The sequence below is a fragment of the Neltuma alba genome, unplaced genomic scaffold, assembly GCF_004799145.2.
Source record: "Neltuma alba isolate B1F8T4 unplaced genomic scaffold, ASM479914v2 tig00010816_pilon, whole genome shotgun sequence".
Taxonomy (NCBI): domain Eukaryota; kingdom Viridiplantae; phylum Streptophyta; class Magnoliopsida; order Fabales; family Fabaceae; genus Neltuma; species Neltuma alba.
In genome coordinates, this window is record NW_021635624.1 from 161193 (window position 1) to 305371 (window position 144179).

Consider the following 144179-nt stretch of genomic DNA (forward strand, 5'->3'; position numbering starts at 1 on the left):
ATCAAGCACAAGCTGTTGATGGCCCAAAGTCGACAGAAGAGTTATACAGATCATCATAAGAGACCTTTAGAATTTGAAGTGGGTAATCACGTATTTCTGAAGGTTTCAACTGTCACAGGTGTGGCCAGATCCATTAAAGCCAGGAAGCTTACACCCCGATTCATGGGCCCTTATGAGGTTTTGGAGTAGATTGGACCTATTGCATATCGAATTGCGCTACCTCCATATCTTTGCAGTTTACACGACGTGTTCCACGTGTCGCAGTTGAAGAAGTATCATCCCGATCCATCTCATGTTATTGAGCCTAAAGAGGGAGTTGCGAGATAATCTGACCTATCCAGCAGAACCAGAGCAGATTTTAGACGTTAAGGATAAACAATTGAGGAATAAGACTATCCGTCTTGTTAAGGTATTTTGGAAGGGCATAAGTCCTGGTTATGCCACTTGGGAAACTGAGGAGCGGATGTGTTGTGAATACCCTTACTTGTTTTCTTAGTAAGCATATTGAATTGCTTCTATTTTTTTGTGTATGTGGTTGTGTGAATTTGAGGACAAAATTCTAATTAGGTGGGGAGAATTGTAATATCCTAAATTTTATTTTAGGATTTAGTAAAAAAAATTAATAATAAAGTAATAATATTTTATTATAATAATAAAATAATAATATTTTAATATTTTTATTTAAAAAAAAGAAAGAAAGAGAAAGCAGCTTTCCACCGAAAGCTGAGACATTGACTATGAGGAAGAAATTTGGGGAGAAGGAATTAATGAACAAAGACTTTTGGGGAGGGGGATTTATTAGAAGAAGAAAAAACAGGAGAGAGTGGTTAGAAAAATAAAGAATAAAAGAGAGAGGGGACGCAGAAAATAAGACGTATACTGGGAGAAAAAGAGAGAATGAGGAAGAGAGAAATAGTGCGTGAGAGAGAGAGAGGAGCAGACTAATGAAGAAGAGAGCAAGCTTTAAAGATAATTTAGTTACACAGATAAAATTCTTTTTATCAAACTTTCTTCATGAATATGTTTTATATATTTTATGCTTCCTAATAGTAATATTACTATAGTGATTAGAGAAAATTTTGAGACTTGTATATGATATAAATATGAAATTTTGATAAAAAATGACCATAAAAGTTTAGAGGTAAATAAGTTGTTAATTTTAATCGGTTTAGATTTATCCATTTATTAGTTTTTAGTACTTAAATTAATTTTTCTAGTTGAAAAATTTGTTATATATGATTTATGTTATATTTTTACCGATTAAATTTAAATTAAATAATTTATATGGGTTGTTTGACATATTATTGATATTTTATTTGGTTTATTTTTATTTATCGGGTGACTGAAAGTTTTAAAATAATTATTTTATCTAAAAAATTTATTATATATGTGATAGTTATACCATTAAAGTTTTGATTAGATGATTAATTTATAAATATTTGAGGTACTATTAAATTTTTTATGGTTTGGTTTTGAGGTTTAAATTTCAAATGAGATTATTAGAATTTGGGAAAATTAATATGGCAGTCCTTATAGTTTCATTAGATTTTTAATTAGGTCCTTATAGTTTTTTTCTTTTTTATTAAATCCTTATCGTTTGCTCTGTTAATAATGTAAGTCCTTCTGTTAATTCAGCTGTTAATTTAAGCTAACATCGTCTTCTTCTCTCTCCATCGCATTGTCTCCGCACTCAGTTCTCTTTCTCCCCTCTGCCCATTCATATGCCGTCCCTCTCATCTTTGTCTATTCTTTCAGTTTCTCTCTCTCCTCTCCAAATCTCTCTCTCCACCATCATCTTCTTTATCTCTTCTTACAAAAGCTTTACTCTTAAATTGCAAATATTTCCTTCTCACAGCTGTAATAGTACCCTCTGCCTTCTTCATTCTAGCTATGCATATGGTGAACAGAATTTTCATGGAAAAGGGAAAAAAAACAGAGCACTACAGAGTAACAGAGTATGTTGTAGCTGGCCTATATATTTTGTTGACATCGACAAATTAATTCCCAGATGCGCTGTGGATCACTGATGGTCATCCAAAATATCCATATATAATATATTTGACCAAGAATTTCTATACGAAAAGTGCTATTTGATTTCCATTCAAACTTACTCAACTCGGCTCCAATTTCATTCTATAAACTCAACAATATTGTACAAGACATTATACTTTAGTTTTCACTTTTATTCCATCTCTGATCGAAAATGTGGTAGAAAAATAGGGTCTTTAAGAATTCACTTAAAAGTATGTGTATATTACTACAAGAGGAGATAAAGAAGAAGATGAGAAACAATATGAAGTACTGGTGAGAGAAGAGACAAAGAAACTGAGAGAGGAGATAAAGAAGATGATGGTGGGGAGAGGGGACAGGAAGGGGGAGAGTGGAGAGAGAAGCTAGACAGTGCGACCGAGAGAGAGATAAAGAGAAAACGGTGTTAATTCAAATTAACGGCTGAATTAACAGAAGGGCTTACAGTATTAACAGAGCAAACAATAAGGATTTAATAAAAAAGAAAAAACCATAAGGACCTGATTCAAAATCTGATGAAACTATAAGGACTATCATATTAATTTTCCCTTAAAATTTAGAACATAATAATTTCATATTTGGAAATTTTGAAAAATCCTTTTTATTAAAGTAAATAATTTGGAGGTTGTAAATAAATAATTTGGCTTGTTAGAAAATTATAATTCAGTTATAAAATACTTAATTTTGGGTTATAAGAGTTGCGAGAATTTAATTATTGGTTGAGCAAAAGATTGATCTTGTGGTAATCCTTTTTATTGCTCTGGTGAGAGGTAACTACTTTTTACTTGTTATATTTGCTAATATGTTGTTTGTGAGTATTTTGTTATTTTAGAATAATGATATGTTATTTGGAACTCAAGTAGATATGTTATACCTTTTAAGCTATGAAAATTGTCTTGTGAGATTTTTGGAATTGTGATTGAGACATTTGGAAAAATATATGATCTACATCTTATGGATATATGTTGAGAAAAGATTGAGATATTTCTTATTATATTGTGAATGATTGGTTGTGATTTGAATTTTGAGTTGAGTCTTGTTCTACCACGTGATAAGGCTGCCATTGGTATACATTGGTTGGCTTCCTTCGTCCCTCATAGTGAGGGATAGGCCTTTATGGCTTCTTATTCATTCCCCATAGTAAGGGATAGGTCTATATGTCTGATTGATCACTCATAGTGAGGAATAGACTTATGTGGCTTGTATGTTAGCCCCATAGTAAGGGTTTGGATTATTGAAATTATATTTCTATGGATATATCTATATTTCTCGAGAACTAATAACTGTCCCACTTGACATCTCACAAGCACGTGTTAGTATGTATGATGAGTTGAAAAATTGGTTACTAGGGCATTTGTTTCACCCCGTCGTTTCTACTGTCTTCAGGTGATAGTTCAGTTGGTGGCCTATCAGGGAAGGCTCCAGAGGCACAGTATGCTGTTATAGCTTGTATAGCCTCCTGACTTTTATTTTATGTGTTGATTTGTTATATATTACTACATAGGGCTCATCTACTCTAATGTTATAAACTAATATTTTTAATTACTACTATATGATATAAGAGGGCTGTTAGAAGGCCACAAACCTCTAAGACTCTGCATATGGCACTCTTTAAAGATGTGAACTTTTAACTAATGAACTCCATAACTTATATTAAAATGATTTATCAATTAGTATGTTTGAAAGTATGAGTTTGATTTGGACTAATGGTTGAATGATATTTCTGTACTTTGAAAGTCTAAGGCTCAAGTTAATGGTTGATGTTGCTCATGATATAAGTTTATTTTTTTTTAGCCATGACAGTGATTTTAAAATTTTAAAGTTTCTTTTTTTTCTATCATGGTTAATCTTTCGAATAAATTGTTTGATTTAATCTAAATTGGTTTTAAAAGAACGGTCATCACATGATGTGACAACCAAGCCAAGCAAACCATTTAATCATGTGATGCAAATAAATATATATATATATATATATATATATAACAAAACAAATGCAAGTGTCCAAGTGTAAATAAACAAATGAAATTCGACAATAATTTGCAAATAAAATTTAGCAATTTACAACAAAAATTTAGCAATTTATAAATAACATAATGGAATTTACAACTTCAAATACAAGTGTTTAAGTGTAAATGAGCAAGTGAAATTTGAAGATTTATAACAAAATTTTATGGATTTACAACCGAAATCTGGCTATTCACAAGAAACACAAGAAAATACACAACCCAAAATATAAGTGTTTGAGTGTAAATGAACAAGTCAAATTTAGCAATTTACAACAACAATTAAGATATTTACAACCCGAATTTAACGGTTCATAAGAAACATGAATACTTATATTTGAAGTTGTGAATTCTCTTATTAGTTTTGTAATGTTTATGTTTCTAATGAATTACTGAATTTTGGTTGTAAATAGCTGAATTTCATTTGTTCATTTATACTCAAACACTTATATTTTAGATTGTGAATTCTCTTGTGTTTCTTGTGAATAGCCAAATTTGGGTTGTAACTTGTAAATCTATAAACTTTTGTTATAAATCTTTCACTAGCTCATTTACACATAAACACTTACATTGGAGGTTGTGAATTTCATTGTGTTATTTGTGAAATGCCAAATTTTTATTGTGAGTTGCCAAATTTCATTTGTAAATTGTCGAATTTCACTTGTTTACTTATATTTGGACACTTGTGTTTGGTTCGTTATATATATTTTTATTTGCATTATATGATTAAATTGTTTTCTTGGTTTGGTGGTCACATTACTTTTAGTGTGCCAAGGGGTCATGGGTTCAAACTTCCCTTGGCCACCTTATTTTTAAAAAAAATCTTTCGGCCACCAGAGCTCCAACCTCCGGCGGCGGCCACTTGAGCGTCGGTGGTCGGACCTCCAACCTCCAGTGGCCGAAACTCCGGCGACCTTTAATATTTATTTTTTTAAAAAAATAAAAATAAGGAGTATTATGGTAATCTTACTCTTAATTTTACTTTTAGTTTGGTCATTTGGTCCTACAGTGACATTTCAAAATGTTTTGGAAGCCGTTTGAAATAAATTCTCAACTGCGGTTCTTAATCGAACATTTCCCTTTATTATTAGCATCTTTTTACTTTTGCTTTTACGGTCATCAATTGCTTTAGCTTTTATTATTGCTTTTGTTGTCCTCTACCACTAAGCTTTACCTCAATTATATAGACGAAAACTCCCTATAAAAAGAGCATGAGCTTCCTCGAAAACTCACAAGCAAATTCACAACTAGAATTGCAAGCGATAACATTGGAAGCATAAGAGCATTTCAGCGACATCTCAGGTATTTTTCTGCCTTTGTATGTCCAAATCTCTACAAGTTTCAGGAATATCAACACCAACGTGTGCAGAAAACTTCGATTCTCGAAGACTAGCATACCTTGATATTGTTATACCTAGGAATCCGAAAACGTATTTTCAACGGTTACACTGTCAGTTGTAATTTTGACAGAAAGGGGTGTAAACATCTTTCCATTCAGAAGGAAAGCCAAAAACTTCGACAAGAGATAGACATCTTCCCAAAGATCTATCTTGGTACGATACAGCCGAGGAGGTAGCAGAGTTCAACAAGTTATGAACGAAAATCCTCAAGCTGCGATGTTACAAGCATTCGAAAACACTGAAGTCTTGTCGGAGCCAAAGTATCCTGATCTCCTGCCTTCCGTCATTCCTAATCTTGAAATTCAGAAAAAATCGACAGTAATTCCGCCACGGTGCAACTTTTTTGAATATATCACAGCTGAGAACAACGATAAACTGAAGCAAATCACAGAATTGATTAAGCCAGTTTTGGCCGAAATCAACACGATAAATAAAAGGCTCGACGACCTTGGCAGAATTCGTGAGCAACTAGCCCGACTATCAGCCGACGTCGATAGTCTTAAGCAACAACATCCGCAACAACAGGAGATTGATCTGTCAGGAATCGCGTGGAAACTTGGGGCATGTTTGTTTTTGTTTTTGTTCTTTATTTTTTGTTCTCAGTATAATTTTATAAATTGATTCTCAGAATAAGTTTTGAAAATAAAAAATAAAAAAATTTGTTCGGATAATAATTCTAAAAAATCATATTTGACCAAAAAAACAAAAAATACACTAAGTAGGTGATAGATATCACTAGCAATAATAGGTGGTGAATAGTAACTGAGAAGGGAAGAAAATTGGGAAAAAGACAAAAAAATGACACATAAACTTCATAATGCCAAAAAAGTCAGCTGAATTTAAGAAATCCGAATTTAGTCTCAAGAGACTAATTTGTCATTTATAAGTTTACTGAAATGACCGTAATACCCTTTGTTTTATTTATTGTTTTTAAAATATCAAAACCCTCATTGGCCGGTTGGTCACCAGAGCTCCAGCGACGGTAGTCACCAGAGCTTAGGTAACCGGCTAACAATTGGTCACCGGAGCTCCAGTAGTCAGAAACAATTTTTTTGAAAATTTTTACAACTTCGGTATAACAGTTAACAACTTTTATAACGTGATTAACAACTTTAGTATAACAATTAACAGCAGGTTTTCTGAGAAATTCAACAAGCTCTGGTGTTCGGAAATGATTTTTTTGAAAATTTTTACAATTTCAGTATAATTGTTAACAGCTTTTGTAACACTATTAACAACTTCAGTATAACGGTTAACAACAGGTTTTTCAGAAAATTCAACAATTGGTCGCCGAAGCTCCGGCAACCAGAAACAATTGTTTTGAAAATTTTTACAATTTCAGTATAACGATTAACAACTTTTGTAACACTATTAACAACAGGTTTTTCTAGAAATTCAAAGAGTAGCATTTTTACAACTTCAATAATGCCGTTAACAAGTTCCATAACTCTATTAACAACTTAGGTATCGTATTTAACAACATGTTTTCTTAAAAATTCAAAAAAATTGCATTTTTACAACTATAGCAACTACTTTTCTTTAAAAAAATTTTTACAATTTCAGTATAACGGTTAACAATTTTTATACTATTATTAACAACTTTAATATAGCAGTTAATAACAAGTTTTCCGAAAAATTCAAGTAGCATTTTTACAACTTCAATAATGTCGTTAACAAGTTCTATAACTCTATTAACAACTTTGATAAAGCATTTAACAACAGGTTTTCTTAAAAAAAAATCAAAAAATGGCATTTTTATACCTTTAACAACTACTTTTTTTAAAAAAATTTTTTACAACTTCAATATAACGGTTAACAACTTTTATAATGCTATTAACAACTTCAATATAGCAGTTAACAACAGGTTTTTTGATTTTTTAGTTTTTAAGAACATATTACTGTTTTTTTGTTTTTTAAAACAATCAATAAAAAACAAATTACTAAACAAATTTTTTTCATTTTTTATTTTTAAAAACAAAAAATTATTTTCAAAACAAAAAATACGAAACAAGTCCTTGATAATCTATCAATCGGAGAAAGACTTGCACCAAACTATTCGCACAAGTTTGAAAAATCATCTCCAGTATAAATGGAAGCTTCATCCAGCAAGCAGGTTAATTCGAAAAAATCCAGAACTAATCTGGCTCACAGATGGTTATACTCGATTCTCAACAGACAAGAGAACAAGCGAAAACTGGTGGAAACATTTCAACTACCGGAAGAGTCTTATGACTTCGAAAAAATTAAACAGTTGAAAGGAGAAGTTCTTTATCAACAAGGGAGATGGGAAAGAAAACAAGCCCTTTTCCAGAGCTTCAAGGAAGAAGTAATGAAGAACAACGAACTTTCACTCATTCCTCAAGAAGCGCATCAACGACTCCTTACGAGACACGAAAACTTAATCCATATTGGTTTAATTATACTTGGGTTCAAATCATTGGCCCAAGCCAATATTGGAGTTAAACTCTGTGCAGCTGTTCTTGATCATTCATGGGGAACAATCTGACACGAGCCCTACAAGCATCAATGGAGCTCGATCTCTCTTCAGGAAGCTGCTTAGCATACTGCCCTATTGGTCTGACGGTTCCAGTACCAACACCAATCAACAAAATAACAGTAGGAATCCAGTCCAAGGGCTTCGAAAACATTGACCGACCGAATTTGGCGATCTCAATAGCAGTATTGGGCAAACTAAGCGATATGACGACTATTAAGCCAAATCTCAGCCTCAAGTGCCTGATTCAATCCCTCGAACCCAAAGGAGTTAAATTTCATCAGTCACTTCGAATCGGGGTGGAGGCATATGAAGGAGAAACCTAGCACATTGGAAAAAATCTCGAAAAAAGAAAGCAGCGATCAATTCCACAGAAACCATTTGCCTATTCACTGGACCTGGAAATCTATCAGTAAAATTTTGAAATTATAAAACGGCAGATGCAGAAGATGGTGCTGAAGATTATGAAACAGATCTCATGGAACGAGATCTAGGAATCAATAGCCAACCTCATGGTTGCTGGGCACAAAATTAAACTTCGAAAAATATATGCAAGAATTCAGAGAAGGCATCGACTCAGATGAAGGATATAAATTTTGTTCTATTTGAAGACATATAAAATGAAGCGAAAATTAGTTCTCTCTCCTCTGATTATGTGAAGCTGACTAGGAAGCATTTTTGTTACTCATAATTGCTACATAGGATAACTCAGGCTGAGCTGTAGATAGATTAAGTAAGGACGAAAATATATTTTTTCCTAAAATGAATAAGTAAGAGGGTACAGCTTTCATTCATTTTCTAAATTTAAAATTTTTAACATATAATATATAAAAATATATCATATGACAAGTTGAAATAATAATTAAAGATTATTTTTATTTTAGATTTTATACTTTTTAGAATAAAAATTTATTAAAATTACAAAATAAAATGACATTAAATTTTGACCCTTTAATTTTAAGTTATGAAAATAATTATATTAAATGATTAAAATTTAAATATATTTTAGTTACGAAATTACTATTTAAATTCATTGAATCCATATTTTTTGGTTAAATGAAATTAATCATGTCAAGACGAAAAGACAAAATATATTTTATAAATTTAAAAAATTAAATTAAAACTTGATATAAAATTAAAGAATAAAACATATACGTTAACATTATACTCCTCCGATTGTAAATATAACACCTATTTTTTTTAATGTAAATTACACTTTAAAATGAGTTTTATATTTATAATTGAAAGAGTAATTTTTAACATTTTTTTTAAAGAATATACTATTCCTCGTGCTAATTATAAGATCTCGTTTATAATTTGTAAACCAGATCTTATGATTAGGAAGTGAGATAGTACTATGGTTATTTAACTACACTGCTTCTCCTGGGATTTAATTTAGCCTATCGTTGGCCAAAAACAAAATCAACAATTAGCCAATCACAAGTAGAAGGTAATGCCCGTGCACGCGCATAGGGAATGGTAGTGGTCTACAATTGGGTCCTTAATTTTGACTTAAGGATAAAATGATGTTTGTACTTTGTTTTAAGCTCAAAATACTACCTCAGATCCTGGACATTATCTCGTCTTATTATATTCCTTGCCAACGGAATTAGAGCTAGTAAAATAGAATAGTCTATCACAGTATGATAAACTAATATTTAAATTTTTATTGAGAGAAGTGTTCATATTTAGTATCTAACAATATCTCGAATAAGAAGATACTTATGCATATCAAAAGAAATATAAGAGCTAGTTAAAGATTGGATTTAATTCCAAATATAGGATCTCAATTCACTTTATCTCTCAAATTTATAATGTTTTCTATAAAATATTCCTATTGATTGTAAGAAATTGCCACTGAAGGATAACTCCAATGCACATGATTAAATATAATAGTTTACAAAAATTAACACACATTTATTACAATTAGCCACCTTAACTAATTTTCTGAATTTCTTCAAATTAGCTATTTAACTCTTAATATCAGAGGTAGTATAAGATTTAGTTTGAAGTTCAATTTAAATTACAAAATACATCTCATATTTAGAATAAGAAGTAGCACATGAGTATTAATAAAATGTTTTTTCCGGCTAGTGGAAAGCACAATAACACATCATATACGTGTGTATATAATGTAACGACTCACATATATAGTTGCATAAATATTCACACCTTAAGGATAAAATTGAATCCTATATGTCATGTTTATAATGTAATGTCTGAGATTTAGGTGTTTAGATGGAAACCAAAACATGATTTCAAAAGTGTTTTTATGATTTACGAAGTAAATATGTAGAAAAGTTTGTCTTGTTTTATGAAAAAATACTTCTAAAAAACACTTTTAAAGGTTGTCAAACACTTCATAAACAAGAGCGCGGCCAAAGAATTAACTTAGTCATGATAAATAATGCAAAAATAACTATCATTGCCATTAATGGGCCTTCTATAAAGTAAAAATATATTTTTGATTCAATTATTGCATAATATATATAGTATCTTTAAAGAATAATAAACCTTTTATAAGTAAACAGAATTTTTTTTTTGGCTAAGAATATTATGATTGATTTCTTCTTTCTTGTGTTTTGACTCAGCACAAAAGTAATGTAATGCACTTCTTTTTTTTTTTTTTTTACCTGGGAGTAGTTATACAATTGGAACCTTAACTTTGATCCAAGTGTGAACTATTTCGGACTTATAAATATATGTGAAGAAGAATTAATTTGTGACTTGTAGAATAACATACGGATGCCTTCTATATTTTTATAATCTCACATGCAAATTTTTACTCTTTAAAGATAAAAGTAAATGGTACTTATGTCATGCATGTGGCATAATATTCGATTGAGAAATTGGAGGTAATGTTGAAAAATATTTTTCTGGTTCTATTTATAAGTCACTTTCAATATGTTTCATACAGATCAAGAAAAATCTTAAGTTTTATCAAATCTCATTTAAAATTGAACAACTTTTCAATTTTATTTCTATTTAATATACATTATACTTTATATAAATAAAGTCAACACAATAATAAATAAAGGATAAAATTGTACATGGATATAAAAATTTTTCTTAATGCCTTATAAATGGAAATTAAAAAATATCTTCTCTCTCTGCCACATAAATAATACTAGAAGAGTAGTTGATACTTGATACTTCTCCTTTTTTTTTTTTTTACAGTTTTAATGTTTTATATTGAGGATGGGGGGAGTACATTATTGCCTTAATTTCTTATGTCTTAAATGCTCGAATATCATAAATATATTTCTTCAAAGTCCTCCAATGTTGAAATATTGTAAAATCATTATTAAAAGAAAGGCTAAAGGATACTTTTGGTCCTTTAAGTTTACATGATGTTTCATTTTAGTCCTTTAAGTTTAGAAAGTGTATTTTTGATCCTTTAATTTTAACACCGTTAATGTTGCTAACAGAAAATGCCAACTCAGCAAATTTAAATGCTGACTCGTCAATTAAATAATGACATGCTAATCTTTAATTTAAAAGATATGTAAATTGAAAAATAATTAAAAACCTAAAGAAAGCGTCATCAACATCAAATCTTTCATTCATCTAAATTTGCAATATCGAAAACCCTACCATCTACTCTATATCTCTCTGCAGATATTTTTTACGAAATCAACAGCTTTCCTCGTTTGCAAACATAAACCTGGTGAGTATATTCCCTTTTTTTTTTTCAATATGTTACAATACAAATGAATTTTTTGACCTCGTAGTGGTCCTCTTTTCTTCTACCCATGCGACATAGTGCAGTTCACATTCATCCTTGATACAATACGGTTTGCTACCATCCTTGCATAGTGAGTCCCTTTTTGTTTCCTTCTTCGCTCTTTTTGTTTTATCTTTTCTCCTGAATTCTTATACTAATTACCAAGCAAGTACAAAAATCACACAGAAAGCTATATATATTTTTTGACTGAATACACAGAAAGCTATATTAATACATACCTTACTGCATAGTCATGGATAGCCTAGAATATGAATGTCCTTTGCCAAAGAAAAGATTTGTTTGGCATATGCAAATTCCCCATCTGATACACTAGTAGTGCCTATAAATTGGGTTGGATAAATGTTTGACATTTATAATAAAATGAAAAATAGCATTGCATAATTTGACAGGACCTTAAAAGAATGGTTCAATTGCATTAGATCTGTAGCTTCAATTGCACATTGAAAGAATGACAAAATACATGCATTATGCTTCAAATATACCTATGATCAAAATTCTTTTTCATTGTTCTGAATTCTTACTCTATTATGCGATTTGAACTTTTATGTACAGATTCATAAGTTTGAGTCAAAGATGGGAAACAATTCTGATGAAGATAGTGCTTTGAATATTGACTTTAGTGATAGTGAAGAAGAAGTGGATGAAGATGACATTGAGGAGTTCATTCTACAATGTAGAGAAAATTCAAATGAAGAGCATGTGAGTGAAGACTTAGAAAGTCTTGATGACAAGGAAGAAGCTAGAGATGAAAATGAAAGAGGAGATGGATACATTAAGAATAGGTTTCCAATGCATAAATTGCTAAAAAATATGAGTGAATACAAATGGGAGGCAGGAACCCTTTACAACACCAGAGAGGATTTTAAACAAGCCATAGTCTCATATGCTGTGCACGCTGGAAAAGGGCTTAAGTTTATTAAAAATGATAAGGAAAGGATTAGAGTAAGGTGCAAGCCGGACTGTGAATGGAAGGCATATTGTGCAAAGCTAAAGGGAGAAGAGACATGGCAATTAAGGATGATCAATGACAAGCATACATGCAACAGGGAGGTGAATAATAAATTGCTAAAATCTAAATGGCTTAGTAGGAGTATTGAGAAAACTGTGAAAGAAAATCCCAAGTATAAATTGAAAGATATTATTGAAAGATCTAAGAGAAAGTGGAATGTAAAAGTTTCAAAGACGGTGGCTTCTAGAGCAAAGAAAGAAGCATTAAACCACCTTCACGGGTCTTTTCAGGAACAATTTCAAAGGTTGTATGATTATTGTCATGAGCTAAAAAGGTCCAATCCTCACTCCACGGTGTTGTTAAAAGTAGATAGGCCACCTGACTATGATGCAGAGCTTGATGCTCTAATGCCATCTAGAAACATGCTCCCCAGATTTGGAAGGCTATATATATGCTTTGAGGCTTGCAAGAAGAGCTTTTTTACTTGTAGACCAATTATTGGATTGGATGGATGCTTTCTTAAGGGACCATATAAATGCCAATTATTGGCTGCAATTGGGAGAGATCCTAATGAGCAAATGCTTCCTATTGCTATTGCTGTTGTAGAGGCAGAGACCAAAGATTCCTGGACATGGTTTCTATCTAATCTAATTGAAGACCTCGGTGGGACAAATAAGTGTAAATCCTATACCTTTATTACAGACCAACAAAAGGTAAGTTTTATTTTTTATCTACTTTTTTAACTTTGTTAATTAAACATATATCATATAAAATTAATATTGTAATTGTTTATAGGGTCTTTTACCTACATTTGATGAGCTCCTACCTGGGGTGGATCATCGATTTTGCGTTCGGCACCTATATAACAACTTTAGAAAGCGATTCCCAGGAACAAATTTGAAAGAAAAGATGTGGAAAGCAGCAAAAGCTACCTATCCACAAGCATGGGAACGAGCAATGAAGGATATTCAAAAAATTAATGAAGATGCATATAAGTACCTCATCAAAATTCCTCCCAGATTCTGGAGTAAGTCTCGATTTTCCTTTGAACCAAAGTGCGATGTATTGGTAAATAATATGAGTGAAGCTTTTAATTATGTCATTATTGATGCAAGAGAAAAACCAATTTTGTCAATGTTGGAGGATATCAGGACTTATTTCATGAATAGGTGGGCTGCTAATAGAATTAAGATGAATAGCTTTCAAGGTTCTATTCTTCCAAATATTAAAAAGAGATTAGAAAGGGAGGCTAATGATAGTGGCAGATGGTTACCTACTTGGGCTGAGATGAAAAGTTTGAGGTTTATGATGGACATGAGAGATTTGCAATTGATCTAAAAGTTAAAGAATGTGATTGTAGAAAATGGTCATTAACTGGCATCCCTTGTGCTCACAGCATAAGTTGCATTTATTGGTGGTCAAGGAAACCAGAAGATTATGTACCCATTTATTATCGGAAAGAGGCTTATCAAGCATGTTATGAGCCTATCATTTTTCCTACAAATGGCACCAACTTATGGACAACAACGGAATATCCAAATATACTTCCACCTCTATATAGAAGACCTATTGGCAGGCCACCAAAAGCAAGAAAAAAGGATCCAAATGAAGAAAAGAAAGGAAAATCTAAGATGACTAGAACTGGTTCTACAGCAAAATGTTCAATTTGTGGTACTGTGGGCCATAACAAAAGAAGTTGCAAGGATTCAAGAAACATTAAAAGCCATGACATTCAAACCAATGCAAACATCACTCAACCTAGTATATTGAGTGCTTCGATTAACGCACAAACAAGTATGTAGTCAAGTGAGGTAAAATTGATCAAGTCAATTTTATAAACTTTGATATATCTATGATCATTATTTTAGTAGTAACTTAAACTTTGATGTAGGGAGCACCATGTGAATCATCAACTCATGAATCAGTGACTTGGATGAATATATAGATGGGACAGGTACAATTTTTGTCAATTGATTTACAAACTTTAATAGTATATAAACATAATGTGATTTGACCAAATGTTTTAATGTAGGAGACCCTAAGTCATCATTCTACACAAATATCTTGGCAAAATGTGCCATCATGGTGTAGTCCCAGTTCCCATCTCATACAAAAGCCAAAGAACAAAAGCAAAATGACAATGGCAAGCAAAAGCCAGGCAACAACACAAGCCAATCAATTGATGCAGCATCAATTCAACCAAATGCTATGACCTAAAGCATTTGTTCTTTTTACTTTTATCTCTAAAGAAGATCATGTTTTTATTAATTTGGATTTATTTTACATCTACACTTTAGTTAATTTCTTATTCAAAGTGAATTTAAAATTTATCGTTTTCTTGCATCATGCAATTGACATGAAGTATTTTTAAAATGTATAAGGCCAACAATTTAAATTTATTCAAGGGGCCAACAATTTCGTTGTGTACTGTCATTTCATTTCAAGTTCTTGTATGTTTTAAAACATTGTGTTAGAATAACTAAAGGAAATTGTGGCTGTTGCTTCATATAAGAGTCTAAGACAGTTTCAAACTTTTTTATAACATGACTTAGTACATCATAATACGAAGATCTTATCTCTAGATCACACAAATAATAAACAATATAATGCCGCCCTTCATGATCATCCATTATTCACAATTTGAATCATTAATAATTAATTCTCAAATATATATATTCAGATCATTCACACATCAAAGAACAATACGCTTCAATTATAGTAATCCATCAGGGGGGAAAACACAATAGATGGGACCTAATAACTTGATGATTCTTGTGCCTTAAAGAACAGCAGTAAAAGCAAAAAGGGGTTGCCATTGCAACCGAGACAATACATGTTACACTTGCTCTTGGCAGCAGTAAAAACAAATTTCAGAGAGACGAAGATCTGTGAGAAAAGAGTATATTATACTAGTTTAAGAAGTAATATGTGCGCCCACCGACGAGGTTATGGAAGGAGTAATGGCAGAAAAAGACAGTGGGAATTAAGTTGAATACAAATATGTGAAAAAGGCAAGTAACAATAACAACATACGGATATGTGAAAAAGGCAAGAAACAAGCAAGCTTTTTTTGGGGGGGGGGGAGACAAAACAGAGAGCAAGCTTTTTTAGTGAATCAGATAATAACTATGATGATTATCAGAAATGGAAGCAGAAAATGGGTTCTACTTATGGTTTTAGCAAATTCCACAAAGCAATGCTTCTACCATAGTTATATCTTAAATACTACACTTCTATTTTGTTCATTGTGATGATATGACGAGTTTCACCCCCTCACTTTTACTGAAACCCAGTGATTACTTACATCGCTGAAGTTGTTGGGGTCGCTGCCTCCTTGTCGATTAACTATGTCAGCAACTAATCTTGTGTCTCCATTTAGCTATCAGAGTGCCCCAAAAAATCTTCCAGCTTCGGTTCCCCATCATTCTGGTTTTAGGGGCTCGCTATCTCTTCACTTGGGTTTTGTCGGTGGTTCATCGTTCTGCTTGCTACTTCAGATTTGCCCAGTCGATGAAAAAACCAAACCAAATCCTCAACAATTTTCTCTGGTGAGCTTTAGGTGAAGGAAATATTGAAGAATGGGGTAAGTACCTTTAGTTGTAGCGGTGGCAGATGTGGGTTGGAGAGGTAGAGAGGCCATGGTTGAAAGAGAAGAAGAGGGAGCATTTCAATACGCAGGTTTATTTTCATTTTTTAATGTAAAATATTAAAATAAAAAAATTGAATTTTTTTGCCAGAAATAATTTAAAATTTTATATATGCTTTGTCAACAATACACAGTCAGCAATTAAATTTGATTACTCAGCATTTTCTGTTAGCTACATTAATGGTATTAAAGTTAAAGGACTAAAAATACACTTTTTAAACTTAAGGGACCAAAATGAAACCTTATGTAAACTTAAAGGACTAAAAGTATCCTTTAGCCTAAAAGAAATTATTGTACACGGACCTAATACTACCTAAATTTAAATTAATTAATATACTATGGTTATTTCACTTCACTACTTCTACTGGGATTTAATTTAGCCCATCTTTGGCCGAAAACAAAATCAACAATTAGCCAATCACAAGTGGAAGTTAATGCGCCCGCGCGCGCGCGTAGGGAAGGGTACTGATCTGCAATTGGGTCCTTAATTTTGACTTGAGCATAAAATGATATTTGTACTCTGTTTTGGGCTCAAAATACTACCTCAGATCCTAGACATTTATCTCGCCTTGTTAACGTAAGAGTTCCTTGCCAACAAGATTGGGCTTAGTAAAATAGGATAGTTTTTCATAACATGATAAACCAATATTTGATTTTTGTTAAGAGAAATGTTCATATTTAGTATCTGATAGTGTCTCGAATAGGAAGATACCTATGCATATCAAAAGAAATACAAGAGCTAGTTAGAGATTAGATTTGATTCCAAATATAATATATCTCAACTAGTTATCTAACCTTTCAAATTTATAATGTTTTCTATAAAATATCCCTATCGATTGTAAGGAATTGCCACAGAGGGATAATTCTAATACACATGATTAAATATAATAGTTTAGAAAAATTAACACGTATTTATTACAATTAGCCACCAAAACTAATTTTCTGAATTTTCTCAAATTAGATATCTAATCTTTATTATCAGAGGTAGTATAAAATTTAGTTTGAAGTTCAATTTAAATTACACAATACATCTTATATTTAGAATAAGAGGTAGTATATGAGTATTAATAAAATGTTTTTCTAGCTAGTGGAAAGCACAATAACACATTTATATACGTGTGTATATAATGTAACGACTCACATATATAGTTGCATAAATATTCACACCTTAAGGATAAAATTGAATCCTTTGCGCCATGTTTATAATGTAATGTCTGAGATTAAACAAAAGAGCGGCTAAAGAATTAAATTAGTTATGATAAATAATGCAAAAATAATTATCATTGCCATTAATGGGCCTTCTATAAAGTAAAATATATTTTTGATCTAATTATTGCATAATATACTACTTTGGTCTTATTTATAGAACAGAGAGAGAATGTTTTTTTTGTCTTATTTATAAGTTACTTCATTAAATTTTTACCATGAATGTACTATATTGTCCTTCATTTATTATAGTGTAGATAGTTATTTTTTTTGAAAGGTGTATATATTAAATAGAGATAAAGTTGAAAAGTTGCTATATTTTAATGAAGAGTTAATACAATTTAAGGTTTTTCTCGAGCTATGTAAAACATATTGGAAGTATTTTATAAATAGGACCAAAGGAGTATATAGTATCTTTAAAGAATATTAAACCTTTTATAAGTAAACAGATTTTTTTTCTAAGAATATTATGATTGATTTTCTTCTTTCTTGTGTTTTGACCCAGGACAAAAGTAATGTAATGCACTTTTTTTTTAATCTGGGAGTAGTTATACAATCGGAACATTAACTTTGATCCAAGTGTGAACTATTTTGGACTTATAAATATATGTGAAGAAGAATTAATTTGTGGCTTGTAGAATAACATACGGATGCCTTATATATTTTTATAAGCTCCCATACAAATTTTAACTCTTTAAAGATAAAACTAAATGGGACATGTGTCATGCATGTGGCATAATATTCGATTGAGAAAAAACGAAATAATATGAAAAATTAATTGGGGGTAATGCTGAAAAATATTTCTCTGGTTCTTATAAATGGGAATAAAAAAATCTTCTCTTTCTACCCTATAAATAAAACCAGAGGAGTGGTTAATACTTTATTTTTTTTTTAACAGTTTTAACGATACAAACTACTTTTAAATACATTTCTTAAACCTTATGAAATATTTAAGAGTGTTTTATATTGAGGATAAGAGGGAGTACATTATTGCCTTAATTTCTTGCGTCTTATCATAAATATATTTCTTCAAAGTCCTCCAATGTTGAACTATTGTAAAATCATTATTAGAAGAAATTATTGTACACGGACCTAATACTACTTAAATTTAAATTAATTAATATAGAGGGAACAGGAAGCTGTGCGTGTCAATGGAGTGAGGGAATTTTATGTAAGAACATTATACTGTTAGTGAGTAAGGAATGTGTTAATGACTAGAAAAGTGGAACCTCAGCAAAGCGAAGGCGGTGGTGATGAAGTGATGAGTCGGTTGTGACAACCGGCAATGGGGCTGTTGTAGATGCAGTTATTAGGTCTCCGGTAGGAGGATGGTTTAATGATGAATCTGAAAGTGAAAAAACCACAAAAATTTGAGCTTTCATGTTCTTTGCCGGCAATGTGATTATGGGTATTGATCCCAACCCGGTAGCCCTCCTAGGTGGTAGATTAGTCATAGCTTCCATGACCACACCACTATATATTTCCAAAGCTTTTTCAGCCAGAGTTCAAGGGCCCTTGCTAGTCTCAAAGTTTTCTCATTTCTAGAGCCTAATTTCTGCCCTATGTAATAAACAGGGGCTTTGTTTAATGTAAGATCCATGACTACATGTAGTATTGTTCTTGTTATTCTACAACCACAAAATTTGTGTATAAACTCTTATTTTTCCCTTATGTTTTGGTATTATTTCATGCACCTAAAATATGAAGGTGGACACTAGTGATAGCCGGATTTTTGTAATGACTTTTGATATTAAATCTAATCACAACTAGATAATCTTATTATACCAAGATTCCTCCACGGATGAGTGATGGATCTGGACATATTATTTGGAAGCATTTTGAAACTTATGGGAGGGCTTCTTTTTTTTTGGGAAAAAATATAAGAGACAACTAGGATTAAAATTAAATCAGGTGTTTTTTTTTTTTAATTGGTCAGAGTTGATATGAGGTGACACTCAAGAAGAATGTAAGAATTTCTCATAACCCTGGCTACCTTGAAGTGAATTCCGACTATTTCATCAACCACCACTTGCTTAATTTTTCTTGCACAACTACTTCTGATCTTACTCTCTCTATTATCATCATCCTAGAATATAAAATATATAGTTATTTATAATTTATAGGTTAGAAATAATACAAAAAATTACATTATGTAATAAGTAATTTTTATGGATAATTATATGATTATTCCTCACATGACACAAATTTTCTCTGCAGTTTTTTTTTGGTTGCCGTTATTTATGTTTATATTCTTTAACTTCTTTTTAAACTAACTTTTTTCTTTAATATAATTTATTTTGTCTTTTGTTCATAAAAGATAATTATATAATTCTCCGATTGAATCGTATAATATACTGTTATTACATATTAATGCTAACCTACATGATTATTTTTTTAAATTTTTCAGTAAAAATAATATTTTTAAGTGAGAAGATTAATAATGGATATATTAAAATTACACTTACAGTTGACCAGGCTCAAGATGCTCGGATTTGGGTCCTCTTTCTTGTTTTCTCCTCGGAATCCCTTTTTCACTTCAGATAAAAAAAAAGTGAATGGCTCGGATATAATATCTTATAAAATATTATTATAATATAATTTAAATGTAAAGAAATAAATTTAAACTAGTACTTCCGATCTGAATTATAAAACCTTGTTTGCATAATTAGGACCGGAAGTAGTATTAAAATTTAATCTATGCATATTTATACCTGTAACACAAACAAGGTTTAATTTATAAAATATGGCAATAATAATTTTATAAAATATTGCATTTGAACCATTCATTATTTCGATCTAATAGTGAAGAAGGGATTATGAGAAAAAGAGGAGAAAGAGGCTTATGAAAGGATCCACCTCCCCCAAAATACTGACTATCTTTCTTGGGCAATGGTTAATGCATAATCATATAAATTTGCAGGATAAAATTATTTCACATACTTACCTTATAAAGTGCAAAATCGGATGAAATAAGTTAATGACAGCTGGCTTATCATACTATTTGGAAGGTCTATACAACCAGTTACTTTTTTTTTTTGTGTATTTCCCATCCTTAATTGGTGACTTGTTGATCGTTGTGACAGAGCATCTGCGTAAATGTGATATATTTCACAATAAATAAAGATGTTGAGGATAAAGTTATACATATAAACCTTCTAGCAAGAGGAAATCAAATTAAATTTCATAATAAATCTAACACATTCAACATGACCTATAATTATGAAAGAAGCAGCAAGATAATCTTCAAATCAAGCTGAACCAACACTATTTTTTCAGAATGGACTTATCTAATTGTTTGCAGAGAGAATTGCTACGAAACTCTAAATAAAGAATATACTTACTAAAATATTTTAATGATAACAAAGCAACTTATAATGATAAGTTCTACAATAATATATGACAACTGCTCACTTCATTATAATTTTTTGTTGTATCATCTAGAGTCGGAAAAAAAACCAAGCCCGTTTAGGCTTGAAAAATGTAAGACTGGGCTAGAAAATTTTTTTTCAAATAGGAAATAGGCTTAAAGGGACAGGCCCTGCAAGGCTGAGGGTCGGCCCGTTTAAGCCTTTTTATAATTTTTTTTTATTTTTTAAAATTTTTTATGTAATTCTAATATTATTATTTTTATATTGTTAATAATATTTCGAATATTAGTTATTATTATCATTTTGAAATTAAATTTCATATAACAGTTTGATTTATTTGGTTTTAGACAATAATTTGTCTAATTAAATTTTAAAAAATGGGTTAATTTGGGCTTTAATAATGATTTGATTTATATTATATGTATTGATATTTTTAAACTATATATATTTGATAAAAGAGTATTTTTATACTCAAATAACTTGTGATGTGATTCTATCATTTGAATTAAAAATTTTTGAATTTCAACAACAATGCTTTTCAAACTAAAATAAAATAGTAGCTAAACTACAAAATTTAAAAGTGAAATTTCTATAAAGAAGAAAAACTTGATATTTTTACTACGAAAAAGAGCAATTAATTATAGTGATGATGAAATTTCAAAAAATTAATAATAGTGTTTGCCTATTGCACATTTGCACTATTAATAAAACTTTTGGATGTTGTTATCTTATTGATTGATGTTTTAGATATTCTTAGATGTTAATGGATATTTAGATATGATGATATTTTGTATTTGTGACTTAATTTTGTTTATATTTATATCTTTTATTAATAATTTTATTGGTTTTTTTTATTTTTTATAAAAAAATTAGAAATATAAAAAATCATATTTTTTTCTTAAACGGGCCGAAAATCCCTAGACCGATCCTGAGCCTATCAGCTTAAAGACAGGGCTTAACAAATTAGGGTATTTTAAAAATTTCGACTTTGGAGGGCCGGCCCTATATTCCCATTTGCTATCATCCTCATGAACCAGACAAAATTAAATGTGAATAAATTATAAATTTTTTAATAAAATTATAACATGAAAAAAAAACTCGTCTTTATAATTTTTTTGGGGAAAGACTATAAATGTGCATAAAACATAATTTGGAATCATGGATTGAATTATTTTAAAATATAATATGACTAGTTCAACCGATTGGCTCGTTAGCTTTAACTAGTTCCAGGTCGTTTAGACTTGTTAAAATAGACTAAATTATGTTTTTGGTGAAGGATGCGTGTGTTCAAATTGAATATGAATGAAGCAAGAGAAGTCTTGCTCTTGTGTTAAATATGGACTATTGGTTTTTTATGCAATTTTTTAATAATAATAACAACTATTTGAAGCTTTGTTTTTTTTTTCCAACAGAAGGTTTTTTTAATCAATAAGAAAAAAACTAAATGAAAAAGAAAGAAGAAAATTGAATGAGAGAGACAGGGAGTTGGTAGATGGAATCCTTAGAAAATTGAATGAGGGAGACGGAGTTGAAGTAGATGATGAAATTCTTAATTCTTACAATGGGATGCAGCACTTGATACCCAAAAAAACATTTTACAAAAAAAAGTTAATACTATTTTTAAGAATATTATTAATAATTTAAAAAATTTGATAATATTATTGATCATACAAATAATTAAGGTTTCTAATATTTTACGTGACTCTTATTTCCATTGCTCATTTCTTCATCGTGGAATTAAAAGTACGTTTTGTAGTACAAGCGTACTTAATTAACGTTAAACTTACACAGGAAATGCCGAGAGCAATGGGATGGTTCGAAAAAATAATATTCGTTAATGTGCAAATTTCTCCTTAAAGTTTTAACTGAAAACGTTGAGCACTTAAAAAAAAAGTTTTAATTCAAATTTTTTGGAAGTTAAATTATAGTAATTTTGCTTTTACAGTTAAAAAAACTAACATTGACAATTAAAATAGTAACATTGACTATTAAATATAAATATTTTTAACTATAACGGGTAAAAATGCTATGATTTTAAATTTTCATGACAATTTTCATAAGGATAAAATAGAATCCTATGCATCAAATTTATAATGTAATGTCTGAGACTAAACAGAAGAGGGGTAAAGAATTAAATTATGACAAATGATGCGAAAATAACTATCATTGCCATTAATGGGCCTTCTATAAAGTAAAAAAACTGTTTTTTTATTTAAGGATTTTTTTATTTCCAGCAAAAAAAAAATTTTATAAGTAAACAGATTTTTTTTATGCTAAGAATATTATGATTAATTATCTCCTTTCTCGTGTTTTGACTCAGCACAAAAGTAATGTAATGTAATGCACATTTTTTTCACATGATATACACGCCTTAGAGTAGTTATACAATTGGAACCTTAATTTTGATCCAAGTGTGAACTATTTTGGACTTATAAATATATGTGAAGAAGAATCAATTTGTGGCTTGTAGAATAACATAAAGATGCCTTATATATTTTTATAAGCTCATATACAAATTTTTACTCTTTGAAGATAAAACAAAATGGTATTTATGTCATGTATATGACACAAAATTCAATTGAGAACAAATGAAAGAATATGAAAAATTAGATTAATACCAACAATAGGAAAATGATTCACATTGGGAGCATATTTTTGTCTTGACAGGGTCATGGTTAGTGCACAGTCAAGTAGATTTAGAGTATGAAAATGATTCAATTAAAACCAGTAATTTAAATGAACAAATAATTCAATTGAATATTGTTTCATGTTTTTCATATCACTTTATATGTTTGTTTTTAAAATCATTGTTGTTTATTGTTCCAATGTTTTAGTTAATAATTTTCAAATGTGGTCTCATTCAACTAGTTGCAACCATATATCATCCACTTTTTAAGTAAGTCATTTTTGTCAGAAAAAAATTAATGATTTTTATAATTCATATACCAAAAAGATTAAAAACCAGGAGAACAATTACCATTATAATTACATAGTTAAAAACTAATCTTTTTTTTTGTAGAGGCAGTCATTGAGTCTTCCGCAGGAGGATGGTTTAATGATCATTTTGGAAGTGAAAAAAAAAAAACACAAAGATATGAGCTTTCATGTTCTGTGCTGCCACTGTGATTATGGGTATTGATCCCAATGCAGTAGCCCTCCTCGCTGGTAGATTTGTCATTGCTTCCATGACTACACCATTATATATTTCTAAAGCTTTTTCAGTTAAAGTTAAAGGAGCCCTTGCTAGTCTCAAAGTTTTCTCATCTCTAGAACCTAATATCTGCCCTGTGTAATAAAACTAGGGCTTTGCTCCTGTAAGATCTATGACTACATAGAGTATTGTTCTTATTATTCTACAATTGTGTATAAACCCTTCTTTTTTTTTTAATGTTTTGGTATAATTTCAAGCACCTAAAATATGGAGATGAATACTAGTGGTAGCAGTATCTTCATAATGACTTTTGATATTAAATCTAAAAGGCTAATGATTCAAATGCCTTGTATTACCAGAAACTCTTGATTATAGTGAATGATGATGTGGTATATTTGTTTAAGAGATTCTTATTCATCAGATAAAAGTATACGTATATGTATTATATTTCTTACTTTTATTAGACTTGTATTTATCTAAAGCCTTAGCTTTATTCTCATGATTATAATTATCTTAATTTGATATCAATTGGCTTAATATGTTAGAAAGCATGATAATAAAGTAGCAATTTTATATAGCTCCAATTTGTTGAGAAGAAATAGGACCCTATAATTGAGATTCATATTCCTAATGCATAAGATACGAGAATTTACTTTTTTTTTTTAAATTTTGTATTCATATTTTACATTTTATTAATTTAATGTTTAAATTTTTATTCTTATATATTTGTAATATTCAATTTTATATATGTTAATATATTATAATTTTATGTTATTAAATGAGTTTATTTTTTTCCTTAAAATCTTAAAAAATAAATTGCACTTGGAGACCCCATTCCTTTTTGAAAAAAAGTACGCTCTTTACCCATTTTTCTTTTTTGCCCAATCTCTTCTCTTATTTTTTGGGGGGTGAATTATAATTAAATACCCCATCAATCAAAATCATTTATTTTATTCAATAGAAAATATTTTATAGAAAGATATCTTTTTATCCCTATAATTAGATTTTGGGAAAAAATATGAAAAATAAATTGAACATCTTTTATTTTGTATAATTAATTTCTCCTGGCAATCTCCTCGTAATTTCTTTAGTTCATAATGAACATAATTTTTTTTATTTATATGGGTAAAAATATAATAATGAAAATGACATATTGATTAAGAAATTCAAAAGAGTTGGAAGTGTTAGATTTAACTAACACTAAACATTTGTTTAAATCTTGACTTAAGTTAAGAGGTTGTGAATTTGACCATTCAAGGGTGTGTGAATTTCTCCCATTGAGTTAAAGCTGAAAGGCTAAAGAAGAACTATATTGTGATTTATTATCCTAATTGATGGTTAAAAGTAATATTACAATGCCTAAGTTTCTCCCATCGGGTAAAAGATGAAAATATAAGTCTCAAGAAGAGTTATATCATGGTTTATTATACCTATTGATGATTGAGAATAATATTACAATGCGTGAGTTTTTACCATTAGGTGAAAGATGAAAATACAAAACTGTAAAAGAGTTGTGTCATCTCCATTGATAAGCAGAAGTTTGTCAATGTTCGAGAACAATATTACAATGAATATAAAGTTCTTATGTACATTATTTGACATGACCAGTTAGATCATTCTGGATCATAATGATACAAAATATTATGAAAAATGTGCATTAAAATTTATATGCTACTTGTTCTCAAAAGAATTAAAAAAGAGAAAAAATCACTAGCTGTGCTTGAAATCAAATCCGTACATATATATAATGAATCACATTTATATATGGGCCCATTAAGATACCATGTGGACCAAATCAATACATTATAAAACAAAAATACATCTATAAAATGGTCACATGGGTGATTATGATCAACTTGTAATATGAAGTTTCCAAATATGTTCAAATAATTATATTGGGTGTATAAGTGCATAAGTCCTAGATCATGCAACCAATATGATTCTCGTTGAAGTAGCTAGTGATTGTTCTTCAACTCATTAATGATTATACGATTAGCAAAAGCCTCCATAAGTAGCTAAATCAAAACTTATAAAAACAAAATTCCTGTTTTAATGTTGGGATGATTGATTTTATATATTTTTGTATATAAATGCACTAAGCCAACAATGCATTGTGAATTCTCCTATTATAATAGACTTTTTGTCAGGAGCCAAACATTTTTTATCTTAGAACGTGCGATATTTATTATCCTACCACAATAATACACATAGATGGATATTAAAAGTAAGTTGGGATGAATATTGAATAAAAACATCCTTATTCTTTTTTGTCTCTAAATAAAATAAAATAATGTTTCTAAAGAAAACTTACAGATTTAAGAGGCTTACATTGCATATTCCCAACATGAGGGGGAGAAAATGCATAGCTAGAAAAGAGAATACACATAATCTATTTTCACTATCAAATGTAGATCCTCAAATACAGTAGTATGAACTAGAAGTTCATGAAGTATTGCATTCATAAAATATTGCTAATATTTGCCAGATGCAGTTACTGACCTAAATCAGAATTCTTAATTATCATATTCCAATTAAAAGTGCTCATACTTTGTATAAGACATGATAAAAGTATGAGAGAATGATAGGTTTCAAAAGAAAAGTAAAAAAAAGCAGATGATCAAGATGATCATACTAAGGAGGCATGAATTGCAAAAGAGGTTGAGATATAACTATTTGAACCTTGAAGAAGTTTAAATATTTAAAAGCAATAAAGAGATCTCGATATGTTATGTAATAAAAGAACAGGGGACCAATAAAGAACAAAAATTGCCAACAATAATTTTATTGATAATATCACGTGATTAAATGAGGATCTTATATATAAATTTGTCATGAGATACCGATAGAAAGATAGTTGGCCAACAAAAAAAAACGTTACATTATAATAGAGGATTTGTGTATCTTTGACCTTATAATAGAGTATTTGTGTATCTTTGACCTAAACACTTGAAGTGTAATGTTAGTATTATATAAATGGGCGTTTGTACAAGAAAAAAGAAATATAATATTGTGATGTATTAAAATTGTTATGTATCTCATCAATTTGACAGTTTGATAATATATGAAAATATTTCATATACGTCTGAAAAATACAGTGACTCACTATATAGTGAAATTTTATATGAATCTCAGAATGATTCAAATTCTTGTGTGAGCTCAAAATAATCTAACATAGGGATAGATATGGATCACAATATATGAAAGTTTCTAAAGGATTCAAGTTTCCAGAAGCATACAATTATGTTTATAATAATATTACTCAATTAAGTTAAATAAGTCCTTATATAGAGGCATATGTAGTATAACCGATTTAGTAAATATCGGTTAAAGTAATGATATAAAATATTCCAAATTACCCATACATCAAAAGATCTGGAAATGGACTTGTTCTCATTGCTATTTATGTTGATCATATAAACAGTATCAAAACTTATGAAAATTTTATCAAAGCAGTGAATTGTTTAAATAAATAATTTGAAATGAAAGCTTTAGGAAGAATAAATGTGGATAAGTTACATCTATTATGGGTTCGTTTGGATCAGCGATTGAAAAAGTAGCTTATGAAAAAGTGAAGTTGGTAAAAGTTAAATTGGATAAGCTGAATTATGTTTGTATTGGAGTTCAGAAAAGCTAGTTTGTAAAAGTGAGATTGGTAAAAGCTTGTTTGGATTATAGTTAAGTAAAAGTAAGTTTGGTTGTAAAATGACCAAAATTGGTATGAATTTTAATAAATAATGGAACATGATAAAAAAATGATTTCACATAATACAATGAAATTAAAATAATTTATTATGAAGAAGTCAATTTTAATGAGTGAATTAAATTTTAAAATTTTAGAGAAATCATAAAAAATATTTTAAATATAAAATGAAACATGATAAAAAAAGGTGTCAGAGCTTGAATGTTTCTTTATATAGTTATGAATGACGATTATTGCACAAACCATGTATATCATATACACTTGTGTTTGGAAGTCGTAACTATGTCTATTTCGTAAGATTTAAAATGAACAATAATGAAGTGATAATTAATTTAATTAATTTTTTTAAATATTCACAAATTAGTTATTTAGCTTTTATATTAATAATTAGTGTATATATATTATACTAATACGAAAATTTTGATTCTTATATTTTGTACTAGAAAGAATATAAGTCTAAGTTTAAATATAATATAGTACAATATGATTTAATTTAATTAATTTTTTTAAATATTCACAAATTAGTTATTTAGCTCTTATATTAATAATTAGTGTATATATATTATACTAATACGAAAATTTTGATTCTTATATTTTGTACTAGAAAGAATATAAGTCTAAGTTTGAATATAATATAGTACAATATGATTTAAGATAAATTCTTTAAAGGCATGGGCTCCAACGTTTTTTTTTCCCGATCTTCTCTCTCCACTTTTCCAAAAGTCATAAGCTTCAAATTTTTACTTATGGCTTATGATGGCTTTTCATCCGAAAGCTGAATTGTTCCAACCCCATCACAAACACACTAATTTTCATTCCACTTGCACAACCGTACGTTTTGGCTCAATAAACTACTTTTCTTCTATTGAAACGCTAAAACAAACATGCCCTAGTGAGCTTGTTTGGAAGAGCTTATACAAGACCGCACTTCGGAGGCCAAAAATGGGGCCAAACACGCTATTCGCCTGGGACTAGGAAATGTAGCTTTTTCAAGTGACAATCGGGCTTAGAATAGTTGGAAATTGCCAGAATAATAGTTTTTTCTCACTTCTCCCATTATTCTCCCGTTATTTAATAAAATCCATACCTATTTTCATAATTTTACAACCTAAACTTACTTTTATTTAATCATAATCTAAATAACTTTTTACCCAATCTAACTTTTGTAAATCAAGTTTTATAAAATCCAATCCAAATACATTTCATATTACCCAATTTAATTCTTACCCAATCTTATTTTTTTAAAAATCAGATTACAAATAAGTTATTTTTTTTACGCTTAGTCCAAACAGACTATTAGAATTATCGATTGAATTGTTTCAAAATATAATATGGCTAGTTCAGCCAATTGGCCCATCAGCTTTAACTAGTTCCGGGTCGTTCAGACTCGTTGAAACAGACTTAAATTACCTTTTTTTTGCTGAAAAAAAAGGGAAGGATGCGTGTGTTTGAAAGAAACTTATAAATCAAATTGAATATGAATGAAGCAAGAGAAGTCTTGGTCGAGTTAAATATGGAATATTGGCTTTTTATGCAATTTTTTAATAACAACAACAACAACAACTATTTGAAGTCTTGTTTTTATTTTATTTTTTGCAACAGAAGGTTTGTTTTTGTCAAAAAGAAAAAAATAGAAAAAAAAAAGAAAATTGAATGAGGGAGACGGAGTTAAAGTAGATGATGAAATTCTTAATTCTTATAATGGGATGCAGTACTTGATACCCAAAAAACAAATTTTACAAAAAAAAATTTAATAATATTTTTAAGAGTCTGACATTGATTTTTTAAATATTATTAATTAAGTTTTAAAAACTTGATAATATTATTGATCATACAAAAATTGATCATCCAAATAATTAAGGTCTCTAATATTTTACGCGACTCTTATTTCCATTTTTCATTTCTTTATCGTGGACTTAAAAGCACGTTTTGTAGTACGAGCGTACTTAACGTTAAACTTACACAGGAAACGCCAAGAGCAATGGGGTAGTCCGAATTGGCCCACAAAAAGGTGTAGTCCGAAAAAATAATATTGGTTAAGGTATAAATTTCTCCTTAAAGTTTTGACTCAGAAATTTTTTAAAAGTTTAAATCATAGCAATATTGTTTTTTTATGTTGAATGATTAAAATAGTGATATTAATTATTAAATATTTTTAATAATAAAGGGCAAAAATGTTACGATTTTAAATTTTTCATGACAAATTTGTATCTCTAAAAACATCCGAGTGCCTAATATTTATAAGTAAAAACTTTTAATGCAAAATTGTACCTTGGGCTATTCAAATTCAACCAATGTCAATGTTTTCATTGTAAAGTTTATATATAGTAGGCTAAATTATATAAACTTCCTCTACCTGATAAATAATCTCCATAACTTTTGAAATTCTACAATAAACTTTCCTAAGCTTTCAAATTTACACACATAACTCTTATACTATTAATTTTTTTTAATTATTTAACTGTAAATAGACTTAAATTTAAAAAATCATTTGCATATAAATTAAGTTTTTTTTTTGGTAAGATGCATATAAATTAAGTTTTGAATGCTTATATGCATACAAAAATAAATTTTAAACGTTATAAAATTGATAATTTAAGGTTATCAATTAAAAAAGTTATTTCCTATGGATCTAAATTTGAAAAAATTGCATGTAGTTTAACTTTAAAATGTATAATACTACCTTCTGTCTTAATTATAAAACCTTACTTGTACTATAAGCGAACTCTTATAATTAGGACAGGAGGTAGTATTAAAAACAATAGTTAAAGTGCAAGGTTGATCTGAAAGTTTTGATTCATGAGGAACGTTGCTTCATAAGTTGTTTTGGGTTTAAAGCTACCATAAAAGTGTTAAAATGAAATTATAGTGTCTTGTTTAATTAAAATTATTAATGGTCAACATTAAGTTTTTAAAAGTCAGCATAAGTTTTTTAATGGAGTGGGACAACATTGTTTCGTTTTGAATTTTTTGAAGTAACATTAAACCAAAAAAAAAACCTTCACGGACAACTTTACTTCTAAATAAAAATTTTGGGGATAAATTTGTACCGTAACCTTAAGGACAATACTCACATCAAGCTCCTAATGTCCACTATGTTAAGTTATCAAATCATATATCATCATATATCATATTAAAACTCCTTCAATTCCTTTTATAAGACATGTTTAATTATTTTATACATATTAATTAAAATTAATTAATATTAACATTAACATAAAATTTATAATACCTTTGGTCCTAATTATAAGACATCGTTTGTAATTTACAAACAATGTCTTATAATTAAGACATGAGTTAGTATCATTTTAAAATAGTTGGGGATAATGTCATAAAAAAGTTAAAAATTGTAATATTTTAATTCAAGCACCTAAGAATTCAAATCCTAAAAGAGGAATGGTGCTTGATTTGGTATTTTATAAATGTAGTCAAATGACTAAAATGTTCTCATCGTAGATTTTAAAAAAAAAAGCCATTGAATTTGTCATTGTCAGTACAGTTCTTGTTATTAGTTATTTAACACTTGTTATTATCAGTTCACAACTTATTAATAAATAACTTGTTATTATTAGTGTATTTTTTGTTTAACATTTGTTATTGTCAGCTCACAACTTGTTAATGAACTTTTTGATATAATAATATTTTTGTTATTTAACTATATTTATAAAATATCTAATCAGGCATTACTTTTAATAATTATAAGAGCCTGAATTAAAATATTGTAATTTTCAACTTCCTTCTATTTTTATTTTTATGTTATTTTCCCAACCAATTGGAGGAGGATATCTGTGCATGTATCATTTGATTGATGTCCGGAGCTCAACTAAAAACTATTATTTTTATTAATAATGCTCAGTCAAATTGCGAGAGCACCTTGCGGCTTGTACTACAAAGCTACAGAGCTGGCGTACTGCTAGTACTAACTCACTCCGTTTTGCAATATTTGTCTTTTTAATTTTTTTAGCATTTAACTTCAATTTTTTTAGTTTCAAAAAATGAATACTTCAAAAATAGGTACTGAAAAAAATTTAAAAATAAATATTAAAAGTTCAAAATTAAAACACTAAAAGAAATTTAAATAAAAAATTGTTCTGAGAGCATTATTGTCAATTTATAAGAAAAAAATAATTCTAATAATAGATTTTAGCATTCATTTCTTTGGAGTTTTGTAAAAACTTGTGGTCCTCATAATAATGTCGACATGGTGTTGTGAAATGTCATGTTCCAGCGCTTACTAACTCGCCCAGTTTCACAACCCCAGAGAGTCAAAGGCTTTGTTTGTAAGGCACTTTGATCATAAGCCAAAGAAAAGAAGCCAAAAGCTGAACCAGAAATGGATTCTTCTTCTACTGAAGCAGCTAAAGTCCCTCTCAAGTTTGAGCTTAAGCCTCCTCCATACCCACTGGTGAGCTCTAAAATATCTCCACTAGCTATTATTCTTTCAATTTTCAATCCGAAGGACTTTGGGTTTAGTTGCTTTGTCTGGTCCTGGTGGCTTTGTTTGAGTTCTTAGAGTCTGTGTTATATATTCTGTTTCGTTTTCATTTTGTGTAGGGTGGTCTTGTTGGTTTGTTTATACTGGTTTTTGTATTTTTGTTTCATTCTAATGATATTATCCTTTCTGTCAAAGAGTAATTAACTGTTAAGAGGTCTCACAGAAGAAGTTGGAGAAATGGAAAGAAAGGTTGTAAAGGAATTTGAGAGAGTATCCTGCGTATATTACTACATCTCAAATAGCTATTCTTTGTCTCTTTTATGTATTAGTCTCTTAAGGCCTATTTGGATTAACTGTAAGAGACTTAGATAAATTTGTGAGGAGAATTTTGTCTTGTAAAACAAAAATGTTTTTGTTTTAAAGCTGATCCAAAAGCTTCCAAGTGAAAGTAGTGCTGCTGCCTACTCTGTTGCACTTAATTCCATAAAGATCTATGGCTAAACAGATTTATGAACAGTACTTAATAGAATTTCGTATGAGTTACACATGGATATATTGATATGTTGATGATTTATGGAGGATTTACTTTGATATATTTGATGTTAATTAATGAAAACCATCAGAATGCTTTGGAGCCGGTGATGAGTGAGAGGACTCTAGAGTTTCACTGGGGGAAGCACCACAGGGCATATGTAGATAACTTAAATAAGCAAATATCAGGCACTGATCTTGAAGGCAAGTCTCTGGAGGACGTCATAGTTGTTTCATACAATGAGGGAGACACTCTTCCAACTTTCAACAATGCCGCACAGGTATAACATATCATTATGTCTAAATACTCAATAAAGCTATTGAGACTTTTTAGTTAATGATATATCCAGAGATCTGGTTGCCAGTAGAGTACAGTGGCACTGTAAAATTTATATAACAGATCTTACTTAGTGGGATAGGACTTGTTTTGTGTGTGTTTGCTCATATTGGAAGCCTGCAAGTTTCGTGTACAGCAAGTAATGCAGATTTGAGTCTTTCTGGTAGGTGTGGAACCATGACTTCTTCTGGGAGTGCATGAAACCAGGTGGTGGTGGGATCCCATCTGGGGATCTTTACCATATGATTGACAGAGATTTTGGTTCCTTCCAAAACTTTGCTGAGCAGTTTAAGAAAGCTGCTGCAACACAATTTGGTTCTGGCTGGGCTTGGCTGATCTGTGAGTTTTCCTGCATCTATCTTGTTCATTCATGTCTAGTTCTACTTCTAAAATCTAGCTAATATATGAAGCACTTGTGTTGCTAATTGCGTTTTGTATCAGATGAGAACGAGAAATTGAAAATTGCTCAGAGTCCCAATGCTGTGAACCCCCTTGTTTGGGGCTCTGTTGTAAGTAATCATATTGACTAATTAAAATAATTATGTATATTCTCAATGTCATCAGAAGCAGTCAGCATTTTATTACTAATGAGATCTTTTTATTATTGTCTTGCAGCCACTCCTTACCATTGATGTTTGGGAGGTATATATTCCACATCTTTACTTTCTTTTTAAAATAAAACAGCATTTTACCCTCAAAGTCCAAAATGATCATAAAATTTGCTGACTTTGGTGTGGTTTTTTTCATTTCTGCACAGCATGCCTACTATCTGGACTATCAGGTCAGACATTATGCTCATGCCACTGTCTCTCTACAATTTTGTTGAACATATATATAAGAATATATATATATATATAACTTTATCCATGGCTGTTTTGTGTTGACAGAACCGGCGACCGGATTATATATCGGTGTTCATGGATCAGCTGGTTTCATGGGAAGCTGTCAGCTGCAAGCTTGAAAAAGCCAAGACAAGCAATGCTGAGAAGTGAGAAAGATGTAACAACTGTGAGCAATAAATTGTAATCTGTAATACTTATGTTGTGATGGAGGTCAAATCTTGGAGCTGCCGACATTTCTCCGACCACCGGAGCTGATAGCCTTAACGCTTTCGCGTGCTTGAGTTTGTGCTTCATGTGTGCTTTAATCAAACTGTTTGTCTTGTGCCATACTTGGAATCCTTTTGATTGCTCCTTGTGTAACAATACTATCTCATGAGAATGAACTTATTAGTGATAACGCACAAGAGCTTAGAGCACTATCTTTAAATTAGAAGGTTAACTACTGATAGTTTAGAGTTATAAGTGAATTAAACCATGACCTTTTATTTATAGAAGAGTTTTCATGTCACTAGGTTATAAAGCCGTGACCTTTCATTCATAGAAAGGCTTTATGTAACAATACTATCTCATTAGAATAAACTCATTAGTGATGACATACAAAAGCCTAGAGTAGTATCTTTTTGAGTTATAAGTGTAAGTATTGACTGTTTAAAGTTATAAGTAGAATCAAACTCGTGACTTTTTATTCGTAGAAGAGCTTTCATGCTATTAAGTTATAAAACCATGGTCAGCCTTAAATATAGTTTCATCTCAATAAGCCTGAAGGCCTGAAACTTAATATGTCTAAAGTTTCAATTGTAAGAAGCTTTTGAAATTTGAACTAGAATGCCCTTGCTTCTTCTCTATAACTACCTCCTTCAAACTTCTCTCCATGACATTGTTCCACAAGTATAAAGCTCTAAGGGTCTAACTATCTAGGAACAATTTTAATTTAAACGGTGCATATTTTTTCAAATAAATATTATTGACTTAAACTGTTATTTTTAAAGAAACTTATATTTATTATTTCAAAATTATATTAGCATTAATTCCTTTAGGTATTTTAGATCTTATTTTACATATTTATTGTTATTGTAATGACGTGAATTAGCAAGGCTATCCCAAACCATTTTAGGATTTGAATCTAATCTTTTTTAAAGTTTTGGATTTGATGATTAATGATTTTCATCTCTCCCAATAAATCATTGTATTTCCTAAAATTGAAAATTATATTTTCTTTCTCGTGAGAATAAGGCTACTACCTATCAATGACTGGACATCTTAGTAGCAACTAGTAATACCATCTGTTATATTTGGATGAAGTTTTAAATTTAAATCGACACTGACATGTTTATAAACCTGCATACATTTAAATCGCACTTTCTCTGTTCTTTATTATAAGAGACGAATAACCGAATTACATTGATAAAAAAAACAGTTAAAATTAGTTAAGAACAATCAATGTGTAAAAAGTATAATTTTTTTTCCAAAAAAGCCCTCATTAATAAGGAGAGAGAGCATGAAAGAGAACAATGGTAAATTATTCAAAGAAAGAGAAGTGGGAAGGAGAGAGAGTATGAGTAGGAGATAATAAATATGGATAAAATAGGAAATCAACACAAAAAAATAGAGACAACTTTTAAGTGTCTCTTATATATAGAAATATACCATAAGCATCAAACGTCTCTTATAATAAGAAACAGAGGCAGTATTAAATACAAAAGAAAACTGCTACCCCTTAATCCAGAGAGTGTTGGTGCATAGTATCCTATTATTGTACTAATGACTAAAAACTTTTTTTTTTTTTGACCAGATACTAATGACTAAAAACTAAACTTTAGAATGATTACTTTTGACAATTTTATTATTACTTTGGCCAAGGAAGCATTGATATTTTGGGGGACTCTCAAGTGCATCGTCCACATATCTTTAGTTACACAGTGCATGGATCGGAGTAGCCCCACTCATGGAATCTGGTCGCGTGGTGGCCACGGGCAATTCCACAAGCCTTATCTCTCCTTACCACTACGATCTTTTTTTTTTTTTTTTTTAACACGATTTAGCTTGTTGCCCTTTTTCTCCCAACCATAATTAATTTTATCCTTAAAATTGACGTTTGCGTTCTGGTGCCAAAGCTGACGTCCGCTTTAGTACACGTGTACTTCATTGGAGAACCTAAAAAGCATGTAAAATGACATATGCGAATTTTTTAAATTTTACCTATAGTCACAGCTCGTTTTCAGGTCTCCAATGTATTGAAGTTTGCTGAGGGTTAAATTTAATTATGAATATAAAATTTTAATCTATTTTTTAATTATTATATTTATTATTTTTTAAACTAATTAACCTAATTGATGTATAGGAATATTTTAAAGAAATAATAATACAACGTTATTATTTTTAGATTTTAGTTTCTCAAGTTTTAAATAATATATTTTTGTGTTTTGTATTTTTTTATTTAAAATATTGGTTTCCATAATTTAATAAAAATTTAAATCATTTTAACCAAACCAAAACCTATTACATTTATTATCATCAATTAATTAATTTAATTTTTTTAATTTATCTAAATCAATTAAAGCGCCATCATCCTGGGGTGAAAACTTCTCTAACCGAAGGAGGTGGGTTTCATGGGAACGAAGACGCAGAAATATGTGACGAATAGAAAGGATAACTGTGTCTTCTAATGAAAAATGACTTGAAATGACCTTTTGGCCCTTCGTAGGTATTTTAAAAATTAAAATTCAACGGTTATTGTTATTTCTTTTTTTTAATATGGATTCAATGGCTGGGTCCTTGAATGTCATTTACCCATCTCTGGAACCCTCCTTTGACGCTTTGTGAGTGAGGCACTTGTCTCAAGAGCAAGGTCAGGAGTCAGGACAGTCACAGCAAGCATAAATAAAGCAGAGCCGAAATCTGAAGCAGTCTGTAATTTCGAGCCACCCGTTCAATCCCTTCTCTGTCTCCCAAATGGAGCTTCTGGCAACTTCTGCGACAGCTTCTTCGCTCCAATGCGCCTTTCTTCCTCGCAAAGGTTTTGATATCTCTATTTGTTCTTCCTGCGTCTCTGTCTCTAATCTTTCTTTGTTATTGATTCTGGTTTTTTGGTTGATCAGGGTTTTTCGGAACTCCGGTATCTGCTGGCACAGAGGTTTGCTTTCGATTATCTTGTTCTAAGCGTGTTTCTACTTGTACTACTTTATTTGAATCACGTGGTCATTGAGAGTGTGAATTTTCAAACTGTTGTTGTTCCATGTGAGAAACTGCTTAATTCTTGTGGAAGAGACATGAGAACTCACAATATGATGCGGAATAAAGCTAATACTAATTTGATTCATAACCTTGTTGGCTTAACTCATCTAATCTAATACTTTATGCAAGAGATTTTGTGGTTAGCAAGTGAGTAGCCCTGAAACCTGAGGTGAATAGACGCTCATAGCTCAAGCATCTGTTACCAATATTTTTGGAATATTACTAAACTCCATCACTAACTGATCAGGTTAAATTAGTTTATAATTATGTTAAATTAGTGTGTAGGTTGAGTTGTTTGTAACTTCTTTCGTCTTATTTGGTCATTCATTGGTCAATGATCGGTCAACTAGAATATTACTTGAGGATTTAATAAATATGAAAAAAAAAAATATAAGTATTATAATTTTTTTAGATGGATTGCCAGATTATTACGGCTCTGAATAAACTAAAGCTTCTACTCGGCTAGAATCTTACAGGAAGCTGCTGCGACAATTTTCCAATTATTAGCTATGTACACAATTTTGTATTAGCCATTTAAGAGAGTCTTTTGGTCCATTGTAGAGAAGGTGCATAAGGAAAGTAGGATCTCTTAAAATCGCTGCAAAGTTTGATCTGAAGCCTCCTCCGTATCCAATGGTAAGCTTTGGATGTTGCACTTGCACCTGTCAGTATCAACTGTCGATTTTACTTGCTTAACTTTCATCTGAATTTATGATTTTGGTTCCTTAATTAATTTTGCTAAAGGTAAAGACTTAGACTTGCTTTTGGTCAGAACTGTTTTCACTTCAAAATTTACGTAGCATTCTTTTTAGGAGGGAACTCATCTCTTCTTTAGCAATTAAAACCGCTGAAATTGTTGTTAAATATTTATTATTCATAACACAATCCAAAAGGGAAGTTAGTTATACAAAAATAAAAAATCGTAGTTAATGTCTTTAGCATTGGGTTCTCATTGTTAATGCTCATAATAGTTACATTAGTGATAGAAATGAACTGTAAAGAACGGATTAAAACTAGGAATATTTATGAAAAGAAAGGATAGAAATGACTCTGAAAGAAGAGATCGGTGAGACTACTTGCATAAATAGCCAGTGTGCCTTTTCTTTTTTTGTATTTGTCTCTTGTTTCTCTGTGAAAGCAATTCTGCTGTACTGATTGATTTCTGCTGTATATCTATTTTAATTCCTTAAAGATCTATTTCACTATAGCTAATTGAATTTGGGTTCACATATAATTTCTGGAACATTTGTTTTGGTGGTTTGATATTCAACCTATATCATATCCTAATGAAACCTTCAGAATGCTTTGGAGCCGGTTATGAGTGAGAAGACATTTGAGTTTCACTGGGGAAGCACCATAGAGCATATGTAGATAACTTAAACAAGCAAATAGCAGGAACTGAACTAGAAGGGAAGTCACTGGAAGACGTTGTAGTTCTTTCATACAATAAGGGTGATCCTCTTCCATCTTTCAACAATGCAGCACAGGTATGTTTATTTTCAACCTACAAATCTAAATTTTTTAAAGTTGTTATGTAATCCAAATTTACTTTATGCAGGTCTGGAACCATGACTTCTTCTGGGAGTCTATGAAACCAGGTGGTGGGGGGCCCCCATCTGGGGAGCTTCTACAACTAATTGAAAGAGATTTTGGTTCGTTTGAAAAGTTCTCTGATGAGTTTAAGACTGCTGCCGCAACACAATTTGGTTCTGGTTGGGCTTGGCTTATATGTGAGTGTTGACTAAACCATCTCATCTCCTATTTTCTTGGTTCATTCTCAGTTTTACTTGCTAAATCTCACCTATCAAGTACTTTTAAATTTCTTATGTTCCTCTAAATTCTCATGTATCAGTCAAGGACAACAAGCTAGCGATAGTCAAGACTCCCAATGCTGTGAACCCCCTGGTCATGGATGGTTATGTAAGTAATGATGATTAATTATAATACTTGTTTATATTTTCATGTCATGTTAGGATAGTTTAGAAGCACTTTGGATGATATCTGCGTTATATGACTAATGAGATCTCTCACTGTTGTGTTGCAGCCGCTCCTTACCATTGATGTTTGGGAGGTATTTCTCAACTTCACTTTCTTTATAATTTAAATGGCATTTCACCCTTCAAACTAAAACTTAATTAAAAATGTTTTCACAGTAATGAATTTTAGAAAGCAGCTAAAAAAAGAAACCTCATATTTTGACTGAAATGGAAAGGCTTATATCTGAGTGAAAATTGACATTAAACCGCAAGGAGCTATTTGGTTTTCACAATAATGTCCACCTTTCCAGTTCACTCAACGAACTTGCTAATTTTCCCTTTTTCTTTTACGAAAAGTTAACTCACTTTTAACATTTTTCATTTCTGTCTGAAATTCAAAAGCGTTTTATTACATGTTGAACTGCGTGTGGTGAGTTTGTTATACTTTAGTTTAGAGGGGGGTAAAATGTATTTTTCCGTACATAGCAAAGGAAAGACTGGTGTAATCTTTATAATTCATTATTTTACAATTGCTGACTTTGCGATGTTTTTCCATCTTTGTGCAGCATGCTTACTATCTAGACTTTCAGGTTAGTCACATAAGACATTTTCGTTGTTGCTGCTTTCTCTTTTGTTTTGTGCAACAGTTAACTATATCCATGACTGTTTTGGATTGTCAGAACCGGCGGCCAGATTATATTTCTGTGTTCATGGAAAAGCTCGTGTCATGGGATGCAGTCAGTGCAAGGCTTGAACAAGCGAAGGCTCTGGTGTAGACACAAAAACCAAGGAAGCTGAGAGCGAAATAATAGAGGAGGAAGAGACATTGACATCCTGGAAGCTATGGAGGAGATTTATCCTCAATAGGGGTACTGGAGAGGTCAGATAATGGTGCAGCGAAATTTTTCCTCAGTGAGGGAGTATGCTTTTGTGTTTGAATCCGTGCTCTGTATACACTTTTTAATAAACCTCTATCTCATGGATATCTTGAGAACCTATTAGTGGAAGTCGCAATGTCAATTAATAAATTTCTCTAAACTTTCACAGCTCTCGCACTTGCAACTTCATAAACATGCCACTGTTCTTCACCAGTTACATGTGTTTCTCTCGGGAATACTAGCTTGAATTGAGGACTATTCTAAGAATTGGACCGATCTGATTCAATTGATAACTAGTGAATTAGTTTCTATTGAAACCTTCGTAGAATTATACACTCAACGGTTCCTAGCAAAACCATTACTTGGCGGTTTTTTATTATAACCGTCAACTATTTCTCTCAAATACTTGACAATTTTTCAATATAACCGTCATTATGTTTTAAAACCCCTTATTTTTGTTCATTTTGCTCGATCTGAGTTTGAAATTTCAGGCGCTCTTTTTGGTTCTCAACTTGTACCAAGATATCACAACTCTTTAAATCGTCATTTTCACATCATTTTTTTTTTTTTTTTGTGTATAGCATCCGGCATCCTAGGATAGGTCATCTTTCAGGCACCACAATGGTCTCAGACTAATCCGGATCGTCGTTTGAGGGCCCCTCGGTGGGGGGATCAATTGGCCCCTAGGGTGCTGCGTGCCCACGTCTCGAACTCGAGACTTGTGGTTAAGTTAGAACAGTTCTCGCTAGCTGATCTAATCTGTCAGGGTTATCCCCACATCATTTTCAGTTTTTCCTTTTTATTTTTATTGATTGTCCTCCATCATTGTCCCTCTCTATGTCCTCCTTCATCATTCGCGTCTTCCAGCATCGTCATTGTCACCGCTTGTTCTCCGGATTTTACAGTTTTAGGTTGGTCCCTCCTTGCAGCCTCCTTCGTTTTTGAGTTTAGGTTCTTTTTAATTTCTGTTTTAACCATAAGTTGTTTGCTAAACCATAAGTTGTTTGCTAAACTAGTAGAGCACATGGCACGCAGGTCGTGAAGAAAGCGCCGCCAGGCTCAAGAGAAGAAAGGAGAACTCAGAGTTGTCTCAATTCTGCCACAAGAAGCTCTCAACCATTTTGGGAGAGGCCAAGTCCCAACGTGCAATCCAACAAATCCTTAACAATCCAAACGCCAACTTAGCCCCATAGTAACCAGAACTAGATTTCATCCCCCCCGCATCTATTGGGTTTGTCAAGTGTCGAATGGAATGTTTTATGTTTGTCCAGTTGAATGACTCATTATTCTTACTCTTTCAATGAAGCATTTATAAATCCGTAGAAGATTTTGCCATTAAATTTTAACTATTAATGTTTTGATCTAATGGAGGCAAAAAAAAAAAAAAAAAAGGAAGGACGAGGGGATGATCCAGATAATTATGTATACACACATACTGAAGCCGATTTTTAGCCTAACTAGATTTACCCTTGGTGAATCATCAAGTGGTTTTAATGAATGTTTTGAGTAATTCTAAATATTCTTAACATAAGTTTTAGTTCTAAACATCTCATAGTTGCATAACCAATAAACTTAATGTCTCCTAATTTGTTCATATTATTGTTATACCACTTCCGATCTTTAATATAACATCCAATTAATAAATTTGGAGAGATTAATGAAGTTAAAAAATTATTTAATTACATTATTGTAATAAATGTTATATAATCTTTTTAAAATGCTTATGTATCATTAGATTATATATCAATTTACAAGTCAAACAAATTAGTTTAAAGAAAAACAATAAATATACATACTTTAAAGTAAATTTTTAGTTTAATTAATCTTTTCAATATAGTCAGTTGGTCTTATATTAAAAATCAAAGATAGTATATATATTTTCTAATTCCAGACACCAATAGTTAATTCTAGGGTTTCTAACCGAGCAGATTTGATAAATTTCTTTCATTCTCCAAATTTTCAAGTGTGCACATAATGCAAATCATCAACCCCATCAAAATCGCCATATTAGTGCATAAACAAACCATTAAATAATCATAGGAGTTCCCTCTTACTGGAGATGAATTGGGAAATTCAAATATTACTCTCGACGATAATGTTGGGGACAATCTTTCAGCACTTGTATCTCATATGATTCATGTATGGCTTGGTGAAGCCCTTGTTAAAACTCCAAGTGATAATTTGATATCTTGGACTCACTGGTGTCTTGATTTGGATGTTCTTAGAATGTTCCACTCCGTGGCCATTGTAATAGCACAATACTGACGGCTACAGTGAGATTTGCACAGTTTAAATATAGTTTCATGGAGATTTAAAATTTTCAACTGATAACTTTTAAGTAAAAAGTTTTTTTTTTTTGAAAAATTGATAGTTAAGAAATAATTGTTATTTTAAATTTTGTATATAATAAAATATTAAACCAAGATTCAAATTTTTGTTGGAAAAGATACCCACTTTTAATGATAACAATGCCTCTAACATGACTGTTTTCAATAGGATAATATTTGTACCTAGAAAAAAACATTAAAAAAAAAGAAGCTAAATCTGGACTGTCTAATTTTGCATTGTGGGGTGCTTGTGAAGGAAGCCGCTTTCATATAAACTCTCTCAAATCTGAAATATTCCTATATAACATTAGGTTATATATCTGTTTATATGTGAGATATTTAGATAAAATAATTTGGGACAAAATAATAAATATAAAATATGAAATAGATTGAAGATTGGGATTTTGACGTAAAACCAACTCACTGTTAAATAAAATAAAAAAAAAAACCAGCTCGGCAATTTACTCATATTTAGCTTCAGGGTTATATCATATCGCTCACAAGTGTATCATGTATCTACGTTGTGCGTGCATCTATGTTTGTATGAATGTCATTTAAAAGTGTGTAGAATTAAACTTACCTCTTTCCCCCCTCATCTTTATCTTTATTAATTACATGTTGTATTATTGTATTCATTATACTACTTTCTATTTTTAATTAGAGATTTAATTTAATTATAAATATAAGATTCCAATTTATTATCTTCAGTGTTTATCCATGTTTTTCTCAAGTAATTTCTATAGTGAATGTACCACTCTGGTCCCTAATATAAGTTATTTATAACACATTCTCACACATCAAAAAATGCATTAAGTTGTAAAAAATTTTTTATTTTATCCTTATAGAGCTATCTCTTTCTCCGTATATTTACAAGTTATTATCACATCTCTCCCTTCTTTCTCATTTTTCAATGAAAATTAAATAAGAGTAAAATTAAAAAATAAACATTAAATATATTATAATTGATTTATATTTAGGACAAAAACTTTCTTTTACAATCGACCTACATTTAGGACCATAGTGGTACATGTTAAAAAGTTTTCATCCTATAATACTTTCAGTACACATAATTAATATATATTTTAAAAAAACAATATATATTTATTATGAATAACTAATTTAACTAATTTTTTAAATATTTACAAATTAGTTATCTAGCTTTATAAAGTATAGGAGGTGGCATTTCATTTGCATTTTAACATCCATTTTCTCTCTCATATACACTCACTTTTTTTCATGAATAAGAAGGACATTTTTGACAAATAAAATATATTTTTATACATTTATTATCTTTAATAAATTTTAGCTATTTTTTATCAAAAAATTTTAACTAACTTCTTGATGCGCCTAGTTGCGCTGTATAGTGTCTATTGAGGAGAATGATTTTGCCGATTTTGATAATTGAAAAGACCGAAAAAAAAGGGCAAAAAAAAAAAAAAGCACGTAATTATATATCCATCAACTTCAGAGTACTGTAGTCACCCATGGTACCACTGGTGTTCCCAGTCGCTCTTGCCACGAGACCAGACCAAAGAGGCAAAGATTTTGTAAGGCACTTTATCCTCACAGCAAGCGGAGGCAAAACCAAAAGCTTCCCCCTTGAAGTAGCGCCTAATTGAACAACCCTTTAGTCTCTCTCAGACTCAGAAATGGAATTGCCTGTAGCTTCCGCTACCACTACTTCACTTCATTGCGCCTTTCTTCCTCGCCACGGTTTGCCATCTCTGTTGCTCCGCCTGCGTTTCTGTTCTCTGTTCTTTGTTCTTTCTTTGTTATTGATTTCGGTTCTTGTTTGATAGGCTTATTCGGAGCTCTGAGATTTGCTGGCAGAGAGGTTTGCTTTCAACTATCTTGTTTTTAGCTCTTTCACTTGTGCTCTTCTTGCACCGTTTGGTCTATGAGAATTATTAATTAATATTTGTTTGCTTATAATTATTCTGGGTTTTGATTTATTGAAGTATGGGTTAATGAAATGCTGTTTTAAATTTTCAATAATTCTTCTCTTCATCCGTTTCCTTTGCTCATGAGGTCAAAAAGAGGTTTATTACTTTTTAATTTTGTTCTTTACCCTTTTTAGTTGTTGTTAGTGTTGCAGCTGCTTCCTTCACTTGTAATTTTTACTGAACATATTTTTTGCGAGATTGATACTTGTGTTGAAACCAACCTAATCCGTTGCTCCTATAGTACTGCTGCCTTAAGTTCTTGTTTGCCAAAAAAACTAGTATTGTAGGGTTTAGTGTTCTTTTGGTATGGCGCAATGTTAAAGTAGAAACCTTTTTTTTTATTATAAATGCTTTGGTATGATGTGCTTCTTGCATTGGCAATGCCTATACTAGAAACTGTTTGATGTTCAGTTGGCATGGTAATTGACATCAGGGTGATGAACAGCAATTCTGATATTAGTTTGATTCTTAACCAAAGGGGAACACTGACAGCTCTCAGTTATCTGAGTATATGAATTAATGATTGGCAAGTAGACCAGAATCACAGGCGAGTGCAAAATTGTGACTAACCAAAATCCTAGCAAAAGCTTTAGTTATCTTGGACATGAAAAACTATGATCCAAACAATCCAAATGAAACAAAACCTTAATTCCTAATTTTGGGCACTGTTAATTCAGCGTGCACATTGCCCCAGTATTAGAACACAGTGGGAGGCACCATGTATTCACCTCTGAATAAGGAAGAGGATAATCTTCTGAACAAATTTTTGCGAGCTGGCAATTTGCAGTACCTTGAATTTCCCACCATATACACTTATTCCAGCAATAGGGAGAGTTATTCCTCTTATTTTTAATGATCATGTATGAATATAAATTATCAGGGCAATGTATTTGCTGTTAGTGTCTGCCTGACAATAAAGAATCAACAGCAATAGTTGAAGCCCAAATATTGTGTCAGCGAATCAAATCCCACCAATTGTCCAACTTTCATGGTTGAATGCATCTATTGGAATACCTTTTTAAAATAATAATAATAATAATAATAATGATAACCAAGGGGATGACAAGTGCAGGCCTTACCAGCCTAAATAATATAAAGTTTGGGCAGCTAATACTTCATATTTTGTGACTCTCTAGTGAAATCTTAGTGCAAAGTTATTCGAAACAGAATTATCAGTTATAAATATTGTTAGGACATTATTGGCCCACCTAACTAAGTTATTAATTTAAAAGTGGATTGTAGGATGAGTTGCTCTTGGCCTTGTACATCTTGTTTGGTCATTCATTTACTAATGATCAGTCAATTTGTATATGACATGATACAGCTATAATAAATTTGAAAAATACGTAATATAATGCTTTTAAGTGGATAGCTAGATTGTTATAACTCAGAACAAAGGCTATTGCTCAAGTAGAATCTTACAGGAAGTATATTTTTTCAGTAAGTTGATAATACTAAGTACACAAGTTTTTCGTATTAAACATTTAAGCATGTTGTGCACTGCAGAGAAGGTGCATAAAGAAAGTTGTACGAGCTAAAATTACTGCAAAGTTCGATCTGAAGCCTCCTCCATATTCACTGGTAAGCTCTAAAGTCTGTACGTTTACCTGTTAGTATTTAAGTGTCTTGTACATGCATAATTGTCATTTGAATTTATGATTTTAGTTACTTGTGCTAAAAGTGGACTACCAGCTAGTGGGATCTGGGCTTGTTGTTGTTGTGCCAAAAGTAGACTAGGCCTTGCTTTTGGGGAGGAGCTACACGCTTTAAATGAAGCCAAAAGATAAAGGGTATAACCAATGGGACAATTATTCTTACCATAAATGTACATAACAGTAGTTTTGTTAATAACTCAATTATTCTTCTCAGTAAAATTAGTTTGCCCGTTTTTCTCTTTTGTATCTTTCATTCTATTATGCTGCTTTCTTAGTTTTAGAAATCTAGCCAGTTGAGTTCTCTATTTGCATACAATTACAACAAATGAAGAATGAAGCAAATTCTGTGTGTAACATTGACTGCAAATGATAGTAAGCTAGCTATACATGGTTTAATTGTCTAAACTTCTACAGTATATGTTGGAGTAATATTATAGTTAATGAGCCTCCAATGAAGGGGCTATTTAAGGCCTAAGCTGAAGGTAGGAGGGAAGGAAGGCTGTGAGGAAGTTGTTGCACAGAGATTTTGGGTTTTCATACAGATTTGGGTAAGAGATGTGTTGTTACTAGATTGGGTGGGTTTAAAAAAATTCTATTGGAAGGCTCAAGAGGAGTAGGAAGAGCGGATGAGGGTTATGGAGAATTTTTGAGAGGTTTGGGAACTGGAAAGACTACTAGCATCTCTAGCAGCTAATGTCTTTTCTCTTTTCTGTATCAGTCTTTTATTTCTCAGTGAAAACAATTCTTCCCTATTGGCGGATTGCTTCTGTTCAGTTATTTTAATCACATAAAGATCAATTTCATAATCACTAATTGAATGTGGGTTCACATATAATTTCTGAAGCATTTACTTGGGTGCATGAATTTTGAACCTATATTTAATCCTTGTGAAAATTTTCAGAATGCTTTAGAGCCAGTTATGAGCCAGGAGACACTAGAGTATCATTGGGGGAAGCACCACAGAGCATATGTAGATAACCTAAACAAGCAAATAGAAGGAACAGATCTAGAGGAGAAGTCACTGGAAGACATTGTAGTTATTTCATACAATAAGGGTGACATTCTTCCAGCTTTCAACAATGCAGCGCAGGTATGCCAATTTCAAACTGAATCTGGTACAGTTTCCTAAGGTGTTGTCAGTAATGCAGATTTACCTTTTTGCAGGTGTGGAACCATGACTTCTTCTGGGAGTGCATTAAGCCAGGCGGTGGTGGAGTCCCATCTGGGGATCTTCTTAGGCTAATTGAAAGAGATTTTGGTTCATTTCCAAAATTTGTTGATCAGTTTAAGGCTGCTGCTGCAACACAATTTGGTTCTGGTTGGGCTTGGCTTGTATGTGAGTGCTAGTTAAACCATTTCATATCCCATTTTTTTTCATTAACTTTTAGTCTTGCTAAATCTAACTTATCAAACATTTCCTAACCTCGTTATTTTCCTCCAAATGCTGAAATATAGATAAAGCAAACAGACTTAATGTTGGGAATGCGGTAAATCCTCGTCCATCAGAGGAGGACAAGAAGCTTGTAATAGTCAAGAGCCCCAATGCTGTGAACCCCCTTATCTGGGATTATTATGTAAGTAAATATAATTCATCTATTTATTTTTGATGTCATGCTAAGCAGAGTATAAGCATACTGGATGACATATTTATGACTGACGAGATTTCTTATGAATTATCTTGCAGCCACTCCTTGCCATTGATGTTTGGGAGGTATTTCTCAACTTCACTTTCTAAAACCCCTTTACTAAAATGGAAAATCTTAAACCTTAGTTTAAATTTACATTTAGAAGAAGAGACCATGCATTTGGACTGTAATAGCCATATTTTAGTTCACTCTACATTAAATTTGCAAAAGTTCCTTTTGTGATTCCAAAAATTATTATTATTTTTTTTTTTACCATCTTTCCAAAAATTAATTGAGACTTAGTGTTTCCACTTTAGTCCAAAATTCAAAAGGTACTTGTTACATTTTAAAGTTCATCTTTTATTAGTAAATGTAAGACTAACGTAAGTCTTTATAAATCATTGTTATACAATTTCTGACTTTCAAATGGTTTTTCATTTCTGTACAGCATGCTTACTTCCTGGATTTTCAGGTGAGGCTTTCATAAAACATTGTGCTGTTGCTTCTGTTCTGAGTTTGTCCATCATATAACTATATCCATGACTGTTTTAACTTTGACAGAGCCGGCGGCCTGAATATATTTCAATGTTCTTGGATAAGCTAGTGTCATGGGACGCAGTCAGCTTTCGGCTTGAACAAGCAAAGGCACAAGTAGCTGAGAGGGAGAGGGAGGATGAGAGGAAAAGAAGAGAGGAGGAGGAAGAGACATTGACACCCAGGGAAGCTACTACAGAAGAAATTTATCCTGATAGCGATGCTGACGCAGATGCTTGATGATTTTTAATTTTGGTTGATTTTTCTAATGTTGTGACTTTGAGCTATAAATCGTAATGTGGCCATTTGTACCCAGTAGGTGATTAGGTGTACTGTTCAGATAGAGCAGCCAAATTTTGATCTGGAGTAGTCATAATTCTTTTGTATATTCGAGTTAGTTCTTCATAATCATATATGCTTCAATGAACACATCCTATTATGGACACTTGAAAACCTGTTGATTGAGGTCACTATGTGAACTAGTAAACTTGTTTCAACTCCACCTCTTATGCAAGTTCACAAACCTATGCCACTGTTCCTCACCAATTACATGTATTTCTCTCAGTAAATCATCCATTGGACAGAAGTCATGCTAGGCAATGAAGAACAAATATTTACACCAAATAATACTAGGAATAAACTCATTCACATCATCGTATTGGGGATATCTTCAAGGACAAGAGGTTATCTAACTCTGATGTCTCGGAACCTTCTTGACTGGGTGGACCAAAAATATCCCAGAACCGAAGAGTCTCATCTGCCCCAGCTGATACCACCGTCAAGCCATCAGGGCTCTGCATGTAAAAGAAAGACATAAAAAGTCATCAACGCTGCATATCATAATAAATTAGATCTGGATTTGTTAAAACTAAAAGGCAACCATACCTGTGAAAGGTGGAGAATTCTGGAAGCGTGACGGTTTAAGCATCCTACATTAGTCATGGATGGATACCTCCATAAGCAAAGCTGGTTCTGATGCGTACTAGTACTAAATCCATGACCACTTAGTATCTCCTTGTGGTGCCTATTCCACTCTAGCCCACAAACCTGCACAAAACACCATAGTACTTTCAGTTAGTTCAACGCACCTGCCTTTGGGGTTTGATAGCCAGCAGTTAAGGCGGTAACAATTTGTGCTATTAAGTGAAACAAACTTGTTGATCAACAAAAATAATTGGCAATTGAACTAGGCGAGGTCCAAAGACATATTCATTTTGATGAACTTATATTGGTTTGATGCATATGCCACTCAGTTGTGCAGGAAAATATTTACAATAACAAATAAAACTTCTCTATCTTGCCTGAGCTTTGGTATCTATGCTGCTTATGCAAGTTCCCTTTTGTACATTCCAAGTCTTAATACATCCATCTTGTGTGCCACCTCCAGATGCAAGTACATCTGACTGATAAGGGCACCAGGCTAGGGCCTTGACTGCAGCACGATGGTCATCAAAACAGTACAAGAAATTGGAGGAACTCATTTTGGCAGAGTCCCATATATAAATAAGATTCTCATTGCCTCCACTTGCCAAGATATTGCCCCTTCCTGACCATTTCAATCCACAAACTTCTTCTGAATGACCATGTAGCCGGGAAATCACGTTATTTCTTGCTCTTACTGCTAACAAGAACATGAATTCGTTCCTTCAATAGCTTGTCATATTCACGATACGTATTAAAGAGTCATGATTAACCACATTACCATCATGATTGATTATAGATTTGTCTTGGCTTCCTGATGTCAGAATGTGACCATTCCATGCACAAGTCGCTATCCTTCCATCATGACCTTCTAGACTTCTTACCTGACAATTAAAGACACGAATAAAAGTTTAGACTCTCCATTACACACTATTTGCTGATATTAGAGAAGCAAGATAATTTGAAAGAGATACATACAGCTTTGGAAGTCTCAGCATCCCACAATTGAAGTTTAGAGGACAAAAAGCCAGCTGACACAAATTGGGAGTCTTCAGACCAGGCAACGCTCGTGGGATAATCACCGCCAATGGCTTGGAACAACTTAACTACATTCCTATTCTCTGCGTTCCACAGGTATAAATCTGAGCCCAAAGCAACACCAAGAACATTTTTCTTGCCCCAGTCCATCATATTTAAGTAGAAGTCATTCTTTAGGTTTGGTGCATCCAATATCCTTGCTTCTCCCTGCAAGTGTAGAATTACTAAACAAGTTCAACTGGGTCACATTGAAAGATTATGCCTTATTTTGATAAAGAATACAGAAAGAAGCTACTGCAGTTTGGGGGAACACAAACTATTTATATAGCACTATTTCTTTTCCATACATATGGTTTATTATCAGTAATTTCTCTTCTCATCGCCCTACACTTCCACCGTTAACTTCACCCACGATAATATCTTTATCTCCATTTACATGCGCCTAAACCACCGAATCCCACTTCCACTAATCTAAGTAAAGGAAAACTTTACAATGTAGTACAAAGCAAACAGAGTCGATCCCTACTTGAACTTTTTGCACCAACCATGTACATTATAAAAGCATAATCCTTTTTCATTGTTATATACGTCTTATTATCTACATTGTCTTCCTTTATTACTCTTTTACTCTTATCCTTACTATTACTGTCCTTCTCTGATATATTCAATTTATTTTCCTCCGTTCTTTTTAATCTTTTATCTTTCTTGAAAAATTTATCTGGTCAACTCAAACTTCATTGAAAATTCCCTCCATAGTCCATCTCATGCACTTCAAAGGAAAATATCAAAATATTTTGTTTTCTACAGTATTTTTCACATATTACTCCCTTACAAGTTCTCCCAACAATTTTTTTCCATATCTTTTATACAAGAAGAATATTGACCCGTGTTCGCACAAGGTATCCCAAACCATTGGCTTTTGCATTACAAAGTGTCTTCTAAGCGCTGACTGGTGTATCGCACAAGTGTGAGACCCACTGACATGACAAATTACATTACCAATAAAATAAACATTTCAAAAGCTAATACAAGCAAAGCAAGCAAATAGCCCAAGGAAAATCATATCTATCAAATTTCACCACTATTTATAAACTACTGACTTCCTACAAAATTATATATGATTTTATCAAAATTTCACATATCTATGAAAAGCACGATTATCCCAAGGTTGCACAAGTGTGCATCCCAATTAAATGAATAGCAAAATCCTTGAGAGTGGCATCTCCGTCGCCCTACCAAGAAACTAAAATCTAAAAACATAAAAAAAAAAAAAAAAAATCAACTGGTTTCTACAAAACTTGTTTTACTGTTCTGTTGCCCATCCAGTGACAACCATTGCCATAAAGGAAGCAAAAGATCTTTGGTGTGGGGAAGCGACCACGTGGGGATAAAGACCCCTGGCACTGACGTCCAAGGAAGAAGCCACTTGAGCCACAGCTCTTGGGCAACATTCTTCTTTACCACATTCCCAGCCTCCAGTGAACTTCATATATAATGAGAAACAACCAGTTATTTATACATCTAGGGTGATCTATATCCAGCCCCCGTGTAAAAGGAAAGCCTCTACTTTGAGGATTACGAGTCATAGTTCAGTGTCTACGAATCAATGTGTTCATTTAGCTGTAAAATGTGCTGTGAACATGTGTTAATGGCATTCTTCTTTCTCTCTCTCCTCCCCCCCCCCCCCGGGGATCAGAGGGTATTCTGCTTTCTCAAGTGATTTGAGCGTCCAGTTTTTCCGTCTATCTAGTGATATATTAACAAAATTATTAACCATATCTTCAATGCATCATAGTCTTCCCTAACACAAAAATTTAGGATAGACCATGACCTAACCATTAAAAAAAAAGAAAAGAAAAGGAAAACGCGAGCGCACTTCTGCACATTTGTCTAAAGAACCAAAAAAATAAAAAAGAAAAACGGAAACGCTAATACTGAGCCACTGACTTCTTCGCATATTATGCCTCCCTTTGCTTCCAAGAAAGAAAAGATCACCAACTACTGATATTTGGCCTCTAAGTATTTCTATAGCTACTCTACTCAAGAGTACATCTCTAATGTTCATTCAAACCAGGCTATAGATACTCTTGCATAAACCGAAGAACTTTGTGATCAAATTATTGGTACAATTCAAATTCAAATGTGGGTTCTTCAGCATAAATTCTTATATATTCTATCACATATATTTTCATTTTGTAGACATTGTCATAAAGTAGGTTTAAAAAAGATGATAAGAGAGATCTAAGCAACTACAATAAAGCATACAGATTTAAACCTTAGGCAATTGACGGATCCGATGCTGATTGGTACTGTTCTGCAATGCGGCTGCCTCTTCTTCTCGCATCTCATCAATATGACGAATAGACTTTCTACTTGATTTTGGGCTTCCTCTAAAAACTAACATTCTAAATGGTCTACCTTCTGAATCCAAATTCAACTTCTCATCTACTTTCTGCCTGTACTTTTGCTGTCATGTAATTTGGGAATATTCAACAATTCAAACAGGCGAAAGAAAAAAGCGATTCTAATGTCCAGAACAGAAGTTTCATGGCATGCAAGAATCACTATAATCTCGAAACACGTCAGCAGCATCAGATAATTCTCAAGTAGACAACACGACACGACCCACGTGAAGAATCTTTTGCAAATTTTGGAAAAACCGAGATAATACGAAGACCATGAAAATTTAAGAAAGAGAAACGACGGGGAAGAGGAAACGAATGAGTGAAAGTTTTCTAATTTTCATTTTCTAACTCAATGATACATTAATATTCAGTAATACATTCGGCTGTCTTTCTTGAGCTTTAAAAATTAATTATTACAGAAACCACTAAATGAAATAATTTTAAAAGAGAGGAGTAGAGGAGAATATACATCAAAACGTGGATTTTGAAATTTCCTGGTCCTATTCGTCAACAAACTCTGCGCTTGATCAAGATCCATCAAACTCCTGTTGGGTATGAAGCGATCACCCTGTACAAGAATCCCAAAGACCCAATAACAATGTGAGAATAAATAAATTATATGAGAATGAGAGCAATGTTTAGTTGACGTACCGGAAAGTCGTAATGAGCGGGGCTGCTGAGGAGGCTTTTCGGAGAATACCAGTCAGAATCAAGACTCCACATTGTTGCTTGATTTGACAACCCTCTTTTCCTTATAATAATCCTCGAGGAGAAGAAGAAGAAGAGTGTAGCACTCTCAGTGGCTCTCGGACGATCTCCCGCCAAATGGAACGCCCTTTTAACCGTTTGCGAGCGTGCGAACCGTTGCTACTGTTCAAGGCAGAATGGAATTTTTGTGAGAGCTGGGGTAGGCAAATCGAACAAGAGGAATTTGAATCTCTTTTTTTTTTTTTTTAGCTTCCTAAAACAAAATCGGCCATAACGGATATATTAGTAGAAATATTGACATATTTAAGATATTTACATTTAAAATAGTTGCTGAAAACTTGAAAGAAATAACGATAAAAAAATTTTTCTCCAAATTTACACATCTAAAACCGGAGTAATATAAAATAAAATATATTAATCGGGTTTTGAATAATAAAACAAATGCTGCTCGCGAATGAAACCAAAAGACTCATTTAGTGTGGTTTAGATAAAACAATGTCAAGGCAAGCATGTTCATGTACCTCTAATTTTTAATTTTTATTTTAATTCTAAATATAAAACATTAATATATTTTTTATTATATTTATTTATTTATTTTAAAAATCATCCTTGTAATAATAGTAGTTCTAACAAATACATTTGATTAACAATTATATTTTAGAAAAAATAATATTTATTTATTGTATATAATTAACTTAACTAATATTTTTAATCTATTTAAATTAATCAACTACCTCTGCAATTACACTCAATGTAAAATATTTTGGTCAAAATGGTTAATATTAATATAAAGGGTTAATATCATTTAGTCTCTAAAATTTGATATTATTTTGATTTTAGTTCCAAAAATTTGAAAGTAGTGGTTTTTGTTCTTGAAATTTGACTTTACTTGAGTCCACCTAAATTCAAAGACCAAAACTACCGGCTCCAAATTGTAGAGACCAGAATTAAAATGAAGTCAAATTTTGTAAACTAAAAATAATATTAACCCTAATATAAATTCTAAAATTCTAAATTTCGGAAAAAATTCAGATAAATGGTTAAAACCAAACTATAAGTAATTAAATTCCAAGAACTCAAAATTCAATTTGTAAGCAATTCAAAATTACAGGGATCAAATTATCTTATCTGCATAAAAAATAAAATAAAAATCATGTTTTTAGGTAATTAAAAAGCAAAAAGAAAATCTTAAAGAAGTCCTTGCTAAACAAATTTAATTGTTAATAAGTCTCATCTTGAGGAAAATGTCAGAAGAGGAAATGTAAACACCACATATTGAGATGCAAATAAAATATACTTTTACTTCTAATGCTAAATATAGAAACTAGGTGGGAGTTTGTTTTAATCTTAAATGTAAAGACCCAATTTTTGATATCTCATATTTATTATTTTTCTCAAACCATCTCTATAATTAGATTCTTATATGATGTATAAATTATGTTGACAATATTTCAATGCAAAAGATTAAAAGAAATGATGTTTTAAGAAAACTTGCATATATTTTTTCTTATAGATAACTAACTTAACTTTCTCAGTTTAAGAAAACTTGCATATTTTTTTTTTATAAATAACTAACTTAACATTCTCAGTATATATAAATTTGTAAACTCCTACATTTAGAATAACAAAGAGAAGTAATTAAATCCTTCACCTGCCACTTCCTTGATTTTCCTTTTTGGCCAACAATAAAAGAAAGAAAACTTCATGTTTATACCTAGAGGCCTAATTTCAAAGCGCAATTAGATAAACATGAGATTTCATACGGCTCAGGTTAACCCAATCTACCCTTTTAGGGCTGATTAGAGTGGGCTAGTCTATTATCTACTTAAATTTAAATGAAGCGAATCCTCGCCTAATTTCATAGAAAAGTCGGCATCCCTACCAAACACGGCAACAGAATTAATGGGCAAATTGAAGTCTTGGATTATGTTGGATCCAAGAATATACAAGTTACAACAATACAAGGCCACCGCACTGAAACACCGAACGTTATTGCCAAAGATTACTGATCAAGTGATCACTAGCATATATATATTAATGTGATCAGATATTGATATTGATGATGGTTTGTTTTTTTTTTCAAATTCCAATACCCACAAATTACCTGTAGAATCCCCAGTTCTGATCGGCTGATCAATCGCAAAGGGCTTAGCAAAAACTTATGGTCTGGTCTTCCAAGTTCCAACCAGGATTTCTAATCATCACTAATAGAAAATAATCTACAAGCTAGCGCTTAAAGAGTTGCCAGTGTAATCAGTCATGCAATCCCAACACTTCAGTTGAGATCGTTTCTGACCCAGAACCGGAAGCTACTGACATAATTTTGAATTTCTGGGGAAACTATTGAACTACGAAATAGGTGTGTCCAATGTCCATCGTTCATTTATAACAAATAATCTTCACAGTTAACTGAAATGCCAAGAACAGATAAATTTAGTAAAGTTGTCAACCTCTATCTATAGACCACATCATTCTATAGACCATATCATTCATTTAGAGAAGAAAAAGGGTATGACATAACTGCTGGCATGCAAATGAAGATTCAAGTCTCTTGTCCCACGAAAAAGAAATGACTATCATGACAACTAAGTAACAACATGAAGGTCTCCTAAATATGGGCATCTGTTAATTTTGAACCGGGCCCTAGTATGGCCTGTAACGTGTCGGACGCCTATACCTCGGAAACCTCCTGCACAGAACAAAGTTTCATCGTCACATAAAACATGAGGATTAAGAAGAGGCAGAGATGATAGATATTCGATAATCTATCGGACCAAACAATGAAAGACAGAATTATAGCAATTGGAACCAGGGGCCTGTTCAGATACTGGTCCTGAGATCAGTTTTGTTTTCAGAACCCAAAAACAAAAACAATAAGACATGTTTGGGAAAAACTTCTGAGAAGATGGCAATCATTATTATGGTTTCATAGAGGCAAACAAATAAGAGGGCAAAGATGTACATAATATATACAATCTATTCATCTCCCATAAACATTTGATTGCAGACCAAAGGAAAACATGGGGTTAAATGGGCTGTGGCAACTGGAATGCATCAAAACATAAGATCCCAAACTTTGCCCACATGCTTATCTGATTTCAAAGAAACGTTAAGCAGATAAGAGGAAAGACACCCAATCAGAAAAGCATATGCATCTATTACATATTGATGAAATTGAATCAAGTATAATATTATACCAAGCAAAATGCATTTACTTTATTAGACATCAGAATTCAGACAAAAAATCACAGAATAAGATGAAAGAGCCCAAGCAAATATAGGTCATGTTTTAATTGGAAATGTCAAAGCTTCCCTCAGTTTCTAGTAACGAAAGACCAGAGTAAGTTTAATGCATTATTTACCCATAACCACCATATGGAGGATAGAATGGAGAAGGCATGTAAGGCATTCTAGGTCGAAAACCCATAGGTCTTCTTCCACGATACTGTTTCATTCCAGGAACGTTTGTACGCTTAGCAGAGACCTGAAAAGCAAATAAGAAATCAGGTACAATCAAACAGAAATAGAGCAAGTGACTGATTACATTTGACCAGATTAACTGACAAAGACCTTCAATTGACGACCATGCAACTCTGATTCATTCAACAAGAGAGCATTCTGAACGGCATCAACCTCAACAAACTCGACATAAGCGAATCCTTTTGGTTGACCAAATTTGTCTGTCAATATTGTCACTCTGTTCACAGTTCCACAAGACTGAAAATGTTGCTGGACTTCTTCAGGTGTACATCCATAGTCAACCTGAATTATGATTTGAAACCCATTTTAATAAATCATACCATTCCATTAAAGCAGTATAGCATGCTATAAACATTCCATTAGGCACAGAGCATGTGATGTTAGACAAGGCAGATCAAGAGAGGAAAAAAAGAAAGGGGGCAATAAGGAAAAAGAGAGATATATAGAAGATAAATACTCTTAATTTTACTCAATAGACAAAATCCACAAGTGAACAATCTTGGGATTATTTTCTAGAGCCCTAGACACAGATTAGATAATGATAAAATAACCCAACTTAATCCTAATTTAAAATAAGCTAAATCCAAAATTTAAAAATAAAGATAATCAAACAAATACAAAATGAACTAACCTAATCCTAACTTAAAATAAGCTAAATCAAAAATTTAAAAATAAAGATAATCAAATAAATACAAAATAAAATAAATTAAACACTAGTCCTCTCTATCCCCAGCACAGTTCTTTAATTTTCCATCATCATGTCATTATCGGGTTATCTAATTCATACATGTGGTCCTGATTCAAGAAGCAAGAGAATAAAGAAAAACACTTATAAAGAAAAGGCTAAATTGTAACAAATCCCCAGTTTGGCATGTGAGATGACTAGGTTGTAAATATAAGCTCTCCATCACACTGGTAGCCACTAAACTGAGTATCTCTCAACCTCAGCTTCTGAAGTCACCAGTTCAAAGCATGACTGCAGGAGTGTTTGTGATGAATCACCTAGCTACATTGTATAGCTAATAGGGTACAGAGCCATGATGGCAAGTTATTGACCAGAAAATTTTGTTTCTGTTCCCACTTAATTTCTTCGGGTCAGATGAAGATTCAATCAAAAGTCAAGAAACTACCTATTGGGTGGGCGTTGCATGGTACAATAATTACATCATGGCTTAACTCTAACGATTTAATATCGTTCTGAAGTCCAATGCCAAACAATCACCTACGTCCCATACCAAGATCATGTCTTTCCTTTCAAGAGAAAAAGAAATGAGCAGAGTACTTTGAAGGAATCTATCTTTAAATAGATTATTTTAGACCAATCACCAGACAGCCCATGAAGGTTTCTAGTTTGGACCTTCTCCACTAATGCATTCATATATTTGGAAAAAGAGTAGCACAAGAGAATGTAATTGTGCATAGCGTTCACACCTCATAATTATACTCGTCCATTATTTTTCTCTCCATCTCTCTCTTCAAGTGCATCCTCCGGAGGATCCAGACTCAAACTCTTCTCATGTTTGAACCATGATATTGTCCTTATATAGTGTATTATGGCAATGAGATGGATCCACACCAAAATATAGCTTCCTCAGTGGTAAGCTGATGGAATCAGGTCTGTATTGATATTATCGAAAGGAAAATCTGCCCCTCAGTGTATGGTTCTGAAGGGGAAGACGAATACAATGCAGAAAGGACCTATCACAGCTACTAGTCTCTGTGTATTCGAGAGACACAGACCTCTCCCACAGCTCACCAAAAACATGCATAACCTCCCCATAACAGACTACCCCTTATAACAATATTTCCCTCGTCTCTCTCCTCTAACCGTTTAGCATACAATTTCTCAATTGCCCTTGGGCTTCCGTTTAACATAAACCAACTTAGGCCCAGATCCCGCCTCATCATTACCCCCCCCCCCCCAACAAGTGTGTCCTTGTCCTCAAGGACAAAGGTAGGAAACTGTAAGCGGATGGCATCATAATCTTCCCACGTGCTATCATGTTCAGGGAGGTGGAGCCATTTGATCAGCAACTCAACTTGACCATTGGTCAAACGTCGGGATTTCAAAACAGCTTCCGGGTGGACCCGTAACTCCAAGTCAACAGTAAGGAACGGAGGAAGGGATTGCGGGACAACTGCCGCGGGGGGAGCTAATCGCAGTTGAGAAATATGGAAAACGGGATGGAGTTTCGCATCTGCAGGTAACTGTAGCTTGTAGGCCACTGCCCCGACTTTGGTCAGAATAGGGAAAGGGCCATAGTATCGTGGACTCAACTTCTCATTAGGGCGACGAGCTAAGGATCTATGTCGATAGGGTTGTAGCTTTGAATAAACCTTATCACCAGGCTTAAAAGTGACGTCGCGACGTTTCTTGTTAGCATACAGCTTCATATATTGCTGTGATCGTTCCAGATTGGTCTTGAGTTCATCTAGAATAACATTGCGGACACACAGATGTTCAGTGACGGCATCCACTGATGAAGAAGACTCTTGAAATCGATATAAGGTTGGGGGATCCTGTCCATACAAAGCCTTGAAAGGCGTCATACCAGTGGAGCGATTAAAGTTAGTGTTGAACCAGAATTCAGCCCAAGCAAGCCATTTGGACCAGTCAGTAGGATGAGAGCTAGAAAAACAGCGCAGATAAGTTTCAACACTTCAATTCACCACTTCAGTCTGACCATCACTTTGGGGATGATACCTAGAGCTAAAGCTCAAAGTGGTACCTGACAATCTGAAGAGTTCCTTCCAAAAGTTGCTCATAAAAATCCTGTCGCGGTCGGAAACAATGGAACGAGGAAACCCGTGTAGCCGCACAACTTCATTCATAAAGACAATAGCAACATCATGAGCAGAATACGGATGGCGGAGAGTGAGGAAATGAGCATATTTGGTCAGACGATCCACTACTACAAATATAGTGTTGAACTTGGCAGACTTGGGTAACCCACTAATGAAGTCCATGGAGATGTCGGTCCAGACTTTATCCGGAATTGGTAGTGGCTGAAGTAACCCTGCTGGACTAGTGGCCAAATGTTTATTTTTAAGACATGTATCACAAGCTGCTACAAATTTCTAGACATCCCGGCGCATACCAGTCCAATAGAACAGAGAAGCGAGCCGTTTATAAGTGCGTAGGTACCCTGAATGACCGCCTATGGGTGATGCATGGAAATCATGGAGCAATGAATGAATTCGGGAGGAATGTTTTGGTATCACTAACCTTCCTTCGAAAAATAAGTGACCTCCCTTGAGAGTATAACCTGGTGGAGCGGTTTGTCCAGTACCCAGCACTTGGATAATTGAAGCTAGCGTGGGGTCAGCCTGAACCTCTTGATCCCATGAATCAATCGTAGAATGCTGCAAAACGGATACGGCACGCAACTCACAATCAACCCCTCGGCGAGATAACCCATCTGTTGCTGAATTAGAGGAACCGAGTTTATATTGGATCTGAAAGTCGAACCCCATCAGCTTAGAGACCCAACGTTGTTGTTGACCATCTAATATTCGTTGCTCTAGGAGGTATTTCAATGGTTTTTGATCTGTCTTGATGATAAAGGGTCTCCCCATTAAGTAATAACACCACCTTTTGACAGCAAAGACAATGCCCATGAGTTCACGTTCATACACAGATCGTTGCTGGTGTTTTGGAGATAAATGATGACTATAATATGCCACAAGCCGCCCATTTTGCATCAGCACAGCTCCCAAGCCCGTGCCCGAAGCATCTGCTTCTATCACAAAAGGAGCTTGAAAGTCTGGAATGGCCAGAACAGGGGTTGATGACATAGCCTGCTTCAAGTGGTCAAAGGCAGATTGGGCCGCAGCATCCCAATGGAAAGCATTCTTCTTGAGCAAACAAGTGAGGGGAGATGCTAGTGTGCCATAGTTCTTGACAAAACGGCGGTAATAACCCGTGAGACCCAGAAATCCACGTAGGTCCTTCAGCGTCTGTGGAGTGGGCCAAGATAACATGCTCTGCACTTTAGAAGGGTCTGCATGAACCCCATCTGGAGAGATGATGTGGCCGAGATATTCCAGCTGAGACTGAGCGAAGACACATTTCTTGGTGTTGATGACCAGGTAATGTTGACGTAGCACCTCCAGTGTTACTCGTAAATGCCGTAAGTGTTCCTGCCTGCTCATGCTAAAAACCAGAATATCGTCAAAGAAAACGAGGATAAATTTCCGTAAATACTGACGAAAAATTTCGTTCATGAGAGACTGAAATGTCGAGGGGGCATTTTTGAGGCCGAAAGGCATCACCATGAATTCATAATGGCCATCATGGGTACGGAAAGCGGTCTTGTGCTCCTCACCAGGCTTCATCCTTATCTGATGATACCCAGACTTCAAGTCTAGCTTCAAAAAAATTTGAGCTCCATGTAATTCATCTAATAATTCCTCAATGGCAGGGATAGGAAATTTATCTTGGATGGTGATTTTGTTCAATGCCCTGTAGTCAATGCAAAACCGCCAGCTGCCATCTTTCTTTTTGACGGGCTCGAGAAAGAACTTCTATTAGGACGAATCAGGCCAGCTTGTAACATGTCCTGTACCATCTTCTCGATCTCTGATTTCTGGGAGTGTGGATAACGGTATGGCCGAATGTTAGGGGGGGATTCCCCTGGTTTCAACTCAATGGTGTGGTCAACCGAACGATGAGGAGGTAACCCAGTGGGTGATGCTTGTACTGTAGGGAACTCCCCAAGGAGCGCTTGGACATCCTCAGCCACCTCAGTAAAATTAACATCGGTGATCTTGAGCTCTGTGAATTCAATTAAGAACCCTTCATCCCTGGATCGCATGGATTTGAGCAACGAAGTAGCAATCATCTGAGATTTCTGCAAGGATGGATCACCACGCAAACATACCCATTCCCCGCCACTATCAATCTTGATAGTGGATCGTTTCCAACTCACCAAAACTTCATCCAGTGATTCGAGCCAGTCAGCTCCTAGAATTATATCAGACCCTCCCAATTGAAAGGGATAGAGGTGTTGCGTGATATGGAGGCCTTGGATCACAATGGGAACATCCCGGCAAATTCCCCTGCCTTGCACATGCCGAGAATCACCCACCTGGACAGTGAAGGACAAGCGGGGGTCGAGGGAAAGGTTAAGAGTATTGACCAGATCATGATGAATAAAACTGTGGGTGGCACCGCAGTCAATCAGAATAAGAGCTGTATGCCCGAACACCGTTCCTTTGAGCTTAATAGTTTTTCCCCCGGTCACTCCTGCCAAGGCATTCAGAGATAAAGCCATCAGTTGCCCAGTAGCCGTCGGCTCTTCTGTGGTGACGTCCGGGGTGGTAGTGGTAGCAACCACATCGGGTACTGCGGACTCACTGTCTTCCTCAGCTTCTTCGGCCAATATCAACACCTGCAGTTGCTTCTTCTTACATCTGTGTCCCGGTCGGAACTTTTCGTCACACTTAAAGCAGAGACCGAGCTCGCGTCGCCTTTCAATTTCAGCGTCGGTGAGTTTTTTTGGGATTGATTTGGTAATATGAGTCACCGGTATGTCAACCTTCTCAGTGACGCGTGCCCCCTTTGAATCATCTGGGGAGGATGTGATAGGAGTCGACGGTTTTGGCGTTTCCGTCGTGACACGAGTTGGGCCTGGACGCGTGGCCCATTTGTCAACATCCCACGTCCTGGGCGCTCGGTCAATGCGGTGACTGTGCAGCGATAATTTGACCCAATTTCGTTCTTCAATCCGCAAAGCCATATCCATGAGTTCTCGGATAGAATGCAGCGGTATCATCCGGAGATCGGCCTTGATGTCTGGTTGCAAACCGTTTAAGAAGGCAGCGATCAACACCTCGTCTTCACATTTATCTAGAGTAGCTGAAAGGAGCTCAAAACGTTCGATATACTCAGTGACCGACCCCCTCTGCCGGATCGCCATTAGCATTTCATATGTTCCCCCACACTGAGAAGGGTGGAAACGCAACACCAGAGCTCATTTAAGTTCAATCCAGTTACGGAGTGGGTTACGTACCTCGCACCCTTGGAACCAGTTTAGGGCCCGACTCTCAAAACAGAGTACGGCAGCGTCCAGTTTATCCTCATCGGCAATCCGGTTAAGCTTGAAGTATCGTTCAATCCGGAAGATCCAACCCAACGGGTCCTCACCCGAGAATAGTGGCATGTCAAGTTTCCGCAGATTAGAGAAGTCATTGCGAGGCTCCTTCGCTTCCGTGTCTCCCTGTTCCTCTGTACGTGGAAATTCTGCTGTTACCTTAGATCCCGGGGACTCTTCGGCTCTAGCACCGGACTCTTCAGAACCCTTAGTCTTACACATTTCGGACAACATTTCAGTCATCAAGGATTGTAGTGTAGCCATATCACACTTGATGGTGGACACATCCCCCCGTAACAGCTCAACACCTTGCTCGGTCTGAAGTAATCGTGTATCCATATTTTCCACCTTCTGCTCCATTCGGGTCACCATTCGCTGGATTGTAACGGCTCTGATACCAGAATGATGGAATCAGGTCTGTATTGATATTATCGAAAGGAAAATCTGCCCCTCAATGTATGGTTCTGAAGGGGAAGACGAATACAATGCAGAAAGGACCTATCACAGCTACTAGTCTCTGTGTATTCGAGAGACACAGACCTCTCCCACAGCTCACCAAAAACATGCATAACCTCCCCATAACAGACTACCCCTTATAACAATATTTCCCTCGTCTCTCTCCTCTAACCGTTTAGCATACAATTTCTCAATTGCCCTTGGGCTTCCGTTTAACATAAACCAACTTAGGCCCAGATCCCGCCTCATCATAAGCACTTAAGCCTAGCTCACTCTTGAAAGCACTGATCCAAAATTGGGATAATGACAAAAAAAAAAAAAAAGAAGCTAGAAATTACTAAAGCCTAAATCAGGTTTGGTAACAACACTTTATTTGATATTGATAACACTGAATTTGAAAATGACAAGAAATTTTTGTTGACATTCCTTATTTGGTATTTACAATTTTTCAGCTTCTTTTTTTGTCATTTTCCCTCCAAAACCTCTGTTTCTACCAAATTTTCAAATATGGTGTGCACAAGACTCCTCACGTGATTCCCGTCCTTCTAGAGAGGGTTCCAGTGACTGTCTCTTGCATAGGCTTTGTCACATATTCGCTCTCATTTTGGCAACCAGCTTGGTTAGAACTGATTAATTTCTGATATATGTTTTCACCACAAACCACCTATGGTTGACGCAACAATTGACCTTTCATTAACCAAGAGTTTAGAGATTTCAAGTCCTCACAACCAAGAAAATGAAGTTCTGGTACCATCCCAGAGACGCAGAGAACTGAATGAGCTAAGCACAAATTCCAATTTGGTCTCTTACATCTCTAACAATTCCCTTGGATTACACAAAACTTATCAAAACATTGTGATCTAATCAACAACCTCGCACAAAACTACCACATTAAACCCTGATTACCGGAAACTATGACCTACAGGCAGTGACACATCCAACAAAAGTTAGGATTAGGCATGTCTTGATCAAATTTCTCTACTTTTGCACAAAGCCAGTACAGATATCAAGTGCAGAGAATAAAGATACAGCAATGCCATATATAAGGATGGAAATTGAAATAATATTAGGCAGCAAAAAGGACTTCCAAGCCTCACATTACCAACATAGATTGACCGGGAATCCACTTCCTCCTTCTCAGCTTGACTTGCAGAAGAACCAGTTGAATCTTCAAATCAAAATCAAAACAAAACATCATTTACCAGATAACAACTAGAAATTAGATTTGCTCAAGAGAAAAAAGAAAGCAAAAATTGAGCTGTGTAACTGTGATCCAAGCATTGAAGGTAAATGAAATAATCTTGAAAAACAAGTCAATTGAAACGATGCACAGGGTAGTTTATTTCACTAAACTATAACGATATGCCAAGCAAGAAGGTTCAAGAGTGTTTGATAACTTCATGAAGAGCAGAAGGTATACGGATTGATTCATTAGATGGCCATCATTGAAATTTGACTCAAACCCTATCGCTTAAGACTTGAAATTCAAATCTGACCTTCTCATTTTTGTTCTAATTAAGCAAATGCTTGAGACGAGGCATGCGGTTTAATTTATTTTAAAAAAAAAAAAAAAAAAAAACACCTGCAATCTGATAGTCACTTTTAGTTGGTGGCCCACATAAGAAAACTTTAGATTGGTGGCTAATGTGAGAAGGCCATGTGTTGGTGGTTAGTGACTTAGTGTGAGTAAAACCATATAATAGTATTACAAACCCACCCCTCCCCCAAAAAAAAAAAAAAAAAAAGACATACACTGGTAGTTAGGGTGAGAAAATCAAACGTCTGTGGTTAATGCAAGAAATTCAAGACCTTTGCCTCATAAAAGGTGTGGTGAGGGTGCCCAAAACCAAATCCTCACTACAAAATGAGGTGATAAAGAAAAAGGAATCAGAGGCTCTGAAGCATCGAGTAACGAAGACAACGAAAAATAAATTTAAAAAAAAAAAAGGGAAGAAGATTAGCCATGTTAGCTTCAGGTTGTCTCAGGTTGAGGGGAATTGATGAAATTTATTTCCGGTCTCCTCATTCATGACTTGGAATTGAAATTTGATCTTCTCACTTATGGCCTAATTAGGCACGTTTTATGTGAAGTATATGTTTTCTTTTTCAAAAAAGGGCAAATCATTTCATTTTTTCAAGGACTGGCCTTTATTTATCAAATTAAGGGATCCACTGGCAAAGGAGTTTTCATAGATCTTCTATGTATGTTTATCGTTTATTTGTCCTCCTTTTTTGCCAAACGGGGGAAGCACCAAATTCTTACTTGGCCCTTCTGGGCTACTTGACCTGAATGCCACAGAAGAGCTCTAAGTCACATGGATTGGGGCCACGGTTTGCTCTTAGACTACTTTTCCATCAAGATGGATCTGCTCTTTATAGCACCTTGCCAAGCATACAGTACGATTTGAAGACTTCAGATAGAAACAAGAGCGTATCAAACAATAATTTGCCACCAATAATTGCTAACTTGAAAGAACAATATAGTTTCTTTCATTCTGAAGAGTTACAAAATCAAAATATCTTTTTTTTTCCTACAAGGATACTGTATAATTAGTTCAGACCACATTGTAAGCCATGTTTAAACACAAACTAGAAATATCATAACATTATTCTTTTAAAAAAAAAAAAAATTACATGCAAGGCCCATATGACAAAGAAAGTAGTATAGTTCAATCTGATTAAAGGAAACGACTCCTCAGTTGATGTATTACAAAATTCTTAATCATATTAACCATAAATAAATTGAAAACCAAGTGCGGAAGCATCTGCAGCATAGCTGGGCCTCATCCTCTCCCAGCATCAATGAGAAGGTGCGCACGCACTCTCATGCACTGTAGTTCAAGTAATACATACAACCACTATGTACCACCCACATTAGCTGGTTTCGGATGGTGGTCCAAAAAAATTGAGAATCAAGTGTTACTAATTTAACATATTTCAAACTCAATCACAATTCAAGGCTCGCTTTTCTACAATTTAAAAAGCGGGCCATCAAGACCAGTACAGTGTGCTTATGCCTTTGTTTGTACTATATGTACTCCTTCCCTCCCTCCCTACGATAGGATGTTCTGCCAAGAGCAGCAAGCCATGTTCCTCTCTAGCAAGCATGACCATTTTCCCCTCTCTCCATATGGGCTTGTCTGCACAATGGTTTTTCCATCAGCATCTCTTCCACTGTTACCAAATACATCTAAGTTGCAACATTCCATGTTCATTGTCTCAAGCGGTCGAGCCACCATTTTCAAATTCAAATCTTCACTTTAGCCATAATTAAAAGATAAATAAATCCATTTCTTCAACAGTGAGATCTTTGAATTTCACTTGCCCATTTCCCTAGTCCCTTTCATTCGTCACATGTCTGTGCTTCCTCCTCTTGTAATCATGGACTTCAAACAAAGTAAATCTGAACCATATAGTTATTAGTTCCTTTTTCCCCTTTCCTTTTTCTTTATTGATCTTGATTATTCTTTTTCCCTCACGAATCAAACTAGTTTTCACAAATTCGGTTTTTGGATGACAACTTGATTTTAATTTTATAGGAGTGGGTAATTTTCTAATTTGTTGGATTACGCATGCAATACAAGGGTTCTATAGAAAAGGAAAGCTTGCCTTCAACTCTTTTCACAATTTTTCTTAAAGGATTATGCTCAAAACCCAGATTTTGTGGCCCAATAAGACTCCGCCAATCTGAGGACTTGATTTATGCATATTTTACTTCTCTCGATTATTCTTTTTCCCCAGACTGCTCTGACTATTTTTCACAGATTTGGTTTTTGGATGGCAACGTAATTATAGAAAATCATATTTTTTATATAGGCAGGTAATTTTCTAATTTGTTGGTTTAAGTGTGCGATACAGGGTTCTCTAGAAAAGGAAAGCTTGCCTTTGATACTTTTCACAGTTTCTCTACACTCAAGAACCAGATTTTGTAGTCCAGTAAGAGTTTGCCAATCTGAGGACTTGACCTATGCACAGGAAGGAGCTAACTCTTATGGCTTTCCATCATATTCTTTTACATCTTAGAGGCTAGACTCAAAGGGGGGAGTTAACAGGCACTTATCTAGTTTATTTCTTACTGGACTAGGAGACTTATGTCAATTGGTACAGGGGGAGATTGAAGGGAAATGGTGTCATAAGGATGAGATTCTCGATGACAAATCTGTTGTGCAAAGCCATCTTTCAAATGAAAAAGGCCAAGAGAGTCAAACCCTGAGTTTCACTTTGCTGGATCATGTGGTTATAGGAAATTTTTTTGATGCGTCATATGGATCCAATAATGAGGGGAACATAGTCTGCTGCTATTTGGAGATCAGCAGGCAACCCGAATGCCTCCCCCCCTCCCCGGGGGGCGTCTTCAAAAATGACAAACTAGGCTTTCCTTCCTAAGCTCCACATTTCTCAATGAGCTGTGACCTATGACTTATAACCCTAGTTTCATGAGATAAGATTTTAACCTTAATAAGGTATCAGACAAAAAACAGCCCTGAGCAGAATGAAAGCATTCATAATGAAATCACTGAAATTTAATTTAATAACTAATTAAAACAACATCTAAGTATTGAAATAAATTATGTCTTTGGCTGCTTACCAAAATTAGAGAAGATAACAGGATAAAAATAAATCACAAAAACAGTATTTTGGAAGCTAACACGATATTTAATTGTTAATATTTGATTTGGCTCTCACAAATACAAGCAATTGAACAGACTGGTATACACAAACAAATTTCACACATGCACACACATTACATACACAAGGGTTGGTTTCTTTCTATTTTCACATCCTGTCAAGGCAGGAAAGCAGCTTGGATATGTATTGGCATCACAGCCGCTATCACATTGCCTTTTTCCCCATATTATATTAATGACACAACAATGTTCATTCTCTTATTTGGACCAAGAAACAGAGGTCAAATGCATGAGAGATCAGAAGCACAGATCTGAATCATCCTGTCTCCCATCTCTCAAGATGTCAAACTTTATTAACTCACAAACAGAAAACAATCTGAGATACAAAAGATAAAAACTTGTTTGACACTAATTAAATCTACAGTGTGTCTTAGCTTGAGCAGCATGAATACTGGGACAAAACAATGTATAATCATTTCATCATTTTGTAGGCAAGATCTACTAGCAATTAATGCTTCCCATACATTTTTAGTATCAATGCACTAACAATAAATATATTGTTATAGACACTTGCGCAAACATAACTCTACCAATTTTGTATTCTTTAATTCAGAGAAGTTATCATACCCTCATATTATGTAGCTAATTTTCACACACTATATAAATGTCAACAAGATATATTATAATTAATATTTGCCAAGGACCAACCAAATCCTAAATGAACTGATCTCACCAACTCTAGTATACTCAAATAACCAGATCTCAGTCCCAGAAGAAAATGAGTAATCTTTCCCATGCCATAGTTAAACTGCATATGCAGGAGTTAATTTGATGGTCCTTGCCCCAATGTGCAGAGGCTAATATTTTATTGGAATTGACCAATAAAACGAACAGACTACCGGCTGCAATTATCCAATGCAAGGGTAGAGTGGGGACTGACATTGAGGAATCACGCATCTCGGTCTAAAACTTGAAAAGAGAAGACTAACGACTGTTATTATAAAAGACTGAAAGGAAACAGATGATGATTGAGCCATATACTTTAGCAATTCAAGTAACCCCAGAAATCCCAGCTCACCAGATCTAAATCTTGAATATCCTAAAGATAAGAATCAACTGAAAGTCCCCTAGCACCCCATGACAAAGGCCATATACCAATCATAAATCAATTTTCATGAGGGGCTAAGCAAAATTAAAAATTAATCCGCATGGTTTTGTGTTTATTACGTGTTCAAATTACAAATATGCTAGAAAGGGCCAAAAAAGAGACCTTGAACAGCACCCATCTCTTTCTCAACCTTAGCCTGCATTTCACGAAGGGCACTAGCTTCTTCCTCGATTTCCTTGAGCCGCTTCTTCATGTCCTCCAGGTCCTATCACAGAAAAAGAATGGAGAGTAAGAGGGAGACAGAGGAAATAGCGCAGAGAAACACAAATCGGGGGAACCTTATTAGACTGATCGGGGTCATGTTGATGTCCTTCTTGGTCTTCTTCTTCATCAACTCTGAAATCTGCGTCCATCTCCGCGTCGTCGGGAATATCGCCTCCGTACACTTCATGCTCTTCGTGTTCCTGCTCCATCTCTTCTCTCCTTTACTGTGCCTGTCGAGTCGAGCGACGGTGGTGTTAAGAGTTCGATAGCTAGGCCTATTTAGCTCAGTCACCACCATAAAAAGGTCAAAACTGGAAAGGTGAAACATTATCCGCCACGCTACTTTCCTCACCAATATGTACACAAAACGAAATTCACTCTCGTATGTTACTTAAAATACTACATTTGATGCTTTGGAACTCATTTAAATAGATTAAGAAAGTAAAATATTAGATGATACAAGGGATATGACTTAGCATCCTTCAAACACTTTAGTATAATACGAACTCCGGCTCTAAATATAAGAGTTAATTCGCTAATTTGAGTAGATTAAAGAAATAAGTTAAGTTAGTTATTTGTAATAGATATATGTTGTATTTTCTAAAATATTCTTGCTAATTAAGTGTATTGGCTAGGACTACTATTATTATAAGGAATATTTTTGAAAATAAATAAATAAATATGAAAGACAAAGTGGATAGAAATCTTACATTTAGAATTAAAATAAAAGTCAAACAAGATCTTATATTAAGGATCGGAGGTAGTATTACTTGTTGATATATCCCTATTTTATAATATATTTTATATATAATTAAGGGATCTTATAATATTTCAAGGGTTTAAAATGCACAAGATACTTATATTTTAAATTAAGGAAACTAAATAAATTAATTGTTTAAAAGTGTATTTTTTATTATATTTTTTATAATTTCCCTTTTGAAAGGTATCTTTGCTTTGATTTCAGGTTTTATCCAATATCATTTAAATTCAAAAGCTCTTTTATTTTAGTTGACATGAAGATCATACCAAATCAAGAGAATTTAAGTTTAAAATTCTATCAAGATTATAAGATAAAAGAAGATGAAAGATAAAGCCGGAAGAGTCAAGGGTTTTCTTATCTAACTAGACAAATTCAAGAGCTATAAAAGGAGATCAAAAAAGCCTTGGAGAAGTAACGAAGCCATCTACATTATACAACCACAAATACAAGCACAAGCAAACGTTTGGCTTCCTCTTATGTCTAGTTATTTCACTGTCGTTTTTTTATTATTTTCTTTTTATCATTATATTGTCATCTAGTCATATATGTGGTTAGTCCTCTTTGTTCTTAAGGATAAGATGACTTGGTTTGAGTTCCTGTTTATAATAGGGAGATTATTAGTTTTCATATTTCAATTCGCTAATACATTGCTTTTATGAATTTCCTAGGTTATGATTTTAATTTCTTTTGTGGATTGATATTTGATTTATGTTTCAGTTTGAACAATTATATTTTGTAGTTTTCAATGAATATAATTTCAATTTCCTCATGATTCTATGAATGTTTTTTTTTGTAGATTTCTATTTTGATTTGCACAAGTTGTTCATGCTCTAGAGTTTTCGATAGATAACTCTTTAAGGAATAAGATATAATTGTTTAATTAAATTTACAAGCTAAGTGGTTTTTAAATGATTAATTGAAAGGTGATTATATGCTAGCTCTTTAGGTATAATTATTAATTAATTAATCACAACGTAGATGTTATCTAGGGTTTTTTCTTTTGACTTAGTAATTGTTTTTATATAAATTCCTCATTCTTTTGAACCGTGATAGCCACTCATCAACATCTTCAAGAATTACATCATTCTGGTAAAGTCTTCGTTTCTTTTGCTTTCTCTTACTGATTGTTATTTTTTTTTATTTTTGTCAATTTATTTTTTTAAGCAAATCAATCAATTTTCTTTCCTACTCCTTGTAACATTCTAGTTTTTATTTCTAGTATTTAAACAAGTTTAGAAATAGTTTAATGTTTAATCAATTATTTTTATTCTCTAGTTATTTAAGAAAAAAGAATTTCTAAAAATAAGGTTTATAAAGTATATATACAAGAAAATTTACTAAATAATAGTATTAAAACGGATAAAAAAAGAAAAAGGAAGAAAATACAAAGAAAATGAAAAAATGGAGTCTAAACTGTAATTTCGTCTTATTTTAACATGGGGTTCTTAACTGGAATTTACCCCAAAATTTTATTTTAACAGTTGGAGCGGGGTCGAGAGGCGTCGCCCTTCTTTTTTTTCTCATTCTCCAGCGCCGTTCTCTCATTTGTCACTAGGGTTTTAACATTTGCAGATCATTTTGACAAGTCAAATAACTTTTTTTCATCAAACTCTTTTCATAAAAATTTTTCTACTCATCTATATCTATCTAATGATGGTAATTTTATACTATTTAAAAAAAAATTTTGGGTTTAAGATTTGAAACAAGTGTTGAGTTTTGATGATAGATGAGTATAATATTATAGAGCTATTTTAGAAGATCATTTCTATCAGTTTAGTTTTATTTTTGATTGACCTACTATTTTTTAAACGAATTATTTTAATTAAACAGATAGTTATTTGTGAAAAATGTGATATTTCTGTTATGGAATTTTAATTAAAGTATTTACTTAACTATGTTTGATGTATATTGAATTTCTAATGGCTGGCTTTTGAGATTTAAACTTGAGATAGAATTTTTGAATTTTAAATATGATAATTTCAGATTTAAAAATTTGAGAAAAATATGTATTAAAGTAAATACTTTGAAAGGTTTGAATGAAAATTATGGATTGTGGAGATATATTAATTTTGTCCTAAAAGACTTAATTATGGGTTATGAGAGGCTTGGGTTTAGCATAGAATTAGAGACTTTAACTTATATATATATATATATATATATATGTATTAGCTTAAATAATTAATTAAATAGCTTGTGTATTGATATGTAAATGTATTAATTGCGTAGATTAAATTATTAGATTACTAGTCTAAGCACGGGATTAACCTTGTGGTAATCCTTGTCCTAGACGAGAGGTAACCACTTTCTACTTATTATTCATGTTCGTAAATTGTTTGTGATTGATTTTTAATTATACAGGATTTATGAAATATTATTGAATTATGATACAAGCTATGAAGTTATGTTGTTATTGAAATTGTCTTGTGAGACTTTCTTTACAAAATATACATGTGTTTATGATTATGATGATATCATGTGTTATGTAATTGAGAATTGAAAATTCAAATTGATTTTTAACATGTTGATGATTTATTATAAATATAATATTTTGAGTATTGATATATAAGGAGTGACGGATGTTGATGATGAGAACTATATCAAAGAGGATATGAGGGGGTGAACTATGTATATGTGAGGATATAAGGTGATAGGACCATCAGATGTACATTGATTGGTCCTTTGACCCAATTACTCGTTATAGGGCATTGAAACCCCACTAGTAGACTAGAGGGGGAACTCATGGTCTGGTCTTATGCTATATGAATTTTAGTCGGTTCTTATCACTTGATTGGTGAGCTTGTCTAATTACCTATCCCATGGATGAGGTTTTAGCCCATAGGTTTAGTCAGAGGATACAAGGTGGGTGAATATAAGGGAGGTGAGAGGATTATTAATTGTACTTTGTATATGTTTTGATAATATGAAATTTGTTTGAATACTATGAATTTGCAATTATCTCACTTGACACATCATGAGCACTTACTTGTATGCTTGATAAGTAGGATTGTTGGTTACTGAGGCTTTTATCTCATCCCGTTAATTTAACACTTTTCCAGGTGATAGTTCCTGTTCGGGTTAGTTAGGGAAGGCTCTGAAAGCTTGAGCTGCTACTGTAAAATTGTAACACTTCCACCCTTTTGATTGTGTTGGATAGATGTATATTGCCATGATAAGGCCCATTCCACATACTCTGATATGTTTGAAATTGATTACTTTGATAGTGTATTTTTGATAACTATTGCTGGATTGCATGCTAGTAGAAGGCCAAAGGGCTCTAGGTACTTGTGATTTTTTGATATGAGTTGTGGATCCACAACAATCGTAGACATCAGATGACTTTTGATTTTAGAAAGTTGTGAAAGGTATTATTCAATAAAATCATGTTAGGGGCTCATGGTTGAAATGACACTCTGGGTTTATAATGTCCAAAGTCCTATTCATTGTGAATCTCGATTTGCACGAAGTTGATTTAGAAGGACTCTGTTAACCATGATAGATATATTTATATATTGGTTTAACTCTTTTTCATCATGGTTAATCTCATATGATTTAGGATGTTTATATACCCATGATAGTATTTTTAAATCTTTTACAAAGACTCTTTTCTATTATAGTTAATTTTTCAATATTGATTAATTTAAAAGTGTAGTAGTTTTGTTGTTACACTCCTTCCTTCTCTACATCATGTTTTCTTAATTAAAAAGGTTTTCAAAATTTTAACAAAGCTTCTCATAGAAAGAGATGACCTAGGTTGATCTCTATACTATATAGTGTTTATGTAGTTAATTAATTTATGAACTTACATGATAGGACGATCACTTATCTTTAATATAAAAGTTTATTTGACCTTTATTTTAGTCCTAACTATAAAATCTCAATCCACTTTGTCTTTCATATTTATCCTCTTTCTCAAGGTAGTCTTTGTAATTATAGTAGTTCTAGCCATTATACTTGATCAGCGAGGATATTTTAGAAAATACTCCTCCGATCCTTAATATAAGACCCATTTAACTAATTTGATTAGATTAAGGAAGTTAGATAAGTTAGTTAATTATAAGAAATGTGACATGTTTTTGTTAAAACATCATAATCATCTATCTTAATATCCCCTCTTCCTCTTCTATTTAATTATGGTTGAGAGAGTATCCATATGGGTAATTCAGAGAAAATTAATAAATATGATAAATAGGTATTATATTTAGGACCAAAACTAACTTAACAATTAGGTCCTATATTAAGGACTAGAGGAGTACAACACATATTTAGTACAGATAACTAACTTAACTAATTTTTTTAATCTATTAAAAATAGTCAACTAATTCTTATATTAAGGACTGGAGGTAGTACTACATCTTGTCTTTAATACTACCCTGGTCTTTAATATGAAAACCAGTTGACTAATTTGAGTGTCTTAAGAAAATTAGTTAAATTGTTTGTAATAAATAGGTGTTGTCTCTCATAAAATACACTTCTTAATCAAGTGTCATTTGATGAAATATTTAACACGTGTAACTATTATAAGGACTAAGTTTGAAAAAATGAATAAATATGAGAGATAAAATGAATGTGGATCTTATATTTAGGATCAAATTAAAAATTAAACAAACTCTTATATTAAGGACCGGAGGTAGTATAAAAGTTAATTTGACTTTCAATTTGATTCTAAATATAAGATCACAATCCACTTTGTTTCTCGTATTCATTTTTTTCCAAAATAATCCATATAATAGTTACATATGTTAAAAGTTTTATCAAATGTTAAAGTTAATATATTTGATTGCAAGGGTAGAAAAACAGCACCTATTTATTACAAATAACTAATTTAACAAACTTTATTAATTTACTCAAATTAATCAACTAGCTCTTATATTAAGGATCAGAGATAGTACTAAATTACATATCATAAGTTTGGTAATTTAATTTGAAAAAAATAATAAGTATGAAAAATGAAATAAATTAAAATTATATATTTAAAATGATGTATCTCGCCAATGTTCTTGGAATCTAGCTGCGTGAATACTCTAATGGGAGCTCTGGAATTGGCATCCTTCTTTTCAATCCCCAAAAAAATTATAATACCCCCCCCCCCAAAAAAAAGGAAAAAATATATAAACCTAAGAGTATAGAAAAAGATTTTAAAAATAGTTGTCACGAAATTAACACACACTCACTCACTATAGGCTGACATGAACACACACGTGTGTGTGTACACAAGCATTTTACAATGGTTAAAAACGATCTAGCTTGACTTTGTTCTCTGTTTTTTCCCCCCCCCCCTACTTTTCTAATTTTATCTTGATCTTAATTCATGAAGAATATTTGTCTCCATTAAATATCCTCTCTCAATTTGGTTCTGCATTAGAAGGGATATAATATTCTAATTTGTAGGCTAAAAGTGATATAATTGTTTGTGAATAATTTGGAAAAAAAATATAATACATACATACAATAAAAAAGTAAAAAATAATCTATTTGTTAATGTAATTTTTGGTTCCTTAAATTTACTCTCATTTTGGTCTTGATCCTTCAAATTTTAAACTATAGATTTTGGTCCATCAAGTTTCTTTTCATTTAAAAAATCAGTCATTATAGTTCAATAAAAACCTGGGTCATTTCCCCTGCTGAGGAACCAAAACCTATTATTTGAAACTTATGGGACCAAAACTAAAATAAAAACAAATTTAAGAGATAAGAAATTGTGTTAACCCATAATCTAACTTTAAATACTTATAGATCAGACCCTAAAACATACACTCCCCTGGTCCTAAATATAAAATTCTTATATACTAATATAAAGATCTTATATTTATGACAAGAAAAATATCTTGTTATAAACTCGAATCTAACTCTTTAAATAGGTCAAGTCAGGCTGTAAAATGACCTAATAAATCTCAGTATGTACACCATTGTGATACATGCGTGTGTGCGTGACGTAAGTACAACGTGAGTGAATGAGAAGGATGGGTAGGCAAAATTTTTAAATGAAGTTTTAGAAAAACCAAGTGAGGGTGGATTTTCTAAAAACCATTTTAGGGCTAAAAGTCAATCCAATCTAACATATTGTCAAATATATACAAATAGGTTTATTGTAAATTTTAACCCTAAAGTTATTTTGAGATGACTGAAATTTCATTCCAAACAAAGCCTAAATGCGTTCAATTGTGCATTCCCCCCCCCCAAAATTTATCATATTCAACATTCATCACTTCTAATAATATGTGAAAGAGAGAAATTACATAATGCTTCTTAGGGATCATTAAATGATGTATAAACGTTAATATCACTATTTAAGTGGGCACACTTTTGAAAGAAACCTTAAATGGGAGAAAAACAAATTGTTTTTTTTTTTTGACATCAAATGAAGTTTAAATAACTCTTTCTTAATTGTTGCATGATACTCCTCCGGTTCTAAATACAAGACTCTTATATATACTAATAAAAGGTTTTTATATTTAGGATCGGAGGAGTAATTGTTATTTTTGTATTAAAAACGAGAGGTAGAAATGTTTTAAAATTTTAAAAATTATTATATCTTATTATGATGTGTGTATGAATACCCTCCCTTGAATTCTCTTCTGTCTGATCTTATACTCTTTCTTAATTAATTAAAATTACTATTTTTAAAGAGTATTTTTAAAAAAATTAATTATTGCGTAGATTTTGTAAATCGTCTTATAAACTGAGATACCAAAGTTTTCTAAAAAGTTGTCACCTAAAAAGAAAGAGAATGAGTAGTACCTGATGATATACAGAATGCCTTGTTAAGTACATTTTGATCATTTTCAAGCTTAATTAATTAGTGTGTGCATGTTAATCGTGGGCATTAATGTTTAATAGTTCCTATATCTCAGTGCAGGCTTAATAATATTTAAACACCTTAATTAATTTGATCGATATAAAATTAGGACAGTTGGAATCATAATCATTGTTGCGTAAAAGTGATGGGCTTCATGGCCCGGTTAAGCTTGAATTTTTATTTATTTAAGAAATTATAATTCACTTGTTAAATGACATTCTTGTTCTTAAACTATTTTGTTAGAAATATTGATTGTCCTAAACTATTTATTGGATCAATGTCGCACCTCAAATACACATGAAAGAATAACTTGCTCCCTAAAATTTAATAATGTGGAGTAATTAGTACTTTGATTTTCTTTCTATCAAGTCATGTGATAGTGTTTACGTACAGTGTAGGGTGAATGTGTATCCGGCACATTGATTTTTATTATGATGCATCTATCAGACTATCACCCTAATTTTATTTTATTTTCAGTATATCTAACGTTCTGATATTATTTTTTTTAGTTATATCCAACATTTCAATCTATAGTGTTGGATGAACAATAATAAGATTAAGGTGTGAAATGTATAAAAACAAATAAGATCAAGGTGTTAAACGCACTAAAAAAATAAAGTCAAGATATTGAATGAACAATTTTACCCAGATTAATTATCAATTAATAAAAATCTCCAAGCTTATACTAATAATTAATGTCAAAATATTAACAAAGAATTGGTTTGGCGGTGTAAGGCCCTGCTAGAGATTTTTGGGTCTCAAGTTCAAGTATAAGAGGAGACAGCTTTATAGAAAGGGGAAGCCACGAACCCTGAACCGAATTAATCAAATGATAATATAAAAAATTAATGTCAAAATATGATTAGAGAGAGATAAAATGGATGTCATTTGACCAACTAACTAAGGATTAAAAAAGTTTATCAACCCACATGCTCGGGCCAGTGCTTCTTTCTAAGGCGCATCGGCTTTCTCGCTCGGGCCCTTGCTTCTTTCTAAGACGCATTGGCTTTCACGCTCAGGCCCTTGCTTGTTCGAGCAGATGAAGTTTTAGTGATCACTTACGCAATTCGACTTATGCTCTTTTGCAGTCGACCCACACTAACTATTGACTTATGTGCATGTTTCAGTTAATAAAATGGGAATGTCAGTTGTTTCACAATTTAGAACTTTTAGAGTGTCAATTTTTTTTTCAAATACTTTAAGGGTCAAAATACTATTTACCATTTAACTCAGTTAACAATCAACCATAATAGTTATTAGCCAGAGGACAATATTAGTTATTAGCCAAAGGACAATATTGCAAGGATTTTAATTAAGAAGTAACATTGCTCTTATGAACTCCTTGGCAAGTAATCAATGCTTCTTGCCAAGTAGTTCATAGACCAAAAAAGCCCTTCAACCCTTTGATTTATACTTCTTTCTATCAATTTCAACTAACCAACCTATACAAACTAAAAAAGTTAGTTACGTTAAAATTGGTTCAAAGATAATAAATATGCAAAAAAAAATGCAAATTATTTTCTCAAAACATCCTTGGTTAAAAATAAAAAATATATTAAATATTCAGATATCTCTAAAGTGTAACTTGTTCAAAAAGACCAAATCCATTAAAAAGAATTAACTCATAAAAGGAATCGGATGGAGTACATTTGACTATAAGTTTGGATGCCAAATTTGGTACAACTTCATATTCTTATTATAAGAGTTATTTAACCAAGATAGATAAATTAAGAAAGCCAAAATAAATCAAGAAATTATAACAAAAATGATATGATTTTAATAAAATATTTATATATAACATTAGATTTCACATCAATTTATAAGTTAAGTAAATTAGTTTAACAAAAATTGATAAATATAAGAGAGAAAAGGGGATTAATTTTATGTTTATGATCAAATGCTGCTTCCGAACGAACTCCTGCAGTAAGAATAGTATAGAGTATATGCGTTTGGTTTTAACATAGAAACCATTCAAACAAACCAAAGTTGGGCAAAGTACGTACAACTTAACAATTCTAGGCAACCCGCATCTCTGTATTTCATGATTTGACCAGCCAATTTTTTTGTATTAATAATACTTCAACGTTTATTCAAGATGATTTTGACTCTTTCTACGTGGATTTAAAAAAAGAAATAGAGTAGTTAGAGACATACATTTTAAATTTTCAAAAATTATCACTACTTTTAAAATTGCACTCAAATATGTTGACATATAACAAATGAATACAGGATGGAGGAACGCAAGGATTCTTGGAAAATATAAGGGCAGAGTCTGGGAAATTAGCAAATTAAACTACTCATTTTCTCTTTTAAAAAAACCTTCTTATAGAAGTATAATAAAACTAACTTTATTATACCCCATCTGACCAAATTGTTCATGCCAATCAAGTGACATTACAATAACTCAACGAACTCAACAAAATTTATTGATATCGTATATCAAATTCATAACAAGACACATTATTTAAAATTATAAATTATATAATTCATTTTTAAATTTTATATAAAATGCACAAGACCCTTTATTAGTTGAATATAATTGTACAACATAAGTTTACACCCTGTGGTAAAAATAAACTAATAAAAATCGAGGGAGCCAATCTTTCAATTTAGATCTTGAGGTCAAAAAAATCTTTCAATTCAGATCTTCTACATTCACAAAAGTGAATACATATATTCAGATATAAAACTAGAGATGATCGGATGACACCTTAGCCTCATTCACAATCACATTTTTTGCATTCCTTTTTGGATGCATAAATGAAGATGAATTGGACCATCTTCCCCAACAATCAAGAATGTAAATAAAAAATCGATATAAAAGCCAATGTCAAAGGCCCGGAATGGACTCTAAATTGTATTTCCCTGAAGAAGGTTCTGGTTCTGAATCCTTTTTTTCTTCTAATTTTGGTTTTGTCATGCCATCAAGTGCTTGCAGGTATGTGTAGGAAGCAGTTCGGTTGGATGGCGGGCTCGGATTGCTAATTCTGCTGGCGAGGAAGCGGCGGATTAGGCCCCTAAGGAATGGAGACATGGTTTCTGGCTCATAATCCAAGTAATACATCATCCCTCCCATACACAAGGAAAACAAGAACACCTGCATAGGTTAAAGGAGTATAAATTCAGATATCATGGTTATATTTGTCATATAAAGCTTCAACACTGAACGCTGAATCTTCTATTCCTTTAGAAGCCTCAGAATGGAACTAAAAACACGAGTGACCCTTACACAGGAGTACTTTACTCATAAACTGCTTGCATCTAAAATAGGTGCAACAAGTAAAACCTCTTGAAACTGGGTATGTTAAAAAGTCCTAACATCTTATGCATCTACTTCACTTTTTTTTTTTTTTTTGGTGAATATCTACTTCACTTGTTATCGGCCCTTGCTTTTGTCCTAGGCTTGAGTTACATGTTCCGTAGAGTAGTTGCTTTTGATTCTTAATGTCCTTCTATACATTTTATAACATCACTAACCTCGAAGGACATGAAATTATGGATGGATATAGAATCCAATGACGACTATTTTCTTGGAAACCAGGTCTTCAGTTTTGCTCTTGAAAATTGGGTCTTCAGTTTGGCACTAGTGTTCTAGTTTCAGCTTTTTGGGTGGGTATTTCCAGGACAATTTTCCATTCCAGCAAAAAAGTAGCTCAAAGATAATACCTCAGCATTCCTAATATCTGGAAGCAAGTTCCTGTTCACCAAGATAAACCATAATGAATCTCCTGCTCGAGGAAGGACATATAAAGCAAGCTCAGCACGCCTAGGTTTCTTCTCCAATAGCACTGAAAGCGCAGCTAGCCCACCAGCTATCCAATACACGAGTTTGTGGTCCTTCACAGCAACTTTTCTATGTAAACATATAACCGCCTGCACAGTTTGCAAGAAATTGATTATTATATAAAAAACTTATTATAATACGTGCATCTCTTAATACGTGAGAGATCAACAAACATCCACCTGAAAGATACCAACAAAAGCAGACAAAAAAGTTGTTGAACGAACAGCGCCTTTAATAGCTAACCAGAAGGTACGGAAAGGAGCATCCATGAACTGCATACAATATCAGCATCATCAGAACAGCATCGAAAAATTTACAGCAATGTTATAGAAGCAGTGGTTTTGGCTTGAAAATGTACGTCCGGAAACAGCAAATATAATAATAGTCATAATCTTATCCGCAGCAGGGAAACTGGAAACCAATCATACTAGCACGACTGTAGCATGACGATGTTAATAAAGCAAAACACATGACGACTTCTCACATAATGAATGGTGTTGGAGACTATATTATTACCCATCTATTCTATATCGTTTAAATTGCTTTTGTTTTATTTATTTTGTTTTAATTAAAGCTTCTTTGGTTTTTAATTATTTTGAGGGTAATATTTCTATGCATATATGATTGACTCCAACTGTTCCTTTATGATTAGGATAATACAACTTTTCAGTGTTCTATTTGGTCAGGATAGAATTAACATTCTAGTTGGAGTAAGAGTCTAATCCTCATCTATCTTCCATGCATGTATGCAGTTGCTTTTTAATCACATAAATGTCGAGGATTATTGAACGTCCAATATCTATATGACTGTCATTTGAATGTTTGCTGGAGCAGAATACTATTCATGGTTACAATAGGGAAAAGAAAGAAAGAAATCCACGATCAAAGCTGAATAAAGACGGTAAAGTTTAGGAAAGAAAAGAGAGACAGAAATGTTTAATACATAAGTGAGTAACTCCTTACAGTTTTAACTCAGTATAAAGCTACCACCTAAAGTTGACGTGAATGACAGGAGCTCTCACCATTTAAACAAGTAGCTACTAGCTAGGGTTATACCCTCAACCTTTGTGCATGCAAAAAACTTACTTGAGATGGATCTACTTTTTACCCTCCATGCCCCAAAGAAATTAGTCTTTGCTGCTAATAGAAGATATTCATTTTGCTTCAAAAAGAAAATTAATATACAGCAACAGAAGGTGTGGCACAACTACAGTTCTGCACTGCTAGTATAAGTACTAAACTGAGTACTACTCTAACTACCTTATGTACACTGCTATTCTAAGGCTAACCCTCCATTTGGATGAGAAGAAAAGTTGGAAGGAAAGAAAACAAGAGGAGAGAAAATGGGAAGAAGAGAAAACTGGAGAGAAAATATTATTACCCCTCATGTTTGGACAGACAAGAGAAAACAGAGAGGAAAGAAAATGAGTAAATATGGAAATGACTAAAATACTCTTATCATTATATCAAAATGTATCTTGATTAAAATCAAATTAAATATCATAATAATGAAAAACCATATTTACATTAACATAATCAGATAATTTAAAATCAAAGTATTTGATAAAGTTATATTATCATGTTATTATATTTTAATATCAAATAATTTTGTAAAAAAAGAAAAAAATAACATTTGTGTAATGTAATGCCAAAAAACCAAAACAACAACTCTACTTGTTTCCCCTTTCAGTTCATTTTAGAAGGACTTTTGCAATTTTAGTTATTTTATTTTTCAATCAAACAAACACAGAAGACAGACATGAAAATAATAAATAAAGTGAAAAAATTAAAAAAATAAATAGCTATTATTTTGCTGAAAAAACATATGTAAGGATAGAGAGGGAAATGTGTTTTCTTTTCATTTTCTCTCCATATGTGGAGAGAAAAGTTGGGAGGAAAATGGAATGTGGGATCCACCTCATTTTCTCTCCAACTTTTTTTTTTCCTCCCACTTGTCTTCCCTAATCCAAACAGGGGAAAAACTACTTCTCCCCCATTTGCCTTTCTAGTTTTCCTCCTTCCCTCATTTTCTCTCCATCCAAACATAACATAAGCTCTGAAAATCTGGGGTAACAATTATTATAACTTCCAACCAACAAAACCTGATGACCTAACTTACAGAGTGGAGATCTGAGATACTTTCACAAGAGCACCGAAACAGCCTAGGGACTGTGTTTAGGTCATTATAATCAAGGAACCACGATTATACAACTCCAAGAAGCTCTATTATATTGAAGTTGTGTATTAAAGCAAATGGAAAGGAAAAATAGCGCTTATGAAAAGCATGAAATTACTTCTTTATGCATAGCATTGCTTATTATGCAGAAACCAGGAGTGTGGTGCTTGCATTGAAGCAAAAATGAGCTCTAACAAGAAGTATGTTGATGAAATAAAAATAAAACTGGATAGAGCTCATTGGAAGCAACTAGATTGACTAAATCAATCTCCCGAGCAATTAAAAGAGACTAATTGCAAACATTTCCATTATGAGTACTTTTTTTTTTTTTGGTTGACTCCATTATGAGTGCTTTCATATTACATGAGACTGTTTTCTTAGTTTTCATTTACTGAAGTATTTGTTCTGCCAATTTACAAGCAACAGACAAGGCTAGCTAGAAAATACCTTCTGTAAGTGCAGAACAACAAATGGTACAAAAGTCAGAGAGAAGTAGAGAGGGAATGTTTTCTTAAATGTTGCTGATGTTGCTTTTGCATTGTGAGACAAACATGAATTTGTTCCTTGATGAATGACGGAACAAGGAATAATAGAAGGAAACTCTTCCAACTTCGAATAGCCAGATTTTCCTTTCCCCGATAAATAAGCTGAGAGTGAAACAACATCAACTGGAAAACCTCTGCAATTATCCCTTACAGCCTTATATACAGGCTCTGCAACCGGTCCAGTCTTTTGTATGAAGTCCTGATAGGATTTTGGCAGGCTCTCAGGACGCATGACGAAGGCGTACATAACCTGAAATAAATTGTCAATTGACTATATCACAAGGAATCATAGAAGAGTAGATCCACGGTGACCATGGAACAAGAGGGACCCAGGTGATTGCAGAGTAGATGGGCAAAAAAAGATCAAAGTTAAAATAATATAAGTAAATTAATGTCATCATGATCAAGTGGGGTTCAGGCCAATTTGTGCTGATTGTTTTTTCCTACAATTATTTTACATTCAGAGACGCAGAATACTTCCGAGCTATAAAATCTTTTCCAATTCTGCTTTTATCTGTATTCTATTTTATCCTGCATATCAAAGGATATAACACAAAATTTTCATCCAGGGCACGGAGGGCATTGCCAAACTACAAAATCACATTTTTAATTATATTTCATTCCCCATTATGTCCCATTTAGCATGTCAAAGGAGACACACACACACACACACAGTGCATGTGGGCAAGTGTACGTGTGCTAACTACATATGTATCAACTTAAGCTGTCTATTGTCTACGAGGCAACATTTTTTTGTCACAGAAAAGTTCAAAGGAAAAAAAAAAAAACCAAGTACAATATTTGAGCATAAGGAAACATGGATCCTCCAGAAATACATATCGACAAAGTTTACCGGCTCAAAATAGCAACAAGGAACAGATAAAATCAGTCATTGCTTTCACCATATCAACTATGAGCTATTCATCCATTTGAAGCCTAAACTCAATTGTCCATGAAGTGTTTCCCCAAAACGCACAAAAGCTACAACCACTTGACACAGCTGCAAACAACTAAAATGCATTTATCTAACATCCATCTCAGTGATATTTCTTTTACATCTCAAACATACCTAATTTCAACCATTACTCCACCAAAGGATCCAACAGCTAGATGCCTTCACTGCATGTTTTGCTGCCAGAACAACCTTGTATTCAGATTTTGGATCCATGAAGCTGACAAAATGACCAGTTTGGGCCCTACCCCTCCAACTGTGTCCAACATAAAAAGGCAAACTACATTATGTTCCTTTCAATCTAATTACTTCATATACTATGAGGAGTGTCAAACATGGTGATCCATTATCTCCATCTTTTTGTTCTCGCAATTGAGAAATTAGCCCATCTTATCCAGGAAGAGGTTGACGGGGTAAGAGCATTTTCAGGTCTGTTAGAATGGCACTCCAATTTCACATTTGTTTGTTTGCTGACATTCTCATAAAAGCTTGAGAATCCTTTTGCAAGGCATCTGGACAGCATGCCAACACTACTAGGACCAGGGTTTTTTCCTCCAAGAATGTGGAGCATTCGGGTGAAAGATCTCAATGAGCAGAGGATTCCAACCTCTTAACTTGGGTAAGCACCAAGGTTTGCAGATTCATCAAGGTAGAGTCAAGAAGGCCACATAGCAGAATATCATAGACAAGGTTAGTTCTCATGTTTCTAATTGGACGGCAGATAACCTCTCCGTTGCAGGAAGAAAAACATTAATATCATCAATTATATTGGCCATGCTATATTATATAGAATGAAATCAACCCCTCTTCCAGTTGGTATTTATGATGTTATTGAGAGCGGAAAAACATGACATTTCTCCATAGTAGTGCCAGCAAACAAGGGGTGCATCTAGTAGCATGGGATGAAGTATGTGAACACAAAGAGGCTGGTGACCTACAAATGCATCATGCTAGAGCCCAAAATTGTGCTTTCACAAAGTCAACATGGGGATTGATATCGAAAAAAGATTATTTGTGGTTAAAATTCTGAAAGAAAGCATAGATGTGGCAGTGACATGATCCCTAGAGTTGCTTGAAGAGTATGGGATCAAGGACATGGTTGAGCATTAAGTTTAGATGGAAGCATATGTTAGATTGATCAAAGTTTGGAGAATGGTACAAATGTGAATTTTTGGAAAGATATGTGGGTTCCACACTTAGAAGCGTTGGAGAAGTATGCAGTGGTGCCAATTCATCAAAAAGAGTATAACTCGAATGTGGCAGGTGTTGTTTCAGAGATGGGTTATTGGCTATGGAATAAACTGAAACTCTGCCTCCCTGAAGATATTCTCAATAGAATCCTTGGGATTGAATTAGATAGTCATCTAAATAATCCTAACACTATTCCATGGAGTTTAACTAACAAGAGGATGGGCACAGTGGTAGAGTGGATAAATGCTTCACCGTTATCTGTTGGAAGATTTGGCACCAAAGGAATCTGAGGGGGATGCTCAGGCCAGATTGGTGTGGAATAGCTCATCACCAAAGGAGTAAGTAATCAATTGAAGCCAAGCAATGATGAGGTGAAGAAGAGAGGAAACCACAGTGCTCGGGTACCACCTTAGTGGAATTACATTGAGGTAATTAATGATGGGCCCTACATTAGATCGGTTGGGAATTGTGGCTATGAAAGCGTCATACTTCACCATATGGGACTGGCCATCAAAGGCTTCGGCTGCTTAATGGGTTTGGCAAATAGTCTGAGCGCAGAATTATGGGCTTGCATGCTAGGCCTTTTGTGCATGGGATTCTGGAGCAAGGACGATTGAACTTAAATCTAAGTATCTAGAAGTGGTGTAGGTAGTGCAACGCAAGGTGAATGGCTCTCATCTGGACGGAGATCTAATGCTGGAGATTCAGCATATGATAGCAAGGGAATGGATTGTTTGCCTGAAATTGTGCTGAAGGGATTCAGATACAGTTGCTGACTATCATGCAAAGATGGTCTTAAACAATGATTAAACCCTTTTAATTTGTAAGAAGCCTCTTTGCTTTGTGTCCAATCTCAACTCCACATAAAATGGCTTCTCATTGTTGGGGTGTGCTAACCATCTGAACATGCGTTTTTACTATTAAGATATTACAACAGTAAAAGTTTATTACATGAGTAGTCTATGCTATTTATGAAAACAATAACTCCTAGTTATATTGGCTGCTCTACTGATAACTTTCTTCCGATACATGTATAGATGACCAAAACTAAAAACCTGTATAGATGCCAATAGCAAAAGATCACAACTGAGCCAATATAAAAAATCAAAATGAGGATTGAATACCTGTGCACAAGCTATAGCAAAGAGCAAAGAATCTCCATGTCTCCAATGACTTCCCCAAAGGTGAAACTTGTTCTTGGCTTTGGCAGAATTATAAGCACACTGATACATAACAATATCCATTAGACTTGTGTGTGCAGATAAGTCTGAAGAGAGGACAAACATAAAATGTGTCATAGTTCAGATGTCTCGGAAAAATTAGTTTGTAATACACTTTCAAGTACCTGAGCTAACCGAGCTAGCAGATACAAAGCTAGCGTACGCCTCCTACTTGAATCATTTAATGCCAGGATAGAAAAACCAGCAATTGAACCTGCTAAAATTCTGCCCCATCATCCCCTCAAACAAAGTCATAATTAAGCGATGTGTGCATAACACCATGAAGCAACAACCAAGCATCACAGACCAGATAATAAATTTAAAAACCTTGTGAACAAATTACAAAAGAAATGAACTTACGTATTCAGTGGAACCTCCTTCTTTCTCCATTTTCTCAGTAAACATCTCAGGGCATGATAACATCCAGTAAAACCACCAAAAAGTAGACCAATACGACATGCTTCTTCTCTTACAATAAGATCTCTTTCTGAAACAAGTTGCTGTGGGGGGAAAGGAAAAGCATATCATCACACATTTCTCCCTTTAGTACTAAAATAAGAAATGCAACGCAAATTATGGTTACTACTTCCATCAAATATACATTATTACTTAACAATGCAAAGATAGAAAGACAAAAAAGTCCTTCGATATTCTTTGCCACAAAGTCCACCTAGGGTAAGTTCAGTTGGACTCGATTAGTTTGGGATTTGGTAGAGGTCCTAATGAGTTTCATTCACGCAAAAATAAAATAGGCATACTCACAACAATCTTACTCCTTATTGCCGAAAAGGAGGCAATGAGTTTTCTATAAGCATAAAAATCCCACGTCCAACATCGCCACTATTTGATTAAATCAAAAGGGCAACTTTCCGCCCTAAATTAATTCAATTCTACCATTGATCCCAGACAGAAGGAAGTTAAAAGCAAAAGCCAAACAGCAACATCAGTGATCACAAAACCGCCAAGCTCCAATTCACTTCTCACCTTAAGATCAAGAAGAGAAGAGTACGACTGCCGCCGTGCGAGCTTAAACGCGCGAAGAAGAATTCCAATACCGACCCGGACGCCATACGAAAGCAGGAAGCTCTGGCAGAGATTACCTATAGCATGGGCGACACATGATTCGCCAGGACTATGATCGCAGGGAGGGCAATCCAGGTGGTGCTGATGGTGCAGGCGAGCAGCGGCACGGCGCTGACGACGCTGCAGCTCCTCAATTGCCTCACGGAGGCGATCCTCCGCCTCGTGAAGGCGGCGCTCGGCGTCGGAATTGTCTTGGAGCGGCGGCGAGGGAGGAGAAGATACGGTCATATTGGAGCAGCAAATGGAAGCAATCTTGTGGCATCTGAAAGCGTTTTCGGAGGAAAAGCGAAGATGAAGCTAAAGATGCATAACACAAGAAATGGCCTGCGTGATCAAAATAAAAAGAGTCATCATCCGCATTCTTCAAGCGCAATTAATTACGCAAATTTCTATTTGCGATTTCAGGTTCGGCCCTTCGAGTTTTGAGTACGAAGGTGTTTTTTATTTGTTATATTTATATATACTATTTACTTTCATTTTATATTTCGAAATTTAAATTTAAATTTAAATTATTTTTAATTCAATTTTTCGGCTCAGTGTTTTATTAAGAAAAAAAAAATTGTGTTGTTATATCATGTGTACAATATTTTTTATTGTATAGAAAATTAATTGATTCTGCAAAGATAATTGAAATTTGTTTAAGAAGTCAGGTTCAATTTATCATCAGCAGATTTAACTTTTTCCCAACTTTATGCAATATATGGAAAAAATATATATGTATGTTGCACATAGTTTTAGAAAACAAAAAAAATAAAAAGTAAAAGTGACCACTAGAAATGCATCATACTTTAAGCATAGACATAGACAAAGGTATGTTGCCTACAGGAGTTACATCTGCTTACGTTTTTTTATTCATATCATTTTTTGGGTACTTGGATAATTTAAGAAGCATTTTTAGAAAATACTTTCCCAAAAGTCAAGATAAAACATCAACGGGGTTGGGTCTAGTAGAAGGGATTAGTCTCCCACAATGTGATAAACCAAGTTTCAAATCTCTACTGGAAGAGATGTCCATATTTAGTGCACAATAATACCTCGAATAAGATTACTTCTAATAGAATAATATCTATGCTTTAACAAAAAAATCGAGATAAAACTTCTCTCATATGTTTACTTTGTATGTTAAAAATTACTTTTAAAATTATGATTTTATTTTTACTCAAATACTCTCTTTATCATTATCAAACTTGCAATTTTACGGTATAAAAGAGTCAATATTATTAGACCAGATGACCTTGACCTGTTCAAATCATTTACCCACACTAATTTTTTTTAGGAGAATTACAATCAAGTCTCATAAAAGAGAAATAATTACTAAAAGGTTCCAATAACAACATCAGCAATTATAATGACAAATCATACAATGAAAATAACAACATCTGGGATTTGTTTTTCAATTGTTTTTCTTGCTTATGCCTTATTGTAACTCTCTTTTTTTTTTTGTGAGATACCGCACTAATTTCGATAAGTCAATAACTCATTTTCTAGTTAAATCAAATTAACTTAAATTTGTTTCATATTTATTTTCAACTGTCGTGATGACCTTCTTCTAGTTGTGCTGCTGTACATCCGTGATACTTGCTTCATTTTTTTTTTTTTTTAAAGTTACCGACCGTGCACTGTACCTATTCCGTAAGTCCACATCATCATTTCACTGCAACAAATTTCAATACAGAACTAATATTTTAAAACAAATTAAATTTTAGGAACTAAACTATAAATTTGAAATTAAATAAATTAAAACAAAAATAAATCCAAGAACTAACATTTTAAAACAGATTAAATTTTGGAAACTAAAACTACAAGTCTGAAATTAAATGGATTGAAACAAAAACAATCCAAATTTCAAAGACAAAAAATTATATTAACTTTTTTAGTGGTGTAACCATGAACACATCACAAGAGTTAGTTACCCCTTCAAATGAAGACAATAGGAATACTAAATTTGCCGTGAAGTCGATGGAGCCTTCTTCTGCGTGCACCGAAAGCTGCTTGCGGAGGAATCATCATGAATGCGGTGCAGGTAGTCATTGAAGGGTTCACTCAAAAACTGGAACAAGATGATCACCTTACGGCGGAACTTTGGGGGTGCTTGTTGGGGTTAAAGCGAGCCTGGGACCTGGTAGAAAGAGACATTACTTTACGAAGCGACTCAGCTGAAGCTCTTCAGGTTATTACTGGTGCAGAAAATCCCCTCCATGAGGACTGAAACGTGATTTCTGAAATCAAGAACATGATGAAAAGGGAATGAAAGGTGGAGCTGCAAGTAATCAGCAGAGACTCTAATAACATGGCACATGCATTAGCAAAGAAGGCGCTGCAAGGAGATGTTGGACTTCAGATTCTGAACAAGGAATCAGTGCTGGAGTGTATAGCGTCCTTGGATATTACTTAGCCCTTCTTTCTCTGGTCTGGTTTCCTGTTTTGTTCATTTGCTTTCAGGTGTATCAAAATATATATATATATATATATATTAACCCTTTTTATTTTCATTAATTTATACTTGTAATTTTCTTATTTATGTATAAATTAATTCACTAAATATACACTTGGTTCTTTAATTTTATATGGTTTCAATTTGATCCCTTAACTTTAAAAAGTATACTTTTAGTCTTTTAATCCTTTTTTTTTTAAAAAAAAAAAGACATTAAGATCTGAAATGTTGATAAAATATTCTCAAATACTAATATATTTAATTTTCAAAACATCCAAAATTGTTACAAAAATCATCATTGAAATCTAATAATTTTAGAGTTAAAAGACCAAATGTATGCTTTTTAAAGTTAAAGGATTAAATGTATACTTTAGCCAAATTAATTTAATATTTTAATCTTATTTATTTTGCATGTTTTTATATTTGAATCGGATCGATTAAGTTAGATAGATGCGATATGATATGCTACAGGAAATTAATACAGTGCATCCGAGTTCCTCGTTTATGTGTGTATGTATAACTCCTCATTCTAAACTTGCCTTAACAACACAAAAGAAACAATGGCTTCTTTCTTCACCTCTTCCTTACTCAAAAGAACCCCAACACCAAATTCTGTCATTGCCGCCTCAAAATCTTTGTCCTTCAATTCATCGCCCAAAAAGCCGCCACCGCGATGGTTGTTGGCCCTTGCCGTATGGAACCCTCCCACCGCCTCCTACTATTGAGGATTGGTTGTGAGATTCGGATTCGGATTAAAAAACTGAACCCTCTTCTCCAAGTGAGAAGGTTGAAAATCTTCCTCCGACTTGTCTTTAAGCGGAGTTGCTACAATCGCTTCGCTTGATTCGGAGATTATTATTTTGGTTCTATAACATTTTTTTGGGAAAGGTCCATAAAAAGAATATTTTCTAATTCAGCATCTAAAAAAAGTTAATTAAAATTAAAATTTTGAAATTCAAATAAAATGACAAAAATGCCCCCTAATCCCATTGAAACAACTTGTTATTAATCCCAAATTGTAACTTATTATTTCACAATCAAAACTTGTTATTCCTAAATAAATTATTATTCATAAAAGGGAATTTTTGTTATTTTTCTTGAATTTCAAAATTCCAATTTGGATTTACTTCTTTCTATATCATTTTAAAATATTAGGTGCCTGAATTGAAAAATGTTAGGGAAAATGACTAGAAAATACATTGTGAAAATCAAAAAGACAAGAAGAGAATCTAAATGAGTAAAATGCCCAAATGATCATGAGGTATGAATTTGAAATATTCAAATTTTGCTAGAATGACTAAAATGCCCATGAAGTGAGAGAAAAACAGCTGAAGGTGAAAATACTCAAAACAGAGCAAGACGTTGAAACAACATGCGAATAATGAAAACTGAAAAAAGAAGGCTTAAAGCAACACATCCAGAGCTGAAAAGAGAGAAGTATGAGTCATTTATCTTTCTAAATGCTGTTATCTTACTCCTTCAACTATCATCATTCTACAGATATTGTTCATTTGGATGGATGATGATGCTTCTGTCGTTAAAGCACTCAATTAAACTAGGTCCTAATTGATTTGTAGTTTAGGATCGACCTAGGTCATTACTTCCAATGAGCAATTTATGGGTTTCTTTAGGTAAAAATTCAGGTGATAAAAAAAATGCAATAAATTGGACCTAAACTAAAATGCAAAATTCTAATCCTAAATGGAAAATGCAAATGTCCTAAAATCTATATGAAAATTAAATTAAACTAAATAAATGCAATGCAATTTTTGGGGGGTTTTTTTGAAGGAAAATAAAAATAATTAATAAAGAAAATTAATCAGAAAGCAAAGAGAATTAACAAGTAAAAATGGAAAAGTTCTTTTCAAGTAAGGTAGAGGGGACAATTTAGGATTTGCATGGATTTAATCTTCATAACCTTAATTAGTTAATTAGACCAAAGGGAAGTGATAGGAGAGTGGAATTAATAAACTTAATCACCTATTTGAAACAAAGGGAACCCTCAATTTCAAAAACCCTTAAACTATTAGAGAACTCATAACAGTATAAGGTTGGTTAATTAAACTTATTAAAACCAATAAAAAATAACTCAATTAATTCTGGAAATTATGTTTGAAATTATCCAATTAAACAATTAGACAATTAGCCAACTTAATTAAACAATTAAGAGGCAAAAGAACCCAAATTTTGTAATTCAAACCACATTGATAATTAAACTCATAATGAAAACTCAATTATAAATTCAATTAACAATGCAAAGGTTCCAAACATAAATTCAAACAAGTGTCTCGGCACAAATAAGATCCAAATATCAATTCAATCCAAGAATAAAATTGACAATCTAGAACTAAATTGTCTCAACAAAAATACAACTTGAACTCATTTAAAACTAAACAATTTCAAGTCCTTGAATTAAAAAGATAAATGGAACATCACTCCCTTGTGGTCTTCAAGTGCTAGCCCAAAGCTCTAGTCTCCTCCATGCTCCTCCCAAGTTGCCTCCCTATAAGCTTAAGCTTCCATCAAATTGTCTCCTCCTCCAAGCTCCTTAGTGCAATTCATGGGTGTGTGACGCAATGAATAGTGAAAGTGATGTTGGGTGGATAATCGAGAAGTGGCGTGACTGGAGGGATGGAGAACAATGAATATTTATTGGTAAGAGATGGAGTAGGCGTTGAGTTCTTCCGTGGGTGTGTATGGAGAAGGAAAGAGTGTCATCTTTAGGCGTGCCTCCCTCCTCCAAAAATAAGGAAAATAGTATAATGAGGGAAAAGGAAATTTTTACGGATCCAAAGCTCAAGCCCATTAGTATTTAATTGACCCACTTGATATTAGCCATTGGATTATGCTTAAATTCCAAGAAACAATCTTGTGCCATTGGATTTCCCATATGCTCTTTCTTGACCTACAAGAATTTAAATGCATCTATTAATACAGATTATATACAAATACAATATAATCTCTATCAAAATTAACTGTTAGATATGCACAAAAATTAGGCAAGAAATTGCAAAATAATCTTTCTAAAAATATGAGACTTGTTTCCAAAGAAATAGAAAAATTAATTCAAAGTCAAAAATAAGAAATCACAAAATATTTATATTTTTAATCCAAAATCTCAATTTTTATGCAAAATCCAAAAATCAACCAATTAATTCAATAATGCATAAAAAGTTCATTTAAGCTCAAAATTATCATTTAAATCCTAAATTAATGTGAGATAAAATGTATAAAAATTGGGCTTTATCAGTGGATTTTACTTATGGGTGAGCGTCTTGTAATAGGAGGGGAAATGAACGTGCGGCATTACATAAGTGAGTAGAAGCTAATAGTGGGGTTTGGAAAGTTACTGTTAATTAACATGTTTATTATGATGTACTTCAAGCATGCTCAATACTTCTTCTTGCTTGAATTGAGATCATGATTAACTAGCCATACCACATGACTTTTCTCCTAAATTCTGCAACACATTCCTTACTATAGTTAAGTAATGGGATTCACAACTTGCATAGCAAAATTTACTACTTTCTTAATGGGATTTGCAGTCTGTTTTCAGAGGATTAACAACTTGTTTATTTGAAACCATTTTTAATCTATTTACACACAATTTTACTAAATATATAACGTTAATAACAATTTGCGAAGTGAAAGTGACGATTCTTGTAACGAGTTTTGTAACTTGTTCTTAATCCATTTGCATACAATTTTACTAAACATATAATGGGATTCACAACTTGCGAAGTAAAATTTACCACTTTCTTAATGGGATTTGCAATATGTTTTCAAGGAATTTGCAACTTATTTATTAAGAATCATTTTTAATCCATTTGCACACAATTTTACTAAACATGTAATGTGAATAATAACCTACAAAATGAAAACAACAATTCTTGTAACGAGTTTTGCAACTTGTTCTTAATCTATTTATACACAATTTTACTAAACATATAATGTATTCACAACTTGGGTAATGAAATTTACTGCTTTCTTAATGGGATTTGCAACATATTTTCAAAAGATTTGCAACTTATTTTTTTGGAACCATTGACATGTAATGTGAATAACAACTTGTGAAATAAAAATGACAATTCTCGTAATGAATTTGTAACTTATTTTTAATCTATTTGCACATAATTTTACTAAACATGTACTGTAATTCACAACTTCCGTAGTGAAATTTATCATTTTTTTAATGAGATTTGCAACCTGTCTTCAGGAGATTTGCAACTTAATTATTTTAAACTATTTTTAATCTATTCGCACACAATTTTACTAAATATGTAATTTAATAAAAATTTGCAAAATGAAAATGACAATTCTCATAATGAGTTGTACAACCGGTTCTTAATTCATTTGCACACAATTTACAAAATATGTAATGGGATTCACAACTCGCAACAAACAACCATAAATCAATATTTTATTTTTCCAACAATCAATTTTCATCAACATACGTGGCATCGAATACACACACTCTTCTTCCATTGAGAACTTCAATAACCACCTTATGCTTATCATTTGCACGCAATCCTCATGGCCACGCAATCGTTTGCCACTGCTTTTTCATTTCCGATACGTCAATCTCCCATCCTTATCAAATACACAACCTTAGCCCTCCTCATCAATAAACTCGCCCTATCTGATCATGAAAAAACTACAAAAATGAAGAACCCAAACCCCACCATTAGCCTCTACTCACTTATATAATGTCACACGTTCATTTCCTCGCAATAAACCCACTTACCCATCAACAAAATCTACCCAAATAAACAATGTCTGTAGAACAATGATAGTCAGAGGAGTAAGATAACATCATTTAGAAAGATAGATGACTCATACTTCTCTCTTTTCAGCTTTAGATGTGTTGCTTCAAGCTTTCTCTTTTCAACTTTCATCATTTACATGTTGTTTCAACGTCTTGCTTTGTTTTGATATTTTCACCTCTAGCTATTTTTCTCTCAGTTTATGGGTATTTTAGTCACTCTAGCAAAATTTGAAAATTCGTTATTCATACCTTATGACCATTTACGTATTTAGATTCCCTTCTTGTCTTTTTGATTTTCACAAAGTATTTTCTGGTCATTTTCCCAAAATGTTAATTTGAGGAATTTTTTTCTTGAAATTTTACCATATTTTTTAATTGTTTTAATATTATTTTTGAGATTATGCTGATGGATCTACTTCATTCTCTTATGATTTTTTCCCATTAGTCAGCATCGTTCTGATTTAATAAAAAACTGATTTTATTATGTCTGAGTTTTTTATTCATAAATTACATATATATTAATATTCTATTATATTGATATTAATTGATGTGGAAGATTTTCAAATGCATAGATTAATGACGTATGACACTAAAGCCCTTTTTTTTATAAAATATAAATTCTATTCAATTGAAGTCAAATCAAAAGATAATGACAGGACTAATTTCCATCATCCAATTCCTCCTTCTACTGAACAAGAGGTGGAGGTTGATCAAGAGTACAAAAATTTCTCTCTAAATAGTGTGAAGTGTGATTAATCTGAACTTGCCAATCCCTATGGAAAACCATCATACTGTCCTTTATTATATCCCTAAAAGGATGAGAAAAATCACAGCATCAAAGTTAATGGCTTCAATACAATCAGGGTAAAAAAAAAAAATTCCTAAAACACCTTTGCCTAATAAAGATTCAACCCATGAATAATGCCAATTAATTCTGCCGCTGTTGGCGGCATGTTGATGAGGTTGCATTTGAATCCCATTATCCAGTTGCCCTTATTGTCCCAAATTGCTCCTCCACAGCCACTACCACCATTAGATAAGACTGATCCATCTACTTCCAACTTCATAGCATCTTCCCGATCCCTGCCATCGTTATGTAATTGACCCTTGTATTGCTATAAAAGTCATAGTTGAGCATTGTATCATGATCCCAACTGGCCCTGTAAAAGCTGGAGTTAGGATTCTAGTTCGCTTCTGTAAAGGATGGATCAACGACTTTGTTAAACCGCGACACCCAAATATCCCAACATACATAACCAAATAGACAAACCCATTGGATTTTTTGTGTGTAATCCTGTCCTACTTCCTTTTTCAAATTCCACCTAATCTATTTAGAACCATTTAAGCTGTTGAATTTTTCCCAATCAACATTTGAAACCACATTCTGCCAATGACATCGTGCATTAGAGCAATCTCTAAGAAGTTACATGCTTGTTTCTTCCTTTTCACAACCAAGAGGACACATAGCTATATTTGTTATTCCGCTTTGTTTCCTGAGTTTTGCTGCGTGTATTCTTTCATGTGCAAAGAGCACATGAAGGTCTTGATTTTTTCTGAAACTTGCCACCTTCAAATTGACTTCCACAAGATGTCTCCCTGGTGTTGAGTACCTGCAGAAAGAAAAGAATAGTTAGAATTCACAGTAAAGCTACTATCCAAGGATTGTATCCAAGAGTATTTATCCTCTCCTCTCTCCTCACCCAGGGGGGTGAGCGCACATAAGTTTCTCAACAATGTTAGGGGTAAACCAATACCTGAGTTCCTTCCAGTCCCATTCTCCCCAAGACGTCACATAATCTGCCACTTTCTCATTCATATTAACTTGTGCTTCCTGTCCTCGAATCAAATCAATCAGTGAGGTATTCAACACAGACCAGTTGTCAAACCAAAACGAGGTACTCTCCCCATTACCAATCTTCATACTGAGGCCCTCGCTGAAACAATCCCAAAGATGACATACAGCCCTCCAGGTACGTAGGAGACGCATTAGCACGTTTCTTTGCAAAGTGTTTGTTTTCTCAAGTTTTTGAGACCCAATCCACCAGCTTTCTTGTCTATGGTTACTTGTTTGCAGGAAATAAGATGTAGCTTCTTGTCTCCCTCCACTTCTCCTTCCCCCAAAAAAGCTCATGCTAGTCTTCTCTAAAACTTCAATCAACCTCTTTGGAAGGAGAAGAGTTTGCATATGGTAGGAAGGTGAGGCAGAAAGATCCCAAAGCTTTTCACAAATAGTGTTGTTATCGTTCTATGAGGAAAATGGGGAGTCATTAGACTTTATTAATAATTAGCATATGAATAGGGATTATTTGAGTTTATTTTTATTTTCTCAGTGAATATGAAGTAACGTCTGTGGGCTTGGAAATTTTCTAAATTTAAATAAGGTGGCTGATTGTAATGTTGAATTTTGTAACAAAAAAAAAATATATTGAGTTTTTCACAAACATGCGTATATTTTCTAGCACATAAAATTAAAATTTTAAAAGGAACTCACATCTTTTTTCTTTTTCTTTTTTTTTTCCTTTTGGGGCTAAATACAGGTAGCATATTCAAGGGATTGTTGGTACTAAATATAGATACTTCTTTCTATAAGAACCTAAACCGTGATTCTTCAAATTGTGAACATTATCTATTTAAAATGAAGGTTGGAAGCAGGTCATACGGCATGCCGCGTTAAAAGTCTAAGAAGAAATAATTTCTAATAAGCATATGAAATATTAAATTAATTTTTTTTAAAAATACACACCCGCTCTCTGTGTTATTACTGTAACTTTGTGGATTAATGAAATAATTTCAAATAAGCATCTAAAATATCAAATTCAGAAATTCTCAAATATTTTAAATATTCTCTCTCTCTCTTTTATTATTAACTAGAGCATAATCCATGCAAATGCTTTTAATCTTCATGCATCATCCTCCTATTTTTCAGTTTGATTTTAGCTTTAATTTCCGCCCTCAATTTTATTGTTTCTTCTTTTAAAAAAAAACTCATATTGGTTGTGAAAAATGTTTATAAATAGAATGTGAATAAAATTAATTTAATTAAAAGTCTAAAAGTATTTTTGTGTGAAATTTTTACATTATCTTTATTAGTGTTATCTCATGTCTTACTGATTTTTTTTGCCAACTCTTGCAGGATTAGTTACAATTAAAATTGTCAAACTCATAAGTTTAAGTAAACTTGTGATAGACATAAACTCGTATTGTAGACTCATCAGAGTTTATCAACTCACCTTTATCAATAAATAATTATTAAAAATATATGATTAAATGATTAAAATATAAAAAATGGCAACGATTTGATTAAATATATTTGAAATTTAAGTCATTGAAAAGCATTTTGATAAAAATTGATGATATTATAAAAGCAAAAAAAATTCAAAATGAAAATTTAATAGGGAAATCACAGAAAATGATTCCTTTTAAAAATAAAGAAATATCATGAGAAAGTATCAAATCATTAAAATTAAATCCATCAATATTGTGCTCGACATAGAAATTTCTATGAAATTCAAAGTTGTATTAATATTACTTTTTGTCTTTTAATTTTTATTTTTTAGATTGGGCCTTCCCACACATTCTATAAATCAAATTCTACTCAATATATGTTTGACTCACTCAACTTTTAAAAAGGTAAATTCGGGGAGTTACTTCATGAATTTAGCTGAGTTTATAGCTATTAAAGTTTAAGAGCAAATTAACACGATTTTGTAACATAGAAACATAAAAATGTTAAATCCGAACAGTCAATACACAAGTTTTACAATTGTGGTTACAACAAGAAAAAGAGAGTTCATTTTTTTCCCAACAAAAGATAGTTCATTTTCATTATCTTCAATTATGTTTGATAACAACTATGTCATATAATCATGACTCAACAATATATATTTTATTTTTTCAAAAAAAGAAAAATAAACTAGTTCTCATGTGTGTGTGTATAATTGTTTTCATGGGTAAATAATTCAAATCGTAACATAAGCATTATATTTTAAAATTTATTTAATATACATCTCCATTAAATACGCTTTTTGGGAATCCTAATATAACTTCAACCATAAATTATATTTAAATTGATCTTAAATTCAATATGATATAGTATGAAATTTGCTCATCTAATTTCTGCATTTAGTTCTCGCTTTTTCTTTTTATGCAAAGGACATGTCTTGGGCCTTAAAAATTCTTGAATTTTAATTAGTTACATCAGTTCTTAAGGATTATCGACTAATTAATTTTCATTATCAATTCAAAATACATATTATTTTCTAAAGAATCACAGAAGAATTCAAAAGAAAATAAAAAAATTAATCAAACCTGAAAATGAATAATAATAAAAGTCTTGAAATATTATTTTTTATAAGGGTGTCAGATAAGAATACTCTCAAAAATAATGATAACATAACTTAAATACAAATTTTATCGTCAACAGAAAAATCTTTGGGTCACATTATGTTCGGCCCTTTTTCTAACTGTATCCGGGTAATCAACTAATCGAGACTGAGATTTTGCAATCAGATCCTTCTTTTTAGGATTGTTTTTACCCGTTTGCCTGCTTTGTGATCTAACTAATTTACCATTAATTGTGATACTCTCTATATATAAGCGGATCAATTTCTGGATTGTGAGAACGAAGAATTGCTCTCAGCATCTCCTATTGCAGTAATTAATAGGTAAGCATAGAAAACACTTCTCTCTTAACCCTGTGCACATTGATTCAATCATATTTATGCTGGTTTCATATCTTCTTATGCTTCTTTGATGAGTATGTTTCTTGAAGGCTTTTCGATGAGTATTATAATGTTTTTATATTTAGGACCGGAGGAGTATTTGTTTGATGAGAAGCCCAAAAAAAAGTGATATACACAACGAAAACATCTTGTTTCTCTCTCTCTCTTTTTCCTTTTCCTTTTTAAGGCATTAAGTTTAATGTTTAAATTTCCAATGTTATGTTTCGGCATAAAAATTATTTTCTATATTTATAGTCCTTTTCTATATGCTGGGAGAACTTGAATCCTTGCTTACCATACCCAATCCTGTCCTCATCATCCGGGCAGTGGCTTCATGTTGATAGTTTTCTTAGATTATTAGAGATTGTATATGCTAATTGAACATATTAATTAACCATATCAAATTTTAAAAATTTAAATTTATTCCGACGGTAACAACTCAATGAATTGAAATATTAAATCATGAACCCTATAACTTGATTTGAATTATACAGAAGGATATTCATTGATAATAATGGCGATATTTTATCCATATTCCCAACTATTTATTTATGAAAAACTTATGATTATGTATGCTGCAGATCAAGGTTAGATGGCACTACCCGAAGATGTGATATATGAAATATTTTCATGGTTACCTGCAAAATCAATCTTCAAGTTTAAGTCATGTTCCAAATCTTTATCCAGTTTCACAAGCAATGCAAATTTTGCATTTAAGCAAGCTCAAAACATGATGCTAAAAGGAGACTGTTCCCTTTTCATTGAAGGAATATTTATTTCTAGAGAATACCCTCACACACAGCGTCAAAAAACAGAGATGCACAGATTACCTGGAAATAAGACATCATCTTCTTTGGGTATTCCCAAAGCGTTTCTTCAATTTCTTGATGAAAGGTCAATAAGAATCGTTGCTTCTAGCAATGGGCTGCTACTTTGCTTGATCTTACCAGAACTAGTATTATTTATATGTAACCCTGCAACACACTCTTGCTTCACCATTGCTTCCCCAGCATGCTTATTGCTCAAACATTGTTATTACCGAGTACTCGAATTTGCCTTTGTGTGGAACCATAATACTGAGGAGTTTCAATTAATTTATTTTGACAAAAATCCACGCCAAGGGGCATCAACGGAATTTGTGTGCAAAGTTTATATGCCAAAAGAAGTTGTGTGGAAAGAGAGAGGAAGCTTATCTATGGATGATGGTGAGAGTCTGATTTATGGCTCCCATGTGTTTTACAAAGGGAATATTTACTTTGCCTCATATCGGGATAACTCCGATCATACTGAAAAATATCATTATATGTCATCATACAACTTTGAAACTGGAGTGACAAAAAGGGTTAATTTTCCAGAAGAACTTGCGAAAATTGGGTACGAGCTCAGCACTTACAAGTATGAGATATGTATTTTCAAGTGGGGTAAGGCTGGAACCTCAAATGCTGAGTCTATTTGTGTGGTGCATTTACTGGGTCGTACTGTTTTTACTATATGGGTTTTGACAGATTTAGAATCGGCTTCTTGGTCAATGTTCTTGTCGTCTTCAAGTTTAGATGAGATGGGATTGGAGATTGATTCTTATGTTGATGAGTTTACAATAATGAATGGAGATTCTTTAGTGATTGTTTTAAGGAGCGGGGATGTGTATGTGTATGATTTGATTGGGGCAAGAGGAAAAAGACTTGAAAAGATTGGTGAATTGGAAGTTAACGAATATATGAGTTTAATTCCTTATTCTAATACTCTTCGCTCATGTGGAGCTGGGGCCAAAGGTTTCGTGTATGAAACATGAGAAATGAGCAATAAGCTGGGTAAGTGTTGAACCTTGAGCAAATAGTTATAGTTGAGTTTGATATCAAACTTTTTTATATATGTTCAAGCAATATTATTATAGAATTATTGTTTTTGATTGATTACAGGTGCAATCATAAGAAGCCTTCCTCGATCAAGATAGGAACGTCAAGAGTCCAATTCCATTATTGAAATGGGTTGAAGTGCAAATCTACCAATAGTGTATTTTTTTCATGGATATTTAACGCTATAAACTTTTTTTAGATACAAATATACATAAAATTTTTAAAATAGTGCAAAAATATCATGGTCATTAAGTCAATTAATGTTGACCGTTAGCAAATATTTAGGTCAAGAAAATGGTGCAAGAATCCACATGAAGTTTTGCACTATTTTGAAGATTTTATTTGTATTTTTGCAATATTTTCTTGATTGGCATGTTTGTTAAAAGCTCAACATTAGTTGACTTAATGTAATATTTTTGCACCATTTTAAAAATTTCATGCGTACTATTACACCTAAAAAAAATTCACAGTGAAATACTTCATGGATTAATTTACATTTTAACCTCATTAAAATTCCTCCCCTCTTCAAGATGTTCAATTATTGATGAAGAAAATGGCACCAGTGTTATGAAAGCTAGGGAAAGGAGAATATCCCATTAGTTTTATGGACTTAAATTCTAGTTTTTTTTAATTTGATTAAAATTTTGCTGCGACTATACAGTAGGATTGAATATTTCAAAAGAAACACGTACTTTTTTTGTTTGTGTTTTTACTTATGATTGGAATAAATAACAAAGTGGCCGAAGAAAAAGTATCATAAAATTTTCTTGGAAACAGCTGCGTCAAGATGGTAAAATATAATAACAAAAATAATCATATAGCCTTATATCATATATGGATTAAAATAAAAGAACACATATGGCCTACAAAAAATAATGGAATTTCAAATAAGCAGTAAAGAAAACTTCAACTGCAGCTAAATTTTTATACTCAATTATTCCTAATATCTCGTAACCAACAAAATTATTCATAATACCTAGAAGTTCAAATATAAAGGGAATGAATACAAAATTTGGATTTACTTTCCAAGACTAGCAAATTTAAAACAAAGAAAACTAATGGAATGATCTTTTGGCAAAAATGAAGTTAATATTCACACAAACATACGGCAAAGGTGGGAAATAAAGAGCATCATTCCATGATCGTCATTGATTGTTCTGCTTTTTAAAGCACACCTGTGCCGACAAATCGAGTTGTTGTCTTCTTCCTCATTGATGTCTCGGGCACTGTATTTTGGTATGATTTATTTTGTATATTCTTATAGATGTCTTCTACCCATTGATGTTTGTCAAGAAATCATCAATACTATATTTCTCATTTGTTGGGGACTTTTCACAGTAAATATCTTGAAAAGAAACTGCTTTTATTTTTTGACATTGACACAGTTTTATATATAAGATTTGTTCTGCTTTGAAATAAACTAGCATGCACTGAGAATCTAAGGAAATTTCTTGATTGATGCTGCTTGACAGGTTTTGTGTAATGTAAATTATCTACTGTTGCAATTGACCCGGACTGTACGCCAAAAAATTGATATTATTCTAGGACAACTTTTATTATATCTTAGATGGTTACTAGCTTCAAATTGCACGAAATTTCTTACTTGCCTCATTGCTTCAGTCTAGGTAAGACCGGACCAAGCTAACATAGTTTGATATCCAAGGCTTTAGTCTAGGTAAGGCCACTCATTCTCAACTCATCAACGGGCCACGTTAGGACTCTCAGCTTTGAATACCAGATATAGGATAACTAGAAAGATTGTCACTAAACACTCCTTCATAGATCGTGGTCAGATTCTATTTTCTGATGCACAGGATCCTCTCAAAGAGGCAAGTGTAGAGCATACTTAGAATCTCTGGCGACAGAAGAAAGACATTATAAGTGAGGCTTTCAGAAGAAGAGAGAAATTTAAAGAGAACTCATGAGGGAAGTACACTAGTATTATACAAGGAAGTCGATACAACTCCTTTTGTCCGTAACTAATGGCAGAGTGGGGTTTATATAGAGGCTCGGAGCCATTACATGACAAAATCCTAATAGTACACATCATTATGACGGGTATATGTAATAGTAGATGTCATTATGACCTGACATTTAATAATGACAACCACCCACAACTACCAACTATTATCATAATAATACCTAATAATGACAACCACTCCACTTATTACAAGAGAACAAAATAGACTACAGGACAAACTACTTTAATAAAGTAAAAGTAGAGGACGACATAAAGTAGGAATCTGGCGGGTACCGCTTTATCTTCATAGCATCTTAAAAGGAGATTTTCTGATGATGGTGTTCCCTAGTCTTTATAGATAGGTTCATGACTAGGGGATAGGTTCATGATGCCTTCTTGGTCAGGGTCATCTAAGTCATAGTGTCTCCTTGTGCAGTAGGAGTCTTCGAGTTCTGGGTCAAGGTCATCTTGGTTGGGATCCTGGGATTCTCCTGCAAGGAATGGGAGTTGTGACTGGAAACTTGGCTGAGGGAGATAGAGTCCTTCAGGCTGAGTGAGTTGAATCTGTGAGTCTCCTTCATAAGGGTCTTGGGAGGCTCTTGTCTGTGGAGGGACTTGTGACCTATTTGGTGGAGGTCTGACAGCACTCATGATGAAGTCTCTCTGGAATTCTTCAAGTGTTGTGCTGCTGGCTGACGGTGAACTTGGACGAAAAGGTCCAAGAGAAAGACATGAAGTGTCTTCTCCCGTGTCAGGCTAGTTAAGTGCAGTTAATGTCTTCCCAATTTTCTCAATTAACAATGCTTCATTTCTTGGCCATGAGGGGGTGGTGACTTGGAGGATTAGACGATTGTCTGTATAAAGTCTCTGGTCAGCACTTATACCATAGTTCTTGAAAAAGGTAGACAGACAAAAAAATCCCTTTTGTTTGGGAGTTGGTAAGTCCCAGATATTATGTTCCTTAAGAATTTTCCAAAGTTTTCCTCTCCAGTAGGGAAGAGGAGTAAGCATCTCAAAGAGTGTGGTAAGGGGAGAATTTTTATTTCTAAAGTCATTCAGGTGATCATGTACGACTATGGCTGAGAAAGCTATGGCACAAGTATAATTGGCTGAGACAGACCAGATGTACCATAAAAGGTCCTCTGGTATGGGTCCTTTGATGATAGGAATAGTGAGGTATGGAGCATCGGCATCAAAGTGCTGAGGGTAAGGGTGGATTCCAGTATCTACAAGAACACTGTGGAGCCAGTAGAACATAGTGCTTCTGGCAAGGTTTTGGACATCTGCTGGAGATTCAGGATGGGATCCAGGAGGGAAAATGGTGGCTCACATTCTGCGGGGCATTTCTGGTTCAGAGATGGTTAGAATGAAGAGGGGTTGATGTTTGGAGAGTGACAGGAGTTTTGGAGGCTGGGAAACTTTATGAGGTCTTGTGAGGAAATCTACTATGATGTTCTAGTGGCCTTTGAGATGATGGACAGTGAATTTATAGTGAGAGAACCAGTCTTTCCATCAGAGTAACTGACTATCTGGCAAAGTCTTTTCCTTGGGATTAAGCATTCTGGGAAAAGACGTATTGTCCATTTCTACTCTGAATTGATAAGGAATGAGATGAAAATTGAACTTCTCGATTCCTCTTTTGACTGTAAGGATCTCTTTGTAGGTAGCATGGTAATGCTTTTCCGACTCCTTGAATTGTCCGCTTGCATGTCCATAGTAGAATCTCTTTCCATCTATTTCTTCAATTAAGACAGCTCCCCAAAAGTCATCACTGGCATCAGTCTGGAGGATTCGTAGCCCTCTGTCAGGAATCTTTAAAGGAGGTGGTTACTGTGCAATTCTTTTGAGAGTCTTAATAGCTGAGGTCTGGTCTGTTCCCTATGCGGGAGGATTCTTTTTGAGAAGTTTGGACAGCTGGCTGGTATGATTAGACACATGAGGGATAAAATCCCTAAGATAATTAATAATCCCCAGAAATTGTTGGATTTGCTTTGCTGTCAGATTATCATCTGGGAATTTGAGCAATTCTTCTACAATATGTGGTCCAGGATAATACTAGACATTTTCAAAATTCATTCTAAGAAACTCTATGCTTTTGACACCTATTTTTTCTTTTTTTGCCGACAACATAATCCCATATTTTTTAATTATTTCCCCAAACTGGGTTAATAAAAGTTTATGGGAATCCTCGTCTTTTGAGAAAAGCAAAAGGTCATCAATATAAATGAGGAGGTTATCAAGCATTGGTTCAAAGATTCTGGTCATGGCCTTTTGGAACAGTGATGGGGCTACTTTGAGCCCAAATGGCATAATAGTCCATTGGTATTGGGCATTTGGAATACAAAAAGCAGTTTTGGATCGATCTTCTGGGTGGATACCTAATTGCCAAAATCCTGCTTTAAGGTCAAACTTGGAAAAGATTTTTGTATCTCTAAGATGGACTGTAAGTGAACTAGGCTTTAGTAAAAGGAATTTGTCATCTTAAAGAAAAATATTAAGGGGTTTATAGTCAATGACTAACATTTTCTTCCCTCTTTTGATTTCTGATCTTTTTTCAATATAGAATGCCTGGCAAGCCCAATCAAATTTTGTTGGTTCAATGAGGCCTTGTTTGAGTAGGGCAGTATATTCCTCTTTAGTGAGCTTGAAATCTTCTGGATTCATTCCTGGATGAGAGGCTTTTGTAGGATTGATATCCTCATTTTTCTTGAAGGGGAGTTTTATAAAAAACTCTTGATTTTTCCATAATGGAAATGGATGAGAGAACTGTTGATGACTATCAGCGCAAAACTTGAGAAGATGATCTTGGATACCTTCATATCCTGGTGGTGCTTGTTGGATTTCAAAGAGATTAGGAATTTCAGTATATGCACTAAAGAAATTTTTATACCTAATTCCTTTAGGCAGTACTTGAAGATTCCTAGTATGATAATAAGCATCAAATCCAATAAGAATATCTTTCCTAGGGAGATCACTACCAAGAACTTTCATCCATAGAACACATCTTAGAAAGAATTGAATACCAATCTGCCTGTGAGTAATCCATTCAATCTTGAATGTTTTTAAATCAACAGTAAGGAAGGATTGATCATAAGGGATCCATGCTTCAGAAGGAAGAATATCAGGATTCATGATGGTCCTGCATGCTCCAGTATCAATAAAAGCAATAACAGGAATTGGCTTTTCATACCTTCCTGGAAGGATATGAATTTTGACATTTGGCTTGAGAGTAACTTTATTGTAGTCTGGTTGAGAAGCCAAGGAACCAAGGAAAGATGGGTGAACGGGTTGCTCAAGGGACTATAAATGCCCTTGAGGATCATTATCTTCTTGGGATAAAGATTCAAAATCAGTTTCTTCATCTTCAGAGAAAGGAAGAACATATTGTGTTTCTTTATCCTGAGCATCTTGTTCTTCGATCACAAATTCAATATCTTCATCTTTATTGATCATTAGAATAGTCTGCAAATGTTCCAGCATCTTCACATCCTTTTTTGTCTTGTTAGGACAATTTTTTGCAAAATGTCTTTTTTTCTTGCATAAATAGCACTTGTTATATTTCTTTGAATAAGGTCTACGCCTTTTGAAGTATCTCAGGAAAGGCTTTCTGGATCTTCTCCTGGAGTAAGAACCCTTTGGATATCTAAATCGATGATAATGAGATTTTCTCTTGGTAGAACAAGAGCAATCTTTATCGTCTTTGCATTTTATCTTCAGATGGGGTTTTTTACAAGCATGCCTGAGCTTTGACTGTCCTTTCAATATTCCTTTGAAGTACTTTTGTTGTTCACAGAGCTTGTCCACAGTTGCTAATGCCAACTGATATATTTTTCTGATAGAACTGTGTAACAACTCCCGTAATTCATGGTAAATAAACATTTTCAAAACGATAATTACTTAAAAAGGCTAACCATGATAGGAAGGACAAGCCCAATCAAATAGAAATCTACCATAGTCAATAACAATCCAAATCTTTAACAGAGTAGTAGCTACTGTTCTAGAATAGTAAAGATAGTTAATCAAATAAGAAAGGATCAACATTTGATTTTTCATGTATATATCAAATCCATCAGCAATAATCTGGAATCTCTAATGCAATTAAGACCAATTGTAAATAGGCTAGGGCATTTGAAGTCCACCAAAATAACTACCACTACTGCCCATTATCAATTGCAATCAAAATAACAATCACATATGTCCAAAAAGGGCTCCGCCCAGTAGTACAAGTCTAGAATGTAGCGAAATGCTATGATTATGTTAAGTATAACAAAAAGGCCCTAAAGTTTGGCAATATACATCAATTGAATCATGTATACCAAAATAGAGGCTATACATAGTGGAAAGAAAAACTCAAGCCTCGGACAATTTCCCCTTGGGACCAACACCAGAACCCTCGCCTGAAAAATGTTAAATAACCACGGGGTGAGTCAAATTGACCCAGTAACCACAATTCCAATTCAACAAGTATCCAGGGAGTGATTACAAGATAGCTAAGCGGGCAAAGTACAATTTCAAATAACATATAAGTTAAACATCTTTACAGAAAACAATATATAATAATTCAAAAAGTAACTTGCATGCATAGAACTTCATCAATCATCCTTATAACCTCCTTGTAACCTCTGACAGAACCCATGAGCTATTCACACATAACAGGATTCGTCTCTTTTACAAGACTGCACCAAGTTCTCCAATAATGAGGTGTAACTCGGCCAAAAGTTACAGAGCTCATATCGGACCATGGGTTCCCTTTCCTTGGAATATGGAAAGATGTCATGTCCCTTGGGCTGACCCTTGACCCGGCCAAAGGAAGGGTGATACCGAGGGCCCTAAGAATGTTAATGCCAACCACTGGGCGCCAAGTGGTGGCTATACCACGTGGTATAAATAATCAAACCTCCCACAATTACATTTCAGCACAACCAATACAGCACAATCCAACCATCCAATTCCACACAATTCAATATCCATAAAGTATTCTCAAATTCAATAATCAAATTCGCTCAATATCAACAAGATATTCATAAGATGAAATAATTCATGCCCTCTTAACTAATAAATTTATCAAAACATAAATCTTGATATAGATATATAAATTACTTTTCATACAAAAACCACCATAACACATATTGATAACATTTATAATATCAACACATGCTTATAATCACATCAACAAGCATACAAGGTAAATTAGAAAGTGGTTACCTCAAGTTCTTGACACAAGAACTAAAAGTAGGAGGATTCAAGACCCAAGAGCCCAAACCAAGCTCACTCTACAATAATAAATTGATAAACATATATTAATATAAAAAGACTAATTAATATAGCATTAAAATAGTTTATTAACTAAATCGCCATAATTGGCTTACTTTAAAAAAAATTATCTTTAGGAAAAATAATAATTCATCTATTCTTCCAAGTGACAATTTCTAGTACTTTCCAACTCTATTTCTCTCATTCACATTATTAATAAGAATAATCCCTTCAAATCATCTAAAAATCTCCAAAAAGTGCTTACTTTAACTCTTAGAAAAATAACCATATATGAACTATGCCTTCAATCATTATTAAAATCCTATTCCCTTCTTCCATTAATCATTTCTCATTCATTAGAATCAATAACTTATAATATTTTCCTCAATTTACTCCAAACACCCAACTTCCACTAGTTAAAGTCTCTCCAAGAATCATCAACATTACTATTTCAACAACAATCCTCAAAGTTTAAGCATTGGATCCTCAATATAACCTCAAATGAACTCAACTAAGAGATAAATTTCGAAATTAATATCATCATTAACACAAATCATAATTTCCCAACCAAACCCTAACTTATAGTGTCTCAAATCAATCATCCAACTAAAAGTCTAAGTCATAAGGCTTCTATTCTAACCCCATAAGCTCCATTAATATCATCAAAATAAGTTAGAAACCTTAAAAATTAAAAATCTAACAAGCCCTAATAGGCTTTATTTTCAGCCATAAACTTACAGAAATGAAAAGAAAAAGCTAAATAAAAATAGTAGGATGAAAATAGCTTACCTAAATATCTTATATGTATCCAAGTAGAGTCCTTCCTTTCTCACACACTCAAACTACCTCTCACACTCACTCACTGTCGCGGCGGACGAACAGGATGATGGACCAGAGGAATACGACGCGAGGCATAAAGGGGAGGGGGAAGCATTTGAAAGTGGGGGTACACGTGACCCCTACTTGAAATGCCTTTTTTTTTTTAATTAAAAGAAGGCCACGGCCCAACCCCCTCCTTCCCGTTGGCAGTGGGTGGCACGTGGGCCACCCACTTGCCTTTTTATTATATATATAATTTTTTGTTTAATTTTTTAAATATAATTTTTATTTATTTTTTTATAATTTATATGTATATCACAAAAATTATGATTTACAATTTATTCAATAAGCTTTAATGTTAAATATTATGAATTAATCTCACCCATATAATCTAAATCCTATAATAAGATAAAGAAAAAAAAATGGAATGTTACAAAATGTCAGACATATTTTTATGGAATGCATTGATAGCTTTATGAAGTTCTGGTTGTAGTTCATCTGGAAGAGAGGCAATAAAAGTATGCCTGAGATTGACATCATTAGCTCCTCCGAGCATGTAGTATTTTTCAGACATTCTCTGGAAATTTTTCTGCAAGTCTCTTTTGTCCAAAGAACAGCATCTCATTTCAAAGTATTCTTGACGATGCCTTTTGTCAATGATCTGAAAATCACCAATGAATTCTTTGTGAATAAGTCCCAGAAGAGTTCCTGCATTATCAACTCTGGCTGCCGCTATCTTCTGGTAATCGCTGAGGCTTTGATACCATTCTCTTAATGTTCCTGTTAGTCTTGAGAGAAATTCTGTAAGAACTTCCTCAAGAGTTGCATTATGCCTGGCAAGCTGCAGGTCAATCCATGGTCCGAACTCATGGAGTCTGTCTCTCCATTTTTCCGAAAGGAGGTCATTAAAAGTGAACCACGGACCTGTAGTAGGTTTATAGTCTGCTCTTCTTGGCTCAGACATGTGAGGGACAGATGGTTCCTTATCAATAGGATCTTCAACTGTAGGATCTGGTTGGACCATTGATACTTTAGAGATTTCAGCATGATACGTCTCAGAATCAGAGTTAGAACTGTATTCAATAGAAGGATCAGACTCAGTTTCAGAGCTTCCATTTGTTGATGATTGATCTTTATTCAAGGATTGGAAAGTGGCTATGGTTTTGTTTAGATCAACAACTTCTTTTCCTTTTTCTCTATCTGGAAGAGAAGTTTGTCTTGGTGGAGATGATGGTGGGGTTCTTATTATAACTCCTTGAGAGGATGGTGTTGGTTCAATAGGTTTAGTGTATGACGATGATGGGTAGAAAAGTCTTTTAGATGAAGGGAAATAAGGTGATCTGATTGGAGGTCTGGGAAGAGGATTTGGTTGGATAGAGGGAGGAGTTGGTTGTCGAGATTTTCTCAACTATCTTAAAATAGGATAAGACATTTTGAAAACTTTACTGTAATCAGATTCTCTAGGGTAAGAAGGAGGTGATGTTGGATATGTAGGAAGTTGAAAACTAGAGGGGTAAGACGGATAAGGGTCATAGATGGTTCGTGAATGATCCCTAGTGATGTCTAACTCGATTCTTTGCAAATCCTTTCGGATTTGTGACAGTTCTTGCTCTTTCCTGGTAAATTCTAGTCCAATATATCCTTTTTCAATGAATCGCTTCAGATCTGCATCCAGCTGATAAGCCTGAGAAGACAGAGTCATATAAAGCTGTTTGACTTGATTAGAGACTTGGTCAAGCCTGCTCGTCAGAGTATCAGTTCTAAGAGTCAGCAGGTCAAGCTTTGAATCAATCTTCGTCAGAGTTCTGTTCTGGCCTATTGCATTCTGGGTCTGCCAGTTAAGAACTTCTTCAGCTGCTGAGACTGGTCTAGCTTCACCAGTAGGAGAGATTTCTGTTGGAACAAAGAAAGGTCTTGCTGTAATCTTTGTTTCTCTGTTGGTTCTTCTCTCAAGGGGAGGAAAATCTTGCTCATAAGGATCCATCATTGCTATACACGGCATGGATTGTTGGTTGACAGGGTTGACAAGAATTACTGGATATGGCCTCTGTTTAGGAAGGAGATCTTCATGACCCGTTTCTTTTAGCAAATCATAGAAAGATAATCTATTAGAAGGAATAGTAGGGATAGGAGCCTTCCAGTTTCTAGCTTTCTGCTTTGGACAATGATCATCATCATCATGGTGATGATGGTAATGCTTGTGAGAACAAGGAGATGTATTCTTCTCCTTTTTCTTCTTTGCAGCATATCTGATAGGATAAGACCATCCATCTTCATCTTCATTATCTGATGCTTCCCACCAGTGAGGTGTATCACACTCACAATCAGGGTCACATTCTTATGGTGCATGATCCCAAATAAAATGGCCATTTATGTGAGACACATAACATGGCTTGGCATTCTGGTCTACCCGAGCAATTGGAGGGTCTCGCTTGGATGGGATATAAGCCGGGGTGATAGTCAAAATACGTCTAGAAGGTATAGAAGAACCTTCCTAGCCTAGCTTGGTGAAAACCGTTTTGACTGTGCCATTTGGAACCCTTTTTATCTTAGGAGGAGTGGAAGTATGGACATCCCTTTAAACACCATGAAAGTGCTTTTCATAGTTGGTGATCTACTCAAGGGGCATCAACTAAACAAGTTCCTCTTTTGGGATCTGTCGGGGAATCTGGATGATGAAGGCATTATCAGTTCTATCAGAAACCACATAAAGAGCATCTTTAGTGGAATTTGGAAAATGAAGGTCAAGAGCATGATTCTGAACTCTGTAGATAACTTGATGATGAAGAGTTGCTGCGATAGCTTTGGGATCTTGTTCTGCTCCAACTATCTGGACTTGGATTTTTAGTCTGTCCGTCAAAGTTGGATCTGAAAGTTTGATGTTGAAGTCTGGAGCCATGGTAAGGATGACACTACCGTTGCTAAGAGTGGTCAAGACAGCACCAATCAAAGCATTACTGTAGGTAGTATAGGTAGTGTCAACTAAAGCAACTTTATCAGTGGCTGGAATTCCTTTTCTCCCATGGAGTGTAAGAATAAGACGTATAGCATTAATATGGAGATGGGTATAACCTTGAACTATCCATTCATTAATCAAAGGTTGAGGTATATCAATAGTGACATATTGTTCAGAGGAAGAGGCAGGAAGACCACAGTTTTCTAAGTGGGTAGACTGGACCACTCCTTTCACATAGGGTCTTCGAGTGGAGATCAGGTTTCTAACATTTCTAGTGACATGATCAGTACGGTAGTAAAGACTATAAGGGCTAAGAAGAGGTAGATCTGTCTTTGTGGGATGAAGGAAGAAGAAAGGCGAACGAGTTTAAGACTGTTTGAGGTTTCACTAATGATGTGGTGGTATCTTCTTACTCACCTTCACAAATAATATCTCACTTCTGTCCAGATTGTGACTGGCTCTGATACCACTGAGGGGGTGTTAGCTGAACCAGACCAAGCTAACATAGTCTGATATCAGAGCCTGAAGTTAACATAGGTCGAGGTGATAGTCAAAATACATCTAGAAGGTACAGAAGAACCTTCCTAGCCTGGCTTTAACAACGGACCGTTAGACTCTAGTAGTTTATATTCCTACTGCATGGTCTCCCCAGTATTATAGTCCTTCCTATGAACTCTATTGACTCCCGGTGGCACATGAGAAAACATGCGGAAGCCATGGGAGATCCATCTCGCTGGAAAGAAGATTTCTTCCCATTCTCTTCTGTGCTTTTTCTTTGTTTTTTTCCTCCTTTTAAATGTTACATTAATATCTTGACGATTTAAATTTTACTCTTTTTAAAATTATCATTAAAATATTAAATTATAAAAATAAATAAATAATAAAAACACAAACTACTGAATTTTAATTTCAACAGTTTATAAATGTACTAAAAACTTTTTAAAATATTTTATGAATAAGTTTTAAAAATATTAGAATGTAAACTGCTGATATCATATGTATCACTCTAATGGTTAGAAAAAAGAAAAAGAAAAGAATGAGAAGGGACGGATTATCCCTTTTCAATACAAATGGCTAGTTTCTGGTCCCAAAAAAAATATACAAATGGCTAGTTGGATTTTTCAATTAATGGTTTTGCCTACCAAATTTTATTAGTATAAATATTTGCAATATAAGTAATACCCTTTTTTTCCAACTAATATGGATAATACCTTTTAATCAATATTGGTTCTTTTAATTTAACATAAAATCAAATCAACGTAGTAGAACTTCATGCATAATGAATTAAGATAATATACACGTATAAACAGAATTACGAAGGTCGTCAAATTTCTTGCGAGGTCGTCACCTCACAAGTAGGTGGGTGATCGCCTGGCCAAGTTCTGAGTGCTGGTAGATTTAAGGTTTTGATGATAATAAGTGAAGTGTTTTCTGGATTTCATGAGTTGATCGATCACCTGATCGATTAAAGGTTAATTGATCATGTATCAGATAAACTGCCTCAGCATTTTAGTAACTTAGCACTAAGTTTGATCGATAATATGTTAGATAAATCAAAATTTATGAGTTGATCGATCAATTAATTGATCATTGATAACACTAATGTAAAAGCTTGCAGAAAATTGTCGATCAATTGATTGATAATTTAATGTTTGATCAACTATCAGAAAAAGCCACGGAATCTTGGTAAGTGTTTATCGATTACCTGATCGATCAAATAGTTATCGATGTGAACACAGATAAATGGTAAAGTCTTCTTACTTGCTTTATGTTCTGTTTAATTCACCATTTATCGATCACTTTTTCGATCAGACTTTAATCGATAACTTGTTCAAACATTGCATGATAACTTTTTTCTGGTTAATCGATAATGTGTTCTGTCTAAGTGTTCTGTCAAGACCTTTAATCTATCAATTGATCGATCAATCATTTATCGATCAAATGATCGATCATCAACACCTTCACTGCACATATCTGTTTTGAGCTTTTTCAGTTCACCTAATCGATCATTCATTTATCGATAAAATGACATAACATGATCGATCAAAGTTTTTCCCTGATCCTTGCTAAAAACATCTTTCAACAATCTTTTATCGATTACCTAATTGATTAATTATTAATCGATCATTTAATCGATCATCATCTATTCTGTGACTTCACTGTGAAAATTTCTTTGAAACCTTTTATCGATCTTTTTTCCTATCAACTATTTATCAATAAAGTATTCGATCAACACACCTTGAAAATATATTTCTCTCATACTTAGTTTTATCAATAATATGATCGATCAAATAGTTTTTGATCAGTTGTTTGATCATTGAACCAATTCATTTCATAATAACTATTCACGATGATCTTCAAAATCTTTTATCTCTTTGTCTTCAAGCTTTTCTCAACCTTCCTTTTTGGACTTAAATCTCTATTGAAAGGATTCAAAGGCAAACATAACTTAAAAAGATTATTCTTGCATAATCTATTTAGAGCTCACTGTACTCATGTCTCACTATTATCGATCATATGTTCGATTATCTGTTGATCCATAATTTATTTGATAAACATACATATCTGTTTCAGTCTTCTTCTTGGTATTTAATCGATAACTTAATTGATCAACCATTTATCGATTAAGAGATTGATCAAGTAAGCTTAGATTACATTTGAAATATCTGATGATTGATTCTATGCTTTTCAATCTATTGTATTAATGTCAATGATCATCACTTATTCTATTATCTTCATAAATTTCCTTCAAGACTTATTTGTTTTAAAGGATTTTACAAATTACGAAGCTCAACGGTTATTTAGTAGCCTTTAACCTACCGTGTTAGAAGCATTAATGGTGAACTACCGTTGCAACTGCTGAACACACACAAGCGATCTACCAACGGCTAGAAGCTTTTCAGTCTAACAGATAATTAAACTATTTCAACTATAAAAGGCGCGAAGGGCATTAAATGAAATATTGAATACGTGAGCTACCGTCTGCTAAAAAATTTACTGTTACATTCAATACTCTATTTTACCGAGCTTTAATGTTTAACATTCATATACTCTGTAAGAGAGCTTTATACGCCTTATCTTACTCATTTTCTGAGAGTAACTCAAGAGTGTGGACTCTTGAAGGGATTTTAGTCTTACGAGTAGTAAAGGAAAGTGATTAAGAGAATCAATTACTGTACTGAGGCACCAAGAGTCCGTTTAATCTTGGGAACATAGTGGAAATCTCATAGGTGTTCTGAGAACTAGACGTAAATCAAGTGGTTGAGACCGAACCAGTATAAACTCCATGTCTTCGTTCTTTGGTGAAATCTTCCTAACTTAATATCCTCTGTTTTATTTGCTTCACTGTTTTATTACGTCAAATTTTTATACTTCACCTAATCCACCCCCTCTTGAGTGAAGCTTCCACTAACAAGTGCAACCGTATACGGGACCCACATAGTAACCATACCCATATCAGCGCTTATTAGAGATATTATTCAGTAACTTCTAGTAAAATTTTTGTTAAGCAATTAAGCAATTCTGTTAGACTTATTAACTTGTTGCAACTGTCATTACACTTAATGTACACATGATCTAATAGTCTGAATGATACTATATAAAGTGTACTACTACTCATATCAATAAGATGACGTTTTATAAGTGCTTATTTCTTTATGATCCATAATCATTAATATGGTATCAGAGCATTGTTAAAATTGTCTCTAAATCAAATCAAGGTTTAGTTGTATTGATGATCGTAATTACAAACTCATATTCTATGGTAAGACTATTCAGAATATGGGAAATGTGAGTGGTTTTTGGTACCGATTCTCTTAAGAGGGCTAAATGGTCACAAATTGATTTAAGATTGGCTAAGTAATCTCGCATGCTCAATTCACCTTTACGCTGATTAGTTAGCAGGTTAAGATAGTGGAGAATTTTAGACTCTAATTTTTCAAAGTACAACCTATTGAGTTTCTTCCAGATCTGAGATAATGTCTCAAGTCCAATGAGTTCTGGAAGCACCGAATGTGTCACAAGAAGCCATGAGGCAAGGGCTAAATCGAGTTGCTCATATGCTTCCACCCGAAGGAGACGGACCACACCAATGCCTTTCAATGTTCTCTCTAATCAGTGGTCGGAGCTTCGCCTACAAAATGAGGCTCTGATACCATATTAATGTTCATGCCACACCTTCCTTTGGTTCAACAACTATCAGCTTCAAACCTCCTGTCCTTCACCTACCATCACACTTGACCACCACTACAACTTAGTCATCCCATGTATCCTCTTCACCACAGTCTATCTCATCTCCTGCTCCATCCTTCCCACTACCTACCTCTCCACAACCATCCACTCCTACTTTAATCTCGACCACCTCTCCTGTTTCACTATCTCCAAACCTTAACCCACTACCTGCCACGAAAACTCATTCTATGGTTACAAGAAGTAAAGTTAGGGTTTTAAAACCCAAAATTTTCACTGTTGCTGAAGATGTGAAAATTCCCATCAATATCACTAAGGCCCGTAGAGATCCCAATTGGAAAAGTGTTGTTCAAGAAGAGTATAGTGCACTTGTTCGGTTTCACACTTAGGATCTAGTTCCTATGCCCTCTGATAGAAAGCTTATAAGCTGCAAATGGCTGTGCAAATTAAAAACCCATGCTGATGGTTCTATTGCTAAATAGAAGGGCAGACTAGTTGCAAAAGGATATTCGTAAGAGCTTGGTGCAGACTATCAGGACACATTTAGTCCTATGGTAAAAGCAACTACTATGCGCATCTTATTAACCCTTATTGTCACAAGAGGCTGGCTATTACATCAAATAGATTTCAACAATACTTTTCTGAATGGTGATCTTACTAAGGCGGTTTTATGGAGCAACCCCCTGGCTTTGTGCCGTATGGACCAAATGGTGAAACACTTGTCTGTAAGCTCAAGAAAGCTATCTATGGCTTAAAACAAGCTCCACGGGCATGGTAATCTAAACTCAGTAGCTACTTATGCTCTCTTGGTTTTTCAACTTCTAAGGCTGATACTTGTCTTTTTATTCATGAGGATAATCTGGGCACTGTTTATCTAATAGCTATGTTGATGATTTGATCATTGCTAGCTCTAGTGAAGCTGCTATTTAACAGCTGATCATGAGAATGAGTAGTGCTTTTTCATTGAAACATCTTGGAGGGTTGTCCAATTTTCTGAGCATGGAGTTTTAGCGTACTAATACTGGCATTCATTTGACTCAAATGAAATATATTCACAACCTCTTAACCAAAGCCCGGATGCTTAATGCTCATGCTGTTGCCACACCCATGGCCGTTAATATAGATCTTCAGGCTCACGGTAGCCTAAATTTTCTAACCCCAAGTTGTATCGTAGTATTGTTGGGTCTCTATAATATATATGTTATACTCGCCCAAATATTACTTTCACTGTGAACAAATTAAGTCAATTTATGCATGCTCCTACTGATAAACAGTGGCAATGTGTCAAACATCTTTTAAGATATCTCAGTGGCACCAGTTCATATGGACTGCTTGTCAAGGCTGCTTCCACCTCTCACTTTACTTTACAAGCTTATGTTGATTCTGATTGGGGTGGCACCATGAGAAAAATTCGTTACGAGACAAGGTTGAGATCTTACCAGAAAAAAAGAGGTCGACTAGTGGGTATGGTGTTTTCCTTGGTTGCACTCCTATTTCATGGATCTCCAAGAAACAACAAGTGGTATCTAGATCCTCAACTGAGGCAAAATACAGAAGTGTTGCTGATTGTACTACTGAGTTACTATGGATGCTGTCAGTGTTGAAAGAGATGAAAATAAAAATAGTTAACACACCCACAATTTGGTGTGATAATTCTGGGACAATGGCCTTGGCAGCAAATCGTGTTCTACACATAAAAACAAAGCATGTTGAGCTAGATGTGCATTTCATCATAGAGAAAGTTTCTACAGGACTAGTCAATGTGAATTATGTACCAGCCTCACATCAGGTTGCAGATGTTCTCACGAAACCACTGTCTTATGTTATGTTTGCTTATTGTCAAACAAGTTAAACATATTGGCTCGAGAAGAAGTCATAGGCTCTAATGTGTCAACTCAAACTCAAAAGGCGGAATATTAGAGATATCATTCAGTAACCTCTAGTAATATTTATGTTAAGCTGTTAAGCAATTTTGTTAGACTTGTTAACTTGTTACAGCTGTCATCACACTTAATGTACACGTGAGCTAATGGTTTGAATGATACTATATAAGGTGTACTGCAACTCATATCAATAAGATGACATTTTATGAGTGCTTATTTCTTTCTGATCCATAATCATTAATAACGCTCATGCGTTCTTCAAGAATCTATTTCTTTTTTCTACTAAAGGACCCTCATCTTTCAAAACCGTTGCAAAACCGTTCTATGCTAATAGCACAGTAAGCTGTTTCATATGTTTTCTCCAGCTTTCTCAGTTTACATGTTCATCGCTTTTTCTATCTATGTTTTCTGCTATTTTTGTCTTTACTATTTCTCTGTTCTCTTTTTGTTTAGTTTGATGCCTCTGCTAGTTGCTTCATTGTAGAGTTTGTAAATGTATTCTGGAAATTTTTTTTGTGTTATCTCTAGTAACGTCCATATGTTATATCCTCTATTTTCTGCTCTTCAATTAGTGGTTGCTTGTTCTTGCATTCTATTTCAATGTTTTCTTGTTTGGATTTTTACCTATGAACTAAATATTGGCGAAAGATTGTTTTTGGATCTCTGTTTTCCTCTTTAAGAGCCGCAAGATCTTTCAAGCAAGGCTTTTACTCTTCCCATCCTCTTCATGCCTTTTTGCTTGCTCTTCTGGTTTTGACTAAGTTTTCTTCTTCTTCTTCTTCACTTGTTGCCGGCCTTATTTAGTACTTTCGCTACATTGTAGAGTTTGCATTCTGGAAATATTCTGTATATGTTATCTCTGGCATCATCATTAGGCATATGTATTCTGTTTTCTGCTCTTTTACGAGCTGTTAGGGATTTTTTGGATTTGCTTTTCCTTTCGTGTAAGCACTTTTAAACAGGGCAATGATTCTTCTCGGCGTCTTCATACATTTTTTGCTTGCTTTTATGGTTTCTCTCTCCTATTTATGGCTACCTTTTCTTCTTCTTCTTCTTCACCTTTTGCAGGCCTTTTTTTAGTTCTTTTACTACATTGTGGGGTTTGTATTCTGGAAACACTCTTATTTGTAATCCTGGATAACGTCGTTAGGCATATATAGTCCGCTTTCTGCTCTTCAACTAGTGTTTACTCGTTCTCTCGTTCGTGCTGCTCTTATCTATTTCAATGTTCTCCTGTTTTGATTTTGTACTTGTTGAGTAAATATTGGCGAAAGGATCTTTAAGACTTCTTCCCCCTCTTTAGTAGCCTTTAGTAGCCGCAAGAGCTTTCAAACAGGGCTTTTACTCTTCTCACCCTCTTCATGCCATTATGCTTGCTTTTCTGGTTTTCCTCTCATTTTTATAGCTACATTCTCTTATTTGGTTATTGGGTAACAAGTAACCTTTCTCGAATTTATCTCTTGTGCCACATTGCTGAGTTTGTATTCTGGAAATATTATGTGTGTTACCTCTGGTAACGTCGGCTTGTATATATACTGTGTTATGTACTCTTGGGTTTATGATTCTTTGTTCTTTTGTTCCTGTTGCTTATATATATTTTCACAATTTTCTATTTGGGTTTTGTATCTAATGACTTAAACAGGAGTAGTTAACTTTTACACGTCCAAGCCTCTTCATGCCTTTGGCTTGCTTTTTTTGTCCCCCCTCTCTCTCACTTATGTACAACTGCGATTCTTATTCTTCACTCATTGGAGGTCTTATTTTGTTAAGAGCTTTTCTTTTTCTGGCCTAATTTGATTCTTTGTGTCCTTAAACATCTACATTGCAAGTATTTATAACTATGTATGGTTTTGTTTGACTGTTGATGATTTATTTGTAAACTGTAATTATATTCTCACTTGATTGTTTTGTTTTGATTCAGATGCATACTTAACAATTTTTTATCTTATACTGTATTTCCTCCCCCCTTCGCCCCCTCTATTTGAATCTTTTATCGTCACACGAATAATTACACATAAAATACTGGAAAATAGAGTATCATGAGATCCACTCTTTTTCCTTTCCTTACAGTGGATTTTTTCTGCACAAGTACTGAATTTATCTTCTTGGATCCTGATTTGATTATATAAGTTTTGTTGGTGTAGGTTGCTCTCTTTCATAGTGACGGACTTCCGGTGGAAGCTAACAGTATTTGGAGAAAAGTCATAGACAAAATTTTTGAGACCCATGCTTCTAAGCTACAAAACAAGAACTTTGCATATGATGTAGGGTGTTGAAGAACAGAACTATAATATTCAGCCCAATGACACAAGGCCCAAAACTCTTGGGTCACACTGATTTATTATCTGATTGAAGGGCCTATTATAGCTTTTCTAGAATCTTGTATTAGGGCAACGTGTCTTATTTTCTTCCTCACATGTATCACTTTCTCACCGCCACTACACATTATATATATATCTGTGTATTCCTACCATTCCTGCAATATAGAAAATCATATTCTACAGTATGAATATTGTTGATCCTTTTGTGACTCTATACCTCATTATGGTATCAGAGCCATGAAAATCATCATGACATCGTCTTCTTCTTCTTATCTGGGCTCATTGCCTTCAGCATCAACTATGGTTCCATCTACCACTCCAACTATAGTTTCTTTTTCTCCGTCTCACTTTCTATCGATAAAACTAAACAATGACAATTATACAGTATGGAAAGCACAAATGGTGCCTTATCTTTATGGCCAACAATTATGCTCCTTGCTTGATGGATCATATCCTTCCCCTCCTCTCACCACTGAGTCTGGTCAACCCAACCCTAAGTATCACAAATGGTTCCATCTTGACCAATTAGCTCTTTCCATTATAATTTCTTCACTCTCTGAGTCACTCATAAGACAAGTGATCAAACACAAGACCGCACGTTCAATGTGGCTGGCTCTTGAAAGAATGTTCACTCAAAAAAATCAGGCACGGCTACTTCACTTACACAGTCAGATTCCTAATTTAAAAAAAGGAGGAGATTCTATTACTGAATATTACAAAAAAGCAATGTTGCTTTCTGAATCTTTGAGTATTGCTGGCAAACCTGTTACTGATTCTGAGTTCATTACTTACATTTTAAATGGTCTTGGCCCTGAATATGATTCGGTTGTAGCCTCTGTTACTACAAGAGCTTTGGGCCTTGTGTCATTAGGCTGAACATTATAGTTCTGTTCTTCAATTTTCTACTTGTTTTTGAAATATCTGAAAAATCCTAGGGACATCTGATTTGAGGCGAAGAGGGAAAAACCAAGTATATTTAGTATAATCATCAACAAAGAAAATATAATATTTATAACCTTCAATGGACAAAACAGGGGCAGGACCCCAAACATCGTACAACCTGCCCCTACTCTCATGCTCAAAATGGTACAGTTGAAAGAAAACACCGACACATTGTTGAATCTAGCTTAGCCTTATTAAATCATGCGTCTCTACCTCAAAAATTCTGGGTACATGCTTTTGCTTCAGCTGTCTATTTAATAAACAGATTACCTTCACCTTCTCTTAACTACAAATCACCATATCACCTCCTTTTTCATCATTCTCCTGATTATACTTTTATGAAAGTTTTTGGCTGTGCCTGCTGGCCTAATTTGCGTCCTTATGTCCGTAATAAGCTGGAACCACGATCTGTACTGTGCATTTTTTTGGGATATGCTAATAATTATAAAGGTTATTTTTTTATTGAACCCAAGACCAGTCGTATGTATATATCACGTGATGTTCTATTTGATGAACATAATTTTCCTACAACTAATTTTTCTATTCCTTCTCCTCCTTCTGAATTTCCAAATCAGCCCACTTACACTATATTACCTAATCTACATTTCCAGACCAGCCCATCATATACACATTCTTCTTCTTCAAGGCCCAGCCCAATAATACATCCCACTCAGACCTCACCTTCCTTTTCAGATCCCTCACCCACTATACCTCCTCCAACCTTTTCTCTCTCTCAAGTTTCACCGTCTCCGTCCTCTTCCTCGTCTTCCCCTTCTCTGACACCTTCGTCGCCTGCTCCACCTGCTCTGACCGTTCACCCTTTGTCTCGTATGGTCACTCGTTCCCAGACCCACACACTCAAGCCTAAAACCTTTACAGATGGTACAATCAGATGGCCCCCACCAAAAGCTTATAGTACCAGTGTCAACTCACCACCCGATGCACCTACCTCCGTAGCCATTGCTCTGAAATTTCCAGAATGGCGATCTGCTATGGAAGATGAGATAACCGCACTTCACGCCACTGGAACCTGGGACCTGGTTCCTCCTCCTTCAAATCGTCCGATTATCATATGTAAATGGGTTCTGCGGAAGAAATATCGAGCCGACGGGACCCTTGAGAAATATAAAGCCCAATTGGTTGTGAAAGGCTTCCATCAAACACCAGGTATTGATTTCTATGATACATTCTCTCCGGTTGTTAAGCCCTCCACGATTCACATACTTCTGTCCTTGGCTATTACTTCTGGTTGGTGCATGAAGCAAATAGATATACAGAATGCCTTTTTACATGGTTTTCTTGAAGAAGAAATTTACATGAAGCAACCTCCAGGATTCAAAAACTCTAAATTTCCTCCTCATTATGTTTGCAAGCTTCGCAAGTCTATTTACGGACTTAAACAGGCTCCACGAGCCTGGTTTTCTCGACTCAGCTCATGTCTCACAACTTTGGGTTTTATCCCCTCCCAATCTGATTCCTCTCTATTTATCAAGAAATCTGCCTCGTCTGCCCTTTACCTCCTGGTTTATGTTGATGATATTTTGCTCATTGGCACTGATTCATCCTCTGTGAATGATTTTATTCAACTACTTAGTCATCATTTTCCTGTTAAAAATCTTGGCAATCTGAATTTCTTCCTTGGAATTGAGGCTAACTCAACCGATCAGGGTCTCCTTTTAACTCAAAGAAAATAAATTGTTGATTTGCTTCACAAAACAAATATGCTTTATTGCAAACCTATGACCACTCCTATGGCATCTGGAAGAAAATTATCTGTGCTAGATGGTAAGATTTTTGAGGATATCACTCTATACAGAAGTGTTGTTGGGAGCCTACAGTATCTGTCTTTCACTAGACTGGATATCTCTTATGCGGTTAATAAGGTCTGTCAATTTTTACTTGCACCTCAAGATACTCATTGGATTGCTGTTAAGAGAATCCTACGTTATCTGGAACATACCATTGATCATGGCCTCTTAATACGCAAGTCCCCTTCCTCTTCTTTAACTGCTTTTTCTGATGCTGATTGGGCTGGGTGTTCTGATGATAGGAGATCTACTAGTGGTTTTTGTGTGTTTTTTGGCAGCAATTTAATCTCTTGGTCTGCTAAAAAGCAACAAACTGTTGCTAGATCTTCCACCAAGGCTGAATATCGTTCACTTGCCTTAGCCACTTGTGATTTGATTTGGCTTCAGTCCTTACTAAAAGAATTGGGCATCTTTTTGCCCAAAGCTCCAACACTGTGTTGTGACAACATTGGTGCTACATATCTTTCTGCCAATCCTATTATGCATGCCATAACCAAACATGTTGAATTAGACTATCATTTTGTGCGTGAGAGAGTTGCTGCTAAAACCCTCAATGTTGTCTTTTTGCCTTCAAAGTTTCAGATAGCAGATGTGTTCACTAAGCCTCTTCCAGCTCCAAGATTGCAACTACTACGTACAAGCCTCACAGTTCTTCCACTAATCAGCTTGAGGGGGGCTGTTGAAGAACAGAACTATAATGTTCAACCCAATGACACAAGGCCCAAAGCTCTTGGGTCACACTGATTTATTATCTGATTGAAGGGCCTATTATAGCTTTTCTAGAATCTTGTATTAGGACAACGTGTCTTATTTTCTTCCTCACCTGTATCACTTTCTCACCGCCACTACACATTATATATATCTGTGTATTCCTACCATTCCTGCAATATAGAAAATCATATTCTACAATATGAATATTGTTGATCCTTTTGTGACTCTATACCTCATTACAGGGAAGACTTTATTCACTATTAGTTCACTCCCACACGACAAGCTTGAATTCAACGTTGTGTTGGATGAAATTTCATCAAACAAGTATGTATCCATAGCTGATCATTCAATATTAAACCTAACGTGTGTCGATTTTCTTACAACTCAGTACTACATGATCTTGTTTTTCTAATCAAAACTCGATAGCAAAGAAACAGCTTCACCGAAGTGCTGTGTTCTGATTAATCGCCTCACTTTGTACATTTTATTTTCAGGGTTGGAAGGAATGGAATCCCTGACAACACAGAGGGAACTGTTAAATTCGAGACATTTAAGGTGGAGATCAAACATGTAAAAAGAATCCCAGTCAGCGATGTAGAAACCAGTTCCCCGGAAGCATTTCGTGCTCTGAACATCATATTAATTCAGCATGCAATAAATCAGTATGTTAAAATCTGAAACTTGTTGAGGTGTTTTCATTGATTGAATGTTTCCGTTTACCTTTTCGTCCTTATGATTTTCCAGGGGCTGTCTACGTGTGCGCCAATCTTTCTTCCATGACGGAAAGGAATATTGCAAGGATATTGGAGGTGGTGTTCAATGTTGTCGTGGCTTTCATTCAAGTTTCCAAGTCGCTCAAAAGGGCTTGTCCCTAAAAGCTGGTAATTTTTTCACTTGAAATGCCTGGGAAATTATGTTCATACGTCACGTTTCTCTTTTTCTGATATTTGGTATTGCTTTAAAGATGTGCCAACAACATTGATTCTAAGGCCTGGTCCAGTGTTGGAATTCCTCTACATGAATCAAAATGTTAATAGTCCCCGTTTGATTGATTGGACCAAGGTAATGTTACCAGCATTTGAACTTTCGCGCGCGCGCGCGCGCTCATAAGGCCCACAGAAGAATGAATCATAAATCTGCCTTGGGAACCCAATCTCCACTCTATCTTTCATATTTTGTCATTGCTTCAAGTTGATTTTAATTGAAACATGTTCCAAACAAATGTTTTTATTTTCAAAATTTGTCTTTAAAAAAATTTATAAAACTCTTATTAAAACATAAAAATAGAAAATACAAACAAACAAACAAAGCCTTAATTTTTAATTCACATATAACTCTATCTATTAAATATGATTCGGCTCATTTTTTACTCACCAAAAACTTGGTCCCTAATCTTTGAAGAATTTATACGTGTATCTTTTGTCATCCATATAACTCATTTTCATATAACAGCAAAAAATTAAGACTTAACACCATATCATGAATTAACATTGGTTGAAAATGCTGTTTGGAATTACTTTATGAATCAACATTGGTCATTGGGAATCTCTTTTTTATGTCTTTCTGTTGTTTGTTTTTGTTTTGTTTGTTCTTTTTCTTGTTTTAGATGTTCTAAGTCGGCCTTTTCCTTTGATTCAATTGGGCTTCGCGCAATTTGATCAAATGTAACTGATCAGCCTTTTTATATAATCATTTTACTTACATTGAATAAAAGTCTTTTTATTAAAAACAAAACAAAACAAAAGAAGGATAGGCCTAATTTTGCAGTAACATGATTTATGGTGAAAAAGACAAATAAACCCCCCATTCAACTTATGTCAATTCAGTCAAAGTTACCAATCTGAAATTTGAGGATGTTGTTGGATTAATTACCATAATGTCGTTTGGCATTTGAAAAGAATAACAATAATTCATTGCGTATTCACCATAGCCCATTAATTAGGCATTCACAACTTGTTCAAGCAAGCTTTACACTTCTGTTGCAAAACTTAAGAAGCCCCTGAGTATATCAGAATGAGCATATAGCACCAACTGTGATAGAAAATGACTATATATATGCTTGCAAATCTGCCAAGCTAATTACTCTCTCTTTCAGTCAGCTTTCTGTAATTAGTGATATTGAAAGAAGCAGAGAGAGAGAGTTATCCCTCCCAACCTCTAAGAAGAGTGGCACGAGCAACACGTTGAACTCCAAGTGTGAAAGCACCCATCCGAAGATTGCAATCAAAAGTTTTGCATTTGTCCTTTATGTCATGGAAGGCTTTGGTCATATACTTTTGTAATTCACAGTTCACTCGCTTCTCATCCCACATGAAACCTTGAATGTTCTGTGACATTCATCATCAAGTACCAAAACATGTCAGAATTGTCATTTCAAGAGCATTAGGTACCCAAATACCATTAACGGTTCCTAATATAAAAACTAGTTAAAAATAAGATGTAATTATGTATGTACGAACGAAGGAGTAGAGTCACACAACAAAGAAAATACCTGAACCCATTCAAAATAGCTGACGGTCACACCTCCAGCATTTGCATATATATCTGGTAGCACTACAACTCCTTTTTTAGACAGTTCCTGAAATAGTAACTTGACTTTAAGAGCTGATACGTCTCATAATCCACAAATAATACAACAGTAACAACAAAAAGTCTTGTTTCATCAGATGGGGTCAGTTACATAAACTGTATTATGTCATTATACTCTATCACCAACTAATCTTTGGATAATCCACACACAGTAAGTAAAAGTAAACTTTACCATCATACCTCATCAGCCTCGGGATCAGTAGGATGATTTGCTGCCTCAACTATAAACTTTGCCTTCACATCTTTAGCAATTTCCCTTTAAAGACAAAGCAAAATAAGTGTCACGAGTTTTATAATTTCAAACATCAATTAATTCAATCATGATTAGCAATAGTTCATGCGTTTAAACTCATCCAAACTCAGAGCAGCAAGACAAACCACATGCATCATGTAGACAAATTCTCATCACAATGCCCATAGAATGAAGTGTAAGATGAGCACAACTTTATCTTACATTCTAATAATAGCAGTTAAAGGAACAGTTAAATTAACATTGTAAATGTTGTCAGACCAAAAGTTTTAGGGTAAGGCTGATTGAAGAGAGAAGTTGTACATCTTCAGAACATCATGTCAGTTTTCTAGTTCAATTTCCCGGGGGGGGGGGGGGATTGTATAATAAGTTATGTTTATGTCATGGAAGGTAAAACAAAGTCCAAAGCTGACAATATTTTCAACAAGTAATGCAGACAAGAACCTGAAATGAGGATGAAGAATTTTGAGTGAGAGGTCAAAACCTGTTTATAACTCCGCCTAAAGCAGATGGAATTAGAACATCGCATTCATGAACAAGCAGTTCTGTAGGGTCCAAATCATCTCCGCCGGGAAAGTCCTTCAAACTACGGGTTTTTTCTTTATGCTTCAGTAATTTTGGGATATCAATTCCGTTTGGGTTCTTAATAGCACCGGTGATATCACTCACCGCAATGATCTTAGCACCTTTTTCATGGAGAAGCCTTGCTACCCATGACCCCACATTACCAAAACCCTTGAAAATGTTCCCCAAAAAAAAAAGTCAGTTTTAATAAAAAGATAATTAATTACCATGAAGAAGTATAACTTATATGCCATAGTCAATGTACCTGGATAACAAATGTCAAATTCTTTAATGACTTCCCATGTTCTGCAAGAAGTGCTTCAGTTGCAATGACAACTCCACGCCCGGTTGCTGATTCCCGACCCAGTGATCCCCGGAGATCCTTAAGTTCATAGAGTTCATTTAACTGTTTTTCTGAATTCCTTATTTAAAACAAACTATATTGTTAAAAAGCATACTTACAAGAGGCTTTCCTGTAACAATGGCCGGTGAATGACCATGAAACTTTGAATATTCATCGTAAATCCAAGCCATTGTCTGCACTTGAAAAATACTTCGTATGTTCAGTTAAAAGACCACTAGAAGAGATCACAAGTTTAAACATGTAAATATTTGTTACCAGGTTTCCCAATAAATACATGTGAAAAAAAAAAAAAATCACATTCCTTGAAAGATCCAATCACGTGCGACCCGAAAAACTACACCTAATTTACCCAGCTACTCATATTGCAATTACCTGAGCATTAGTGCCCATGTCAGGGGCTGGAACATCAGTATGAATTCCAATAAGGTCATGAATTTTTTGAGTAAAAACTCGAGTTAGTCTTTCCAATTCACTAGTGCTCAAATCTTTTGGGTTGCATCCGATTCCACCCTTGGCACCACCATAAGGAAGATCTACCACAGCAGTCTTCCAGCTCATAAGTTGAGCAAGAGCATTTACTTCATCAATATTAACCTTCAAAGTAACAAGTTAAGTGATGATTTGAGCATAAAATTCACATGATTATGTTCATGTCATTTACACATTAATCATAGACAAAAAAAATTCAATCCTGAGCAGCCTTCTAATGCATTGGCTATCTTATTACATGGATACTAATTGCAGATAATAAAATGCTGGTTTACAACTGAAGTATGATATAGGATTTTCAGAAGAAATAAAAGACTTATTGGGGTGTTTGGTTTGATTAAAAAAAACACTTTTAAATAGTACTTTTATATAAAACGGGACAAAACTTTTTCAAGTATTTTGAAAATTACTTTTAAAATCATGATTTTTTTTCCACCTTTTTAGTGTGTATGACCTTGTAAAAAACTTACTGGGCAAAGATTCCAAAAAAAGACAATGCGAGCGAAGTAGAATGAAAAAGCAAAGTAAATAAGACCCAGTTCATTAAAAATTTGCCAAGTCCAAAAGTCTTGCAATGAGAAACCAAGAAGTTTTCAAACTGAAATGAAATTTGGAAAACAACGGATAAGGAGCAGGAATATTGATATTTATCCATACAAGGTCCACGTAAACAATAAATAAATGACGTTAGATTTGACCCCCTAATTTGGGGAAATCTCAATCTCTTAAAAGGAGAGAAAAGGAGGAAGACTCTGTATAACAAATTACCTCATGATGATATCTGATCCCACCTTTCATGGGACCACGAGCATTGTCGTGCTGTACTCTGTACCCAATATATGACACCAAGCTCCCATCATCCTTCGGAATCGTGCACTCCACCTGTTTGTGAATGAAACCATAACGCAAATATCATATCACGAGCTTGACTTTACCATAAACAACTAAAAAAGAATATCACAATCTTCTCAATTTCCCAGAGACAGAACCCTACAATGTCGTCTCTCTAATGGAGAGTTTCATTTACAGAGAGAAGACAAAATTCAGAGGAAAGAAAAAGAAAACAGGGAAAAGCAGGGAACAGAACAGAGGAGGAACAGATCTTCTCAACACCTTGATCTCCCTGAAAGGGATCAACAGGCTTCTCTGCAGCTTGGAATCTATTCCGAGCAAGCGAGCGGCTTGTTGGAAATTACGGCTAGTAGCCTCAAGAGCATTCAAGATTGGTTTGGCAGACATTCTCAGAGAACAGGGGAAGAAAGAATGCGTTAGTTTGTAAGAAGATGAAGAAGGAGGAGGAAAGAATAGCTTCGAGCTTTCTGGGAAAATGGGTGGAAAATACAGAAAGAAAGATTGAAGACGGATCAACAAGAGAGAAAATCTTGAAGAGATGGAAGGAAGAACTAAACGGTAACGAAACTGATACGGATGCAGGGGAGTGGTTGTTGAGCGGCTCATTATTTATATGCAGAGCGGGAGAGAAAAAGTGGGACCTGGATTCCGTTTTACTTTTGATATTATTATTGTTATTTTCACCCTTTTGGCGGTTGAGCTTCGGTTGAGCTTCATTCAAGAGTTTTGCTGGAATTCAATTTTGATTTATCATTAATACAAATTACAACTTAATGACATTAATTAATTAAAAAAATGTGTTGGCAAAAAATTTAATTAAAAAATTGTAAGTAATTAGTTTTTGGCAAGTTTTTTTTCTCTCTTTTTTCTCTTTTTACCTCTATGCAAGATCGATTCCTAATTTGATTATTCGAGTAAGTTAATCAAATTCAGATTTTGAAATGACAAGTGTGATTACTAATTATATGCAGACCCGGCATTGTGTTATGCGTTGAAGGTTCGTTTCCCTCGTTGACAAAAATGACACTATTAAATATGTGATTAATTTAATTTTGGTTATATTTAGCAAAATATTTATTTGCGTTTGGTGGTCCAATGCCAATCTATATAGGCTTTTTGGCCAATGTAGAGTGTAGAAGTATTAAATGTTCTAATAAATGCTTTTATAAAACATAATCATTTTTTAAATAAAATTAATATCAAGTTGTAAAGAAAACACAACTTATAATACTTTTGTTGAATAAATTAGGGTCTTCGAAATGATTATGATTATTCTATTCAAATACTATAGCCGATGCTAATTATAAAATCTTATTTATAAATTATAAATAAGATCTTAGGATTGGAAGTAGTACTTAGATTAAAAAAAAAAAAGCTCATGTTTTTCTCCTTTTCTCGTTTTTTGGACAATAATAACCGCTTCTATTTTGTTGACCAGAGGTTAAAGTCTTCTCTTTTTTAAAAAAAAATAAAATAAAATGAGTAAAGGAATACGAAGAACGGAAGGCATCTTTCTTGAAATGAGAGGAAAGACAAACCAAACGTATTTAAACTTTTTTGACCAAAAACGCATTTGAACTTTAAATTACAAAATGAATTTAAACAACCAGAAAAGACGAGATAAAAACATAAATGCAAATACATATTATTTACCTAAAATAAACATAAATATATTTAATATTTTATTATTTTTATAAAAGGATAATTTTATTAAAAACATTAAAAAAAAATTAGACTTTCATAAGATAATAAAACTAGACCACGTCACAAGTTCAATGTAGAAAATCAATATAAACAGCCTAACAAATTTAAGTTACGAAAACATGACAGTAATAAAATAATAAATCCAAAATCAGGTTGACTTAAAACCCAAATATCAAATAAAACGTGGACGCTTAACACCATATTTGAGAGTATTTTTATTATCAAATTTAAACGAAACACGAAAAGGCCAATTTTAATATATATATATATAAGAACAAAATTCTCGATACATAATTTTTATTATACTGCTATATAATTACTTGATTAAATAATATTATAATGAAATCTAGCAATATTTAATTGAATTATTATGTGGGCCAAAAAAAAAAAGGATCAAATTATGATAAACATGCGTGTGTATGAAGATTAAATTAGTGTGTGATAATATTGGTCAAAAGAATAATTTTCATACAATGGATTTCATTTCAACATCAAATTTCAAAAGTTGTCATGAAATTAAATTTGCCACGAGAACTTATTTTTCAATTTTTATTAACTTGCGTCTAATAAAAAATTAGTAAAACAAATATTGCAAAGAAAATCGTGTTTCCATGGCTGTGTAATGTAAATATTTATTATACTATATCGAAATTGAATCAAAACAATAATTTCAATCAAAATCAGAAAAGATCAATATGGAAAAGTGCTATGAAATAAGGTCCTGCACAAATAATCAAATACTATGAAATATTTGACAAAATTCAGCCAGATATAAATAAAATTATTGATCCCTAAATTAAAATTGATTTTCCAGATTTAACAACAAAAAATGTTAATGTTCCAAAATATAGGGAGACGTGGTCAAAGCCATTGTGTGAGCCGTGAAGCAAGGGGATGAAGTTTTTCTTTTCTTTTTTATTTTTTCCTCTTCGTTATTTAATTTGGAATTTTGAAACAACGAGAGAAACGTTTCGCCGCGTCTCGTCTTATCTTCAAATCAAAAACGCTGAGAAATCAAGCAACTGAGTCATCAATGAGTTGGAAAACGCGGAATACAATCAATTCACGTAACAACCTCATCTTCTTAATTTACTTATTTATTATTAAATTAATTTGACATAAAAATATATTTCATTCTTTATTAAACTCATACTACTTTCCGTTCTTAATATAAAAGCTCGTTTGATTTTTATTTTGATCATAAATATAAGATTTTAATATACTTTATCTCTCATATTTATCTTTTTTTTTTAAATAGTCATTGTAATAAAAGTAGTTCTAACCAATATATTTGATTAGTAATAATATTTTAGGAAAGACAATGTCTATTTATGACAAATAACTAATTTAATTATTTTTTTTAATCTATTCAAATTAGTTAACTAACTTTTATATTAAATATGGGACGTAGTATCTTCTTAATTAGCTGGTCCCTGCACTCTATTATGCTTACTGGGCTTGTATAACTTTTTCTCATTTTACATCATTGATTTTTTTGTTTGGCCGACTGCATTACCGATTTTATATAAATATATATTTTATAAGTTGGTAAATTGATTAAATACAAAAAATTTTATGTGTTCAATATTTATAGATAGTAATACCAACAATTTCATGGTCAAGTTTTAGCGAGTATTTTGTGTCCAAAATTACTTAAAGCTTCCGTTAAAACTTTTTTAAGCATAAGATTACTAATTCGAACTCTCTATGAAAGGTATAATGGATGTGCGGATTGATTACAAAAACAAGTACATGATTCGTTTTATATGCTCAATTAATATTCATCTAATAATTTGTAAGGATGAAAAAATATAGAAATATATATGTGGATTATGATTACAAAAACAAGCACATGATTCGTTTTATATGCTCAATTAATATTCATCTAATAATTTGTAAGGATGAAAAAAATATAGAAATATAAATTATCAATTCTTAAAAGAAATAAATTTACATAACCACAGAAAAAAAAAACAGATTTGTTTAAGAACACATCAAAAGAGTTTTTCTATATTTCTATAAAATGATAATGCATGATTTGAATCATTTTGGTGTCTCGTTGATCTGATCTTTCTAGGAAGGTGAATCCTATGTAGTTGTAGCAACTTCATCTGCCTTTTTCAAACCTGCTCCTATTTCGAGTCAAGTAATAAATAAATAGATACATCCTAATGTATTGATTAGGGACATTCGTAGTGACTGAGGGGATTTTCTTTGTAAAGACAAGAGAAAATAAAAATTGATGAAAATTCATTTACAATTTTGTGTCCTAACACATCCAGATTAATGGCGATATATAACTGATGGATAAGTTTTATAATAAAAAAAACAATGAGTCACTAAAATTGTGTGTTTTAAAAACAACGAGCTGTCAAAACAGTATATGTTAAAACAAGAGACTATCAAAACTGTTAAAAGCTTTATATGATTCATTCATTATGAAAGACGCCTTAAATTTATTAAACCATTACCAACTACGGTAAATAAATAAAAATCACCATTTTACTAAGCTTAAAAATTTTGTTTTGAACTTCAAGATAATGTATAGCATAGATGTTTTGTTTTTTTTTTCCCTCTTTTTTTGCCAACATAACATAGATGTTTCGTTGCTCACTAGGCCTCTTGGATAATTAATATTAGACACTGTGGTCAAAATTGTATGAATAGTTTGAATTATTGATTTAAGTAAATAAAAGAAAATAAAGCACGTGAGTGAAATAGGAGGCTATCCATGCTCAGGTTCTTATCATATGCCTCCTAGAATCTTGGGTCAATATGTAGCCATGTGGGCCCGGTTTGCATTCGATTTCCTTTGGTTCCCTTAAAACGACACCGTTTCTAAGTCAACTTCTTCGCCTCTTCTTCACATTTCCTAAACCGGGTTTTTACCTTCTTTTTTTAAAACCAAACCAAACCGGATTTTTACTAATTTTATCATGTTAGTGATGTTTTGTGAATTTTTTTTTGTTTCTTCACCAAAAATGAATTCTAATAGATCCAATATACTCTGAATTATAACATAAATTGGCGTTCAGATATTTATATCCTTGACGAATACGAATTAAATTCTACATGAATTAACGTATGAGCATTCATATCTTTCATGAATCAACATTTATATCCTTCATGAACCTAAATTCAAGTTTACATGAATTAACGTGCAGGCATATATATTTTTCATGAATCAACATTTGTATCTTTCCTGAATCTAAATTTAAGTTTATATGAATATTATATGGACATTAATATTGTTCATGAATCAACCCTTAGTCATTCATGTCCTCTCTTTTTTATCTTAATAGAATTTTTAAAAAAATTACTTCACATTTATTTTTATTTTTATAGATAAAGTTTAAGTTTTATTTCATGATTCATTGACAGCCCACCAAATAAATATTGAGGAAAGTGACCAAAAAACAATAAAATTGAAAAATCTCAAATTAGATATTTTCACAGACATGTTTTGTTATTTGCAAGTCAATTATTGTCAAAAACCTGTTAAAGTATTGTAACGAAACTTAATTTGAAATTTTGTAATTTTCATGTTCTTTATTTATCATTTTTTCCAAATATTTTGTTATCATCATTCCATTAGATTACATATCCTACCATTACATGTGATAGATGGACTAACTTAGCTTTTAAAAGGTCCTAATATTCTTTGTTTTAATGCTCTTATTTATAAGATGTTTTAATTTGTAAATTTTAGATAGTAATCAATTCTGTTCTTGTTGGTGCATAATATAAATTACTTTAACCAATTTGTCAGAACCAAAAACTGATAGCTAACGTGTTAAGTCCATCTCAAATTGGAAACTTTTTTTCAATTTTACCTATATTAAATAAGATAGTGAAGAAGAGAGAAAAATACTACTTTTGTTTCTAAATATAAGAGCTAGCGGTAATCTTAAATATAAGATCCAAATTCATTCTGTCTTTCAAATTTATAATATGTTCTCAAAAATATTCTTATTAATTGTAAAATATTTTCACTCAGGTATAGTTTTAATATACATGATTGAATAAAGGTAATTTAAGAAAATGAACATACATTTGTTACAAATAACTAACTTAACTAATTTTTTTAGATTTATTATCTAACTTTTTTATCAAGGTACTGAAAATTGGACCGGCAATTGAACCGGTCAAGGTAATGGGTCAAGGGTCAGTGGATTAGATTGGAGTCAAACCGGGGGTCAAACCGGTGAGAAATAAAAAAATAAAAAATAATTTAAATGTTCACTAAGAATTAGATATCAATTTAATATCTTGAATTACTAGTAAAATAATTACATTCTTACAATTTCTTATAATATCATACTACTAAAATCACTAAATATTCATCCCAACAAAATATCAAAATGGATATATGATAATAAAATATTTCTCCTTATAATTACTCAATCACTAAGTCCTAATTATCAACAGTTTTTAAAAAAAAAATCATCAAAATATTTTTTTTTTAAAAAAAGGGAGACCGGGTTGATCCACCAAACCGGGCGGGTCACCCCGGTTCAGTCCGAGTCACCCCGGTTCAAGCCGGGTCACACCGAGTCACACAGTAACCCAATTCACAGCTTAACCGGACCGGTTTCCTGGCCGGTTCACCGGTTTCCGGTCTGAATCGGCCGGTCCGGTCCGGTTTTCAATACAATGATTTTTATTAAGGATTAGAAATGGTATAAAGAGTTATAGCTGAGTTTTAATTACAGAGACAACAAATAAAAAAAGTGTTAGCCTAAGAGGTAGTGGGTTTTTTATTTAACAAAAAAAATGTAGGTAGGCCTGGACATTTCGGTATAGGCCCATACTACATAAGGCTCGTTAGACGGTGGTGATAAAATTGGCAGTCAAACGACTCCTTGAGCTCGCATAATCGTGCTAAAACAAGAATGAAGTTCATAACACAAAGGCAGCTTTTCATCAACGTTGAGATGGCCGAGTTGGTCTAAGGCGCCAGATTAAGGTTCTGGTCCGAAAGGGCGTGGGTTCAAATCCCACTCTCAACAATTTGTCTGTGTTTTGTGTTTTTATAAAATAATCTAAAATACTAACAATAAACTAATATATATATATATATAAAAAGCTGTGGGGCCATTAAAAAACGCACGTTACTACGTTGCGCGGAAAATTAAAGTTGGGAAAGAGTTTAATAAGTTGAATTTTAAAAAAATGAATAAGAGAGGTTATAAAAATTTAATAAAAAGGAATACGCAAGAAGAAAGAATAATTAAGAACTTGTAATCTTGGTTTAAAAAAAATTTATAATCATATTTTTCTAATTTTTTTAATATCAAAATTATTAAAATCTCCCCTCTCTTTCCTCCCACTTTTTTCCCCTCTAACCAAACAGACGAGAATTTAAGGACTTTGCATATTAACTTTTATGTAGGAATTACATTTCTTTTCCCCCCCTTATACACGGATGGCTATTCTTTCAATAACAAAATACTCCTCTAATCCTTAATATAGAGCCTAATTGTTGAGTTAATTTTAGTCTTAAATATAAAACATATTTATCAATTTTTTCTAAATTATCCCTATAGATAGTCTCTCAACTATAATCAAGTAAAAGAGAAAAAGAGAATATTAAGGAAGATGATTATAGTATTTTAGAAAAAGCATTTCAATTTTTTATAATTAAATAACTTATCTGACTTTCTTAATCTAATCAAATTAGTTAAATATGTTTTATATTAAGAACTAGAAGAGTATTAAATTTAATTTCAACTATAATATACACGAATGCCAAATACATGTAGCCTATTTTTCAACTATAGCATTTGGAATCTTTTTTAGTTTCAAACCAAAATCTATAATACCTTCTTCTCAAAAGTTCCTAAAGTCGGCTTAGAATCACAATTATAAGTATTAACAAACGCATTTTATATAAGTCAAGATAAAATTTTTCTTACATACTCATTTCATATTCTATAAATTATAATTAAAAAACTGATTATAAGTCATTCTAAATGAACCTTAAATACTCCTCAAATTTTCATCGGTAAAAAAAAATACTAGTATAAGCCATCTTTATTAAACCCAACAAAATCTTAGTGACACAAGCCCATGTTATTTTGAGTGTTAATACCAAGCCCATCTTTATTAAACTCAATTAAAAGCCCCCTCTCCTCTTAAAAAACTTGGAAGATGGTTACTATAAGCCAGAGTTGTTAGGATTCAACCCGCCAACTCACTAATAAACAAACATTTTAGCTAGCAGTTTCACCAACTCACAGACGAACCCACATTTTTTTTAATTTTATTAATTAATATATTTCTATTCTTATATGTTATATCTTATCTAAAAAATTTTAAACAAATGCGTATACATTTGGTGCTTCTAATAAGTATTTTCAGGAAAAAAATTCATTATATCTTTTTGTAAATTGTGTAAGAAAAAAATTTACAAAATAAAATTTTTTTTAAAAGGTAAATAATTGTTGACAGGTTAGTATTGGTTAAAAATAAGAATAAAAATAGGTCAGGCCAAATTAGGCTTTGGCTAAATAGGCTTGAACCTGTAACGGGAGACTAAGACCTGAGCCTACAAGCATGCTTGTTTTTGGGTTCAAGCATGAGTATTCGAAAAACCTATCAAGCATAAAGCTTTTTAGAGGCCTATTTACAATGTAGGTCTTTTAAAAAGGCCTCATATTTGGGCCTTAGAAACTTTGAGTTTGTTAAAGCCTACATTTGACATGCTTGTAATGTTTATATATTTAAAGCCCATATATAATTAAAATTAAAAACAAAACCTGATAATTAATAAACTGTAAAGTTTGTTAGATGTGATCGTAATGCCAAAAGGAATCTCATTAAAATAAAACAAAAAAATAGTGCTATAAAAAAAAAAAGAATGCAATACAACACTGAAACAATCAATATACAATAACCTACGACATATATCTGTTGATTAAGAACAACATCTAAGCGTATGTGTGTGTATAGTTTGCCAACATAATTGCATATATATAAATATATATATATAAATGTACGAAAAAGGAGCAACAGATTGATAAGAAATTAATTTTAAAAAAAATAAGAAGATTGAACATAGGCTAGGAATAAAGGAATTAACATATCTATACAAATAAAATAAGTCTTCAGTTAAAACATAAATTAAGGTATTATGTACATTAAATAATTAACTAAAATGTATAATATATTAAATAGGCTAGGTTTGCAGGCTAATAGGCTAGGCTTCAAAATAAAAAAGCCTAATCTATTTAAGCAAATAGATTTTTAAATTGGTCTTAAGTTTGGCCTATTTACTAAACAAGCTAAGCTCCTAATAAAAGTCTAGTCTATTTTTACTCTACAAGCAGGTCTTTTTGATCAACACTATATAAACTTAACTCATTATAGATTAATCCGCAACCCTCAAGTTAGCTCATACTACCACTTCTATTGTCAACTATAAATCAAAAAACTAATTATTCTGCAAAAAGACATAAGTAAAACTTAATTATAAATATTTTTTTTCAAAAAGTAAATAACAGAATTTTACTTTTAAGAATTAAGGTACTTGCTCAAAATAAGTAATATCATAATTTTTTCCTTGCGTATTTTTACTGAAGATTAAAATGAAAATGACTTGATACAAACGATAATCAACAATCTATATATATATATATATATATATATATATATATATATAAACACACCCGTCACTTATGGAAGTGAAGAAAATGAAACCTCAACTACGCAGACCCCACTCGAAGTTAAATACACGTTCGAATTTTAGATCACTTCACCGCTAGAAACATTTTGTATTAACCAAAACATGGCAAGAAGCATATTTTGGATGAAAATTATATCGCATATAATATAAACCATAGTTAAATAATACAAAGTTGTCTGAACTTAATTTATGTAATAGGTAAATAATCACACTAACCTTTTAAACCTTACAAGTTACAAAAGATCTCCCAGAAGACTTGCATTTATAAATACAACTCCCATTTTTAATAGTTTTTCTCGTTATTATTTATGTGTAAATGACTTAAAGTTTAATATATTTATCAGCATATAACTTAAAATTTAAGAAGTTATATTAAAATAAAAATAAAGTTTAAGGTGCTATAAAGTTGAGAGTTTAGAGTTATTTGCACATATTTAAAATTGAAAGTATCCGTTGTAAAATTTTAAAACTATAAAGGTTATTTGCATATATATAAAAAAAAGTTCAAAAAGTTTGTATATTTTGATATATGTGTTTTTTTTTTTTTTGTGGCGGAATATTTTAATGCGTGTGTATCAATGCAACGTACCAATATTATGTTTTGATGGAAATCTAACTTTTAATAATTTTTATGACCCACGTGGGCTTAATGCTGTTCATGATCCTTCAATCAACTATGCTTAATGCTTAACTGTATCCTAACCGTTTATTTATATACTATCTAATTATAAAAGTTAGTTTACTGATTTGAAAAGGTTAAGAAAATAAGTTAAATTAGTTATTTATAATAAATAAGTGTTTTTTTTAAAAATATCTTTACTAATCAAGTGTATTGGCTAAAACTACCATTGTTAGAAGGACTACTTTGAAAAAATACATAAATATTAGAGACAAAGTGAATTGAGATATTATATTTAGGACTAAAATAAAAGTCAAATAAGATCTTATATAAGAACCAAAAGTAGTATATATGCATTATTTTGTTTATTATTTTGTATAGTTCATTTCAGGCTGGTAAAAGCCTGCTTGCATTATTTTCTTTATTGGATTTTCGCTGTTCATTTGACTTTTCTTTGATTTTTCTTTCGGTGCAAGCTCCTCGTTTATTTTACGTTCAAAGGTGAATACTTATCCCATGTGCAAGACTCAACAATTGGGAGTTATTTTTAATTAATCTTAAATATAAAATTTTGATTTACTTCATTTCATATATTTATGAGTTTTTTAAACTACCCCTATTCATACTCTTTTAATAATAATAGCAAGCGATAAAAAGCTAATAATAATAGCAATTAAATTCAAGCAGTCACAAGACATTTGTAATACATGAATATTTTAGGAATATTACGTGAGATTTATTATAATTAATCAATTTACTTAGCTTTTTTAATTTGTTCAAATTGGTTGGGTTTCTTCTATACTAAAGACACTAAAACTCTGGAAGTACTACCTCTAATCTTTAATATAAAATCTAGTTGAATAATTTGATAAGATTAAGAAAGCTAAATAATAGTTTTAATATAGCATATATTACCTGATCTCTCATAAATACTTATTTGTATATATTATTAGATTATATATATATTGGTTTATTGGTCAAGCAATTTAATTTAAAATAATAATAAATATAAATATTTAACATAATTTATTTAATTTCTGAAATCTTTTCAAATTAATCAATTGGATTTTTATATTAAAAATTGAAAGCAGTATACAATTTCTACTGTAAAAACCCTCAACCTTAAAAACAACATAACTCATCATAAAAGCACTACTATGGTAGAAAAGGAAATCTGTTAAATGGACTACCATAGTAGGAAGAAATTTGCATAATTTTGAATTCACATTTAAACCGTTGCATGCAACTGAAATCATTCATTTACAACTACTGGGCCTCCGAGCCTCCGGCCCGGGTAACACATACATCAGACTCAGCCCATCTAAATAGTTTTCAACCATATAATCCAAAGTTCATCAAACACTAGCAATGGCCTCCGGCCAACCAAAATAAGGAGATACAATCTCTCCAGTTTACATCAAGACCGGGTAATCAATTATATAAAAAAAAGCAGTCCTAAATGTGGCAATATATACTAGTCATACATATACAAATGCTAGAGGCCTAAAGCTAACCAAGCTCAAGCCTCTGCGTCTCTTCCCGATGGCCCACGCCCAGAACCTTCACCTGAAAACATTGTAAACCACGGGGTGAGACAAAGTCCCAGTAACCAACCTTTCCAATACTAGGTACTACTAAATAGGTGCTCGTGAGGTGTCAAGTGGGACAGTTCACAAATAATATAAAACGACAGCCACAACAATTCATGCAAGTGCAATGATGCAATCCCATCAACCAAATCCCTCACTTTGGGGGATTTTCAGGAGTCGGAGCCGGCCTATCCCTCACTCTGGGGGACGTAGGGAGCCAAAAGGCCTATCCCTCACTATGGGGGACGTACTAAGCCAACCATCATGCATTAATGGAGGCCTTACCACGTGGTAGTAACAGACAAAACTCTCACCAATTCCCAATTAATGCATCATACTCAAATCATAATCAAGAGTAATAATCATTTCACAATTAATCTCATTCAGTGGCATATCTTTCACAACTTCAAAATTTCATTCATCATCAATCAAAACCCCACAAGACGGTTTTCCTTTTATACACAACATATAGTTTGAACACAATTACTACTTGGGGCACAAAACACAAATCTACTCACAATACCACAGAAGCAAGTACTAAGGATTGGAAAGTGGTTACCTCTCGCCTGAGCAAGGAATAACAAACCAACGATGTGGCCCCGTGCACCACCAAGACTCACAACCGGTCTACACAAGCACACAAACACAACCATCATATATTAGCTTTCAAACTAATAATGTGACCAAAACAACACTTGGGGACACAAAATTCCTATCTCCCATCAAAACTCTACCCAACTCAAAGGGTATAACTATCAAAACAACACTCTAAAGTCCTCAAAGTCTATTAAAACATCAAGTCTCCTTCCAAGCATCAATTAGAGTTCAAACCTCAAGGACCCACTATAGGAATTCAACCTCCAACATCTCATTTGAGCAATTAAGGTTCCAACAACAAATCTAAACCGATTAAACATCCAATTTAACCCTCCTTAACATAACCCAATTCACAAAACTCAAAATCAATCTCTACATTATCATCCTCAATCCCAAATCATCCAATTCCATAAACCCTAGCTCCAAAAATTCAAGATTCTTTAAATCCAAGGAAACTACACTGATTAAATACTTAAACTAACCCAATGCAATCAATTAAACTCAAAACAATCGGTCAAAAACCTCAATTCCATCACAACCTAGAAAATCCTAGGATTCCACCAAAAATCCTCATAAATTCCATGGAATTTCAAGAAGAAAGAAGATTAGAGGTTAAAATCACTTACTTGAGGTAATGGATCCTTAGAAATGTCTTTCCCAAGCCTTAAAACGAAACCCTAGCAGAGCTCCTCTCTCCTCCTTCAGATTTTCTAATTTTCGCACAACTGAACCCTCCAGCGACTATATAGAATCGCGACCTTTCGCCGCGGCGAACTAATCCCGAGAGGGATTACTCGCCTGAAAATCCGACTTCGCCGCGGCGAAAGCTTCCCAAGAGGAAATTCTCGCTCGCCCAGAAGAACTTCGTCGCGGCATGCACTTACCTTAGCCGCGGCGAAACATTCCCGAAAGGGAAGCCTCGCTCACCTGAACAACTTCGCCGCGGCGTCCTCTAGACTTCGCCGCGGCCAAACCTTCCCGAGAAGACACTCCCCTCTGAAACTCCCGGTGCGCCGCGGCGAACATACCCTGAGAGGGGTACGTTCACCTATTCCTCCAACAAACCTCAAATTCAACCCAAACACCCAGATCAAGATTAAATCACTAATCTATCCTCAAAATCACCCAAAAGAGGCTATTAAAACCCGATAAAAACTTAGGATGTTACATCTACAATGCTGATCTTAACTGTATCAAGAAAAAAGATCTGTGATTTATTTAATTTTTTATTACAGATTTAGAAACACCCTCATTTATTAAGTCATATTACTTTATCTTTCATTTTATTTATTTCATATTTCCCTTTATTTTTTGATTGAAGGTTATTTATTCATATTTTATATCTAATTCGTCTATTTATAAACACTTTAATTTCGTAGGATTTTTTTGGCTTAATAATTTCATAGGATTCAAATTATAAGATTATTTATCCATTTATAGTATACCAATTGCTATATACGTGCGTGGACTCATTATTTATTTTAATTTTTTGCATAAACATGAAATATAATATTTTTACATACATTGTTGCTGTTTTTAACTTGCGACATGTTTATGAAAAATAGTTAAGTCAAATTTTTTATATTCATTATGTCAAGTTCTCTAATCACACTTAGTCATGTGTTTTATTTTTGAAGCATTAACATTTAATATCATTTAATTATAAACCCACATAAAAAAAATATAAAATATATGGTTAAAAAACTTGCTATAATGAATATAATTAATTGACCTAGCTAGGCATTTTTCTATGTTTTATTTTGGTTTCAAAATTATAAATTAAAGATTTTGGAAGCATGTAAATGAGCAATTAACTCCTAATGTTTCGGCGGAGGAACTGCTCTTATATTATTGATTGAAAGAACCAAGTCACGTTATTGACAACATACTCAAAACATGTTTTCGTTTGAAATGACGGTGAGGACTTTTTATATTAAATTAATGTTTGATAGATAATATATTTATTTCTACTTTAAAATAATTAAAAATAAAAAATAAATTGTGCACATTTTGGGATCATGCATACCTAATATTGCAAAAATATGTTGTCCTGTAATAAAGGATCTTAATTTGAGCCAACAATTTTGATATTTTTTAAAAGATCAAGAGGAAAAATGTTTATCTACTCATTCAACTTCATATCAAATTTAAAAAATTTTGTGCTTTAAAAAATTAAACGTCTTTTCAGTTATTTAATCCTAATGCTATTTTTTTAAAAAAAATACTGATATTAAAATTTTAAATATAAAAATAAATTCTCAAATACTGACATATTATGTTCAATTTTAAAAGTAATAATGATTGTTACAAAAATTATCAACTGGTATTAAAAATTTTGGAGTTAAATAATTAAAAGATAATTTTATTAAAAAAAACTAAAAATTAGAGGTCAAACGTGTAATTTTGGCAAAAATTAATTATAAATATGTTGGATATAAGATTGAGAATTATCCATTTGAGACTAATATTGTTATCACTGGTCTAACTTTTTTGGTGATAATAAAAACTAGGTCATTATTGCAAAAAGAAGATCATAATCTTGTTGCCAATAAAAGTTTTTTAGAACATTTAATTCAGCCAATAAAAATGATTGTGGCCCTTTATATTTCATATTATATTTTTTTATTATTAGTCATAGGTATCTTCT

The 144179-nt window shown here is 33.2% G+C and overlaps 7 protein-coding genes and 1 non-coding gene across 10 annotated transcripts; 4 read left to right on the forward strand and 4 right to left on the reverse strand.

Moving 5' to 3' along the window:
• Nucleotides 1-31919: 31919 nt before the first annotated feature.
• LOC114759288 (superoxide dismutase [Fe], chloroplastic-like) lies at nt 31920-34262 on the forward strand. The gene is made up of 7 exons (XM_028948450.1): nt 31920-32095; nt 32749-32937; nt 33161-33332; nt 33435-33502; nt 33609-33635; nt 33751-33774; nt 33881-34262. The coding sequence occupies exons 1-7, from the start codon at nt 32024-32026 to the stop codon at nt 33983-33985; spliced, it is 657 nt and encodes a 218-aa protein (XP_028804283.1). The 5' UTR covers nt 31920-32023; the 3' UTR covers nt 33986-34262.
• Nucleotides 34263-36720: 2458 nt separating this feature from the next.
• On the forward strand, nt 36721-48372 carry LOC114759286 (superoxide dismutase [Fe], chloroplastic). 2 transcript variants are annotated; one of them, XM_028948446.1, is made up of 11 exons: nt 36721-36851; nt 36934-36950; nt 41964-41965; nt 44069-44084; nt 45700-45774; nt 46750-46938; nt 47013-47184; nt 47304-47422; nt 47533-47559; nt 47922-47945; nt 48035-48372. In XM_028948446.1, the coding sequence occupies exons 1-11, from the start codon at nt 36788-36790 to the stop codon at nt 48245-48247; spliced, it is 918 nt and encodes a 305-aa protein (XP_028804279.1). In that variant the 5' UTR covers nt 36721-36787; the 3' UTR covers nt 48248-48372. The 2 variants fall into 2 exon arrangements, with proteins under 2 accessions (XP_028804279.1, XP_028804280.1); XM_028948447.1 differs by lacking the exons at nt 36721-36851; nt 36934-36950; nt 41964-41965 and adding an exon at nt 43782-43963 and having other exon boundaries at nt 44050-44084.
• A 285-nt stretch (nt 48373-48657) lies between these two features.
• On the reverse strand, nt 48658-53094 carry LOC114759285 (cell division cycle 20.5, cofactor of APC complex-like). The gene is made up of 8 exons (XM_028948445.1): nt 53023-53094; nt 52841-52939; nt 52242-52433; nt 49907-50173; nt 49710-49812; nt 49309-49625; nt 48893-49054; nt 48658-48801 (listed from the first exon to the last, which is right to left on the reverse strand). Exons 1-8 carry the CDS (start codon nt 53092-53094, stop codon nt 48658-48660), a joined length of 1356 nt encoding a protein of 451 aa, XP_028804278.1.
• A 2345-nt stretch (nt 53095-55439) lies between these two features.
• Nucleotides 55440-86253, reverse strand: LOC114759287 (polyadenylate-binding protein 1). 2 transcript variants are annotated; one of them, XM_028948449.1, is made up of 8 exons: nt 86244-86253; nt 83332-83334; nt 69182-69337; nt 69006-69108; nt 64205-64275; nt 56650-56841; nt 56442-56563; nt 55440-55768 (listed from the first exon to the last, which is right to left on the reverse strand). In XM_028948449.1, the coding sequence occupies exons 3-8, from the start codon at nt 69314-69316 to the stop codon at nt 55723-55725; spliced, it is 669 nt and encodes a 222-aa protein (XP_028804282.1). In that variant the 5' UTR covers nt 69317-69337; nt 83332-83334; nt 86244-86253; the 3' UTR covers nt 55440-55722. The 2 variants fall into 2 exon arrangements, with proteins under 2 accessions (XP_028804282.1, XP_028804281.1); XM_028948448.1 differs by lacking the exons at nt 83332-83334; nt 86244-86253 and having other exon boundaries at nt 69182-69371.
• On the reverse strand, nt 79233-87897 carry LOC114759284 (uncharacterized). Its single transcript, XM_028948443.1, has 8 exons — nt 87516-87897; nt 86892-87031; nt 86657-86756; nt 86436-86534; nt 83071-83418; nt 80627-80719; nt 80330-80536; nt 79233-79760 (listed from the first exon to the last, which is right to left on the reverse strand). Exons 1-8 carry the CDS (start codon nt 87840-87842, stop codon nt 79494-79496), a joined length of 1581 nt encoding a protein of 526 aa, XP_028804276.1. The 5' UTR covers nt 87843-87897; the 3' UTR covers nt 79233-79493.
• A 12229-nt stretch (nt 87898-100126) lies between these two features.
• Nucleotides 100127-101326, forward strand: LOC114759293 (uncharacterized). Its single transcript, XM_028948454.1, has one exon. The coding sequence runs from the start codon at nt 100127-100129 to the stop codon at nt 101324-101326; it is 1200 nt and encodes a 399-aa protein (XP_028804287.1).
• A 24794-nt stretch (nt 101327-126120) lies between these two features.
• Nucleotides 126121-129904, reverse strand: LOC114759315 (glutamate dehydrogenase 2-like). Its single transcript, XM_028948483.1, has 9 exons — nt 129601-129904; nt 129256-129369; nt 128371-128592; nt 128097-128171; nt 127900-128016; nt 127555-127805; nt 127001-127076; nt 126723-126809; nt 126121-126558 (listed from the first exon to the last, which is right to left on the reverse strand). The coding sequence occupies exons 1-9, from the start codon at nt 129724-129726 to the stop codon at nt 126373-126375; spliced, it is 1254 nt and encodes a 417-aa protein (XP_028804316.1). The 5' UTR covers nt 129727-129904; the 3' UTR covers nt 126121-126372.
• A 6067-nt stretch (nt 129905-135971) lies between these two features.
• Nucleotides 135972-136052, forward strand: TRNAL-AAG (transfer RNA leucine (anticodon AAG)). Its single transcript has one exon. It is a non-coding gene; the product is annotated as a tRNA-Leu (tRNA).
• The last annotated feature ends 8127 nt before the right edge of the window (nt 136053-144179 follow it).

Bases quoted from the DNA above. Each gene is read 5' to 3' on its own strand.
- LOC114759288 (XM_028948450.1), top strand. From the start codon at position 32,024: ATGGATTCTTCTTCTACTGAAGCAGCTAAAGTCCCTCTCAAGTTTGAG. The intron at 32,938-33,160 runs GTATAACATATC...TCTTTCTGGTAG, and splicing joins CTTTCAACAATGCCGCACAG to GTGTGGAACCATGACTTCTT. The intron at 33,775-33,880 runs GTCAGACATTAT...TTGTGTTGACAG, and splicing joins CCTACTATCTGGACTATCAG to AACCGGCGACCGGATTATAT.
- LOC114759286 (XM_028948446.1), top strand. From the start codon at position 36,788: ATGGAGCTTCTGGCAACTTCTGCGACAGCTTCTTCGCTCCAATGCGCC. The intron at 45,775-46,749 runs GTAAGCTCTAAA...GAAAATTTTCAG, and splicing joins AGCCTCCTCCATATTCACTG to AATGCTTTAGAGCCAGTTAT. The intron at 47,185-47,303 runs GTGAGTGCTAGT...GCTGAAATATAG, and splicing joins TGGTTGGGCTTGGCTTGTAT to ATAAAGCAAACAGACTTAAT.
- LOC114759293 (XM_028948454.1), top strand. From the start codon at position 100,127: ATGGCACTACCCGAAGATGTGATATATGAAATATTTTCATGGTTACCT.
- LOC114759285 (XM_028948445.1), bottom strand. From the start codon at position 53,094: ATGTGGAGTCTTGATTCTGACTGGTATTCTCCGAAAAGCCTCCTCAGC. The intron at 52,940-53,022 runs GTACGTCAACTA...ATTCTTGTACAG, and splicing joins CCGCTCATTACGACTTTCCG to GGTGATCGCTTCATACCCAA. The intron at 49,626-49,709 runs GTAATGTGGTTA...TCTTGTTAGCAG, and splicing joins ATCTATAATCAATCATGATG to TAAGAGCAAGAAATAACGTG.
- LOC114759315 (XM_028948483.1), bottom strand. From the start codon at position 129,726: ATGTCTGCCAAACCAATCTTGAATGCTCTTGAGGCTACTAGCCGTAAT. The intron at 129,370-129,600 runs GTGTTGAGAAGA...ATTCACAAACAG, and splicing joins TCCCTTTCAGGGAGATCAAG to GTGGAGTGCACGATTCCGAA. The intron at 126,559-126,722 runs GTATTTTCTTTG...TGAATGTCACAG, and splicing joins GCTATTTTGAATGGGTTCAG to AACATTCAAGGTTTCATGTG.
- LOC114759284 (XM_028948443.1), bottom strand. From the start codon at position 87,842: ATGACCGTATCTTCTCCTCCCTCGCCGCCGCTCCAAGACAATTCCGAC. The intron at 87,032-87,515 runs GTGAGAAGTGAA...TTCCCCCCACAG, and splicing joins CTTCTCTTCTTGATCTTAAG to CAACTTGTTTCAGAAAGAGA. The intron at 83,419-86,435 runs GTATTCAATCCT...AATTTATTTCAG, and splicing joins TTGCTATAGCTTGTGCACAG to GTTATGTACGCCTTCGTCAT.
- LOC114759287 (XM_028948449.1), bottom strand. From the start codon at position 69,316: ATGGAGCAGGAACACGAAGAGCATGAAGTGTACGGAGGCGATATTCCC. The intron at 64,276-69,005 runs GTCTCTTTTTTG...TTTGATTTGAAG, and splicing joins AGAGATGGGTGCTGTTCAAG to ATTCAACTGGTTCTTCTGCA. The intron at 55,769-56,441 runs GTAAATAATGCA...TGTTCTGTGCAG, and splicing joins CCTCCATATGGTGGTTATGG to GAGGTTTCCGAGGTATAGGC.